This window comes from Dipodomys merriami, unplaced genomic scaffold (assembly GCF_024711535.1).
Source record: "Dipodomys merriami isolate MVZ:Mamm:240054 unplaced genomic scaffold, mDipMer1.0.p SCAF_8, whole genome shotgun sequence".
In the NCBI taxonomy this organism is placed as follows: domain Eukaryota; kingdom Metazoa; phylum Chordata; class Mammalia; order Rodentia; family Heteromyidae; genus Dipodomys; species Dipodomys merriami.
In genome coordinates this window covers 36804150-36948328 of record NW_027206401.1, presented here as the reverse complement: position 1 = coordinate 36948328, position 144179 = coordinate 36804150, and positions in this window count along the sequence as shown.

Here is a 144179-nt window from a genome sequence, read left to right as displayed (position 1 = left end):
AATAACCACTAGAAACCTGCAAGTGGCACTGTGGCTCAAGTGGTAGAATGGTCGCCTTGAGCTGAAGAGCGCAAGGACAGCATCCAAGCCCAGAGTTCAAGCCCCCCTGCCCCGAAAAGAAAAAGAAACAATTTATATTTTAACTGTTTTAATTATATTTTCTTATCAAATTTATAATTTATTTTCTTAGTATTCAAATAATTTATTTTCATATTACCCGACTTGCTGGTAAAATTCATACATGACCACACTAACTATTCAAACACAAGTCCTGATGAACTATATATGTCCCTCAATATTTTCTGTCCATTTGTTGAATATGTAATGAACTTCTGCACAATAGAAAATATTATGCCCTTGTGAATAATATGTTATAACATAAGAAAGGACCAACAAGCTAAAATAGACACACACTACAATGTAATATCCTTTTCATAAAGTACTAGAACAAAGGCTGGGAAGGTGGCTCACTGATAGAGTGCTTGCCTCACATGCATGAGGCCTTGGGCTTGATTCATCAGCACCACAAAAGCCCGAAGTGGCACTGTGCCTCAAGTGGTAGAGAAATAAAATCACGTTTGCAATATTTGCAATGTATGCAATAGGTTGAAAAACTAGTAAAGACATAATAGTAGCCAAATGGGTTCTTAAGTTCCTTTTGTTCTACCCACACAGGAATCCAGTGTAAGTGAGGAGAAAATCATCCAGATTTAGTAATCACTGGGGCCATGGAAGATTTTGTAATCTGCAGCTTGTAGAAACAGTGAGCTGTGCTTGAACATGGAAGAAAGTAGAAGAAAGTGGCGCCATCTATGATCATGGTTTTTGTATGCTTAGCGGATTCTAGGTCTCTTAATCCTACTGTAACAACTATTACAGCCTTTGGGGTTTCACAGCTAGGTCTCTGGTTTTCATCTAGTTGCCTCTTATTGTCCATTTCAGGATGGTACCTGATGTTACTGCTGCTACTCCCGATACAAACACTGCCACTGCCTCTGCTGAGGCTTCTGTTCTGCCATCCCTTTGTCCATCCTACTCTCTTGATGATGAAAAGCAAAAGTAGCACCAAGAGACCACTTGAGAGAAGTCTTTTATTCCTTTTATTGTGCCTAATGTTTCTGTACCAGCATTGTAGGATGTCTCCTGCCTGGCTCATAAAGTAAGCCAAACAGCCTGTTTTATAGCCAGAAAGGAGGGTATGAGGCAAGGTTATTTACACCAATCACAGCAGCCCCTTCAGGCAAATAAACAACTATGTTTTCACCAATCATGACACAGTTCCTTAGATCACTAATCATAGCATTCCCTTATTTATACAATTTATTGACCTTCTGCTGAGCCACAAGAGGCCATGTTTCCCCTGCCCTTATGGAAATGGTTGCAGGGTCATCTAGATTTGGCTGAGGCTTGTGATGGAAACAGGCGTTTGCAGGGTGTTCATTGTTTGGAGCACTGCCTTCAGGAGCTGGAGTTGTGCTGCAACAACAAGCTGTGGTTTTCATGTCGTTTCCTCAAGGCATTTGAGGGGTATTCAAAGCAGCTGGTGCTGGCATGAGGGAAGCCCATCTGGTTGCTTGGCTGATGGCTTTTTGATAAAGGCAGCCAGGATCTCAGGAAAGGATCTTGATATAGGCAATTATGGATCCAAATTGTCTTGACCTCCAAAATGCTAGCTTATTTATAGGTAAAACTAAGGGCCAGGCAAATGATGGACATTGAAGATCTAAGCCACAATAGAAGACTAGGTTGGAAGATCATAATCCAAGATTGATCCTCAACAACAACTGCATAAAACCTGAAGATCCTAAATGAAAAACACTTAAAGTAAAAAAAAAGTAAAAATAAAAAATTTTTAAAGGCTAGGATATGGTTCCAGGGGTAGAATGCTTTTGTAGCAAGAATGAGGCTGTATGATAAAACCCCAGTATGTCCAAAATGTAAACAAATGTATACATTAACATTGAAACACTTATTTGCAATAACTAGTATATGTCTGAGACAAGCAGAAAAGGTCAGATAAGTTGGTTAGGTGAAATGAACCCCAAGATAAGGATTCAAATTTTTTTTTCTTGCATCAGATTGTTTCTAACATATTTATAAGATGATTTCTTTGTTGCTTTGTATGTCTCTCCCCCACAGTATAACCCCTGCTTTCATTGTATTTGATGTTGATATAATTTGTGGAGGGGAAGGGAAAAAAACAAATCATTTAAGTAGGGATAAAGGTGGACCCATTGTAACAATGAGATGTACAAGTCGTTATGTTGAAAATGAACTTTACAACTTTGGCTGGGGGTGGATGGGGGGTGGGAGAGGGAGATGGGAAGGGATGGGAAGGGGAAACAAAGGAGGAGGCTACAATGCTTGGTAAGAAATGTACTCTTTACCTTGCCCATGTAATTGTAACCCCTCTGTACATTATTTTCACAATAAAAAAAAGAAAATGTAAAAACAATTAAAAAACTAATTAATACCTTCAACATATATTAGAGTATTTAACAGGTTTCTCACATCTAAGACCTGCTCCATGTTCCAGATAGATATTGGTTCCTAGTTATACTCATGATTAAGGGAACTAACTCATGTGGTCATCTTAGAGTGTGTCCTCTAGAAGTAATTTTGGATGGAATGCCGTATTTTAGTAGAGTGGCTGAAGTCTGTCCTTAATGGCTTTATATATGATGATGTTTTCCTCTCTTACCAGCAGCCAGAGAAAGTAGATGAACCGACTATTCTAACCTAGTCTACGACAGTGGCGAGTTGGACTACGTTTAGTTTAGACCTTACTCTGCACTGGTTTTACTCCTTTTCTGAAGGCATCGTTCTAGTGCTTGTACTTTCCTATTTATCCTATAATTACAAATGGAAAACTATCCTTCTCTATTTCCTCATATTAGTGAAGTTTGCATGATAAATCTTCCACTGTGTTATCCTACTACAAATTGTTTTTAGGTAAAATGATGGCATATCATCAGCTTTCATGTCACAAGTTACTCAGTCTTTGCAATCATATTTCCAATGCCACTGAAAAGACATATTCAAAAATCATCTCATGGTTTTGTTTCTTCCACAAATATTGGTCTTTTTATTTTTGAGAAATTAGAAGCTCGTTGTTCTCAAAAGATCATGCAATTATTTCTAGTTTTTTTTATAACTTTTCATATTTTTCTGCTATTATTTTATTCTACCATATTTTTCACTAAATCCATTAGTCTCCCGAATATGTGGATGGATATTTGTTGTTGGTGGTGGTGGTAAGGGGGCTTGAACACTCTGACTGTCCCTCAGCTCTTCAGTTCAAGGCCAGTGCTCTACCACTTGAGCCACAGAGCAACTTCCGGTTTTGAGTGGTTTATTGGAGAGTATCATGGACTTGCTTGGGTGGCTTTGAAGCACAATCCTCAGATCTCAGCCTCCTGAGTAGCTAGGATACAGGTGTGAGCCACCTGCCTGGCTGAATATTTTCTTTTACTGTGCTTCTGCAGTTTTCTTTTAGTTTTCTTATGTATTATTTGTTTTTGACTCTTTTATGTTAGAGTTTATTTATCTTTTAAGAATATTGTGGAAGAGATGACTTGGAATAAATGGAACAAAGTAGGGCTCAGTACTTCATATGTGGCCACAAAACCTCCCACAGAACTTCAATATAACTCTAAAGCCAGATATTTATGTTCCACATTGCTTGAGGTTAATCCAAACTTAGTGTCGTAAGACAGTATTCATTCTGTTTTAGCTAATCAATCCATAATAGACTGTGAATTTAGGCAGGCTGCCTTTTCCATTCCAATGCTGTCAATAGATCCTATACAGTACTTTTTAGTTTGTCAGAGAAGCTAGACCAGAAGATCCAAGATAGATTGTCTTGCAGCTTTCATGTCTTGGCTGTGAGAGCTGAAGGCTGAGACAGTGGATCCAAGTTCCTACAAGAAGGTCCCGCAGCATAGCAATTGTTGTGCATACACCACAAATCAGAGGTTCCCCTCCTCCTCTCCCTCGCCCCTTTGAGGAAACCAAAGGCTTGGGCAAAGCTGGAAAGATCCTTATATCCTTGCTTCAAGTATTTAGAATGTCATTGTGGCTGCATTTGAAGCAAATTGCAAACTCATCCCAGATTCTAGGGAGAGGAATTGGAGTCTCATTCTTTATTTTTGTTTGTTTATTTGTTTTATGGTTTTGTGGGGGGTTTTTTGGCCAATCTTGAGGCTTGAACTCAGGGCCTGGATGCTGTCCCTGAGCCTTTTTGTGTTCAAGGTTATAGCTCTACCACATGACAAGCCACAGTATAACGTATAACATTTTTCTGAGTAGTTTATTGGAGATAAGGGTCTCTACAGACAGTTAGCTTTGAACTGCAATCTCAGATCTCAGATCTCAGCCTCCTGAGTAGCTAAGATTACAGGTGTGGCCACTGGTGTCTCATTCATAACGGAACAATGTGTAATCATCTTAATGCAATGCAGCATCATTCATCAGATTTTAGTCTTTTTTCCACCTCCCTAAACAAACACTCCTGTGAGAGAAACATGTCACGATGGTAGATTTACAAAATAGCTGACAATAAAATCACACAGTCAATTATTACATTAGAATATTTAGTGTGTGTTTTTTTCTGCAACTGTAGAGCTTAATATTGTTTTATCTCTTTCTAACACTGAGCTATAAAGCCAGGAGATTTCTGAGGGTTAGCAGACCTAATTAGAGTTTCAAATTATGTATTTTACTTGTGCTGGTAGGAACTAACTTGGGGCTCAGCTGAAGCCTGTATTTCTATGTCTTACTTTTGGATGCTGGTGGGGACATTTTGTAATAAACAATTTCTTGTCTTGAGTTCCTTTCCCATTTAGCACAGGAGGGAGTCTGATAGGCAGGAGGACAGAGAAGGGGTTTGTTTATCTCGATTTCCCTGTTCCTGTCAGTGTCATAGCAGTGGTGTGGTTGTGTCCTGGCTGTACCCAAGCTTACAATTTTGAGTTTGTTTTGGTTTATCCGCAATTATCTTTCCAATTTCCCCTGGGGATTACCAAGAATAGGCTGACTTCTCACTTTAGGAGGGGCACAGATCATTTTCTGGACAAATGTGACACCTGCAACAACAGATGGTTGTAGTTCTGAGGGATCTCAATGCTGGGTCTGAATGCCACCTGCCTGGAACTGCTGAAATAGTAGGTGACATTCCCTTGCCCCTGAGTCTCAGTTACCGGATGGATACAAAGCAAGCTTTCCTCACTCATGGCTGATTTTCCCTTTGCAAATACCTGATTTCCAAATCTATAAGGATTCTACTGTTGCCCTTTAAAAATCTTAACCATTTTCATTTATTTCTCCCCATTGTTAAAGGCAATGCTCATCTCACTTACTTCATCCAAATTTCTCAAATACCAGACACATCATATTCCCCTTTCTTCATTACTAATCCATTTATCAATTGTCTCAGGAAAAATCTGAGGTGAAAGTTGTGAGTCATTTGTGGTATTTGCACCTTCTTCTTTAATAACTCTACCATGTCATAATTATGTTTAGGGAACCTTAAGTTTTTTTCACTTAAATCTAAACTCATCCTAATACAAAACTTGATCCTGAGACAAATAACAGAAAAATTAATGAGTGTCAAGGTTTAAGAGATAACATGTAATGATTGAAATCTTGTCCAATTATCTGACACCTCAAACACAATTGTTTTCTGTTTGTTTTTTGTAGTGATATTGGCTAGAAATGTTTCTTTACTTTTAGCAATTGCTCTTCATGCCCAAAGGACCATAAAATATTGTCAACCAACATATTCTAGATTTCTTTCTTCCATAGTCAACTAGTTGACAAGCCTATTAAAACAGGATACACAATGCTATAAAATTTTATATTTCAAAAAACAAGCGTGCTTCTCCCATTAAGAGCTGTACACAAATCTTTTCAGGTATGAAGGGAAGTGTGTGCTGGAATTATGACATGGAAGGGATAGGAGACATGGGTCTGACATGAGAGTGTGTGAAAATTCTTGATGTTTTACCAACTTTGAGATGCCTTACATCAATACACATATTTGATCAAATCTGCTTATTGTTTGATATTAGATACTAATCCTCCCACAAAATGCTTTTTCTCTTTTTTGTGTAGGTTTTCATTTCTTTTGTGCCAGTACTGAGGCTTGAACTCAGGGCCTGGGTGCTGATATTGAAAGTTGTTTGCTCAAGGTTAGCATTCTACCACTGGAACCACAGCTCCATTTCTGGATCTAGGTGGTTGATTGGAGATGAGTCCCACAGACTTACCTGTTTGGGCTAGTTTTAAGCATTGATCCTCAGATCGCAACCTCCTAAGTGTCTAGGATTATAGGTGTGAACCACCAGCTTTACATTGTTTTAAACTAAAATTTCTGTCCTATCTCCCACTTCATTCTTTCTTCACTTCATCTAATTTTTTATCTCACCCAACAAACAGAGCATCGATTCCATTCAAAATTGTTGTGATTGTGTGGTCATTATACCTCCTAAGGACCTTCCATGTAGGAGTACATATTCTAGTTTGCTCCTAGGGTGTATAATGACTTCATGATCCATATATCTGTCAACACTCCCAGTTTCTTCCTCTGTTAATCGGTTTTCTGTCATTTTAAAAACACCTGAGCCAATATGGTTATTTTGACACAGCTTTGGAAAGTCTACTTGTTCAATTGTTCCTATCATTCTTTGGTCTGTGTTGAACCACCATAACATGGTAATAGATGGGAAACAAAAAAAATTCTGGAGAAAAAGAGAATAAATGAAATGGACCAGGAACCCACAATATCATTCAAAGCCATGTCCCAATGACTTGAAGATCTCCCAATGGATGTTACCTTGCAAAGGCTCTACCACCACACAACAAATCAGGATCTAATTATTTAACACATGGGCTTTAAGGGAATTCCATATCCAAATGATAACTATAGCAATTCCTATCTTCCCAGTGATGGCTTACTTTCATAAAAATGTCAAACCTGTATGATTTTCTATTTTTAGATGCTCTGCTCATCAGAAGACAATTATCTATTGTTAACTGCTGAGATTTTCTTGCATTCATTTTGATTTTTATGAGCAAGTGCTATTTAACTAATCTAGATAAAAAGAATGAAAATCATATATATATATATATATATATAGGTATATATACCTATATATTTCTCAATGGGAATATAATACAAGAAGTATAGAAAATGAAATGGTGAGAATTACTTGGAAGAAAGTTTCTGGGAACTATGAGAGCAACATAAATAGAAAATGAGGATTCTATAAAAAGCCTAGATGAATGTTAGCAGCAGTATGGAGAGAAAGAAAAAGAAAGTGGGAGAATGTATTATTCCTTCTGCTACTTTCAAACAGTAGTTTTGTAACAACCATGGATATAAATTATGGACACATTACAGAGAACAAGTCTTAGTACTACTTATAAATCCTTTGGATTCTACATTTAAGATGACATTAAAGTGTCATTTTAAATGTACCAGGATTGCACACAATGTGTAACTGTGATTAATTGTTCATAAAATCAGAGATGCTTAAAACTAAACAAGACAAAACAAACACCTAACAAAAAAAAATAAATAAATGAAAACCTGGTATATCTTTCTAAAATTTAGTGAAAAGAGTTATTTTCACTAAATTCTCTTTCTTCTTGTATGGTGTGGTGGTCCAGCCTAGATTATAGTGTATTCAAGGTAAGAAAAGGAATGAAAACCTAGTTCAGATACATTCTAGTTTTACATTTCATAAGGCAAATGATGCTGTTTTTTTTTTTTTATCACTGTCTCCATTCCCTTATTATTCAATTGACTATGCAGGCATTTGGAAGAAAAAAAAGAAAGTATTTAATATCTTCACTGATCTAGCTGTCTTCCCTAGAGACCAACTTTCTAACTAATTCAGTCATCTTCTTACTAGATAAATTTGTGCAGCCATGGGTCTTTTCATTAATTGAAAAAATGCAGATTTTGTGCACTGATGGACTACAAAACTTCATTGGAGGTTTCTTGTGATCATAAGTACATTTGATCATTTTAAATGGAGCTCAGGGACTAGACTGCAGAGAGACTAATTCGTCTGTGTTTGTGAGGTCTGTCGGCAGTACAAAGGGCCATTTTTAATTCTACTCATTTTTTTCTCAGAGAAAATTTCACAGGCTTTATCACAGTTCTGAGAAGGGAAAACATTGCTTAAATAATGCAAGTTAAAAATCTATATATGGTGTTTTGATAGCCTAATTGGAATAAGTAGAAAATACAGTGAATAAAAATAATTACTGGTCCCAAAATTTACCTCATTTTTACTTGGAGAGTGGTGAATCCATAACTTTGCCTTCTGAGTCCCAATGATGCTAAACTTGACATCAAATTCTAATAGCAGATTCCCTGTTCTCAGCAGTAGTTCAGCCCATGGATGCTGGTATTGTTTCCTTTACCACCTACAGATCTTTGATCTCCTTTGCAATTAAATACATATCTCTACCAAAAACAAGGACATCAGTGGCTTCCTGGTGTTCCCCCAAATGGATACTACTTGAAAAATTTCTTCTGAAAATATAAGTATAAACTGGAAATAATTGCCGCTTCATTTCTTTGTTGTCTAAAGTAGTGCTACTTTTTAATTGATCGATTACTATGTGGAAACATGCATATATTCAGTACCAATAATTGAATTGACAAGTGAAAACCAAGAATTTCACATACATGAACTAAGTACAGCTATGGACAATGATGAGACACAATTTAAAACAGACATAAAAGGAACAGAAAAGAGGTTGTAAATCAGAATATGATCAAGTAGATGCCCTGAGAAGTTAGAGTGGAGTCTGTCATCAAAAAAAAAAAAAAAAAAAAAAAGTGAGCTGGGAAGGTGGCTCAGTGGTAGAGCGCTTGCCTTGCATGCATGAGGCCCTGGGTTTGATTCCTCAGCACCACATAAGCAAAAAGAAAAAAAGCTGGAAGTGGCGTTGTGGCTCAAGTGGTAAAGCGTTAGCCTTGAGCTGAAGAGCTGAGGGACAGCGCCCAGGCCCAGAGTTCAGGCCCCATGAACAGACCCCCCCCAAAAAAAAGTAAAATAGAGAGAAATTGCTGAGGTAGACAGAGCAACTGATGCAAAATCTGGAGGACTTTACAAATTATAGTTCATTATAACAAAAGCCCTAAATCATAAAGGCTCTAAGTAAACTCAAGGAAAGAACTTATTAATGTACTATCACATCTTCCAAGAAGAAAACCAACACATTTCTTCTTTTCCTCTTGTACAAAAAGAATCTTATATAATATGTACACACAATTTAGGATCCCAGTAAACAATAGAGTATGATGCAAATAATTCAAAAGATTGTAATGATAATCATGTGGGCAATGTAAAGGAACTAAAAAAAGGGTAGAAATATGCAAAAAATATGCCAAGAATAAAGCTATAAAATGGTGAAATTATGAGTTGGAATCCACGGAAAGCTGGCAAAAGTGGTCACTGATTATCAGACAGAAAATGAAAAGTCGGTGGCTCACGCCTGTAATCCTAGCTACTCAGGAGGCTGAGATCTGAGGATCGCGGTTCAAAGCCAGCCCGGGCAAGAAAGACCTTGAGACTCCTATCTCCAATAAACCACCAGAAAACCGGAAGTGGTGCTGTAGCACAAGTGGTAGAGCGCTCGCCTTGAGCTGAAGAGCTGAGGGACAACGCCCAGCCCAGAGTTCAAGCCCCACGACCGACAAAAAAAAAAAAAAAAGTGATTCATCTCCTGTCTAAACATGGTATAGAGCAGAGAAAAATACAGCAGTAATAGAGAAGTTGTCTTCATCTCTTGGCTTCCTCTGTCTTATCAATGAGTCTCACTGGCTTCCATTGGAGCACACAGCCAGGCCTCAGTGTGCCAGGGTGCTCTCTGGGGCACAGCATAATGAAGGAAGAGCTGAGAATGCACTGGAGGAGTGGGAGGTGGTAATTGAAAATGACGGGCTTAGCTTGCAGATAGATACTTAGGGGTGAAGTAAAGAAAGGGATGTCCTCACATACATTCAAGTGGATAAACAGAAAATTCAGGGAAGCAAGTTTTGCTTTTACACATGAATGGAATCCAGCTGAAAAGCTGACAAATAAAATGTCATTGTTTGGAAATACATAAGGCAAGTAAACTTAGTAAAAGTATAATTTATGGAAAAAAACAGCCTTATTGATTAAAAAATAGTTATTTGCCAAGTCAATCCTGTGTAAAAAATAGGCATCATTTTTAATGCAAAATAAGAAAAAAATTAGTTTACCTCTAGAAAGGATAAAGGAAGGTGAATTAAATAAAAGAGTTTGTGGAACCCATACATGGACTTTATTTGATGACTGAAGAATAAGGATTGATTCAGGAATGAATGAAAATCTCTAACCTTGACACTGTTGAGTATTCTAAGGTTCAGGGAAGCTCAGCCTGCTGCTGTACATCAGAATATTGTGCTTCACAGTATATGACACTTTCATCCTTTCTAGTTCCAGGAAATAATTATTTTCATTCATTCACTCATTCATTCAATTTTATTTTAGGCTTCTGCAGAGATAATGAGATAGAACATAGCATTGTCTCTAAGACTATGGTCTCACAGAAAATACAGGTATGTATGTGTCTAGGATGACTTAGAAAAGAATCAGTGAGAAAACTATGATAGGAGAAACTTCTTCAAACTATTTCAGGTCAACTGTGTTTGCCCTATTATGCACTGAGATGCCAGGTGGCAGCACTGCCCCTCACTGAAAGTCTAAGTTGTCATTAAGCTGTGTTCAGAGGAAAAAGGATTATTCTCAAATCTTGCACATTGATACCTTAGTATTAATCCCCAGTGCCTCATAACATGACTCAAGATGGAGACAGCCTTTTACGCATATGATTAAGTTAAAAATGGCATCATTAGGGAGGTCCTAGTCTAATGTGACTGGAAGTTGTCCTTGCAAGAAGGGTAAGTTTGATACATGGAGAGAAGACTGACATTTTCAATCAAAGAAGGGAGGACTAACACAGAACCTTCCTATTGCTCTCAGGACTCAACCCAGTTTGTCTCAGTTTAACAACTGTGCAAAATAAGCTGCTTTTTTAGACAATTGGTCTCTGCAGCTTCATGTCACTCTTGCTAAATGGAAACAGACCCAAGATTTTAAATCAAAAAGACCATTAGTATAAAGAGGCAGAGTATAAAAAATGAGAGCTTCTGGAGAAAGAAATTGTAATGCTGACACCTTCAGAGTTTTCTATAGATATACAATACTTCTATAATTTCTAGATTATATGACACATTTGCTGTTTAACTGAAAAATAACAAATTTTGAATTGTCTGTTGAATGCAAAGGAGGGGAAAGATATCCCATGTTCATGGATTTAAAAAAGTTCTTTGAAGAACTGTGGATTGTATTGAATAGAGTCAGTTAAACAGATACATTAAAATATAGCTAAGATATGGAACCAACCCAGATGCCCCTCAGTAGATGAATGGATCAAGAAAATGTGGTATGTATACACAATGGAATTCTATGCCTCCATCAGAAAGAATGACATTGCCCCATTTGTTAGGAAATGGAAAGACTTGGAAAAAATTATATTAAATGAAGTAATCCAGGCCCAAAGAAACATAGGTCCCATGGTTTCCCTTATTTGCAATATCTAGTATGTCTGAGTCAAGCAGAAAAGGACAGATAATGTGATGTTAGGGAAATGAACCCTAAGATATGTATTCAAATGTTTTTTTTTTCTTTCATGTGATTGTTTCTAACACATTTATAAGATTATTTCTTTCTTGCTTTGTATGTCCTTCCCCCACGGTATAACCTCTGCTTTCACTGTATTTGATGTCGGTATAATTTGTGGAGGGGAAGGGGAAAAACAAATCGTTTAACTAGGGATACAGATGGACCCATTGCAACAATGAGATGTACAAGTCCTTATGTTGAAAATGAACTTTACAACTTTGGTGGGGGGCGGGGGGGAGGATGGGAAGGGATGGGAAGGGGAAACAAAGGAGGAGGCTGCAATGCTTGATAAGAAATGTACTCATTATCTTGCCCATGTAATTGTAACCCCTCTGTACAGTATTTTCACAATACAAAAACAAAACAAAACAAAAAAGTCAATTAAACCGGGCACCAAGAGTTCACACCTGTAATCCTAGCTATTCAGGAGGCTGAGATATGAGGACCGTGATTCAAAGCCAGCGCGGTCAGGAAAGTCGGTGAGACTCCTATCTCCAATAAACCATTAGAAAACCGGAAGTGGTACTGTGGCTCAAGCGGTAGAGTGCTTGCCTTGAGCTGAAGAGTGCAGGGACAGCGCCCAGGCCCAGAGTTCAGGCCCCACTACCAACAAAAAAAAAAAAAAAAGAAGAAAGTCAATAAAAATAGATACTGGAATCAATGGGACACAATGAAGATACAAGAAAGCAAAGATTGTCATCCACAGGACGTGTGTGTGTGCGCGGGCGTGCATGTGTGTAGGGGAAATGACTTCAATAAATTATGTTGCAAAAATAAAAGTATTGATACACTGAAAAATGAAACGGTCTCCTATTCAATCCATTCAAAACAGCTAAGACTCAAAATTGTGAAGCTACTAGAGGAAAACACTAAACACTTCAAGACATTGAAGCAGACCAAGATGCCTATGGATCTGAACTCAAAAGTACTGGTAAACAAAAACACACAAATGGGGAGATCGGAGGAAGAGGGCAGCATTGTAGCTGGGCCATTTGTGAGCTCTTTCCAAGAAACCAGCTTTCACAGCTCAGGGAATAATTCACTACAAGAATCACACCAAGGGCTGGGAAGGTGGCTCAGTGGTAGAGTGCTTGCCTTGCATGCATGAGGCCCTGGGTTCGATTCCTCAGCACCACATAAGCAAAAAGAAAGAAGCCGGAAGTGGTGCTGTGGCTCAAGCGGTAGAGCACTAGCCTTGAGCTGAAGAGCTGAGGGACAGCGCCCAGGCCCAGAGTTCAGGCCCCACGACCGGAATAAAAAACAATAAAAAAAAAAAAAAAAAGAATCACACCAAATGAGCCGTAATAGTACAGAGATTATGCCTAGCCAGGAAACATTCGGGCAGTTTGCACCAGAAAACAGCACAAGGTGCGGCTGCTGCTAGCAGTGGCTGCCCTGGGTTTAGCCAGACACATATGAATCAAACAGCCGGAGATGGAGGGCTGTATCTCTTTACCTACCTCCAAGGCGGACTGAACCATCAGGAGCAGAACTCCACATCCTTCTGACCACCAGCACAGATCTGGACGGGCTGAAAAGCCAAGGGAAACCCCACCCTCTCCGCCACCAGACAATGTTTCCATATTGGATACTGGCATGGACTCTGCCATAAAAGCTAGCAAATAACGCAGGATACAAAAGGAGCAGGCAGCATCATCTTTCTTCAGGGCAAGGAATTGGACCTGGGAGAGTGGGCTCTGCCCAGGGGAAGGTTATCCTGCCCAGGGGAAGGCTACCCCACCCTGGGGAAGGCTGCCCCACCCAGAAGAGCAAACCAACCTACACTACCTAGTGAGCGCAGAGAGACAGCCAAAACCCTCTGTAGGCAGCAAAGAAATTCCACTCATCCCTCGGCTGAACTGGCAGCTCTGCCAAAAGCAAGAATCTCACTAAAATTCATCAAAAATAATAAACACTGGATAGGCCACAAAGCCCAAGAGAAGATAAACGTGAGTGGCCGGAAGGGGGCTCCCCAATTAGGGAATGCCAGTGACGCCAGTCAGGCCAAAACGTCAACCACGCCCAACCCCAGTTCCAGCAGCAACAAACAGCAATCTTCAGCCTCTTCCTCCAGACAGCATAAGGAAATAAAATAAAATAAAAAGCAGATCGTGCATTTTAGTCAGGGAAGAAGTCGCAAAGTCCCCAAGATTGTAAGGCAAAACTTTTTTTTTTTCACACCCAACAAGGTGATTTGAGAAACCAACCAAGCACTTGGGAAAAAGGATCACTACAAGCAAAATCAAAGATGCATCAAGCGACTGGAACACAGACTTAGGGGAGACATAAGAGTGCCCGAAATATATATTTATTGCTCTTTTTCCTTTTCCCTCAATTTTATATATATATATGTATATATATTCATATATATGTATATGTATATATAACTTTTTATTTTTTCATTTTTTAACTTTTTTTCTTTTTCTCCTCTTTTTATTTTTTCAAACTAGTTTAAATCTGTTATCTTTTTTTTCTGTCAGCTTTTTAACATGTGTTCTTTTTGTGGTTTTTTTTTTTTGGGTCCGGTCGTGGGGCCTGAACTCTGGGCCTGGGCGCTGTCCCTTAGCTCTTCAGCTCAAGGCTAGTGCTCTACCACTTGAGCCACAGTGCCACTTCCGGCTTTTTTCTTTTTTGCTTATGTGGTGCTGAGGAATCGAACCCAGGGCCTCAGGCATGCAAGGCAAGCGCTCTACCACTGAGCCACCTTCCCAGCCCCTGTGTTGTTGTTTTTTACTTTTGTTTTCTTGTGTTTTTTTTCTTTTTGCAACATTCCTGTTGATTTTTGTTGTTGTTGTTTTCTTTTTTCTTCCTCATTGCTGTTTGGTTTACAACTGGATACACAGCCCATAGTGACCCCTAGACTTCCTCAATAACTGTGGATAGACTTAATTCAGGGTATAAATTGGTCACCCAGTTGCCTACTACACAATATTAGTATTCTTAATCTTAATAGGTACATAATTGTTCTAATTTTTTATTTTTTATGTATATATTTTTTTCTTTTAGTTTTGTTTATGTTTTTTTGTTTTTAGTTTGGGTTTTTTTTTGCCAGTCATGGAGCCTGAACTCTGCGTCTGGGCGCTGTCCCTCAGATCTTCAACTCAAGGCTAGCACTCTAGCACTTGACCCATAACTCCACTTCAGGTTTTTTCTGCTTATGTGGTGCTGAGGAATTGAACCCAGGGCCTCATACATGCAAGGCAAGCACTCTACCACTGAGCCACATTCTCAGCCCCTGGTTTTGGTTTTTATGGTTCTTTTTTGTTGTTGTCTTTTTTTTCTGGTTTTGTTTTGTTTTAATTTTTCTTCTCTTTATTGCTTAGAAGTTAAGTCATATCTTTCCTCCCTCTGTTCCATTCCTTTGCTACATCCCTCTAATCTGATTATTTGTCTCCTATATTTCATCGTATATCCAAATCTTTCCCCTAACTACACCTCACCCATTGACAATTATTTCTACTTCTTCATTCCCTCTCTGCTTTCTTTACACTGTCGATCCCCAAGTGTGAAACATTGAGCTAGTCTATATCTGTGGCCAGTGAGACTGTTCCAGAGTGGCTTAGGGGCTGTCTCTTCAGCCCAAACCACCTGTAAACCTGAGAACAAAGCTACTCAATTATTGCAACTGTTTCTAATACCCACTTCTGAAGCACAATACCCCTCATCTGACAAAGATAAGCAGAGGTAAATAAGAAATTACCTATCTACAATTGGGAACCTCTAAAATCAGTGCAAAGACACTACTAGGGTGTGCATTTTGTCTTAAAACTATGCTCAGTGGATACTTACATATCCGATAGAAGAGATATACAGTGAAATACCTATTTGCATTGTGTATCTCCAAAATCTGCACAACCTAGGGCTTTGAGTTGGTGTTCACCTTAAAATTGTGTGCTGGTGAGTAACCAGATATACTTTCATCTCCAAAAAAGGGGAGATATAGGGAAAACATCTGTCTTTGAGTGAGAACCTCTGTGCAACTGAAGGGCTTTGGGTCAGACTTGCCAGAAAATTGTGTTCTTGTGGTTCTTTTCAATTCCAAAAAGAAGAAAGAAAAATACCCACTTTGATTGTGAACCTCCAATTCCTGTGTAACTGTAGGGCTCTGGGTGGAGGCTTGTCTTAGAATTGCGATTTAGCGTGTAATTGATATAATCTCATTCCCCCAAAAGGTGAGATACTGAAAAACCTCCCATTTTTTATTGTAAATCCCCAAAGTCACTGCTATTACTGTGCTCTGGGTAAGTGCTGGTCTTAGATGTGTGTTCTGGTGTGTAATAGGATATAATCACACGCCTAAAAGGTTGAGATAGAGTGAAAAAACCATTACTGATTGTAAACTACCAAAGTCTGTACAACCACAGGGTTCATAAGTGCTTGCCTTAGAATTGTGCTCTGGTGTATAATTGGATATATACTCACTCCCCAAAAAGGTTAGAGTGAAAATACCCATTGTTAATTCTAAATCTCCGAAATCTGTGCAACTACAGGGCTCTGGGTTAGAACTTGTGTTTTAGTGAGGAATTGGATTTGCTTTCACTCCCAAATGGGCAGAACAAGCCACAGAAACACAAAAAGAATGGCAAGTCAAGAAATTTCAATTCCCACATAGGATACTCAGGCAACAGAGAAGATAATTAAAAAATCCAGAGTATACCTTCCCAAATCCTTTATAAACACTACTAGAAAACATACTGAATTAAAAGAAAAAAGAAAGCTTACATAAGACTATGCATGAGTGTGATGAGGCAGACAAAAGATTAATAGACAAATTCATGGAATCCACAACCAGAAAGCTGGATGAATTAGAATAAAATGAAAGGCAGTCCACTGAAAGTATAGCCACTAAATGACAGGATCTGAGAGTGAACACAGAAAACCAATTACAGAGGCAAAGAAATCCATACAAGATCAAAAACAAACCTTCAACAAAGAAATTGTAGCCATCAAAACTGAGCAATTAGAAGGAAGGGAAATAAATAGCAGAACATTTGGACATTAGGCTAGATCATGCAGAAGACAGTATCTCTGGGATAGAAGACAGCCTAGACATTATAGAGAAAGAACAAACAAGTATTCAAAACAAATCCAAAAAATATGATAGATCTATTTAACACATAGAAGACACCATCAAAAGGCCTAATGTAAGGCTAATGGATATAGAAGAGGGCCTAGAAACAGAAGCTAAAATTTTAGTAAACTTATTTAATGGAATCCTAGAAGAGAACTTCCCAAACATTCAAAAAGATAAGCCCATTGAGACACAAGAAGACTTCAGAATCCCAAAAAGACCAGACCAGAACAGGACATCCCATTATCACATTGAAATCCACATAGGATGAACAGAAACCAAAGAAAGGATCCTTAAAGCTGTCAAAGAGAAAAGATCAATCACCTACAAAGGAAAATCAATCAGGATAACTACAGATTTCTCAGCAGAGACCCTGAAAAGCAAGAAGAGCCTGAAATGAAGTATGCCATGCCCTACAGACAATTATCAACTTATAACAGTGTCTCAGCTAAACAGTTCTTTATAACTTAGAGAAAAATAAAAACCTTCCACAGCAAAGAAAAACTGAAACAACAATGTCTCCACTAAACTAGCACTACAATAGATACTGAAGATGTCCTACACATAGAGAACCAACTAGAACATGATGAAGGCAGAGAAACAGCCCCCAAACAAAGAATCAGATGAACATAAGCAGAATTGAGGTGACACAGCCCCAAAGAAGGTAGATAATGTGATAGGAACTTCCAAACACCTCTCATCCTAACTTTCAATATCAATGGTCTTAACTCTCCAATCAAATGACAATCCCTGGTTGGATCAAAAAACAGGATCTCTCTATCTCTTTTCTTCAAGAGACATACCTTCAGAGACAAATTTTCAGATACATACTCTAAAAGTGAAAGGCTGGAATAAAATCTACCAAGCAAATGTCCCCCACCACCAGGCTGGAGTAGCAATCCCAATTTAAGATAAAATAGGCTTCAAATTAAAATTAGTGAGAAGAGATAAAGACAGATACTACATACGAATAAAAGGATCTCTCCTAAGTATATAACCATTCTAAATATCTATTCACCAAATACTGGAGCACACAAATTTATCCAAGAAACACTACTTCCCTTCAAATCTCACATAGATCAAAAGACATTGACTGTTGGGGACTTTAATATATGACTTTCCATGTTAGATAGAGCAACTCAGCAAAAACTCAACAGAGAAACAGCAGATCTAAACAACTAAATAAGTCAAGTAGACATAACAGGCCTCTATAGAATATTTCACCCATCAAAAACAGATTATACATTCTTCTCAGCAGCACATGGAATATTCTCCAAAATAGACCATATTTTAGATCACAAAGCAAATCTGTCCAAATTCAGAAACATGAAATCATGCCCTGCATCCTATCAGACCACAAGGGAATAAAATTAGAGCTCAACACCAAAAGCCACCACAGAAAACCTTATAACACTGGAGGCTGAACAGCACACTTTTGAACCATGAATGTGTCATAGAAGAGACTAGAAAGGAAATCCAAATGCTGATGATATTTAACAAAACTGAACATACAAATTACCAGCTTCTCTGGGACATGGCAAAGGCAGTACTCAGAGGAAAATTCATAGCTCTGAGTTCTTACATCAACAAATTGGAGCGATCTCAAACTAACAATTTAATTATGCACCTGAAGCTCCTTGAAAAAGAGCAACAAGCCAAACCCCAATCCAGTATATGGAAACAAATAATTAAAATTAAATCAGAATTAAGTAATAAGAATAAAAAATAGAAAGAATCAACAAAACAAAGAGTTGTTTCTTCGAAAATATTAACAAAACTGATAGATCCTCAGCAAACCTTTCCAGAAAAAGGAGAGAACACGCCCAAATAAACAATATCAGAGATGAGAATGGAAACATCACCACAGAAACAACCAAGATACAGGACATTGTAAGGGGATATTTCTCAAAACTTTATGCTAATAAATTTGAGAATCTGGATGAAATGGAAGAATTTCTAGTAAATATTGACATGCCCAAACTAAGTCAAGATGAGTCAAACCAACTTTACAGACCCATATCAAGCATCGAATTAGAAACAGTAACAAGAGACCTTCAATCAAAGAAAAGCTCAGGACCAGATGGGTTCAGTGCTGAATTCTCCAAGGCCTTCAAAGCAGAACTCACACCAATACTCCTCCAACTCTTCAATGAAATTGAAAATGAAAGTTCATTACCAAACTCTTTCTATGATCCCATCATAACCCTCATCCCAAAACCAGGGAGGGACTCATCAAAAAAAGAAATATAAATCCACTTATTTGATGAACATCAACACAGAACTTCTCAACAAAATTTTGGCCAATCAACTTCAACAACTCATCAACAAGATCATACACCATGATCAAACAAGATTCATTCCAGGGATACAAAGCTAGTTCAATATATTCAAATCAATTAAGGTAATACATCACATCAATAAGAGCAAGGATAAGTGTAGAGAGCGGCGAGAGGCTGCACCTGGAAGATGGCGCCGGCTTCCGCCCTCAGCCTTCCCGATGGCGAGTGCTCTCGTGGTAAACAACTCCTGATATGGCTAAGGCAAAGAATCTGGCTTGCTTCCGCGCACCTGAACCTATTGGTGGTTCCCACGTGGCGTATCAGGGTTGGCTACCCAGCAGGTACTTAAGGCTGTGGGGAATTCTCCCCGGGGTTGGGGTCAGAAGATTACTCAAAGGTCCTGAATAAACTGCAGAGAGAAGAATTCGGTGTTGTGTCTTCCTTGCTGGTCGAGGCGGTAGCGACACATGGTGGCCCGTACGGGGACTAAGCCATAACCCCAACTAGGACTCAGAACTCTCTGTGGTCAGGGTGGTGCACCGGTAAGTTCCCAGGTAAAAGGGGAATCCGCGACAAGAGCGGGGATAAGTCCCCAGGTAAAAGGGTAATCTGCGACAAGAGGGGGGGGGGATTTTTGCTCTTCTCGGTAGATAAAGAGAGAGCGAGAACCTGGGGCTAGTCAATAGAGTAGCCAAAAGTGAAAGTAAAAGTTTGTTTACCAGCTTTAAATGTTTAAAACATGGGTGCTTCTTCTTCGCACCCAATTTTTTTGGCTCTCAATGAGCTACTGCACTCAAAAAAGTTAAAAATAAAAAAAAGTACTTTAGAGAGATTTTTTAATGAATGTGACATCGTTGCCCTGTGGTTCGCTGTCTCCGGAAGCCTCACGGTGGCCTCTTGGGAGAAACTAGGGAGGGACCTAGATTTTGCCTCTGAACAAGGAACACTTAAGAGTGGAGTGAGACCAATATGGAAACTGATAAGAGGCTGTCTCGAGGACCAGCGTTGCAGTGAGGCAGTAGAGAATGGTCAGGCCGCCTTAGAAATGCTGCAGGAAGAAAGATCGGAAAGGGCAGACAGCCAAAAAGAGGAGGGGGGGGTTATATCCCTATTTTGCCGAACTAGAGACTTCTGAGTCTACAGACTCAGAGGAACTACAATCACTCATAGAACAAATAGAAAAAATAAAGATAAGAAAGAGGAGGAAAGGGAAGGAGAGAGAGGACCCAGATAAAGACGAATGCACGCCCTCCGTGCACCGCCCCACACCTTCGGCCCCTCCACTCTATGCGGAGGACCCCGGGAGTGGCAGCCCTGGCTGTTCTTTCAGCCCAGGCATGTGGAAAGCGGTCAGAACCAAGTTATATCTAGCCTGTCCGATATTTCAGAATCCACAGGGACAGCGGTATCATGAACCCTTAGATTTTAAGGTTATAAAATCTTTAGCTGAGTCTGTGCGGACATACGGAATCACGGCTTCTTTACTGTAGCCCAGGTGGAGGCCCTAAACAGACACTGCATGACACCCGGTGATTGGAGTGGGCTCGCACGAGCTTGTTTGAGCCCAGGTCAGTATTTAGATTGGAAGGCCTTTTTGATTGAATTTGCTAGTGAAGAGGCTGCAGCCAATCAGGCTGCGGGAAACCCAGCTTGGGACAGAGATATGCTGCTTGGACAGGGGAGATTCGCCAATCAGCAGATAGGCTACCCGGTTCAAGTTTATGAACAAATCAATAAAATTGGCATAAAGGCATGGAAGGCCTTACCAAATAAAGGCGAGATGAGTGGCAATCTCACCAAAATCCTGCAGGGCTCTATGGAGCCGTTTTCGGACTTTGTTGCCCATATGGTTGAGGCCACTGGCAGAATTTTTGGTGACCCAGACGCAGTCATGCCATTAATTAAACAGCTTGTTTAAGAGCAGTGCACTAAGGAATGCAGAGCCGCCATAACCCCATATAAGAATAGGGGACTAGAAGCATGGATGAAAGTTTGCAGAGAGCTGGGCAGACCACTAACTAATGCTGGATTAGCTGCTGCTGTGGAGCAATTAACCCAGAAGAATGGGGCTGGGAAGGTGGCTCAGTGGTGGAGCACTTGCTTTGCATGCCTGAGGCCCTGGGTTCGATTACCCAGTACCATATAAGCAAAAAGAAAAGAAAAAAGCCGGAAGTGGCGCTGTAGCTCAAGTGGTAGAGCGCTAGTCTTGAGCTGAAGAGCTGAGGGACAGCGCCCAGGCCCAGAGTTCAGGCCCAGGAAAAAACGTATTTAAAAAACGCTGCAAATTTGTCTAAACAGTTGTCTAGTTATCTTTTAGGTAATTGAACTGGGGAGTTCGACAGCCTGATGGAACAGTTCAGGGTTGCCATCGTCATGGTGAACTGGACCCGAGTGGATGCCGGATTGGCGGAGGGGTTATCTTCATGGATCTCCACTGCTATGAATCATCTTAAGGAATGGGCGGGTTTAGGAGCCCTGACAGGCCTCCTGGTGTTAGCCTCCTTGGTATGTCTGTGGTGCATTTGCCAAATTAGAGGTTCTCAGCGTCGCAGTGCAGCCATGATTATCCAAGCCTTTACAGCCATTGGAGCAGCTCAGTCCCCCCAAGCGTGGCTTGCTACCCTAAAATAATGAACACAGATTGCAAAGCCAAAGTACTGCAGTCGAGAGGCATGAGTTTTGCCCTCGAGGAGAGCATGTTTGATTGCACACGGGTTCGATTCGCCTTTTCCCGTCCTTGTGAAAAATGAATCAATGGACAGGCTGAGTCATCCCTAGAGAAGGTACCCTCTGGGAGAAGGCTTGTATGCAGTCCTTGCATTGCACAACAGGGATCAGACCTCTCTTCTCATCTGTGTTCTTTAAACAAAAAAGGGGGAACTGTAGAGAGCGGCGAGAGGCCGCACCTGGAAGATGGCGCCGGCTTCCGCCCTCCGCCTTCCCGATGGCGAGTGCTCTCGTGGTAAACAACTCCTTATATGGCTAAGGCAAAGAATCTGGCTTGCTTCCGCGTACTTGAACCTATTGGTGGTTCCCACGTGGCGTATCAGGGTTGGCTACCCAGCAGGTACTTAAGGCTGTGGGGAATTCTCCCCGGGGTTGGGGTCAGAAGATTACTCAAAGGTCCTGAATAAACTGCAGAGAGAAGAGTTCGGTGTTGCGTCTTCCTTGCTGGTCGAGGCGGTAGCGACAGATAAGAACCACATGATTATCTCAATAGATGCAGAAAATGCATTTGAAAAGATCAAGCACTCCTTCATGATGAAATCTCTGGAGAAACTAGGAACCCAGGAACATTTCTCAATATAATAAAGGCCATGTATGACAAACCTAAGCCAGCATTATACTTAATGGTGAAAAGTTAAAACATTTACTCTAAAATCAGAAACAAGACAAGGATGTCCACTCTCTTCACTCCCTTTCAATTTAATATTAGAATGCCTAGCTAGAGCAATTAGACAAGATGCAAACATAAAGGGGATCCAAATATGGAAAGATGAAGAAAAACTTTCCCCTTTTTTGCAGATGACATGATCTTGTATTTAAAGCACCCCTTAGACTCTACTCCCAAGCTACTCGAGCTGATTTGAAACTTTCGTATAAAATTAACCCACAAAAATCAATGTCTTTCCTGTATGCCAGTAATGAGAAGAGCACAGCTGAAATCAGGAAAGCAACTCCTTTTGTAATAGCCCCTCAAAATAAAATTCCTAAAAATAAACTTAACTAAATAAATGGAGAACTTCTATGATGAAAACTTTGAAAACCTGAAAAAGGAAATTAAAGCAGAACTAAGGAATTGGGAAAACCACCCATACTCCTGGATAGGGAGAATTAACATTGTGAAAATGGAAATTCTACTAAAAGATATCTACAAATTCAATGCAATACCCATTAATATCCTAACCTCATTTTTCAATGAAATACTAGAAGCAATCCAAAAATTCATAGGGAATACTAAAAGACCCTAAATACCAAAAAAAAAAAAAAATCCTTAGCAGAAAGAACAGTGACAGAGGATTATCAACACCAGACTTCAAACTCTACTACAAAGCCACAGTAATCAAAACAGCTGGGTACTGACACAAAAACAGACCTGAGGACCAATGGAATAGAACTGAAGACCCAGAAATGAACCCACAGACCTATATCCACTTAATCTTCAATAAGGGAGACTAAAAACTAGAATGGAAAAAAGATAGTCTCTTCAGTAAATGGTACTGGAAAAAACTGGTTAAACACCTTTAAAAAACTAAAATTAGATCCTTATACATCACCCTGCACCAGAATCAACTCCAAATGGATCAAGGATCTTGAAGTCAAAGAAGTCACCCTGAATACATTACAGAATGGAATAGGAGAAACCCTAGGTTTCCTTGGCACAGGCAGAAATTTTCTGGATAGAGACCCAGAAACTCAACAAATCAAAGAAAGGTTGGACAAATTGGATTTCATGAAACTGCAGAGCTTATGCATGGCAAAGGACATAGCTAGCAAGACCAAGAGAAAGCCCACAGACTGGGAGAAGATCTTCATTAGCTATACAACAGACAAGGGCCTGATATCTTTTTTTTGGGGGGAAGGGGGGTCCGGTCGTGGGGCCTGACCTCTGGGCCTGGGCGCTATCCCTCAGCTCTTCAGCTCAAGGCTAGCGCTCTACCACTTGAGCCACAGTGCCACTTCCGGCTTTTTCTTTTTGCTTATGTGGTGCTGAGGAATCGAACCCAGGGCCTCAGGCATGCAAGGCAAGCGCTCTACCACTGAGCCACCTTCCCAGCCCACTGATATCTAAAATATACTTAGAACTCAACAATTTAAGTCACCCAAAAAGAAATCCTCAAAGAAACAACTGCCCCATTAATAAGTGGGCTAAAGACTTAAAAAGAAACTTCTCGGAAGAGGAAATGAGAATGGCCAGTAGACACATGAAGAAATGTTCAATTTCTCTGGCCATAAAAGAAATTCAACTCAAAACAACATTGAGATTCCACCTCAACCCAGTTAGAATGGCTATAATCAAGAAATCTAATAACAACAGATGCTGGAGGGGATGTAGCCAAAAGGGAATCCTACTCCATTTTTGGTGCGAGTGTAATCTTGTTCATTCTCTCTGAAAAGCAGTACAGACGTTCTTCAGAAGACTCCACATAGAGCTCTCCTATGACCCAGCAATCCCACTTCTGGGCATTTACCCAAATGATCACAAACAAGACCATACCAAACCTACAAACACGACTATGTTTATCACAGCATTATTCACTGTAGGTAAGATAGGGAATCAACCCAGATGGCCCTCAGTAGATGAGTGAATCAAGAAAATGTGGTACATATATACAATGGAATTCTATGTTTCCATCAGAAAGAACAACTCTGCCCCATTTGTTAGGAAATAGAAAGACTTGGAAAAAAATCATATTATATGAAGTAACCCAGTCCCAAAGAAATTTACATCCCATGATTTCCCTTATTTGCAATAATTAGTATACATATAGGATAATCTGGAAGTAGCACTGTAGCTCAAGTGGTACAGCGCTTGCCTTGAGCTGAAGAGCTGAGGGATAGGGCCCAGGCTGAGTTCAAGCCCCACGACCGACCACAAAAAAAAAAAGAAAGGGATAATCTATCAGATGAGTCGAAAAGCTCAAAAGCCATGTGCAAATGACCATATAATATGATGCTAAGTGAAATGAATTTTATTTTGTTGTTGTTGTTTCTTTTGTATGTTCTTTCCCCTATGGCATATCCTGTTGTCACTGTACTAGATTTTGATACCCTGGATCTTGTACATAGGTATGGCTAATCTGGGACTGGGAAGGGGAATAACAAGGACATAAGATAACCCATTGCAACAAAGATACCCACAGGACAATATATTGGAAACAAACTTTACAAGTTGGGGGGGAAGGGTATTCTTGTGGGGAAGGGGATGATAGGAGTTGGGGAGGAGGGGGAGGGAAGGGATAGGGGACAACAAGGAAGGGGTAACAATGATCGAGAAGTAATGTACTCATTTTCGTATTCATGTAACTGTAACCCCTCTGTACAACATCTTAACAATAAAATAAAAAAAGAAAAAGAAAACTCATTATTCATACTAAATAACAGAATATTTATAAAACCTCAGCAAGTACCAATGATGTAAATAAGACATCAGTAGAGAAAAACAGTGAAACCAAAACCTGGACATTAAAAAAGATCAATAAATCTAACAAACCCTTAACCAGGTAACGAAAAGAGAAAGGTGACACAAATTATTGGTATCAGGACAAGCTTATAGGATCCATGGACATTAAATGGAAACATAAAGAATGCTATGAACAAAAAAACACACAAATGGGATTATATTAAATTAAAAAGCATCTGCACAGTAAACAAAATGAATGTGAATGCTCTGAGTTTGCAAACCATGGTAGCAAAAAAAACCACACATGCATGTGACCCTTATGCAAAACACAATATAGTACTAGATTACATTGATCACATGCTGTGATTAAGAAATTCATCTAAGCTAAAGCAAGATCAATAAAGAACTAATATTTTGAACCAACATATTAAACCATTTTTGGACAATTCTCGCTTCTAATCTATGCTAAACATTTATCCAAGTTAAACATTTCTGTGCCAAATAAACTTTCCTGTCACTGTGCCGAACAATACTTCTAATCAATGACTATAACTTAACCAGAAAGTATTTGTTCCTGGAAGAATGAAATCTGGGAAAACTAATCAGCTTAATTGCCCACAATAACATTTTCCTTGGTCAGACTTTCCCACTAATTCAAAGGAATTTTGTTGTAAACTTCACTCAATTTCAATTAATCCTCCATTTTGGATGATTTGTCCTATTATCATTAAACCTGGGTCATAAAGCCATTGAACTATTGGTTCCTAAATCCTCATCATGAGAATTTTCATTTAGAAAATATTGCCTTGAGTTGGAATAGCAAGGTAACATGTGGAGAGACCAATGAGTACTTGAAAATATCTAAACTTTTTATCTAGTTACCTATTAATTTTTCATCATTATGATTCCTATAGACTTGTTTTCATTTAAAAAAATGTAGGTAATTTACATGGAATTATTTGATACTATATGTCAGTATAAACCAAAGAATACATTATACAGCCAGATTAACAGGAAACAGTTTATAAATTTGATGTTATTATATATTGGATGCATATATATACATATATATGTATATATATATGTATATATGTATTTGATGCAACTGAGCTTTGGGCTTTATAGCAGAGGGCTGGATTGTAATTTATAATGACAACAAGGAAATGCCTGCCTGAAAATCTCTGGAGAATTCAATCAGCCTAGTTCTCCTATCTCTTAGCTGCTATGTCAGGGTCAATTAATTCAGTCATTCAGTTTAACAGATAAGATATTGACATGAAAATAATTAAGTAACTTAATGAAATCAGATTGATTTCTATGAGTCACCAGTCAGGAGCTCACAATAAATTCATAGCCATTTTTTATTTCAAGTGTAATCTAAATTCATTCTTGTACACTGAACTGTGATTCTAATGCTGTCCAGCTTATATTCACATGTAGAACTGGCAACAATTCTCCTTGCAAATGCCCAGGCCCTAAAGCTATTGATCAAGCACCAAAACTTACTTCATTTTTTCATCTATTTTCTTCACCTATTTTCAACTGTGCTGAATTTGACCTTTACTTTGTTTTGTAATTTTACATCTATGTGGTTTCTTACAACAAACTGATTTAGGACAACAAATGTCTCCTTTAATATAGTTCTTGAATTAGCTATATTTTTGTAGAGCTTTTTAGATTCTTCCAAAGATTTCTAATATTTTGCTTTTAATAACCAGTACTGCAAACACAACTCACATAATCATACACTATTTGAAACTTTTGTAAGTGCTTTAAATTTATATATATGAGAATTTCAATTTAAAGTCTTTGGAAAAGAATAAATCATTATATTAGATGTTTTATTTCAATTTTACTGAAGTATGAGTTCCTGTTCTTTCAAAAATACATGACATAATATTAATCCTTGAGAGAAAATTCTCTCTAAAATCATGGTAAGAGAAAAGAGATGGCTATATGGCTGTGAATGAAACTGTAGTTTATCTTTCCTTTCATTTGTGCTGAACTCCAAATGCTTGCTTTCGCTAACTCTAAGTCATGAAAATTCCATTCACACATATTAAAACCCAGCATTAAGGGCAATTATAGTGTTGAATTTCACTGAAGGTGCTGATACTAATACATAATTTGACAATAATACTTTAGGAAGGTCTACTAACTCTAGTAAAGAATTCTACTTCAGCTTTTCAAAACAGACAAAAGTTTCTCTAGTATCTGAATGATATGAATTGCAGTGTTTCCAACAGAATAAAATACTCTTGTAATTCATTTAAACCTTGAAACAGTCAAACCAGAGGTAAGTAGAAAATCCAGTTTAGGTGAACAGTGCACCTTGAACTTCACCATTGGACTCATACACATCTAATGACTAATATATAGTGTACTAATGACACTTATGTGTACCAAGGGAATAATTAGCTTTTCTCTTCGACAGGTATGCTCTGAACTGCAGAATGAATTGGTCCTCCTATTCAATCTTAGATTCATATGGAATGATCTTAGAACTTTGATTAAAAGAGGATTTTTTCCCCATTCCTGGGGCTAGAATTCTGCATCTGGGTGCTGTCTCTGAGCTTTTGCACTCAAGGCTACCACTCTCTCACTTGATCTATAGCTCTACTTTTGAATAGCTAATTGTACATAAGAATCTCATTGACCTTCCTGTCTGCACTGGCTTCAATCCCTGATCCTCAGATCTCAGCCTCCTGAATAGCTAGGATTATAGGCACATGCCATCAGTGCCCAGCTAAAAGAATATTTTAAAATGTTTTTTTGTGTACAATGGGAAAGGTAATGTCAACAAAGGAAGATGTAGTGAGCTTTGGTAACGTGAATAAAATAGAAAAAATGCTTAAAATTTCATGTGTATCTACCTCTTCTTCAAACTAGGTATATCCTCAGAAGTTATGTAGTGCGGCGAACGCCTTCTCGACCAGCGAGGAAGAACGACCACCACACCAGGAGTCTTCTCAGATCACACTTTATTGGAGAGCCTTCTTACTTGTAGGAGACCTTGAGCGCGAGAGAGCGTGCACAGAAAACATGGCCGCTTATATAGGGAACAGGAACACGTGTCGTCCTATCATTGGTCGTCTGCCTTTCACCGTCACCAAGTGCCACGGGATTGGCTGGGGACTCTACGTGGCTCGTGCATGCACAAAGCCCAGGACCCACCATCCCGCCAAGCACTGCCTAATATGGAGTTGTTTACCTCCAAGCTGCAAGGGAGTGGGCGGAGCCTAATTGCGTTCGCCCCGGCTCCCCACAGTTCCCCCTTTTTGTTTTTTGGCGACAGGTAAGAGTAGAGGTTGGGCCTCTGTCTAAAACATTAATGAGAGGACCTTGCACTGGTCTTCGCCTGAGGGGCGCCTTCCCCAGTGATGACCAGGCCCGTCCGATGCCTTTTTTGCAGAGGTGGGATCTTGGGCATCAACCCACATGCAACCCAACATGCTCTTCTTGAGGAGATGGTCCTCCTCAAGTGCAGTGCACTTGCCTCGCACCCTGTCCCAAATTGCAAGTTGCATACCTGTCCCGGTGCAATGGGATCCCCTGATCCCTCGGGGTGCTAAGGCTATGCAGAATGGTAAGGCTTAATTGCCTCTCAGGGCCGACAGCCAGATCTGGGGTGAGGATCCACTCTCCAAAGCGGCTAATGCTTGCGAGATAACAACCTTGTCCCTTCTGGTTTGGGCTCGAAGGCGACAGACCAACCATAGGCAGACCACGCATCCTCCCAGGCAGCAGGCTAAAAACATTCCGACTCCCACCCACTCTTTAAACCAGGAGACTGCAGAGGAGATCCAAGACTGGAGTCCCTCCACCAATCCAGGGTCCACTCGCGTTGAATTCACGGTCACAATGGCAATCCGCAGCTGATCCAGCATTTCATCAAACTCACCAGTCCAGTTACCTAGAAGATAACTCGACAACTGTTTAGATAAGTTTGCAGCTCGGGTAAGGTTATCATACTGAATGCTTGTCACACATAACCCCTCATACTTCCACTGACAGCCAAGCTGAGCAATTTGCCAAAGGGTGTCCACTTGTTCCTGGACGAGATCAATCCTTTGGTTGACCACCATTAACCCTCCTCGCAACTGAGAATTAATGCCCCTCTGAACTGGACCCATAATTTGCATTTGTCCATTGATTGCACGCAAGTCATGTAGCAATCTCCACTTTCTGGATTTCCTTTTTATTACAAAAATAGGAGTATTCCAAGGAGAAACAGAAGGCTTAAGGTGCCCCAGTTCTACCTGTTCTTGTACTAGAGTTTGAGCAGCAGCAAGCTTTTCTGAGGGCAGTGGCCACTGAGGCACCCATACTGGATCCCCCGTCTTCCAAACTATGGGAATGCCCGCCCCAGTGGCCGCTATGAAAAACCCAGTCCCTGTTTGTCTAACTTTTGTTCGTGAGTCTATGAAACTTGAATCTTTCTACTATCTTACTATATCAATCAAGAAATTCAAAACACTTAGGATCCAATTAAAACTAATCAAAATTTGTGTTTGAGTTATAGGAAACTTACATTCAAAATCAACCTGAATCCAAGCATTTTTTCCTCAAGTTCCTGAGCAGGAACTTCGAAAATAAAGTCATTAGAAAGCTCACAGCAGAAGAGTCAATTTAAGAAAGGGAATTATAAGCTATAACTGGCCTACTGAATTTAAAGAACTTCTAGCTTTTATTTCTAATTAGGTATGAAAGAAAATAGGCCTGCAGTTTGGTTGTTTTGTCCAAATACAATGCTAATTTAATAGATCCTTTAAATATCTAAATGCTAGGTACAAGGTATGACAATGATGAGCAGTAAAATATAACTCTTTCAAATATGATTCTCAGCGGCCCCTATGAAAAACCCAGCCCATGTCTATCAAGTTTTTGGTGGGCATCAATAGGCTCTTTACAGCCTTGCAAGTTTTTTCCTAGTCCTTGCCCTGGGCAGTAGCCCATTTGTAACATCATTTCCTTTGAGGTAAGGCTCCCAGACACTATGAACCAAGGAGATACAATGTTGCATTCCTCAAGGAACCTCCTTAAAGTATCCTTTTTTAACTTTAGTCCTTTTGAGCGAAGCAGCTCTTCCAGGGCCAGAAAAATTGGATGTGACGTGGTGGCGCCCATCTTAGTTGTTTTTTTTTTGTTGTTGTTACTTTCACTTTAGGCCTGTGTTTTATTTCTTCCCGGGTTTCCGCTCTCTCTTTTATCTACTGAGACGAGCAAAAAATCCCTCCCGCTTTTATCGCGGATCCCCTCTTACCTGGGAACTTACCCCCGCTCTTGTCGCGGATTCCCCCTTTTCCTGGGAATTTACCGGTGCACCACACTCTCCGTGTGTTGAGTTCTGGCTCCTGTTCAGCCTCTCGCGCGGGTCCCGGGTTTCGGCACCACTTGCGGCGAACGCCTTCTCGACCAGCGAGGAAGAACGACCACCACACCAGGAGTCTTCTCAGATCACACTTTATTGGAGAGCCTTCTTACTTGTAGGAGAGCTTGAGCGCGAGAGAGCGTGCACAGAAAACATGGCCGCTTATATAGGGAACAGGAACACGTGTCGTCCTATCATTGGTCGTCTGCCTTTCACCGTCACCAAGTGCCACGGGATTGGCTGGGGACTCTACGTGGCTCGCGCATGCACAAAGCCCAGGACCCACCATCCCGCCAAGCACTGCCTAATATGGAGTTGTTTACCTCCAAGCTGCAAGGGAGTGGGCGGAGCCTAATTGCGTTCGCCCCGGCTCCCCACAATGTAGGGCTAGTCTCTCTAGTAAGGTAGCTACCTTAGTAGGCTATGCCTACATTTATTTTCCATTTCATCAGCAATCTTATCAGAATATGTGGACTTCAAATGTCAGTTTCATGTCCAGTATATTTATATATTTTGATTTACAACTCTTCCTCTGCCTTTTATGCCATTGATGTTTGAAGAAAATTTAATTGTCATTGCCTAGGTAAGTCTATTCTAATAAAATATTTAAGTTGAATTTAGTTTTATAATTTTGTACAAAATTCTCTTAGGATGTTATCTAGATTTGAAAACCCATTGAGCTTTCCGTGATTAAAGTCTTGTCTCTATTATAGCTCCAATCTATTCATTATTCAATTTTTAGAGAAAGTTAAATTATTTCATCTAGCTTTTACTCTGGCTTTTGAAATGAAATTTTTGTAGCTCATCCACCAAAAAAAAAAAAGTCTTCTTATTGACAACTGTAATCAACATTTTTTTTGAAGCTCAACTCCATCTTCTTTTCTCCAGTTTTTCTTTCTTCACCTTTTTTCACTATCTTATTTGATTTCTAAAGCACATATTACCCTTAGTTAGGTTACCTAACTCCTTGGACTCTCTTTCCAGTTGCTCAAAAGTTTTCTCTTCCTGCTAGTGTCTAAATTCCATTTTTTTTAATTGCGAAAATACATTCAGAGGGGTTATGAGTACATTTCTTATCAAGCATTGTTGACTCCTCCTTTGTTTCACCTTCCCATCCCTTCTCATCTTCACAGTCTCCCTTATTTTTGTTTGTTTTTGGTGTTGGTCCTGGGGCTTGAACTAAGAGTTTTATGCTCAAGGCTAGCACTCTACCATTTGAGCCACAATTTCATTTCTGGCATTTCTGGTGGTTAATAGGAGATATGAGCCTCATGGATTTTTCCTGTCTGGAATGGCTTTGAAACTTGACCTTCAGATCTCAGCCTTCAGAGCAGCTAAGATTACATGCATGAGCCACTGGTACATAGCTACTAAGTCTTTATTTCAAACACAGGTCTTAAACACTCCGGCCAAGTCTAAGTCTACTTTTTTTTTCTTAATACATATTTTTTATTGTAAATGGAGAACACAAATTTATCCAAGAAACACGACTTTCCCTCAAATCTCACATAGATCACAGACATTAATTGTTGGGGACTTTAACACACCACTATCCTCACTAGACATATCAACTCAGTAAGTCTACTTTTAATGTACTAAAATAACTTCATTTTGCATTTCCTATGAGTGTCAAATTTGAATTTTTCATGCTCAATGGGCATCTCTCATACTTTGAGTCAACTCACCTTTATCAAACAACTGTTTTTCCTATATCCACGCAGTTACCATGAGATTAAGATTAAATCTATAACTTTTCTTTTCTTCATGTCATAAATAACATTTACCTTAATGTCATTCATTGTTTTATTAAAAACTCTACTCCTGCTACACTTAGTCAAAACAATTTGGAAACTTTAGTCTGAATATATACTAAAACGAATACAACGCTCATCCACTCTCCTTACTCCTCTTCTTATCAAAGACTATTTTGCAAGCAAACTGATCAAAGCCTAATGTCAATAGCATATACTGCATGTAATTTTCAAAGATTTTCTTAGAATTTTTTGTCATTTCTACATAGAGCAAGAAAGAATGTGTTTTCTTAGTTTTTAGGGTTAAAAACACTAGAGCTGTTGTTATTTTCATTATAATCTGGCAACTGTCTGTAATAAATTGGCATGTAAAGCAATGAACTGAAAAAATAAATTATGGGCATTCAAAAGTCCTTGTCTGATTGGATTTTTGTGAATGAGCCTCAGGATTTCTCTACATGGAATGAGTATTTGGTCTTCTTTTCCATAATGTAATCTTTTCTGATAACCCTAAAATAATCCCCCTTTGCAAATTAACTTATTTGAATTGTAATTTCATAAATTATTTCTTTCTTTTGACTACTACGTATACAATCAGAAAAGTTCAATGTAATTCAAGAAGTCTAAAATTTCCTTAAATCAAAGTCCTTAACCGAGAAAACTGCATTAGTCATTTCTCTTTGTCCCTATAGTTCCTTACATAGAAGCGATTTGCTCTCACCTTTTGCCTGATTTATACTTTGGCACAGTCCAGTTACTCTGGACAGAGGATTCTGTCCATGTTCACTCCTCTAGTTCTCTTTATTTTGTGATTGTGTTTTAGTAATAAAATACAAATTTAGCATGTAAAATTAATTTGTGTACTATTCAGACAACTATTACATATTTGAAAGGGTTAAAATAAACATTAGAACTCAGGTAATTCTATGCTTGATTTCTACAAATGTGCCTTCTCAAGATCCATAGGCAGCAAGCCATCATCTTTGCTTGAGTACAAGATTGATTGATGGGATATATATATATATATATATATATATATATATATATATATATATATATATATATATAATAAATGGATAAATTTGATGTAATTTGACAGTATTTTTTTATTATTGTGAAAATACCATACAGAAGGGTTACAATTACATGGGGAAGATAGTGAGTGCATTGCTTATAAAGCATTGTTGCCTCCTCCTTTGTTTCCCCATACCATCCCTTCCTCTCTCCACCCCCAACCCCACACTCCTCTTACTACCACCCCCTAACCCCCAACCCCCCCACCCTACCAAAGTTGTAAGGTTCATTTTTTGACATAACTTCTTGTACATCTCATTGTTGTGATGGGTCCACCTGTAACTCTATTTAAACAGTTTGTTTTTCCCCTTCCCTTCCACAAATTATATCAACATCAAATACAGTGAAAGCAGGGCCTATACCCTGGGGGAATGGCATTGCCCCATTTGTTAGGAAATGGAAAGACTTGAAAAAATTCTATTAAGTGAAGTAAGCCAGACCCAAAGAAATATTGGTCCCATGGTTTCCCTTATTTGCAATAACTAGTATATGTCTGAGACAAACAGAAACTGTCAGACAAGTTGATGTTAGGTGAAATGAACCCCAAGATAAGGATTCAATTTTTTTTCTTTCTTGTGATTGTTTCCAACATATTTATAATTGACACCATTTTTATGACAATTTTAAATTTCAAAAAAAATAACAGAACATACTTGACACTTTAACTGTGTTAGTCAGCTAGAGCTACCATCACAAAATACCAAAGACTAGATGACTTTGGTAATAAAAATTAATTTTATTAATGTTCTATACTCTGAAAGGCTAAGTTCAATGTGCTGGGAAGGTTAGTTTTTCATGAGCTCACTACTTTATGTTACAGATAGTTTAATTGTCATTGTATTCTCACATGACATTTTCTCTGTGTCTTCATTCTGGTCAGCTGTCTCTCCTTTGGAAGCATACCTAAACTGGATTAGTGCTTCAAGCTCATTTAAACGTCATTACCTCTGTAAAGGACTCACCTGCACATACAGTCACAGTAGGAATTAATATTTCTATCTATAATTTGAATGGTGTGGGGAGGGAGACAATTTGGTCCATGATTGCAACAAAAATTTTACAATTAGTTTACATCTTCCTGACAAAAGTATAAAGATATATTTTTTAAGAAAAGGTTCTGTTACATAACCCTACTTGGCTTAAAAATTTTTATACTCATGCTTCATTTTCTTACATGTTGGGATTAAAGATTTACACAACAATACTTGCCTTGTTTCAGATTTTAACAGTGATCCTAAAATTTTTCCATTTGTTTGCAAATTTTAATATGCTAAATGGATATGTGACTAGCCAAAATATTTTTAGATAATTTGGGAGACATAGACTTTCAAATACACACATTATAAGTATTTAATAATGATCTTATTGTTCTTGAATGAATTATTCTTGTACAGGTTATATATAGAGATATTTAAATTTTACATACTATATAACTATTATATAACAATATATTATATAACAATATTATATAACAATATTATATAACAATATTATATAACAATATATTATATAACAATATATTATATAACAATATATTATATAACTATATATTATATAACTATGTGAGTATATACAGAAAGAAAGTTAATCTTCTGACATTGAAAAGTTTGGAAATTGAAATATCAAAGTAGTACTTGTTTTAATAAACATTCAATTTCTGAAAATTATTCCTACAAATTCAGAGAAACTAACAACCTAGAGGAAGGAAAAGATGTTACCTTAGGAAAATTATAGTGGGTGTTTATTAATATATACTAGCAAAGAAATAAGCAAACAAGCAGATTAAATGAAATAACTTGTAAATATATAATTATATAATCCTTTTTGATTAAATAAAATTAAAATTTCCATTCTTAAGAGAAATTTAATTCTCTACCAAGTATAAATATTGTCTTTACTCCATGTAATTTACTATACATTAAAGTAGGTCTATCTTGGTTTAGCATAAATATTTTATATACTATGTTCATATTATGTATTGATGAAAGGCCCAATATATTTAGAAAATAGATGACCCAGTCAAGGAGTTTTTCTTTGGCAGTATGAAATGCATGTATTTTATAAATAAAGAAAATTTAAACTTTAAATGAGTACAACTCATTGCTTTTAAAATACTTTCTACACATTTCTAGATAAGAAATCCCTATCCACTTTGGTTCTTAAGTATTAATCACATTGTTGTTCATTAATGTTGTCCATTGACCAAGGAACTAATTTCTATCTTAAAATTCTATTTAAAAAGAAGCTTCCTCATGTAAATTTAATCATGCTGCATATATTTGTCTCTGTTATATAATAAGATAAGCTCATAATACAACATTTTTATGTCTTAACTCTCCTTTATTTGTTATTTTAAGTATATAAAATATTTTAAGTGCATTAAAAATGAATACAATGAAAGTAAATATAAAATCTACCAATATTATCTTTATATATGTCATTTATTCAGAATTTATTATTCACCAGACAATTGTTTTCAATGCCAAACATATTATTTCACTTAACCCTCAAAATTATCCAATGGAAATGTTGTTATTAGGTTCATTTTCATAGATTAGCAACTGAGGTGCAGACAGGATGTAAGACTTATTCAAAGGCATACAAGTAAAAGTTAAGGCAGAAAAACAAAGGTACAATGATATTGTGTTCTTTGCTCTTCGTTTTTATTATTGACCATCCACTGGGTAACAATCACTCAGAAACTATCTTCTAGATTAATGATGGAAGGCAGAAGGATGATACGGCTACCATTCCTTTGAAGAGCCATCCTCTCTTGCCTCACAATAAATGATATACTCCCAATTATTTAAAATCAAAACCCATGTCTTAATACAATATTTAATACAATACAACTTCTGGATATCTTATAACTAGTAGTTCAGGAGTATTAATAGGTTTCAATGCTCATCTAAAAACCCCATACTGAAATGTTGAACATACTTTGAGTTTATAAGTTTATGTTTTATTTCATGTACGGTATATAAATTATTTGCTCTTAAATTAAGCTTGCCTAAAACAAAGATTTATGAGGAAAAAATTCATTTACTCAAACACCAACCATTATTTCAATTAAAAATTTTATAAGGAGTCATTCTCTTATTAATTTATTCTCTGAATGCCAAGGATTAACTAAATCTTAAAATGAAATTCTGTGTAACACTGGCTTATTGGGCCATATAAATTTAAAGAAGAAATTAAATGAACACTTTCCTGGATTAACTAAAATAATCAAATTTGTTTATATCTGTACAAATGCAAGACAATATTAACTTTTCTATAAACAATAGAAAAGTTTTATTTTTAAATAAAAACAAGGGTCTAATAAAAGAGGGGAAAAAGTTTTAATTTTTTCAAATACAGCACTCGTGTTTAGTTCAAACATTATCTCTTATAAACAGAATCTCTTGGAGTCAATAACATAATGAACAATAGTTATTAGTATCAGCCTGCATTCATATGTGCTGATACATTTTTCATGTCACTGGTAATCTGCTGTATTTTGCAATACAATGAAAACCTATTTGGGTAGAAAATTACAGTGGCATAGAAAAGTAGATTATCATCTTTCTGGGCAGCCTTTATTTATAAGGCAATTCCAGAAGCAGTATTTCTCATTTGATTAGTCTAATAGGAATAGAAGTATAAATATTTAAATGCATTATGTACACAAGGTAAATTCTAGTAAAGATTTCATTGTTTATAATTAAATTCTCTTAAAAGGGGATAGTTAAGAGAATAATTTTAAGATACCAAGAGATTCTGGTTCAGAGGGCTGGATAATTTTGCCTTACAAATAAAAAGCATACTTAGGCAGAGTTGATGTGTAGGAGAGTATATATTTGAAATCAGCAACACTATCTTCCTTCATTAAACTCTTGAGTAGAATAAAACAGTGGCTAGGTCCATGAAACAGATGCAATTTGAAAACACTGCTCGTCAGAAATAGGTGCTTTGTGAGAAGCTGGTATGTGAAAATCTAAATGACTTGCGCTGTAACAAGGCAGGGTTTTTTGTCTTAGTTAGTGAGAACATCGAACTTGTTCCCAACTCACAGAAATCCTATGAAATCTTTACACTGAAGAACTACAAAGAAGAAAGTTCCAGAACTACTGCAATTAGACTTTTCTGGGAGCCAGAAGTTATGTCACCCACTCTAGAATTATATAATTGCAATTGGAGAGAACTTCCTGAGAGCTTGCCCTAAATTCTGTCAACCATTCCAGAATTCTTCAAAGGTCTTTCAGAGATTGAAGATAATAGCTTTGCATAGGGTCTGCATACAGCAGAAAGATAAACATGTAAACAGAAGGCTGGAGGTCTAGTAACATAGAATAAACCAGACTAACAGAAAAAAAATCAGAATAATAGTTTGTGATCATAGCCATTTGCCTATTTTCTAAACATGGTATATAGGTATTAAACAATTTATTGTTTCAGGAAACAACTGTGATGCTTCATCTCAACAAAAGGGTTATTTCTAGTCTTTTATAGCATTCCCTTTGTAGAAATTAGAAAGGATATTATTTTTTCCTACACAAGTTTGAAAAGTAAGCTTTACATCAATAATGTTCCAGATAACTTCATTATTTCTACACTCAGAGGAAAAAATACCATTTATATTTATTTCCAAAATTAGCATATGGAGCTCAAACTTCAAAAATTATACAAAAACCTGTTTCATTTAATTCATACTTTAATTTATATTTCAGTTCATACTCTTAGGATGCAACCAGACGCAGCTCTATTTTCCTGAAGTGGACTAATAGAAGGTAAAATAAGAAGCTTCTCATTTGAAAAAGAAATAAAACTAAAGGCTGTTTGACCTGTGAGTCTTGGAGCACAAAGGCACAGCTGAGATATTTAAGGATTTCCACGGACACCCCAGGACGCCTGTCCTTAGGTTAGCACATGCGGATGTAGACTGAGAATAGCTGCCGGGGGTGTGTCCATCCTTAGCTTAGCGCCTGAGCACTGAAACTTCTAAAAGCAGGAACAGTCTGTCAAAGAACATGCCAGCTTGACTGCAGCTGTAAAACCACAAAATGGGGGAAAGCTTCACAGAAATGAAAAGGAAAAACACAAGGGAGTATATTTCCTGCCATTTATTTTGGAGCCAAATGATCTTATGAGAACTGATAAAGACAGTTTCAGGAACATACAGAATAGAAGAGCCAGAATTCTCACTTTTCATTTTCACTCGAAATTTCCCCTGAATACATGCTGATAAGTCATAGAAATCTTACATTTTTAGGAGATTATTAAACTAAATCTAATACATTTGCAGTATTACATATGACAAATAGCACATTGCTTATTAAGGGGCTCCTGGCATTTATCTGAACATTTCAAAATGCATTCCGAACACTGTCAAGAATGGTGGCTATGTCCAGTAGCACACCAGAAATTCTCAGTCAACTACAACGATAGCATACTATCTGTTACAAAATTTCTCTATTCCGCCCTTTCTCCTCCACTCCCAAGGTCTGGTTACCACCATTCTAGTTAAATTTCTACTTGGTCAAGTTTTCAGCTATACTGACCTTTCTCAGATCATGTCCCTGTGCCTGGGTAATTTAGTTCAATATAGTCTCCAGTACTAAAAGTATTCCTGTAACTCACAAGATGTTATTTCTTTTTATTATGGAATAGATTTTTTACTGTTAAATATATACAATATTTTATTATTTTATTACCAATTACAAGTGTTGAATTTATTATTTTAATATGAGGTGTCTATTCTAATGTTTTCCTCATTCTTTTCGAGTGTTTAAAGAAATAATGTTATATTTGTTGCCTGATAAAAAATTGACAAGAGGAATTACTTATTTTGACTCATGGTTTCTGTCCATCATAGTGGATTGTTAAAATGGAGAGAAAGTAGGAGATAGAGATAGATAGATAGAGAGAAAGAGAGAGAGAGAGAGAGACAGAGACAGAGACAGAGACAGAGACAGAGACAGAGACAGAGGAGTGGGGGGGGGGAGTTAAGTAAGAGTTTACCTTCAGTTACACTTCAGTCATTCATTTCATCCAGCTTGACCCAACTTTTTACATTTCTCCACCACTTTCAGAAATAATACCTTAAGTTACTGAGGAAACACTCAACACATGATAAATGAAAGGCATTTCATATTGAAATTTAATTTTTTCCTCTATACCCTACCTTGTCACATCCAGGCACAATCTTACTAAATTTTTAAATTTTTATTTCCTATCTCTACATGTGATTTGCTATTTTTATTGCCACTTTTATATGTTACCACAACATATAGACTTAGCTTTTACTCTTTTGACTTCGAATTAATGGAAACAGATTTTATATATTGTTAAGAACTTATCTTTTCTACTCAACATCATAGATAGATAAATAGATAGATGAATGATCTATATCATTATTTTTTACTTATTCCCTGATTTTACTAATTAGACTTTACTTCACGCAAAAAAATCATCTTTTTATTTTTAAATTTTCTGTAGTATATTTAGTATTCACACAAAACACATGTCCATCTGAAAATTTAGAATATAATCATATTTTAAGATAGGTAGGATTTTCAAATGGAATTAGTTCATGGACATGAAATAAAATTATTTTGGACTTAGGATGGAAGATGTATTTTATATATGTGTGTACACACACACACATAATTATTGGTGTCCTCAGAGGAAAAAATAGGGACAGAAAAGTGACAGGAAGAAAGAAGAAAAGAGAAGACAAAGGCAGATCATGTAATTTTGTTTCCACAGTAAGGAAGATCAGTATCTATTATAAACTAAAAGACAGACTTTATTGCAGGAAATTTACTTTAATTTGGGGCTTATATTTTCCAAAACTTAAGAGAATAAATACCTGTTGTATTTCACTCTGTTCTGCTGTCTCTGAGCTTCTGATTGTGTAATCTTACATTTTGCCTTTACTAACTTTATAAGAAAATACTTCCAGATTCACATTCCAGCTGAGTATGTTTCTGACTCGGCATTCAGAAGATGTCAATTCAATTCATTGATACATAAAGGTTAATAATATATTCGGTTTGTATTTCTTGTCTCAACACATTTTTGTATTGCTTGTTAATAACTTCTTATACTATTTTATTTCTTTCAGCCTTAATACATGATTATTTGTTGTTCTGCACTTCATAAATAAAGTATCTGTCAAGTGTTGGAAGTAAAGAATAGGTAAGATATGGGGCTGGGAAGGTGGCTCAGTGGTAGAGCGCTTGCCTTGCATGCCTGAGGCCCTGGGTTCGATTCCTCAGCACCACATAAGCAAAAAGAAAAAAAGCCGGAAGTGGCGCTGTGGCTCAAGTGGTAGAGCACTAGCCTTGAGCTGAAGAGCTGAGGGACAGCACTCAGGCCCAGAGTTCAGGCCCCACGACTGGACCCAAAAAAAAAAAAAAAAGAATAGGTAAGATAGGGTTGCATCAAATTAAAAACTTCTGCACAAGAAAAAATTGCCAGAGTCGGGTGCCGGTGGCTTACGCCTGTAATCCTAGCTGCTCAGGAGACTGAGATCTGAGGATTGCACTTCAAAGCCAGCCCAGGACGAAAGTCCATGAGACTTATCTCCAATTATATCCCTCAAAAAACTGAAAGTGGCACTGAGGCTAAAGCGGTAGAGCACTAGTCTTGAGCTGAAGAGCTGAGGCACAGCACCCAGGCCCAGAGTTCGAGCCCCAAAATATTGCCAGAATGAAGACACAACCTGCACAATGAAACAAAATTTTGTCCAAGCATTCAACCAATTTGGGATTAATATCTGAAATATATAAGTAACTCAAAAACATAAGTACTGAACTAGAAAATGAAATGAATTGTAAAGATGAAATAATGAAATAATATATAATAAAATGAGTGGCAGTTCTCAAAAGAGGAAGTATTAATGTCCAATATGAAAACCTATTTTGCCATCATAGTAATGAACATCAATACCACATTGAGATTCCATCTCATTAAGTCAGAATGTCTAGTATCACAAACGAAACAACAGTGTTGGTAAGAAGGATGGTAAAATAGATTTTTCAATTAATGTAAATGTGTACATTATTACAAAAAGTATGGAAATCTAAAAATAGAACATTTGTATGATTCAGCTCTATCACTCCTAGATATCTAAGATATAAAAGAGACAGAAGAACAACATGGTTTTTGCAGCACTATTTACAATGGTCAAGCTAAGAATAAGCTGTATAATTATCTAACAATAATGTATAAAGAAAATGTTTCATATAGACACATGACTTAGAATTCAGCCAGAAAGAAGAATGAAATTATGTCATTGACACAAAATAGATGAACTGTAAATCATGTTTTGCAAAATAAAATAAATTGTGCCATATTATTTATTATATATTCTGACTTTAGATTTTAAAAAAGCCAACATTAAAGTAGAAGGGTAACTATTTGGGAAGAGAAAGATGCTGGTGGGTAGGGAAATAGAGAATAAGAGAAATGATACAGTATTAATGTTAACAAAATAACCTAAATATATGCATGAATGTATAATGATTAATACCATTAAAATGTTCAAAAAAGAAGCACCACCAGTACATATTAATATGGATAGGTACATATTCAAACAATGTGATTTTACTTTATGGTGAATAGATACATCATAGCAGGAACAGCACTATTACCAAAAGCAGCTATTGACTTTCAGAGAGCAATTGAGAACTGTTTTTATCATTATACCTCCAAACTGGATGACAAAAGTATTCACCTGTATTCATTGTGAGTAAATGCTATTTTACAAGTAAAAATATTAGCTTTACCTATTTTCCCAAATAGAAAAGAAAAAAGTACAATTTACCCTTTTAAAATCATATACATATACATATGTATGTTATTTTTTAAAGAATTCAGTAACAATGGTGGGTTATGTGACAGCTCTTGTTTCCAAAGTAACCAAGACACACACAATTAGTTTTGTAGCAGCCCTACAGAACTTCATCTTCAAGATATAACAGAAATGTTTAAACTGTAATTCAGAAATGAATGGTAATTACTACGTATTAGGATTGAGTTAAAAATACATTTAAACTTTAGAAGTTGAGGCTGAGAATTTTAATTTGGATTGAGCAACAGAACTTGTTATGAGATTCAACTGTTTCTAGTTGTCATTCAAATGGAGGCAGAAATGCCCAAGGTTTATCTCAGTGACATCCTTATCAGTAGAATGGAAGGTGAAGCAATCATAGGAGATATATGCTGGTAAGTCATTGCCCTCAAAGATGATGTGGCCTTGCTTCATTTTCTCCTTCATTCCATTGTTGTTCATTCCATCTCTATCTCTCAACCTATCTATTGATTTTACTTGCTGATGTTAGTGGCAGATTTACAGAGTTCTCAAATGAGTAGATCTACAAATTTGTCACAAGAATTGTGAGCTCAGAACCTAAACACCTGGAATCCATGTTATAATGCCTAATGAGACAAAGTGCAAATGTGAATTACTATAATTCACATAGAAGGCAGCAATGATGCAGCAAAATCATTGATCAAAGTGTCATTGGAGAGAAAAGCTGTAAAACTTCAGATACAATGTAAAATAAAATTGAAAAAATATGTTTTACAAAAAATTTTAGATAATGCTCCCTTTTTCACATCTTCATAAATTCTGACATTCTTTTTGATAACAACAATTTTAAATGGAGTGCATCATTATATTATTGTTGTTTTGATCTGAAGTTTCCTGATCTTAAGTGATGTTTCAGAATTACAGTTTAGTTGGAAATTCATAATCACAAATGGGTAAAACAACTGACAATTAAGACTATGGAATTTAAAGTCCAGTAGTTATTCCCAAGATATGACTATTTCCATAAGTAATAGTCGAAACTAAAATAACAATTTAAAATAACATTTATATGTTATGATATGTTTTATATACTAATAATACATGGTTTTAATATATAAGATTACATATTCATTCCAGATAGAAGTTATAATTTTAATATTTTTGTGTAAATGTGCATTTTCATATAAACCTGTGTGGAGGTGTGAAAAGGATTTAGTTTATAGAAATTAATTTACATAATGACTAAGCTAGTCTCACAAAAATGACAAAACTTGTGCTGTCACATATTCCAGTTATTAATAAAGAATTATATGGTAGGAATCTGTTCCACTGCTTAGCTGTAGAGTGGTAGTGAGAGAGGCTGTAGTATGTTTATTTAAGAAGAATGATCACATTTCACTAGCTAAATGTAGTCCAAAATTGTGAAAACCTAAACTTGTTTTTGGATCACTTTAACAAGATTAAAAAATCAAATTTAAAAAACACTTAACTAAGTAACATAGATTTGTATAATAACAATTGTGTGGACTTACATATTTAATATATTAACAATATACTATATTTTAAAAGAAAATCAAATACACACAGTTATATATGTTTAAATTTATCACTCGAACAACAAATTTAATGTACCAGGTAATACCAGAGGGATGGTTAAATTTCATGTCGAGATATTCTAAAGGTAAATTTTAAAATAAGTATGCATTTTATCCAGAAGCTAGCACTCCACAGAAAATTTCCAAGTGCATTTAATACAGACAAGACATGAAAAAAATATTCTATTTATGTATCTATGTCCTATATTAACCTGTTTCTCATCTATCCCCTTTGTTGGCCTCCAGATTGTTAATATCAACATACAAAAATTAACAAGAGTTTTAGTTCTTGATGTTTCCTCTGCCTGTTTCTTATTCTCAGCCTATTATCCTAATCCTTCCTTTGTAATTTTACTCTTCCTTTCAGAAATCTATTGTGATAGAAAACATAGTACTTTGGATTCAAGAGGGTAAAAGACAAACCAAATAGAGAGAAAGCTTTCATTTGTATAATCTGAAAGAGCGAGATTCTGAGAAGAGAAAGGGAAGATGTGGTGTATGAATGTGATTTCGACAGCTCCTACTTAAAGATATCCTGATGGCTACAGGGCATTTCAACAAGGGCAATAATTCTTCATTTCAGCATATTTATCATAAATAGCTTTGGCAAAGTTTGCTTATCCAAGCTGGTTCTTAAAAGTTTTGTTTCATTTTAGTAGACTAGGAAGTTAAAAAAACTAATAGAGAAATTACATAGATCTAGTTGGAAAGCATATTTGACCTTAAACTAAGGATGAATTAATAGGCTCCTTTTCCATAGAGGAAGAGGTTCCAGAAGGGTTTATCTTTCAGTTTTAGGATACCAAACAATAGAAAATTAGGTTTGAAACAAAACCAAGTAGATGGAAATACTTCAAAAAAATGCCAATACCTTTCAAGCTTTTTTGACTAAATAGGCTTTATTGCTATGAGTGCGTCCCGTATTCATAATAAATGACTATATAGTGATAAAAATGATTAGGAGATGTGTTTAAATAAGACATCTGTGTGATGGAAGGAATCCACACACCTTGTAAGAATTAGATCACTGATATAGAGAAGCAAGGTTACCATCATTTTCCCCAGAATGGAGCTTTGCAAACAGAACAATGACGAATGATAAATAGCATTTAGTATTTATGAATCAATTGCTATGCATCAGGAATTTTCCTGTTGCAGGAGCTTTAACCTCCTTTCAAAAGTCTTACAATAATTCATGAATTAAGATTATCGTTAGCCCATTTTAAAGATGAAGAAAACCAGCCCCTCAGTTCTAGGGACATCAGCTACTTTGCTGAAGATATTAACCAACTAGGATTTACTGGAACAAGCTTTGAGCTCAGAAACTTTGTAGCCATAGTCTCATTGAAGCCCATGCTTTATTATTTTTCTTAATATTTGTCTCTATAAGCAAAAGCTTTTCTTCTTCACTTCATGAAAGCTATATAGCTATTAATGACATTTACACAATATGTTCTGGTGCATTTCGAGGCAAGCCACTGCATAGCACTTCATGATTACTTCATGAATCTATGTAAATATTATAAGACATAGACAGTGATTGTATTATATTTCTAATTCCTGTCAGTTCCTTGGCTGTACTTAGGTTTGACTTCAGGGCTTCATGATGTGGTAGTCAGACACTCTATGACTTGAGTTTTTTAATAAGGTGTGGTATTAATTTCCTGGGTCAACCTCAGACCACAATCCTCTTACCCACCTTTCTTCCTAAAGTGCAAACCACCTGGTCTGTTTTGCTGTTTAAGATAGTATTTCATTGATTTTTTGTGACTAACTTTTTGTGAGTCATGGAAGTGCACTGCCAGTGTCCTCTGAGTACTTGGATGACTGAACCCAGGAAAATGTGACCCTAGACAGGCCAGGTGCCAACAAGGTGGGTGACAGCAGGGTCTCTCTTTAAGTTGGGTAGGTGGGAAGGAAAGGGATGGCAGGGGAAAAACAAAGGAGTGGGTAACAATAATCGATAGGAAATGGACTCACTACTTTGCTCATGTAATTGTAAACCCTCTGTACAGTATCTCTATAATAAAAATATATATTAAAAAAGAGAGAGAAAGTCTTTCAGTATTTTACCATATCAAACCCTGAAATAGATGGAGTCTGGACTGTTCCTAAAATGTCCTCAAGGCCTATTTCCTCTTTCTTCCAAGAAAAACAACTTGGCCTCATTTTATGACATTAATCTCTTCACAAGTCACATTTTCCTTAGCCCCAGTTGTATGCATGCTACTTTTCTGATGAGTTGCACGTTTTCCAAGTCTTTCTGCACTGTTGTTTTGTTGTTGTTATTTTTGTTTTGTTTTTATCCAAAATTCTCACTATAAACCTGACTACCTGACCAGCCAACAATAATAAGGCAACAGGCAGAATCTCATGCTACCTTTGCATTTCTCCCACCAGTTAAATTAATCCACTGCTTTTTCATTCAGTCTCATTCAAAGTCTTAGAACATGACAAAAGATGGTTAAATTCCTTGCTAGAATATAACACAAATGGCCTGTATTCCAATTCTGCATAGTATTCTGCATCATATCTAAATCAAATTTTGGTTTTCTGCACTCCCAACACAAGAGACCATTAAGTTCTGCTTTCAGTGTACTAGTTTTTGTTCTAGCATGCTTCTCCTGCCACTTCCAAATGCTTCCATAGAAGATCTAAGGACTGCATTGTTTCTTCTCATAGCAGCAGTGTAGTACTCTGGGACTAATTTTCTGTATTAGTCAGACTTTCATCATTATAAACAAAATGCCTGACAGATAATTTAAAGCAGGAAAGATTTCTTTCGGTCCACAGTTTCAGAGCATTCAATGCAGAACCCACGAGCAAATGGAGTGTGTGGTAGAGGGGCTTCCTTAACTCATTGTGGACAGGAAGCCAATAGAATACAGGAGGAGATGAGCTTAAGATAGAAACTCTAAAGACTTTTCATACTTTCCAGTGACCTACTTTCTTTACCTAACCCATCTACTTTTCAAGGTTTTCCAATAATTCCACAATATTATGAATGTATCATGGGATTAACCCATTCATTAAGTCAAATCTTGATTTAATAGTGGACAAATGCTATTACAGAGACAAGCTTTATTAATGTCCTGGACATCTCTTAATCTAATCGATTTGATAATTAATATTCACTCTCATGCCTAATAAATGGCCCCAAAATAATGCCCATGACCTCTAGGTAAAATATACTGAGATTTCATATTTGTACATGGTATTGGCCTGGAGTATCTGGGGGAGATTATTTGTTTGTTTGTTTTGTTTTGTTTTGTCAGTCATGGGGCTTGAACTCTGGGCCTGAATGCTGTCCCTGAGCTCTTTAGCTCAAGGCTAGGACTCTATCACTTGAGCCACAGTGCCACTTCCAATTTTCTGGTATTTATTGGAGATAAGAGTCTCACTGAGTTTGCTGCCCAGGCTGGCTTTGAACCATAATCCTCAGATCTCAGCCTACTGAGTAGTTAGGATTACAGGCGTGAGCCTTTGCGAACACTGAGCAATAGACCTGATGTCCATATTTTTTTGATGACACATTATTTAACTAATCCTCATTTTGTAGCTATTGGTATTATTGGTTTATAATGAAAATGATAGCTAGATAGCTAGATAGCTAGCTAACTCCTAAGCATTCCTGATATTCTGTATAAATCTCCTCTTTTTATTTTTCATGGCTTGTCTAAAACTTGATATTCAATTATTGCTGATAGTAGATCCCTTAAGAACATTTTCCATATGTTGAATCTATTGTGTGATCAAATATAAACTGTATAGTGTTATTAACTATTTCCATTAAACTGTTTAGATTTAATTGTTTCTTACCCGTTCATGTTCAGTGATTCTCGTGTGCAGTCAGAATTGTCATTTGCCTTTACAGCAAATGCAAAGCTCTCATTTAATAAGTTATGCTCCCTTGTATGCAAAATCTTGACTCAAGGTAAACTGCTGAGTATGTAGATCTACAATGCAGTTTATGCTTCTAGAAGAAAATATCAGAAAGTCCGATTTACCTTACTTACAGAGTTGAAACTGCGCACTATAGCTTAATGCTGAAAGTCCTGTTTGTCTTCTGCACTCTCTAAGAAAAACTATATTTCTCTTAAATTTTAATAAAGTTATTTTAAGTGTCTATTGTAGAATGAGAGTTTTGGTCACTGACATCTGGATCAAAATCATTCCTCCCACTACATTCTATGATTAGAATATATGTAATCATATTCTTCCCAAAGTAGATTATATGATAGCATTGTCTAAAACAATTTTGAATTTCCTTGTATGTTGTGAATTTCTTGTGTGTCATTCACACTTATATTTACTTTATTTATAAAGATTTTAACAGCACACCAAGTGGATGCTGAGAGGGGTACTAGAAAACTTCCAATTTTATTTATTCTAAAACCTTGACTTTTGGAAATTTGAGGCAAAACGAAATCTCAATCTTTCACTATGTTAAATGATTGGCCTTTTTTGATAGGGCCTTGTTCCAAAAACATAAAAGAAACAGCTATCACTCTTTTGTACTTGCCTACTTGTTGTTCTTCAATGTCTTCCAACATTAGACATCTCACAGAGTATACATTCTTGCATTCTATCATGCATATTCCAATTATATTGTAGCTAATCAGTGAAATAAAAACTAATTTGAGAATATTCTACCTCATTAGCAGTTTTTGCCTTGGCACCATACACGGCAACTGATGCTGCCATTGATACTAAACTATAAATTTGAAAACTGTGATTATCTCCCAAGCAGTAATGTATATTTAATATATATGTAAATGAGCTCCAAGTAAACCATGTTGTGTGGAGCTTATTTCTCTTTCTGATGTGCAGACATTCTCACTCTGATTATCAATATTCCTATGAATCTTAACTGGTCCCTCTTCCTCCATCCTCCACCATTCTACCCACTGAAGATCTCCTTCATTATTTCAAACATTCTTGCAAATATTCACAGACATCAAAGCTATAAGGAGGTTGCCCTGGCTAAATATATTTTATCTGTCTTATTACTAGAAAAAAGGGAGGGTAAGCAATATGGTTTCATTTTTTAGTTGTAGAATCTTTTCACATGAAATCTCTAAGCCTTACTGTAACATATTGTGTGTACAAGTAAAAGAGAGGAAGAAAAATTTATATCTGTACATTAAATTTACAATGACATAAACATTTTTAAATGTTTTTTTCTTGATACACTTGGGAAATTCAGATCCAACAGCACAGTGATAGACACTTGTGTTCTGAATATTTAGTGGGTTTCTATGTTCTGCTGAACACATGCAGAACAGCAACTCTAATTAGAATTTAAAAGAATACTCTTGTTTGTATTCAAAAGCTAAGGAAATTAATCAAATATTTCTTTCTTAGATGGCCATATGAAAATGGTTGAATTTTTATACTATGAAATAAATTATATCTTCTTTTGTGCCAGTTCTAGAGCTTGAATTCAGGCCTGGGAGCTATCTCTAAGCTTTTGTGTTCAAGGTTAGTGTTCTCCCACTTGAGCCACAGCTCCACTTTCAGTTCTTGAATGGTTAATTGGAGATAAGATTATCACAGAATTTCCTTCCATGCCTAGCTTCAAATCATGATCCTCAAATCTTAAGTTCCTGTGTAGCAGGGGTTCAGATATGAGCCACCATTGTCAAGCTGAATTGTTTATTTGTTCCATTTGTGATGCCAGGAGATCTTTGGTGTAGGCATCTTCACTTTCAATTGAGAAGTTCAATTGAGAAGTTTTACCTTAAAGAAAAGGAAGAAGAAAGAAAGAAAGAAAGAAAGAAAGAAAGAAAGAAAGAAAGAAAGAAAGAAAGAAAGAAAGAAAGAAAGAAAGAAAGAAAGAAAGAAAGAAAGAAAAGAAAGAAAGAAAGAAAAGAAAGAAGGAAGGAAGAGCTAAAAGAAAGAAACAAAGAAAGAAAGAGAGAGAAAGAAAGAAAGAAGAAAGAACTACTAAAAGAAAGAAACAGAGAAAGAAAGAGAGAAAGGAAGGAAGGAAGGAAGGAAGGAAGGAAGGAAGGAAGGAAGGAAGGAAGGAAGGAAGGAAGGAAGGCAGGCAGGCAGGCAGGCAGGCAGGCAGGCAAGCAGGCAGGCAGGCAGGCAAGCAGGCAGGCAAGCAAGCTGGGCATTGGTGGTAGCTTCACAACTGTAATCATAGCTACTCAAGAGGCTGAGATCTGAGGATAACAATTCAGAGCCAGCTATGGCAGTAAAGTCTGTGAGACTCTTATCTCCAATTAACCACTAGAAAGCCAGAAGTAGAGCTGTGGCTCAACATGATGGAGCACTAGCCTTAAGCAAAAACACTGAAGGACAGTGGCCAGATCCTGAGTTCAAGCACTACAACTGAAAATTAAAACTAAAAAACCTACCCAAATTTTAAATATAAAACTTTTCTGGAATAATAGGCTTGACAAAGATATAAAACATGATATGAACCTATGCTTCTGTCAATTAGGAAATGTAATTAATTAAATGTGCCCAAATTATTTTTGTGTGATTATATATAAGTGGTCAGATAACTACATCTCTATAAAATGACATGACTATAATTTCTGTACTAGTGTTTGAGTTTTCCAACTATTGCAGGATAACTTTTGGCTAATTTCTCCACTATTTGAGAGATAAACGCTAGCTTCCTATTGAGGCTATATTGTACCTCATACCTAAATTGTACAGGTCAATCATAGAGCAAGGACCTTACTTAAAAAAAAAAAAGTGGATGCCATACTAATTACAGCAAATAAGTGTTAAAACAGATTTTTATAAAAAGTGAAGGTGATCAATGTGGATCAATGGATGGATCAATGTGTTTTAAAAACAAAGTATGTCTCAATCACATGAAGTGCTCATGCTAGCAAAGTGGGTATTTCAAGCATGTTATGATTATATCGTATATGCTTATCTGAGTAATTATTACAAGATCTCCTATTGCATAGGGTTTGTGAATTCAGTTGTGGCTGTGCAAGTCACAAGTAGTATCAAATAGCTGAATTCTATGTCAGAGTGTTACACCCCTAATAAGAATCAATCTATTCTGAAAAGTAATAGTAAGTCGACCGCGATAGAGTTTACAAAAGACAAAGCCAAATTTAAAGCCCCAAGGCTTGTTCCTGCTACAGCAGGAACAAAAGAGACTTCTCATATTGCTGAGGAGTACTTGGAGATTAATGTAGGATGCTTCCCCCTAGACGTTGCCAGTGTGGTTTTAAAAACATCTTGACATATGATGCCAGTCAATACTGCTGCCTCTTCACAATCTCTGCTGTTAGTACTCACAAAGAGGTAACACATTCTGGCACCACGAAAACCTTCACCACTCCCAAGTTGTCTTTGTTCCCTTGCCTGTGATTCATGTCTCATCTGCTTGAAAGTCTACTATCCACATCATTTTGTGAAGCCACAATTTAGAAGCTACCTCAAATACTAATGTAGTCTTATTAAATTTAATCTTGCAGTGAGCTTTCATCTTTTTTTGGTAGTATCCTTTGAGTGGAACTCGCTTGTAAATAATTATATTCTATTTTTAATATATGGCTTACAATTCTTCTACATTAGAACTATACTGTTCATGCCTCAGTGGAAGTAAATCTCCGTATTTGATTCCAAGGACTTAATATTGTACTTTGCATGAGGTAGATTTTGAATACATGCACTGTTGGAGAATAAAAGATAGAAACCCATGATTGATTTTTAAAGCAAATAAAATAGGAATGATTCATAAATTGGATCAATATAATTCATATTCCAATACTATTTCGTATTTCATCATTATTCAATTACTTTGCCTTTATTTTTGGCAACACTAGACTTGGGTCTCAGGGTCTCATTCTAGAAAACTATGGCACCATTTTAGTCATACTTCTAGTCCTTTTTTACATTAGTTAATTATCATGTACTCTCACATTTTTGCCCAGGGCCATTGTCTAACCATCCCTATACTTCAGTCTAGATGAGATTACATATATGTATCTCTGTGCCTGACACTTAATCTCATTAAATAAGAAGGTGAAATGTACTCATTATCTTGCCCATGTAATCGTAACCCCTCTGTACAGTATTTTCACAATAAAATATAATAATTTTAACACAACTGGACCAGCAATTGAGATACATGTCTTCCAGTCTCCTCCTCCAGCTACTTGCCTCAAAATCAAACTGAGAGATTACAGTATGTCTCTGCCATCCCTGTAATCAAAAACATGCATGAATTAAATTGAGACTCCTACAGACAAATGCAAAGTAAATTCAAAGTTCTTGGTATTACAAATCTAGTGAATTTTGGATATTTCATTTACTCTTGGCATGTAACAAAATACCTATAATCAAGTTGCTTTATACAACTTATACTTTTCACAAATTTTTGTGGGTGAAAGTTTCATGAAGCAATTTGTTGAGTAATCTTTTTATTTATTTATTTATTGTGAAAATACCATACAGAGGGTTACAAGTACAGGGGCAAGGTAATAAGCGCATTTCTTATCAAGCATTGTTGCCTCCTCCTTTGTTTCTCCTTCCCTCCCATCCCCCACGCCAAGGTTGTAAAGTTCATTTTCGACATAACATCTTGTACATCGCATTGGTACAATGGGTCAATGTGTATCCCTAGTGATTAGGACTAATGAGGCTAAATTAAACTGTCTGTAGCTATAGTGACCTGAAGACTCAAGTTAACTGGGCATCCAAGTTATCTTTAACCAGGAAGTATAGTAGGTCTCTCTTCTGGCTTGAATAGCTATATATGGCCTCTCTAGCATGAACATCTTAGAGTGTTAGAGTTTGTGTGCCAAGAGCAGACAATTCATGAAGTAAGGTAAAGATGATAGGCCTGCTTTGGAACAGTGCTGAAAGTCTTGCAAATTTCATGTCTGTTACAGCTTTAGCTATAAGCAAAGTTTATGCTTGTTCAGATTTAAAGATGGCAATTAGATTCCTCATGTGGCACTGGGAGCTTCCTGAGGAACACCTGGGATCTAGAGATTGAAACAGCCCATCTTCACATTGAGAAATGCAATGAGTCACAATAGGCATGGAGACACATAGTGCACATTTATATGGAAATTCCCAATCACTGACAAGACTGGAATCATATCACTGCTATCCTAAAGGTCAGGTAACAGTCTATAGTTATTACATTGGAGAATAAGAAAGAGTTATAGGTCAGAATGTTCATTTGTCACTGATATATTTCACATGGAGAAAAAAGACAAAATAACAAAGTAGAGTATCATATAGTTTACATGAATCACTTTTTGTTCCAAGTTAATATATAGGAAAAAGTATGACAATTTATTCAAAGAGGAGATTTCTGAATATTTTTCTGGGATAACACAAGTCAACATAGATTTGCTTCAATTGTTATAAAGAAAAAATGCTTAGAAAGGATGATTATAAAAATTTGCTGTTTTCTTAGCAAATATGATGATGTTAATATTTATTCTAAAGATCATAGTTTTTCATTTTTCCTTAATTTTAATTCCAATTATTGAGCACATTTCAAAAGACATAAGAGAATATTTTATCAGAATGTTGACCATATTTTCATTTGTATTTTCTATTTTATAAATATTTTTGCTAGTCAGCATTTCAGCAAATACAGTGAGTGACCCTATATATGTAATTTGATTTTTCATAACAACTCCAATCTGGAGACAACATGGCTTGCAAAAATATGTAGAAGTTATTAATGTTTTTTACTAAAAAAATATTTGAAAACTACTAATTCAGATAACAAAGAGTGTATATGAAATGGAAGATTGCAGTAATCATTCTTTTCTTATGGTTATTAGCTATTCACATATACGTCAACAGAAGCTTTAAACTGTAACAATGCTATTTTAAAGCTAAGTAGTACTGTCAATTTAATGATGAGGATTATTTGAACTATTTGAGGTTGCTTAAATTCATTTTTATATTTAGTGGTCTTCAAATACTCAGTTGCTTGTTTCTTTTGTTAGCTAAGCTATTTTCCCTTTATACTTTTCTTTTGTGGTAGAAGGAAGTTAATTCTTGGACCAAAAGATCAGTAATAACACTTCTAAATGAGAATGCCTATCTTTCTGGGTCTGAACTTTGATGTACCTGCCACGGAGTCTTGTGGAGCCAGAACTGTATTTTGGATTTCAAATGTAATGTTGACATAGGACAAAGGTAAATCATTACAATAACGTTTCAATTTCACATGTTCTGACATGCATTTATAATAATGCTGTGGTTAAGAGAAGCTTCTCATTTAATCATGAAAAGTGAGTTGAAAACTGGTAGAAAAGGTCAAAAGGACAAGTAAGAAAAAGTTTAAACTATCCTAAATAGAATGTGGCTTTAGAAATGATTCTCTTAAGTGACTTAGCCGAAATTACATAACTGATATTAACAAGTGGATACCACTAAGAGTTTATGAAAGAATATCTGCCAGGAAAAATGTGTAAGACATTTAATTAGTCAAAAAGTTAATATTTAGAGCAATGGCACTTAGACTGTACCTGAATCATCTGAACCTCATGTCAATTGAACAGATTCTGCAAAAACACAAACTTGTTATTTGACATCTTTTAGATGAAACAATTCTAGGATTTTCAGTTCTTCATGAACTGCTTTTGTCATTATGTGACATTTACTATTAGCAATTATATGGGATAGCATATTAACTTGAATTTCTACAACTAGAGAATTTGAAGAAATATTTTTAGAATAGAAGGAAGCAGTAGAAAGTAAGGTAGGAAGCATTAAACTATTTTCAGGAAGTATGAGATTTAAAGCTAGAATTGAGGAGCTAGCATTTCTTTGTGGACATCCATCTTTTCTTCAGTCTTTATACTTACTAAACTACATGGTCTATCAATGAAAACTGGAGAAATGGCATAAGGAACTAGATCATCTATATCTTCTGAAAAACATACAAGTATGAAAGAAGAGGTAACATTATTACCAAGATGGGATTAAACTTGGTTAGCAAGTGGATAGCCAAAGATATACAAGACTCTATGGATCTTTAAGATTGGCTTCCTTAAAAATGTGAAGTAAGGTGAAGTAAGCCAGGCCCAGAGAAACATAAGTCCCATGGTTTCCCTTATTTGCAATAACTAGTATATGTCTGAGTCAAGCAGAAAAGGTCAGATAAGTTGATGTTAGGGAAATGAACCCTAATATATGTATTCGAATGTTTTTTTTTTCCTTCATGCGATTGTTTCTAACACATTTATAGGATTATTTCTTTGTTGCTTTGTATGTCCCTCCCCCACGGTATAACCCTGCTTTCACTGTATTTGATGTTGATATAATTTGTGGAGGGGAAGGGAAAAACAAATCGTTTAAATAGGGATAAGGTGGATCCATTGCAACAATGAGATGTACAAGTCCTTATGTCGAAAACGAACTTTACAACTTTGGTAGGGGATGGGGAGGAGGGTTGGGTGGGGGATGGGGGGAGGATGAGATGGGAAGGGGAAACAAAGGAGGAGGCTACAATGCTTGATAAGAAATGTACTCATTATCTTGCTCATGTAATTATAACCCCTCTGTACAGTATTTTCACAATAAAAGAAAAGAAAAGAAAAAAATGTGAAGTAAGGAAACAGGAAATGCAATTACATGGGTACTCTGTGTAGCTATACTCCAGGAGGCCATCTTACAATAGTTAAACATCTTACATTCCAGTTGTGTTTATTCAGATGAGCTTCAGGAGAGTCAGGTGGCCTGTCTTCTGCAACAGTAGGAATAGCATAACCTTATGTAATGGAAATGACTTTAACTTTACCTCTTTGGGATTTTATAATAAAAACTATATACAGACTAGCTCCGTTACCATTACCATGTGCTGTATCTCATTTGGGAGAATGGGATTCAAATACTGAGAAGGAAAGCATCAGTAGTGACCTGACCCTATTAGATTTCATTTTTAAAATGGGGAAATGAGAATAAAAGATGTTATTAACTAAATCTGATAAATGTAAACCCAAATAATCTGATATTGGACCCATCTTTGGACTAAATTTTTTGCCATCTCTGTAAAATTATGAGCAACATAGGAGTCAAAAGCTTGCCAGCTGATAACACTCTATTTTCTTTTAAACCAGAATTACAACCATAATGATCAATCCCTTAAAATCCATCCATGTCTTTGGTGATGCAACTATGCCATGATTATTGAAGTTTACTTAAAATGTTGCCTCTCACCATGTATGCTTTGACATTCTGTGGTTTTCTTTATGCAGCCAATTTGGCTAACAACAACAACAACAACAACAATAATAATAATAATAAATAGAAAACTCCACGGAAAATTCCTTGTCCATCTATGTACCATTCTGAGAAGACACATGTAATCTCATGCCAGTCAGATCTACGCGTTATGGGTATGAATCATCTCTGTCTAATATATCTACGCTGTTCACACTAGCCAACCCCCCAGTCAGCACCAGATGCAACTCTTGGATGGATTGCAGAGAAGAACTCACATTCAAGTAACCCATAACTGCAGAGTATAAGAGAAGTGATATTGACAATTCAGATATGTTGAAGTGTGGGTTCAGTGCCTATTGTCAGAGATTATTTGAACATGTATGTATTTTATTTTGTAATAAGAAAACCTCCTAGCTATTGTTTTGTTTCAGAGACTTTCTGGGTGGACCTAGAAAGCAGAAAATTCTGAGAATAGGATGTTGTAATTCCATATCTTCCTGCCTTTAATCCTCCCTGCCCCACTAACACACAATTACATTCAGAAGATAAACTCGTTTGTGTTCTCTAGCTGTAAAGTGGTTAAAATAGGCCTTCGTTTTCAGGAGTATGAACACATCACTTTACAAAACTTGTCAGCTATAGGGCCAGAAAGAGGCAGGGATACAAGTTTCTTCTGCCATAAAACGAAATACTCTATGGGGACAAAATAAGGTTGGAATGCAGCACAATCTGGTGTGGTGGGGATAATACAGTGTGGTGCAGATACTGTGGTGCCGAATTCAGCACTCCTGCTTTCTTTCCCTCAGCATTAAGGCAAAAAAAAAAAAAGTGCATTGGAAAGCTCAGACCAGTGATGCTGGGAAAAATATTTCAAGTTTAAAATGCAATTATTAGGGCTGCAAAATGTTATTGGTGTGTTTTAAAATATTTCAAAATCACCAAATATATTTTAATATATATATTATTTGTGTGTATGCATGTGAATGTATGTATGTTTACATGTGTGTATACACATATATATATAATCACATATATATATATATATGATTAGCTTATTATTATTTCTTCCCTATTAAGAAACATTGGGAAAAGTGATTTTATGCTTTGGCAAAAATGTACATCTTTGTAAAATAAATATGGTGGATTATAAATATTCATTTGTGAATGAATAATAAAAATTGAATTTTTTTTTTTTTTGCCAGTCATGGGGCCTGAACTCTGGGCCTAGGCACTGTCCCTCAGCTCTTTAGCTCAAGGCGAGCATGAGAAATGGAATAATTTTATGTAATCCTAATTAAAAAGTATAAACATTCTAATAATAAAGAATTGTAATATTCTATATAATTGAAGTATTATAATTCTAAAGATAATCATATTGATATTAACATTAATTTCAATATTTCAAAATTAACATTAATAACAATAATAAGAATTGTCATTAAGAATAGAGTTTATAAACAATAATTTAACAACAATTCTGAATTTCAAAACTATGTAAGTTACTAATGTACATAGAAATGCTATGGTCTCATAAAATTTAAATTTATTTTGTGCTTCTAAATTCATATATAATTTCATTGCAACATAATTATCTTCAGAAAATTCCCTTTTCAATTAAAAAATCTTACTTTCCTCTCATATAGAGTATTAAAGTGTTTGAAACCAAGAACTGTTGCTCTATTATTAAAAGTAAACATGCAAAGCAAAAACTTGATTCCCAGATGGAGACTACAGATAGAAAAACTTAACAAATTTTATCCTAGGAAATGAATTTACTGATTGAATTTCTACTCAGATATCTTTGCCACTGAGAAGGAAGGACCCAGAGGACTAGGTTAAAAAAATCCATTGCAAGTGTAATGGAGATACAAAAATGAGTGCAGATTAGAGAAATAAGAAGCCACAACGCAGAAATAACTGTAAGTGGGGAAATAAACATACTCCCTAATCCAGACCAATACTTGCACCAAACATATTTTCTTTCCTTGAATGAAAAAATTCTGTGACCAGATATACTTTCCTTTCTTTAGTTAAAAAAAAAATCTGATTACAGGAAAAAGTTGCTACATGCTCAAATAAATGTCTGCATCTAGAAAAATAGGATTATAAAATGGCCAAACGCTATTGTATTACAAATCTAGCAGATTCCTCTTCAAAGTACCCTTTAGAGCTTGCTTGGAAGTTCAAGCAGAGGAGGGCAGCTCCTCTTGGCCTAGCAAGCTAGGTCCCCTTGAGTTAGCAAGTGGCTTCAGGAGGGACACATGTGGAGCTGTGAGGCAGGAAGGGGACACTTTCCTATCCAGCCGGATCAGCAGAACCAACCCTGATGATCAGTGGGGTGACAGATGTAGAAGCCAGATCATTCTCAACAGCCATACTCACAAGACAATATGTTGAAAATGAACTTTACATGGTGGGGGAGGGGGGGCGGGGGAAGAAGGAAAGTGGGGGAAAAGTAATGAATGGGGTAACAGTGTTCAACAACAAATGTACTCACTAACTTACATATCTAACTGTAACCCCTCTGACAAAATTAAATTAAAAATAAATAAATAAAAATAAAAATAACCAGAATACTCTTAGTTTCTCATTTCAGTTTGTCAACCAGTGAAATCCAATTATACCTCAATGTCTGTCTAATCTCAATTACTTTTCTGCCTTTCAAGACCAAGTAGTTGCTAATTTGGGATTAGTTTCTAACAGGGATATGGCTAAAATTGACTTACATAATAACAACACCTTCCATGTCATTACCTTTAAATTACACTTCATGCACAGTGTGTAACATACACACAGGAAAAAAAGTTATCATATACTACAAATTCATCATTGCAAGGTATTAGAAGATTGAAACATCAATTCTTAATACCTACTGGAGAATCTTAAACCTTTGTAAAATATTATGTGTTGTCAAATATCTAGAAATCTTCCTTCCTCTCCAGAAACTGCTAACATAAATCAGCACCTGGAAGGTATAGCAATTCCAACCGGCTAAGAAGCTAAATATCTTAGGCAACACAGCTACTAATTCACCTCTAGAGCACATTGAAGCCTCGTGAATTAATTAATGAGATTTCTTATTTATATATAAATACACAGTTCCTATACCCTGCACACACCCAAGACTCTTCATTTTAATCATACACATGTGTGGAAATGTACTTGTCTCATTAGTTTCCATGGTGTTTTGTGTTCTGTAATAAGAAACTTGACAAATGGGTGTTGTCTGCATACCCTTGGAATCTGACATGACTCCAGAGTTTGCTGGATGACAGTAACCAGAACAAGTCACTCAGCTGACTCACACAGTGTATTATAACAAGCTGAAAAAAACCTCTCTGTAATAGGACAGGTCAGCTGTCAGCTCTAAAGCTGTTGAGCTTTCTAAGTTCACCTGTTTCTTTTAAATATCACATTCTGAAAGAGATATGCATTTTTTAGAAGTATAAGTACTTGAGTATTTTTTATGGAGTTTACTTTTTCTTCCTAATTTGCCAAGTGGCATCCATCTTCTGATCATTGTTAGCAAGGTCATACAAGCAAGCCTATAGGTAATGAGAACGCAAAAAACCTAAAGTATAATATAAAATCATGGTAGATTTCTACTAAATGGAGAAAAGACCTCATGTACTTAGATGAACAAAAAGGAAATATCCCACGAGCTATAGAAAGTTCAGTTAAGATTAATATTAGAGTGGTTTTCAAGAAAATGAGTATTAATATTTTCTTTAAAAATAAACAGCAGCTTGTCCAAATCAAGATTCATTAAGATTGTAGAGTGCCTATAATTGAGAACAATGTATCATTTTACATCTAGTTTCCAATTCATTGATTTTATTATGACAAAGTACCTATAAAATGTATATTGTATATTTAAAATTATGTTAAAATAACTTTCCTTATAACTACATAGAGAAAAGTTGAAATATTATTAAATTTATCTTAACATTAAATATTAACATAGGCCAACATGAAAGTAAATGAAGAACTGTATTACAGGCTCTAGCAGGAATTGGAAGGGAAAAAAGAGAGGAAAAAGGAAGGGAATAGGATGTGAGCACATTTTTTTATACAGGTCACAATGAAATCCATTTAAAAGTAGCAAGAGGGGTACAAAGAAATGTTGGGTATTGACAAGTAATACAGAAGAAATTATGATCAATATCTATACTAAGAGTATATAAAAATATCCCAATGAAATACCTTACATTATCAATTAATATACACAAAAATAAAGGAAATAAATAAAAACACCCCAATCATTATTGTACACTTACTTACATAATGAATTTCTTAGGTATTATGACATATGCCTAACAATGTAGATTAAGGGAGAAAGTATTATTTATATGAAATTTTTTAATAGCAATACCTTTCAAAATCACCTTCAACAAAAAGCACCAGTCAAGTTGAAAGCTGTTTGGATTGTTTCCAACGGTTTGGAATTGTTAATTAACAATGAGTATACTTGCACCCAATTGTTTGAATGAACATAGGCTTTGCTAAATACTATTCCACATGTAACTGCTATATCGTATAGTAAGTATACAATTATTAGAAACAAAACCTTTTTAGAGCAGTCTCAGTGCTCTAGCAAGGTGGCCGAATTCATATTCATTTCTTCTTTCCCAAAACAACAACAACAAAGTAACTTATAGTTGTATTTTGAGATAAGAGACAATGTGAGGGGCGGGGCGGGACACGGGGCGGGGGGAATCTTGAAACTCAGCAAGGAAGAGGCTGGGAAAGTAACCTGCAAATAGAAACAAAGTATAGCAGAAGCTGATATTCTAACTCTTTCTCTCCCTCTCTTTGCAGGGGCAAGGGTTATCAGGGATAGTCCCACCCCACTATCACTGTAGCCCTCCGCAATTATAACTACTAGAAAACTTCACAGAAGGTATTTTTCAGCAGGATTGTGGAGGGGAAAGTGTTGAAATGCAAGGACACTTGTCCTCTAGGAAAATGGTCATCGCCAGCTCACCTACAAGCTTGTAGCAAGCAGCACCTGGAATGAAGGTTTGTGCCCAGGCAGTTCCCACTGCTGTTCTGTACCTGCCTTGTCTGGGCCCTTGTTGCTGTTGAGACTGGAGGTGAATGCACAGAGGCAACATGGTGGTCCCTCCACAGTTTTCATGCAGCGTGTGAGCCTCTACTATTGTCTCCACTGCTGCTGAAGCTGTTAGTGTTATGCCCCTTGCAACAGAAGAACTTACATCAGCTGTGTCTGATGAAGTGCTCACTACCTGACTAATGACAACACTCTAGTGATGTTAGTGGCCAAAAGAGCAGGTACCCCTCACCTACTGCTCTATGTTTAACATAGCCTGAGCAATTAGTCTCCTTTCTTTTGGTGTCTTTCAGAGATGATGAGTCTCTGCAAATGTGTCACAGCATGCATTTTGGATATATTTAGTCAGCAATTGCACTTAGAGAAGTTTAAGAGTGTTGTTATGGTGGAAAGCTACTGTGCAAAGTAAGAAACAAAGCTAACATTGCCTACCAAACTGACAGACTATGACATATCTTCCACAGAAGTTATTTGCTACAAATGTGACACCATAAATAGAAGCAGCAGTAGTATATCTACAGATGTACACATCTCAATATAGGATCACAAGAAAAATAAAAACTCAAGGTAGCATTTTGTCTCCAGTAGAACATAATAATTTTCTAACAGTAGAATTCAATGAAAACAATGCTGAATGAAACCCAGGTAAGGAATTTAAAATAATGATTATAAAGAAGACCAATGAAATTCAAAAGTACAGATGAAAATAAAATAAAAACTAATGTTTAAAGTTTAATAAAATAAGAACTAAAGTTTAAAGAGTATATCAAGAAAAAGAGAGAGGCCTTAATTTGAAGACAGGTCTTCTGAAATATCCAAAAATATAGGAAGGAAGGAAGGAAGGAAGGAAGGAAGGAAGGAAGGAAGGAAGGAAGGAAGGAAGGAAGGAAGGAAGGAAGGAAAGAAGGAAGGAAGGAAGGAAGGAAGGAAGGAAGGAAGAAAGAAAGAAAGGAAGGAAGGAAGGAAAAGTAGGAAGGAAGGAAAGAAGGAAAGGTAAAAAGAAAACTAGGAATGAAACATAAGAACCAAGGAAACTTTTGAGAATTTTGAGTCACTTTTATATAAACAGATATTTGGATTTGGGGATGTGTCCAAAGAATAAGAGAAGAAAGAAGAGGAGGAAAAGTTTTAATGAAATGGAGAAGCAGTAAACTTCATAATCCTGGGAAAGGATCCTATTCAAATGTCATCAATTCCTAGTGAATAAAGTGATGTAGATTATCTAAGATGTGAAATATTCCATCTTATTTAAAGTAGATATGATTTACTATATAATCTCATTTTAGTTGTTGATTCTGCCTACCCCTAATACATCTTCATAGATTTATTGTTTTTTATTAAAATTACACATTAAATATATCATGTAAGTTATACTAACAGTAATGAATGTAAAATATATTTAATATGATTTTCTGCTTAATTAAGAAAAGGAAAACAGTACTATAAAGATAAAATAGCCAAGTTTACCTTCCCGAGATATGACATTTCAGAATGCTTGTGACCTTGAGCTAGTAAGAAAAGAGAATACATCATGTAGCTTAGCACCCTTTAGATTTAGTATATAGAAAACCAACCCATCTGTTTTTGTGTCCCTAGATAACACTTAGATAAAAGACAAATACTTCCACCTTCAAGATAAATTATCCCTTCAATTCTTAATGGTTGTAAACAATAAAAAAAATATAAGAAGAAATTAGTGTATGCATTAAAATTGGTGACATCTCTGCCTTTGGCTTGCTGAGTAATTATCTTGATATTTAAAGGTTACATGGTATTTATATATGTGTACATGGATAGAGTTCATGAATATGATTGTCACTGAGCTCAAGATTTGAATGCTATCAATGAGAAATGGTTTATAAATGAAGCAGAATGATCGAAATGAGAAATAAAAATGAACACAGAGGTAGTACTCAATAAATGTAATATCTATAGTCAGTTCAGTAATCATCTTAACAATACAGGAAGGAAGTGTTAGAAATTGAGAACTGTTTCATGAAACACGTTTCCTCCAAGTATACCATTTTAGCACACATCTGGGGAAAGTCCCAGAGGCAACTTCAATAAGCATACTTTGGACATTTTCTATTTAAGAACAAATTCAAAATGAAGCTCAAATGATTCAATCCTTTGCCCTTTGTTCTAACATCACATCACAGTAAAAATGTTCAACCTTTACAACTGCTAAAACTGTTTGCAGAGCCTATGTTTTAGGGACTATTTTAGGTTTATACAGTAATAAGTCAGTGTTCGTGAGAGAATGTCAGATGAGAGTGCTATAGGAAAAATTTAAATCATTCCTTATCTTCCTCTTTTCCCTACTATCTCCTGTTTGAGGCTGGCTGGTACAACTTCTATTCCCAACAATGAAACCAACAAACAAGCAAGAATCTTACTTGGTAAGATGAAAGAGTTTTAACATTTTTACAATTTTTATTTTGTGTAATATTTAAATCTATTGCTAAATATGATCCTATTTGAAGACATATGCACACATACATATATATGTGTGTGTTTGTATACATGAATGTATATATGTGTATCTATATATACACATACATAATTAGATAATCAAAAAATTCTTTCAGGGATTATTTGATTTGTCTTAATAATGAAGCTGTTCTGTGGCCTAAAACAAACAAACAAAAACCAGCCTTTATCAATAGCTAGTCTACTATGTGAAAGGATGAGAAACAGGGAATTGTGATTCCTGGCCAGTCCAAGCAAAAATATTTACAAGATCACTTTCTCAACAGAAATATTTTGACATAATGTATATTTCTGCTATTCCATCTCTGCTAGGAAGAGTAAACTAGGATGCTAATCTGGTTACAAAGCAAGACACTCTTTCAAAAATAAGCAGAGCAAAAAGGACACAGTGGCATGGATCAAGTGGTATAGGAAAACTAAACCCCTGAGTTCAAACATTCAAATTTCCTTTTATTTTACAACTAGGAGTTGGTTGTTTCATGGTGGATTAACCTAACAGCTCTCAGCGTTAGATAAATCATCAACATTACCATCACCAAGAATGAGCTGAGCCAGTGGCATGGGCCTCCTGACAGAATGCACCCAGGAGAAAACAACAGTGCTCCTGCGATATTAACATCAAAACCACATCATCAGCAAAACCAGAATCATCAGCAAACATGATTCCAATCAAATTAAGTGACATTCTAAAAAATAAGCGATCTAGAATTAAAAAAAAAAATGGTGAAAGCCATGAAAGCCAAGGAAGGGCTGAAAAAGTAATTGAAAATTTAAAGTTTAAAGAGACTGAATATATGTGGCAAATACATTCAATGCATGGTTTAAACTGTAGCTAGCATTTGGAAAATGAAATGAATAGTGAAATAGTGGATGTAAATGAAATATTAACAGTTTTTTTAATTACAAAGATACTTAAAAGCATCAGAAGACTGATGATTTTGATAAACGTGCTGTGATTATATATTCTTGGGAAATGAACTCAAACAATAAGGGCAAATGTGGAGAATGGCAGAAAGACAATATTAAATGCTTGCATACACTCACAAGAGAAACAAGCACACACATACACACATATGCATGCACAGTCATGTCCATCCATGTGAATGAATTATTATACAATGTATGTTTTCAGGTAATGATTCTCTGATTCAGATCTAAACAAACATGAAAATACTCTGTCCAATGAATAACATTTTAATGACACTGTCACACAAAATAACTGTTTGGTTTTGTAATTCAATCAAATTAACTAACTGAAGAGATAGGTATCATAATAAAATGTGAGCCTTTACTGACAAGTTTAGTATTTTAAGTTTCTTGCAAATGATGAGATTGCAAGGACCAAATGTAGTTGTCAATTTAATGAAAAAATGCGATACGTAGGGAATACTTGAGTTTTCACAAATTTGTTGAACATAAGCAAATTGTAGTAAAAACTGTTAATGATAATTAATTTTTATATGTATGTGTGAGAGGGAAAAATACAGGCACACAGACAGACAGACAGACAGGTAGATAGGCAGAAAGGCAGCCAGGCAGACAAGGAGACACTGACAGAAAGAGGAAAGGAGAGAGATGAAAGTGTGTTTCCAAATAGTATTGCAACTAAATTTAAAAGAAATAATTTAGATTTGAAAATAAATGGAAATAATAGATGTTGTAGCTGGTAAAATATAATATTTAGTAAATTTAACAATTTTATGATGGAAGAACTTTATTAAATCTACTCAGATTACAAATGACATCTCTTTAGCAAAATAGCATCAGAAAGCTGGATGACAGTGGCTTGTACCTGGAATCCTAACTACTCAGGAGGCTGAGATCTGATCATCACTGTTCAAAGCCAGCCCAGCTAGGAAAGTCTCTGATATTTTCTCTCTTTCTTTTAATTTTTTCAGTCATGGGGCCTGAACTCTGGGCTCAGCTCTTCAGCTCAAGGCTAGCATTCTACTACTTGAGCCAGAGAGCCACTTCTGGCTTTTTCTGCTTATGTGGTTCTGAGGAATCCGACTCAGGTCCTCATTCATGCAAGGCTAGCACTCTTCGACTGAGCCACCTTCCCAGCCCGATTCTCTGAGACTCTTATTTCCAACTAACCACCAAAAGGCCAAAACTCAAGCTGTTATTCAAGTGGTGGAGCACTAGTCTTCAGCAGAAAGTCCAGAGACAATGTCCAGACCCTGAATTCAAGACCCAGAACAGGCATGACTTTTTTTTTTAAAGCATCAGAATCTTTCTGTTTACATTCTCTCTTTCCTCATGTCTATAAAATAGAATTTTATTCTTGCTAATTCTCTAACAATGAATTCACACCCATTCCACAGGGTCAAATTGAGTATGTATATCGTCCATTTGCAATTCTCCCTCATCTGTATTTCCAGCCCCACAAATTAGTTTTTCTTTTCAACTATTTGGAAAAAATGACATTCTTACAATAGCATTCTAAATTTCAGTTAATTCATACTCAAATTCATGAAGGCTTTCTTGTTTTAAAATTTCCTCTCAATAGTGTGTTTTGTCCTCTGGACTCTGCACTTTGTAGGCATGTACTCTACTGGTTGAGCCAAGTCTCTAGCCTCAAATGCGAGGAAGTTTTATTCTTTTTTTGGAGGGAGAGGGGGGTCTTTAATTTTCTTACTAAATGCCCTTGAGAAATAGATGAAAAAATAACTGAACTTGTATTAGATAATCTTTCCTAAATAATTCCATGCCATATGAATCAACTAAATAAACCTAACATATTTGCATTGTAAAATTAGTGATGAAAATGATCATGGTGGTGCATACCTATAATCTCAGCAACACAGGGTGAGGCAGAATGACACTAGCCTTTCCTTAAATATTTTTTTAAAAACCTTAAATAGGACTTGAAAAATAATTTTGTTGTCTTTGTGCTATATCAATATCATTGTAATGTTATTAGAAGTTTTTTACTTGGATATATATATATATATATATATATATATATATTTGAGATTTTTCACTTAAATTATTTCTGGAAAATGTGATCACAAAACTTTTATTCTAATAATAGGACTATAAAGCTTAGTTGGCAATATTTAAAAAAAATTTTTTTTTTGGGTCCGGTCGTGGGATCTGAACTCTGGGCCTAGGTGCTGTCTCTCAGCTCTTCAGCTCAAGGCTAGCACTCTACCCCTTGAGCCACAGTGCCACTTCTGGCTTTTTTCTTTTTGCTTATGTGGTGTTGAGGAATCGAACCCAGGGACTCAGGCATGCAAGGCAAGCGCTCTACCACTGAGCCTCCTTCCCAGCCCCTATTTTAAAATTTTTGTTGGAATAATATTTCCAAATTTTAATAAAAATACAGTAATTAAAATAGACATGGGTACTACTTAATAGCTCAAACATACTCACAAAAGTATTTTGAAATACCAACACTATCTTTTATCATATGCCCTTATATAATATATCCTATATTCATCAATTCATCTCTGTGATAGTATGAGACATGAGTAAATGCATTTTGTTAGAACTTTTCAAATGACTACCCTCTAAATTCTCTTGATTTTAAGATTCTATTTAATTGAAAGCATCAAAGTCTTCTCTATTTAAGCTATTTTAAGATATTCAATACTCAATGGAAAGTAATGGAACCATAAAGATTGTCATGAGAAATACTAGTTAAACAGAATATGAAACTCAGCTATTGAGGGATGTGATTACAATATAAATTGGTTTTGTCTGTGGAAAAAATAACTAGAAAAGATAAATATTCCATAGTCATATTTCAAGAAAAGGATATAGACACAGTACCCAAAGAAAGATACCTTATATTTCACTGCAGAATCCCCGTGCTGACCATGGAAGAATAGCTTATTTACTGTATGAATTTGGAACCCAAGGATCATGAGATGTCAACACACAGGAAGTGATTACCTGTAGACCAACAGAACTGAGAGTGGTACAGGAAAAAAGTAAAGTATAAATTCATATGAGGGCAAATAGAGAGTTTATTCATCAAAACACAGTTTGACATTGTAGTAGGAAATGGAACATTAGTAACGTTGTAAGCCTTGATGGTCCTAACTGAATCATAGAAAACTTGCAATGTATGCAATTTATAAAAATATTCTAAAATGTAATCTTGTTTCCTAAAGAATGTTTCTAATTTTGCATCTTGATTTTTTTAAGTCTGCATCAAGCACTAATGCCTCATACCTGTAATCGTAGCTGCTCAGAAGGCTAAAATCAAAGGATTGTGGTTTGTGGTTTGAAGATAGCCTGGGCAGGAAAGTTTGTGAGATTTTTATCTTCAATTAACCATCTAAAACTGGAAGTGGAGCTGTGGCACAGTGGTAGAGTGTTTAACGTAAGTAAAAAACAGAAAGGACCCCACTAGTACTGGCACATACAAAAGAAAGTCTAAATATTCAGCACATAATTTTAAGATTTGCACATATAAACAATCATATATCCAATTTTCTTTCCCTCTCCCTCAGAGCTTATCACCATACATTACATTCTGTAGGCAGAAAGCATACAGCATTTAATGGTTGAATGAATAGTTGATGATATAAAGTACAATTCTAGCAAATCTCCAAAAATGAAATTGTTTACTGGTTTATTTTCACAGGAATTAGTCATCATCTTTTGCTTTAGTCCTGATGTCACCTAAAATTAGTAGTAGGATTTTATTCCTATGAAATTTTCCTCCTCACTTCCCATCACACTCTATCTTCCTGGAATTTTGTTTCTCCATTATATATTTTGTAGGTCACTAACACTCGGTTACCTAATAAGTTTTTAATGAAAGCAAACTTTTCACAAATATATTTATATTTATCAGTATACAATTAGTACAATTATAATATTTTATATTAACAGTCTCTAAAATTACTTAATGATTTTTTCTGATTTCATAATCATGACAAATCCATAGGGTTGAATTAAAAATCATACATCTAGTTATTCATGCTGATCTTTTCTCAGGCTAGTCCTATGTAATATGAATATTTTTCAATGCTAGGCAGAGGCTGTGGTCAGAGTTCTCAGTCAACTACAGAATCTAGAATCACAGGATAACAGATGAGATCATATGTTGCGCACTGCGAGGCTGGCTAGTTGAAGGGTACTAAATACATTTTCATCTTGCATAGTTTTCAATTTCCATTATGATTTTCAGGACATAATTTCTGATTATTCAAGAAACATCTGTCACTCTTTTCAAAACCTAAAACTTCAAGTTTGTTGTTATAGAATAGAGACAGTAACAAATTTGGAAATTCTCTCCTTCCTTTCTATTCCTTAAACTTAAATGAAAGCTAGAGATTTTCCAAAGCAGAGATCTTACTTCAGAGAAACAATGATTAGAACAAGAAGGAATAAGAAGGAAATCCATTTGAAATTGGATGCTAATACAACTGGTTTTAACAGATGTATGCATATGATTTTCTAATTTTTTTAGTATTAGTAGGTTATTCTTTTCATGTTTATCCCACAGCACAAGCAAGCTGACATTTAATGTCTGTTAACATGGTATACTACTGTGTTCAACATCTTTTGCCAAGATATGGCCAATGTTTACGATCTCTGAAAATATTTAATATGTTAACAGTACAAGACAAAGTGGATTTTGCAATAGTCAGTAATATTATAGACCTCCATGTTGTGTCGGAATTTACCCAGATGGCCCTTTAAAGGAGACTAGGTTGTCTAGCATAGAAAGAACATTTCAGACAGTGACATGCTAGAGAGGGAAAAAGCAAGGACAGAAGTCCCAAAGAGAAGAATTTCCAAGCTATTATTAGCCACGAAATGTAAGTGTCCTTGTGGTCAGTAGAATATGGGGATAAGGAGGCTGCAGAACCCTTACATGACAGCTTTGTCCAAAACAAATCAGGATGTCAGAGAAACACCTGAGGAGCTGGATTGTACTAACAGTTTAAAAGCATTTAGGATGCAGTTCATCTCCAAGGGATTCAGTAAGACAAACGGTGCTGCCGCCTTCTAGATTTTTTTCAACAAGATATTCAGCTAGATCCTTGCAGATCTCTAAAGTATTACATGAATGCTGATTTGTCCTGCTTTTTAAAAATAATTTGCTGTTGCAACAATGAACAAAACCAAAGGAGAAAACTGCAATCCAATTATATATTTCATGAACTATATGCAGAACTTAGAAAAACTAAATGGCATTCAAACTATTCTAGACCCACTTGGCTGTAACACAAGTGGGTGGAATTATAAAGAAAAATGCAAAGCCATTGTTAGACACTGGTTTGCTTATATTTCAGAGTGGTAAAGCTAAGTCATATTGGTGCTCATTAGAGTGTTGGTTGATATGACACTTATTTTTAAATATTCTAGCCTTTTGTCATAATTTTCAATAGTTATCATGTGTAAATTTATTACTAGACAGCTTTTTTTTTAATTGCATGCTGAGAATGTACTGTACCATACTGTTTGAAAAAAATGGGCCTGGCCAATGCTTGAAAGGTAACATTGTCTAGATTCTCTAATACAATGTGTTTCATATTAAGCGAATGTTATTTTTTTACAATTACATATTAATTATTTAGCATTCTTTATCCATTGTGAAATACTGTTAATAAAAAGTAATTATATATAAATACATGGTCATGAAAAAATGCAAAGAGAAGCAATTCAAATGATGAGATGTGTGATTATGGAATCATTCTTTATATGAGGAGAGTTATCAAAAGATCAGAAGGCATTTGCAAGGAATGCAATTGCTCAATCATCTGAAAGAAATTAAGTACTTATCTCTCTCTCTAAACCACTATGCAGAAACCTTGCAGGCTTCAAATGTTATTGGAATTCTAATAAAAAGATTCCTTGCATTCTCATGATATATTACTTAGTATAATAAGAGGAATGCTAAATTTATTGTTCAGACACCTATGGATTATCATTATATTTTATATGTTGTGACATTAATATATCAACATTATTAATGTTGTCCAATGTTTACCACATCTGGAGATCTTGAAATGTGCTATCTCTGTGGTTTCCTGTTTTTCTTTATGTTACTACACTTCACCAAAAGCTAGTACACTCTGACAGAGACCTTCTATTCAAGCATTGATTCCAGAATTCTGAATTCTGAATTCTGAATTCTGAGTAAATCTACACTATAACACAGAGATACAGAGGGGGTGCCAGTTACTCTATTTTGCTATACTCTGCCTTCTGAGCAATTAAAATCAGGATAAATACTTAAAAACTCTCTCTTATCATAGTGATATTACCATAAAGAAAGGAAGGATGGTTTCTATAATTTTCAGGAAATTCATTATAAATGGAAGAGCAAATGTACCTGGATGCAAGGTTAGAATCAATGTGGGTGAAATAAAATCATGTAAAAATACACAGCAAATTTGTATGTTCTTCCCCCATGGTATAACTCCTGTTTTCACTGTATTTATTTCGGTGCCCTGCATCTTGTATATACATTTTTTCTAATTTGGGGAGGGAAAGGGATATAACAAAATGCTGAAACAAGGATACAGGTTGTAACAATGAGATGTACAAGACACTATGTTGAAAACGAACTTTACAACTTGGGACGGGGAAGGGAGGAGTTGGCCAGGTGGGGAAGGAAGAGATGGTAGGGGAAAAAACAAAGGAGGGGGTAATAATGCTCGATAAGAAATGTACTCATTACCTTGCTCATGTAACTGTAACCCCTCTGTACAGTATCTTTACAATAAAAAACATTTTAAAATACACAGCAACATACATATATGCATTTGTTTTGGTACAGAGAACAAAAGTAGTCTTCAAAAGACTGAAGCCAAAACAATGGAAGAAATAGGTAAAAACACTAACTGAGGGAAGAGGAAATAATTAAATATTGTTTCATATTTTAGAAGCAACAAATGGTTACACAATACACTTGTTTCCTTAGGGTGCGTTTTTCAACAGTAACTAAATTTTGGTGAAAACGAAGTGATAGTAGGCTCATATATTTTATTATTATGGCTTAAATATGTTTGTTCTTCCTATTGTTCTTTTTTTTTTTTTTTGGTGGGTTGTGAGTCTTGAACTCTGGGCCTGGACACTGTCCCTCAGCTCTTCAGCTCAAGGCTAGTGCCACTTGAGCCACAGCGACACTTCTGGTTTTCTGGTGGTTTCTTGGAGATAAGAATCTCAGGGTCTTTCCTGCTCGGGCTGTCTTTGAACCGTGATCCACAGATCTCAGCCTCCTGATTAGCTAGGATTACAGGCATGAGACACTGGCACCTGGCTGGATTGTTCTTAATTTACCTGATTCTAGTATGTCTCATTTTTTTTTTTTTTTTTTTTTTTTGTCAGTCGTGGGACCTGAACTCTGTGCCTGGGCGCTGTCCCTCAGCTCTTCAGCTCAAGTCTAATGTTCTACTTGAGCCACAGCACCACTTCTGGTTTTTTCTGCTTATGTGGTGCTAAGGAATCAAACCTAGGGCCTCATGCATGCAAGGCAAGCACTCCACCACTGGGCCAACTTCCCATCCTATTTTTTATTTCTTGATACTGGAATTTGATCTCTGAGTTTCACCTTTGCTAGGCTGGCATTCCACTACTCATGTCATGCCTCCATCCTTGCTTGTTTTGTTGTTAGAAATGGCGTCTCATTGGCTGTTCTGCTGCAGCTAGTCTGAAACCATGATCCTCAGCAGATTCTAATAATATCTTCTCTGTGTTTGCTCTCTTCTATTTGAATTAGTTCTGTTTGGGAAAATAACATTAGAAAAGAAGAAATGATTGTTAGAGATTGAATCCTCCTTATTGCATTAATACTGCACTCTAGATTCATGTTTCATAGAAAGCTATTTTATGTGTTTGTATGGCTTTGGTTTACAGTATGAAATAATATAAAAGATCACAATCTTTTATATATTAAAGCCATGCCAAATCAGGAGAGCAGAAGCAGAAAGTTGCTCATGTATGATCTAGCTCATGTGTAAAGGAATACAAGGTGGACTACACACTTTTAAGGCAAAAAGACCTTGTGTGTCTGATGTATGAGCTGATATTATAATGTATATAATTGTATACTTGATTTATGTGACTGATGGAGTAAGAATAATTAGGAGACCATGAAAATTAGTTGCCTAAATCTATGACTTTTTAAACATTTTTCTAGCTTTCCTTAATCCACCAATGTATAAATCCTGAGGTAAAATTTAGGATTAGTAAAGAAAATGCAGAAAAAAATGTTATAGGGTATAGCTATATCTTTTAATAAGGGTCTCAGAAATATTATAAACTGATTTTTTTTTCTGGCAGTCCTGTTTGAACTCAGGGTCACACGTGTGCTGGATGTGTACTCTGTTGCTTGAGCCAACTCCTCACCCAATTTTTGCTTTACTTTATTTTTCATACCATTTCTTACTTTTCCTGGGTTATCCTCAGAAAATTTCCTCTTTCTCCAACTGCCAAGTTGCTGGGATTACAGATATGAACTACCACACCCAACACGGAGGAACAGCAAGATGACAGAGAAAAACAGAACACCATCCCAAGCGGTATTTCTGACTCCCTGGAGGAAGAGGGCAAGTTGAAGACAAAAGTCAAAAGTCATGCCAGCTGACTCTGATCACATGGCAATTTGAGCAGCAACACAAACCCCCACTTTCTGCAAGCCTTACACCCAGTGAGGGATTTTTGACACACTGACTCTCCACTGGGAAAGACTAGCGTTAGGGAAGAAAGTTATTTTTTGTCAACTTTTTGATCTGGAAGAGCTACTACAAAGCACAGAAGTGAGAAAGAGATTATTGAGATTAAGCATGTTAGATGACTTGAAAACACGGAAGAACCAAGGCTTAGAGAAAGTTGGGGCATCTTTTCACAGTGTCTCCACTAGGAGAAGTTTTGGAGAGAGAGAATATACTGAGAAATTTAAGCTGAATGAGGGTTGAGAAGTGATAGACCACAATGGTCAGAGCCCTTAAGTAAGGACTATTGATCTAAGGGTAAGAGTACTTAGTACACATCAAGCTCATGGACATTATAGCTAGTTTTGAGCCCAAATCCTCAGATCTCAGCCTCCTGAGTAGCTAAGATTACAGGTGTGAGCCACATGCACCCAGCGAGTAATAAGTGTCCTTAATCACTACTCTAATATTTATGTGGATGGGAAATCACTCAACCAAACTATCTGGTCCGTAAACTCTGATTTAATAACATAGCCAGTACTGCTCTTTTGCCAAAATTAGTGTTAACAATGTAAACACAATGCCAGTCTTTACAAAAGTTTTCTTACCAGCTGTTGCAGAACACAACTAGAAAGCTTTACTCTCCTATTAGGAGATTTCACTAGGCAGAATGTACAGAACTATGCTTTTGTTAATTCTGGATGGTTATAGTAAACCCTGCTAATCTTACCAATGGTCAGTTTAAAATCAAATAGTTATATTCAATGTTGTTCTGCTTTTCTATGTGTATACTCTATGTATAAAACTGTATTATTGACACATGTGCAGGAAAATAACCACTGAGGTTAGAGTTCAAAAATATATTAACTTCTAAATCATTCATGTTTACAACAATGTATTTCTTTGAAAAGAAGTAGGTATAAGAGCAGAAGAGTCCAATACATTTCATTTCTTTCTAAATACCTCCCTAGTTCTAACATCGTTTTGAGACATTTGTATATTTTTAAATTATCCTTCAACCAAAACACTTGATAAGACCCATAGCAGATGTCCAGTGCTGTGCTCCTGCCCTGATATTCTGAACATGTGGACATCTTTCTGTTTATTCCCATTATCTCCAACAATCCTGAAAGCCTTTCAGTAGACCATAACTTCTTAATATTGTTGGTTTGAATTGAGATTGCTCATCTAAATTTTATATTACACTGAAGGGCCTACTGGATCTTATTGGGTTTTCTATTTCAAATAAACATTTTGTTTTTACTTCAGTCTATCTAAGTACTCAACAGCATTATGTATAGCACGTGGTAATTTATGTGGCAATATTAAAAGCTTCATTGCTATCAAGAAAAGCCTGAATGACCACTTGAGCCTGAAGCAAGTCATAATCTTTGTATCAATGGCACCTTGATCTTGACAGATGCCCACTTATCTTCATTCTTGTGTTTGCTTAAGTTTGGGCTAAGTAGCAATTTCTCCAAGTAAGGCAATAACTGAAGTTTGACACATCAATTGGCTTTTCTTTTCACAACATATTTATATGTAGTATATGGTGATACTTGATAACACATTATCTACAGTTCTCTATTTCATCTACATGTGTAGTTACTTCTTTCACTCAAGTCTTGAATACAAGTCATGTATAAGAGTTGGAATAAATATCTTCCAAACTAATATAAATTTTATAGTTTTGTATCATCCCATGAATCTTGAATGTCCTCAATGGCTTGTAGAATGCCAAATTCATTCCAGAATGTAATTAATTTACATTGCCTACATCTCTCACAGGACTCACAATCTATGACAGCTATAGCCTTATAAAACATATTTTCTACTAAGTAATACTTTAAAGTTTATGGGATGCAGAATGAGTGTCATATTAATGGTCATGAGAACATCCTTAATCTATTGTAAACATGCAAAAGAGATGTTGAGTAAGCTGATTCTCAAAAAGGAGTAATTCAGGTCAGGCCTCTGTAATCCTAGCTACTCAGGAGGCTGAGATCTGAGGATCACTGTTCAAAGCCACCTCAGGCAGGAAAGACTGTGAGACTCTTATCTGCAATAAACCACTCAGAAAACGGGAAGTGGCGCTATGGTTTGGCTAGCCTTAAGCTGAAGAGCGCAGCAACAGTATCCAGGCCCAGATTTCAAGCCCCACTACGGACAAAAAAAAAAAAAAAGAATAATTCTTTGAAATTAGTCTTTTGTTTTTGAGCAGTAGATCTCAAACATGATCTGAAAAGACTTAGTAAGTGGTGTTACTAGCTTTCAGCTAATTGTTGTTGTTGTTGTTGTTTAGAGAACAAGCAGAATGGAGTAATTGTTAGGGACAATAGGATTTTTGTAGATAAATGAGCACTGTCTAAAACCCAAAGCTATCAGTTACCTGTGTTTTCATTCTTTTTATCAATCACTAAGACGGCTAATTAAGAAACAGCAGGAAAGGGGAAACACCAGGAAATGGGCTCTGACAAAATAATTCAACAAACAAAATTCTAGTTCATGTAGACTTTCTCTACATTTAAAAGTCTCCAGTGCCCAGTTTATGTCTGTATTTGAATTATGGAAATACAAAAATCTAAAAACTACTGCAAAGTATCCAGTAATATATGATAATAGAGTATTAAGTAGTGGTTGAAAAAATAATGACAAAACACAGTTTAAAAACTTGTATTTTTCTTGATTTTTAAAATTAGCTTCTACAATCCTGGTATAGTACTCATTAAGGAAAAAAAAAATTCTACTCTGCAGGTTTAAACTAAGGGCCTAAATGCTGTCCCTGAACATCTTTGCTCAAGAGCTCTCTATTAGAACCACAGCTCAAGTTCTATGTTTTGGTGGTTAATTGGAGATGAGAGTTTCAGGAACTTTCCTGCCCAGACTGGCTTCAAACTACAATCCTCAGACCTAAGCCTGCTGTGTAGATAGATTTACAGATGTTAGCCATCTATTTAGTGCCAGGCTAAATACTAAAGAAAATTTTGAAATAACTTTGTGCAACTTTGTGCTTCTCTTTGTCCTGTTACAACTATCATTTCTTATCCACAAGACCCACAATCATTGAATCTTTTTTTTTAACACTATCCGAGTTTCATTGTATAAAATGACTTCTTGCTTTTCTAATCATTAGACCGTCAGTGTCAATCTCTTACTATAAACAAGTATATCATCATAAACAAGTGGAGCAAAACACACTTCACCATATAACAAAATTCAAGGACATTTTTTACTATTTTCCCCAGGAAACGAATTGTTAAAGGCATGATAGTCATCAGCTTAAAGATTTATTGTTCCTGTTAGATTTAAGAACCCTAAGGACTGAATTTGTTCATCTTCATCTAATCTGTCCACAGCTAAGAATTCTTCAGTGGAATAATTCCTGGATCTTTCTTTCACAACTTAGAAATAGACAAGTAGTCACCCTGCAGAGTGTCACATGAGAAATCACAGCTAGTCAGAAAGCTGAGATCTGAAGCTTGAAGATTTGAGCCAATTGTGCAGACAAATCCAAGAGATTCTTATTAATGAACCAATTAGCCAGCAAAAACTAAGAAATGGAAATATTGTTAAAGAATGACACAATTCCAGCCTTGATTGAAATGGTAGAACAAGAACAAGATATTATTGGCTATATGACTTCATAACTTAAACCAGGATTCATATTGCCTCTCATTTTCAAATATATTGTCTTTTACTGAAGTATTTATAGTTTTATTAAAATAAGTTTGTCTAACTTTACAATTCTGATAGTTTTCATGGAATAGATGCATTATGTCATGTATAATTTATGTCATGTATAAATTATGAAATAAAATATATTTCTTTTTTCCTCAAAATATATTGACTTACTTTATTTAGATAAAGAATTTGAACATTTTTATCAACTGTTCTGGAAATTTAAATAAGAAATCTTTAAATAATTTCATTACACATACTTCTTTTTTTTTTTTTTTGGTCTGGTCTTGGGGTCTGAACTCTGGGCCTGGGCGCTGTCCCTCAGCTCTTCAGCTCAAGGCTAACACTCTACCACTTGAGCCACAGCACCACTTCCGGCTTTTTTCTTTTTGCTTATGTGGTGCTGAGGAATTGAACTCAGGGCCTAAGGCATGCAAGGCAAGCGCTCCACCACTGAGCCACCTTCCCAGACCATCATTACACATACTTCTAAGAAAAAAATACATACTCTTTTTCTAGTCTCATGAAAGGATTAACACATACTAAAAATAAGTGATTATAGTTTCTGTAAAATAGATAAGGTATATTCCATGCAATATATGTATACATATATATATATATATATATATATTCCTTTTAGAATTGAATTCTTATGAAAATGTCTCCTTATAGAACTAACATGTCTTTTTCTATCAAATTAAAATATTGTACAACCAATTAGTTTTGCTTTGGTGTCTCCATGCATAAAGATCCCATATACTTTTCTATTCTATCAAATTAACTAATTTATTCTAGTCTCCAGAAAAATTACCTTCTCTAGCTTCATACATATTTTCAGAAGCAAAGTAATGTTTTGTGTATGTCTTTTGTTTCACAAAGAATATACATTGAAAAAAATACTATGGATTTAAATATTTTCAGTAGTAGTGTTTCTAACATTACATGTTCTGCTAATTCTTTAAAGCAAGTGAGTTAAAAATCAGCCACTAAAATAATTGTTTTGTTAATTTACTTAGTTTATCAATGGCCAATCTCTATAAACTTCCTACTTTTGAATATATTTAATCAGGAAATTTATTGAAAAAGAAATGGAATTGATGTACAGATTTGGAGAATAAATAAAGTTTACCATAATTATTAAAAGCAATTCAGATCTGACAAATAAGAATTGTTTAAAAGTTTGGAACACCTACTTTATTGAATTTAAGGAGGTCATTGATTTTAGAGGCACAGAGTTAAAGAAGCTAGGATTTAGATCCTCCTACAAAAATAAGAAAATTTTGGAAAATTAGAGGGCTAGAGACAACCAGATTTTAGGAGACAATGAAAATCAAAATAATCTTAGAACTATAAAAATACTTTTTTATATCCACTGAGAGATTTCAAATATGAAAATACAAGTATCAATTCTAAGTAATTTGATAGGTTAACTATTTTGTCATGAGCATCCAATTGTCATGTGTGGCAAAAATCTCTCTTCCTTTCAGAACAAATGTTTCCTCTAGACATCTTCAGACTTGAGATGGTTCAACTATGAATTTGCCTGAGGATGAAATTTTAAGTGGTAACCTGGTGGATCAGATACTAGATGTGTTTATTCTGAAACAGACATGTAGTCCATTGATAGGACAAGATCAAAATATGACTAGAGGTAGTATCATTGAAAAGCTTTCAAATGGAGTTTGCTTTTGTATAAGCTTCTCAAAAAAAACCTCACTTTTAAAAAAGTAGAATGTTTAAAATCTGCTGTTAAAAATAGCAGATGTTTAGTGTTTTGCAAAGATTATCAATCACAGAACAACTGTGGTGCCTTGAGGAAACATGGGAAGATACAGAGAGACACATGTTGGTCCCTCCATCAAAGACTTCCAAAGTGGAAGCCATACTTCTCTATGAAGAATACAAGTGACTTTCACTGCAAATCCAAAGGCTGGGACATACCAATAGATTACCTACTATTTAATGACTGTTTTATTTAGTCAGTAGAAAATAAAATTACCATTACTGAAAGCACAGCAAATGAAATCCCTAACATAACTTAATACTTGAATAAAATTAATTTGCAATATCTCTCAAAAATGATATCCACTTGCATATTTCAATAGGATCTCTCTACTTAATTTTGATGGCTTTCTTTAAACCTGCCTTAATCTAGTAACATTTATAATAGACTCATTTTAATAATACTAGTTTTGGTGTCATATAAGACAGTTATGTGTTCGCAAGAAGGGATCTCATCATTTTAAGTTTTGTTTCTCCTTTCAAATATAAAAGTGTTCAAAGTTGAAACTAGTTGCAGTATACTCTAAAACCTGTCTCTTCTCCTTTTGTGCAGCTGTGTATGTTGTTACTTATTACTTAAAAATTCTCCCCAGGTCATGGAACTTTCACATTTAAGAATATGTACAAATATTTTAAAATGCATTTCTGGTTTTAAAACCAGATCTAGCAAAGTGATCTGATACTCCAGTGGAACAAGAATCAAGAGACAATACTCAATTGCCCCTGGAAAATATCCATATAAACCTTTCTCTTATATTGGAATAAAGGACCCTTGACTCAAATGTCTCTTACATGGAAAGTTTAAACTTTGTGTTTATTCTGAAGAAGGGAATCACAATCCAGTTTGCAGTTATTCTTGAACTCTTAGTTTACTATTATACATCCAATTGTAAATTAATTCCTTAAGTTTATTTCTTAGAATTGACAGAGGGATTTCTTTTGCTACTTATTGATTGTTAAATTGTCTATGTTGTTACCTATTTTGAATATATCACATAATTATGAGGTTTTACAAATTCATCTTTTGACTAAAATAAAATAATTATTTTTCTATTAAGACAAGGACATTCATTCACTAGCAACTGTGACAAACTATTACTACCAGCAAACATGAATTATCTTGCCTTTTGCCCGAAATTAAGATAATCTTGAGTCCTCTAATTCTCCACATTGAAACCCAAATAAACCAATTCTGCAATTACTTTACATCTTTAAACTAAGATGTGTGAAGACACAGGAGAATAACAAGTCACATCATTCTAACAATTACCTTCAGGAAGGTAGAAGGACAAAACAGTGCAAAGGAAAGGAGTTGATGTAGGTACTGCACATTTTTGTATGTGGATGCATATGTTCTCTTTCAAAGTATACTTCATATCTTTTGTATATTGTACGTATGATCAACTATTTTAAAAATGAGAAAGAGACCTGAAAAGAATTAAGAAATTGTATCCTCCTCATTAGTGACAGAAAAAAGGCAATTTACTACTTGAAAGGATTTTTTAAGGGAAGCCTTGCATGAAACAAACATGTTTAATTGGAATTGCCAGAATCAATGTAAGGAGATATAACAGTCGCAATCTTGACAGTACCAAAATTACAAAGCTAGTTACATAGCTGTAAAAAAGTGAAATAGTACAGTAGCAACCCATTATGCAAAGACTATGTTATTCTGAAGCAGTGGAATGGGAAATTGGTGCCAAGGAAAAATGAAAAGGATCACTGCATAAGCCTATTTGGCTTTGAAAACTCCATTATAGCATTTCTGTTACAAATAAATAACAAAAAAATAGTTCAAAAATTCTATAAATAGTTTTTAAACGTAAAAATAATTCCAACCTTATTTGTGAAATAGATGATAATAGAGAGGATCAAACAATATTGCCACTCTTGAATGCTTTGGGGTGGCATGCATTAAAGTAAGTGTTGACATGTTGTTATAGTTCTAAATACTCTTCCCGTATGATCCAACAGGACTGAGTTAAGCTACTGAAAGTTTCACATTGAAGGTCCATATTAACAATTGATCAAGCATGTACCCAGAGTATCTGTGTTTCTTCATTGCAGACAACCATGAAAAGATAGTTGAGATGCAATGTACTTTTCCAATGAAATTTTTATTAGTGCAAATCATTTGGACAATGGGGGTTCCTTAGTGTTACTGAAAGGTCAGCATCAGTCCTTGCATCTGATAAGAAATGAATCAAAGCAAGATGTGAAAGACAGTGAAAATGATAGGAAACTATTAAGATAAGACTATGATCAGAAAAGAGATAATTGCATGGCATGATGTTACAGGAAGACAGTTCAAAATCAGCCATCTGTGGGGCACAGACATACATGTATTAACTGAGGGGATATTTGGGGCAATAAAAGCTATACATACTTTAAAAGTCTCAGCTACAGGTGTGCCCTGGTTCTTCCTAGAAGTTCTTGTCTTTGTCCTCATTTGAGGGGAGTAATCTGATTTTCCACAATATGATTTCTCTACGGTGCATCCTCATCATGATAAGTGAATATCCTCATTTGAGTGTGACTTTGCCTAGGAGGCTATGCTGTTTCTTAGACATGGTTTCAGTTCCTTGTCATAAGGATGTTGCTGATCAGTGGCTATAGAGGGAATGGCTTAAGACAAATACAACATGGAAGTAGAGATATAAGGCTTTTCCCTTGCTTTTAGGTAATTCATGAAAGCAAATCCAATTTAAGTAACTGTTAAGGAAATATTTGCAATAGATAAAAGGGGATGGTTCTGGTTTGAGAATAACAATAATTGCTAGCCAAGTACAAATTTTTATTGATGTGGAAGGGATTTGGAATGTTAAATACCTCCCCAGGGTCAATCTTTAGGAGATAATCACTGCATATCTTTGGGATAGTATCTGCAAACACCCTGCCTCGCCCCCCTCACACATTTATTTAGTTACAAAAGTTTATCTTTCTGGTTGGTTACAAGCTGCATTTTATTTTTATAGAGAGGTAGCATTCTTTGTGGTTTGTGTGAGTTTTGAGGGAGAGATAATAAAAGAGCAAACATGAATTTTCAATTGTAAGATGAAAGAAACTCATGCTGGCTTTTCAGTGTTTAAGTCTCTCCAGAGAATCGCTATGTTAGAAATGATCAGAAAAAGGTTTAAAGGGAATACATGGTTGATCAAACTCCATCTGAATGTATTTTGGCTACTTACTTTGACAGTATTCTATCAAATCCCAGTGTGGTTTTAAATGTTTAATTATGAATAAAAGGATCTGATCATACTGTCATTGCCTTTGTTCAATACTTTAGAAATTATTTTGAGGTGATTTAACCCATTTTTCAGTCTTTCAATTCCTATATTAATATAACACAAATACAAAGATCTGATGCAAAAGTGAGTTAAATATTTTCTTATAATTTAAAAATTCTTCTCAAATTACATGAACATATCAAGAATGAAATAAATGTAAATGCAATTCAATATATGATAATCTCACATTTTATAAATTTTAGATTATATTTTCAACTTGTATTATCAAATTCCAAGAAATTGTGGAGCTATGAATCTAAAATTGTTATGTCTGTTAACAAATTTTGTGCATTATATTTGTGTGACTAAAACATCTCTATATAAAATTTTTTAACACTTCAAATAACACCTAAAGTAAAGCACTTTTTATATCACCTTAACTTCTCTAACTTATAAACCACTTTAAAAATATATATAACAAGTTCATCCTATTCATTTCTTTTATCTGTAACACAGAAAATTCTTTTAAAATGTTAATATTACTGCTTTAAGAATAATTTTATAAAAATGTACATCAAAGAAAATCTGTATTTTTTTGTTACTTTTTATGTTCCTCTCCCATGGTATAACCCCTGTCTTCACTGTATTTGATGTCGGTGCCCTACATATTCTTATACACTTCTCTAATTTGGGGAAGGGAAGGGAAAAAACAAAATGTTCAAATAAGGATACAGGTTGACCCATTGTAATAATGAGCTGTACAAAACACTATGTTGAAAACGAACTTTACAATTTTGGCGGGGGTGGGGGTGGGGGGGGCGTAGTTGTGGAAGTGGGAGGGAAGGAAAACAAACTAGGAGGCAACAATGCTCAATAGGAAATGTACTCATTACCTTGCTCGGGTAATTGTAACCCCTCTGTACAGCATTTTTACAATAAAAAGTATCAAAAAAGACAGAAAGCAGACAGATGAAAGAAAGAAAGAAAGAAAGAAAGAAAGAAAGAAAGAAAGAAAGAAAGAGAAAATCTGTATAGATTGCTTTTCAATTATAACATTTCTTTAGTTAAGAAAAATGTTGAAAAGTTATGTGTAAAGAATAAAACAATGGCCTTATGAAATATTGTCTTTGTGATTGTCATCACTAAAATACACAGCAAATAATGAATTACAAGCATATTTTTATTTTATGATTCATGAAATTTCAGCACTTGTTAAAAGTATAATATTTCAATATGTTGCATTATCATTAATCATAAAAATTAATTTGGCTATTCCTTCTATGCCTCGGACCGGGTTCTGTCGGGACGACGGAGGATACCTAGGGGAGGAACCTGGAATAGGACGGGGAGATGGCAAACAGACAACTCACACACATTAGGAGTGGATGCTGAGTGCGATTTAATGCAGAGGATAACAAACTTTTATAGCAAAAAGTCTCCATAAGAAAGGGCAAAAGGTTACATAATCTTGCTGCAGGGCTTCATTCTTGGGTGGTCACCAACTGGTCGCCTGATAGGCACTTGTTTCCAGCTTTACCTCTATTTTTAAGAAATACAATTGGTTTCGATGATTGTCACCAATTAACCACTACTTTTCTCTATAGAGGCCTTAACTGTCCCATTAAGATCTTTCCTGATAGAGGCCTTAACTGTCCCATTAAGATCTTTCCTGTTTCTTCTTTAATAGTAAGCACCATGGAGGCCTAGATCTAGCAAGTCTCTTAACAAATGAAAGAGAGTAACAGGAAGTTCTTTCTCCTAAGTAGTTATCTCAGCAATTGCCATACATTCTTTCTGTTCTAGCCGCGCCTACAACTTCTTGTAAATTTCTTACAATTCCTTCTGCTGGAGTGACTTTGTGAAACCCCCAATACTTTTATATTTGCTTATAACTTGTCTACTAGCCTCCATAAGAGGGGTTTCAGGGTAGCACTTAACTCTGGTGAGTTAGTCATATTTTTAAGACACTCATCAGATATTGGGAAAGAGCTTTGAATAAGGGAACGTTGACAATGAGTAAGTACAATTAACAGCAGAAACAGTAAAAGATTGATAGGCACTCTTATGAGGAAAAGAAAGACAGAAACACATCTTTTCCCAGGGGTTTTTCCAGCCTTTTCCCAGGAGTAGGCCTCTTAGAAGCCCTATTCTCCGAGGTAGACTTCGGTGAAGTCCCAAAACTTGGAGATAGGTTTCTGTAAAGCCCCATTCTCTGAGGTAGACTTCGGTGAAGTCCCAAAACTCAGAGATAGGTCTCGAGGCCCCTATCATGGTCTGATAGATGGTTTCCCATGCTAAGCAGACTCTACTGGGGTCGGCGTGGCATTTGCCCCTTTTTTTTTTTTTTTTTAATTTTCACCAGTCCTGACTCCGTGTATCAATTTTATACCAGCTGTCCTTGTAAGCTCCAATTTTAAGACATACTCATACCATTTGCGACATACTTAAACTTTCTGAGGTTTGTCTTAAAGACAATCCTTACTTTTCAAATTTCCCCAATTCTCTTTCCAAGGCTTTCTTTACTTCCTTCTTTCTTTACAATTCCTTTCCCAAGGCTTTCTTTACCACCCTCTTTCTTTACAATCTCTTGACCATCTTTGTGGCTGTAGTTTAAAACTGCCCAATTTTCCTTTGGCTTGCGGAACCTTTATCTTAGAACAGCCTAGATTTTAAGGCTAAGAGTATTACCTCTATTGATAACACACTCTGGTTATTACCATATCAGAGTCAAACTAGGCTGTGACCATAGAGTGGATTTCAGTGCCTAAGACAAGCAAGCCAGTGATATCCTTGTCCCCAATATCCACTGTGGGAAGAGAGGGTTTCTGGATATCACCCAAAAGAATGTCCCACAAGATCTTAGATTTAGCAGCAGTCAACCAGGAAGCCGACTCAGGTGATGGAATCAAGCAGGAGTATCTCCGGTTGACTGTCAGGCCGTCGTTGAACTTTACCCATTAGGGTATGCAGCAACAGCAGCAGCAGCAGCAACCGCAACAGCTGGGTCTCTCAGTGGCTCCAAGGGACTGTCACACCTCATGCTGGGCTGTAAATTCCTACACAGACTGGTTAAGGATGCAAGTAATACATAGGCTTGGCAGGCCGTGACTCCGTTGGTTTCTAAGAACATTTAGACAATAGCCCAGGACAATTTACCAAAATAACTTTTTTTTTTACTAACCAGATTTTTTTTTATAAATAGACACAGAAGGCTTAGTCTTGTAACCATCTCTGACAGATGCAGTCTCCACACTTGCACACCTACAGCTGTTAACACTATTCTTTATGCCTTTTTCTAAAAAAAATATTTTATCTATTTTGCCTCATTTTTCCAAAACTGACTCTTGACCCTTGATCTTAACATGGGGGTAGAAGGGCGAAGGTCAATCTTCTGTAACTTCTTCAAGCTGACTTCAGGGGCGTTGATCTTACCTAGCCAGGAACCTATAACCTTAGCTTATTTTACAAAGAGGCTATCAGGGTTAGATGTCATTAACAACAATATTTAACTTTTGACAACTGCACAGACCTTTTCTCTGGCTACAGCAGTGTAGCTTGTTTAGCACTCTGGTTTGTAAAAGCATCTTTTTAGATGGCTTAGGAATGTGATCTCTAATGATCCCAAATAATGCCTAAGACAGATATCAATAGAAACACTCTCTCAGGTTTACAAACTTTTTCCTGGGCAGATGAATTTTATGTAACTAGTGTCAGCTCAATAGTTACTGCCAATTAGAGCTTTTGGCACATAAAGGGGTTAAGATTTAAACTATCTCCCACATTTTATAACATTAGCTTTTTACTATCACAGAGGACTGGCAAGTTCCTGTCCCTTACAAGGTAGTCATGAACATTAGGCATGCTTCCAAACTATCTTCCTATGACCTCCCGGCTCTGACCAGTTTTGAAGGGCCACGCACAAATGACTCTAGGATCTGACATTTTTGCCATCCAAGCAGTGGCTTACTGCCTCTGGATGCTCCTCCATTGCTTTTGTCCCAGGAGTGTCTTCTCTACATTGGATAAATGCCTCATTGGCATTTTCCTTAGCTGGTTGTTGGACTTGAACTCGGGGCCTGAGCACTGTCCCTCAGCTCTACAGCTTAAGGCTAGCACTCTGCCACTTTGAGTCCCAGACTCGGGGCTTGAATGCTGTCCCCTAACTCTTCAGTCCAGGGCTAGTACTCTGCCACTGTGAGTCTCCAGCTTGGGGCTTGAGTACTGTCCCCTGACTCTTTAGTCCAGGGCTAGTACTCTGCTGGCTGAATAGAGGTGACAGCCTCTCAGGGACCTTTTTCTGCCCGGGTTGGTTTTGAACCAGTTTGCAGATCACTGAGTCTTATAAAAGGCCATTTTACTCCAATTAAAAGCAACAAGGTGGTCAACATAGAAGTAGCTTTTAAGCATGCACTTACCTGAAACTTGTTAAGAGTCAAAGTTACATCTGACAAACTGTAAGAATCCTCTGTGCTTTGCTTTGGGCTTGCTGGAAACTTAAAAAACCTAGAAGAGCAAACTAGAATAGCAATTATTTTGGTAATCCTAGTTTTTCCTTTGTGCACATTGAGGCCAATGTTAAGAACAATTTTATATTTAAACTTTATATCCAAAAATCCATTTCTATTATTTTTTTAAACCTCTTATTAATTACCTTTAATATTTTATACTTTAGTTTTTATTTGCATTTTGAAAAGATCCCTTGAAATCTTGAGGCCAAGTGTCACTCATTGCCTCTTGGTTGCTTGTTTTAAAACAGACACACATTAAGATTTTTAAACTCAAATGACAATTTTTCCTTAATGCAAGAATTACAGTCACCTTTACTATATCACGAAGCTAGACTTAACACCTTTATAACCTTTAAAAGCATCCTAATTGTGGAACATAATTGAAAGTAAGCCACATTATATAAATAACTTTTTAGCCCTCTTTAAGGCCTTCCTAATTTTAATGTTAACACATCCAAGGGGAGGTTTTAGCAATACTAATCAGATCATCACATCACTCATTTTAGCCATCATGTTTTCAGTGTCTATCTGCAGAGAAAAGAGACAGAACAACGATGGGCCACTTGGCCCCTCCTATGGAATGGCCACACACTCAATCTGACTCTTTAGGGTTAGATGAACTGCGTTTGTGCCAGCTTGCCTCATCATGCGTGGACTCCTCCCAGGGCCTGTCCCACTGCATGACCAGCTGAACTGCACTTCTGCTTGTTCACCCCTTACCCCTAAAGGTTTTCTGTTGGTTTCTAAGTTTTCCCCCGTCTCTTCTCTTGGTTCTCAAATGAAATACAGTTTTAGATAGACAGAACAGGTAACATCTTTGACAGTGTTAAACTAACTTTTACATTTAAATTTCTAATATTTATCCCCAAATTTTAGCCAAGGGAATTAGACCCCAAACAGCCAATGCATTTTTGTTAAGCCAGATAACTTGATTACAGTATAAACAGTCTTATGCATTTTAAAATATTAGTTTTTAAAATACCAGATTTTCTAATTTGCAAGTTAAAGAACCTTTTAAAAAGCCATTTAAAACAATGTGAAGATTTTTAAAATTTTTTGGTAATGTCCAAACCTCATAACCTTTTGAATTTTAAATTTAAACTCACCCAATTGTTACAGCATGCTGACAATTTTTTATCTTTGAACACGTTCACAGACACACACAAAACACATAGATCTTAAAGCGCGCAAAAATCAAAATCAGTTGTACGTACATTATTTAAAGTTTTTAAACAAAAATTTAAGCAGACTCTACTGGGGTCGGCGTGGCACTTCTATATTACATATACATAGCACCATTTTATTTTTATATACAAATAGATATATTTTTATGTCATGAATTTATAACAAAAATTAGATGTATTGTATTTAAGTACTGTAAGTTTAGGTACTATACTAAAGAACTGAGATTTTATTTTATTTTATTTTTTTTGGTGCGGGGGTCTGGTTATGGAGCCTGAACTGTGGGCCTGGGCGCTGTCCCTCAGTTCTTCAGCTCAAGGCTAGCACTTGAGCCACAGCGTCACTTCCGGCTTTTTTCTATTTGCTTGTGTGGTGCTGGGGAATCGAACCCAGGGCCTTATGCATGCAAGGCAAGCACTCTACCACTGAGCCACCTTCCCAGCCCAGAACTGAGATTTTATTAAAAAATTAACTCATAAATATTAAAGTAGCAGAGTTATGTGAGATTTTCTTAGTTGTTTATAATTCTTTGTTTTCTATTACTTTTCTCAATATCTTATTCTTTTCATTTAAAAAATATATGAGATAATTCTGTAAATATTAGGATGCTAATTCCAGTCACTGAGAAATTCTATTTACCTAAGTTTTCTTCATAAAATGGAACTGTTTTAATTCAGTCACTCATTCATTTCTTTATTTAAGAAATATTAAGAAAGCATATTCTATGACCAGAGCTCTTCTGCTTGTTTATAATATATTGGTAAATAGAAAATATTTTTTTCTGACAACATAAAGCAGTCATTATTGCAAGAGTACATTTAAAAGAAACTATAAGCATAATAAAGAAGCATCATGTTCAGTATGTCAGAAGAAAAACAAAATGAACAGTTATGAGTGGCTGCTATTTTACATACATTGATCACATGACTCCTTTCCTAAATAAAATTTGAGAAAAATTCTGACATGAAGAATTAGTTACATAATAATGGAAACATACTCTATGCAAAATGACCTAGTATTCCAGATACAATCTTTTGCTCTTTTTGTTCAACAAAGAATATATGATGTAGATTCACAAGAACAGAAATAAGAATAAAAGGTAATATTAGTATGCAGCAAAGATGGAAGCCTATCATTGCCGTAAAGTTGATGAATGCACTAGGTACTGGTGGCTCACCCCTGTAATCCTACCTACGCATGAGGCTGAGATCTAAGGATCATGATTTAAAGCCAGCCAGTAGAGAAGCCTTGTGGGACTCTAATTAGCTACTCATAAACTGCTCATGTAATTTTAACCCTTCACAATAAAAAAAATAATAATAAAAACTGGAAGTAGAGGTGTGGGCTGAAACTGGTTGAGGGCTAGCCTTGAGCAATAAAGCTCAAGGACAGAGCCAGGCCCTGAGTTCAAACCCCACAAAGATTAATGCTAGGTAATTTACTTTTCAGATTCCATTTTTGGAAAAATAGAGGAGAATAGAAAAGAAATAGTCCAGACTCAATCACCAGCAGGCTAGGACTGTTTATTGAGGGACAGTGAAGGGCACAGACCTTCTTGTGGTTTTGGAGGTTGGGCCAGAGTTGGGACAGGAGCTGGGTTTTTAATAACAGAGGTTAATGAAAAAGCCAATAGGTCAAGGGAGGTGGGGGCTTTTCAGTTGGACTCACAATGGGATATTTACAGCTGGGCTTAGGCAGATTGCCCTGCTAGCGCATCAAACAAGTTCGTTCATACCTGGGATTTTGCCTGGTGTCTGTATGGGCCTGGGACAATAGGGTGGGGTCAATCCTTTATCTTCCATTATCCTGTTAAAGAGAAACTTGAAAAAGGTGAGATCAGGCAAAAGGCTGACAAGGTCGTAAGTCTGGTTGATATGAATGATAGAGGAAAACACACCCTGAGCACAAGCCAGAAAAGTTCCATTTGGAGCCTAACCAGTCAGAAGCAAGGGCTGGATTGGAGTGGTTAAGGGCCTGGTGAGAGACCTGGATCATTTCCTGTAAATAGCAGGTAACAAAGACAAGAACATAAATTCCTGTCCAGCTAGTAGGTAGACAAGTACGGCCATTAGATGTACAAGCTTAACTTATTTCTATCGACCTCCTCGCTCTGGTTAATTTTGAAAGGGAAGGCAAAAAGTAGCTGATGTGACCTCTCCTCTTACTCTTCTCCACCTTGTCCTGGGGGTCTAGCTGCTTGTGGCAGTTGGCATTTATAGGCTTTGACCTCAAGACCTAGGCACTTTCCCTGAGAACTTCTGCTCAAGGCTAGGGTTCTACCACTTTGAGTCACAGGGCCACTTTTAGCATTTGGCTGGTTAATTTTTGAGCCATGCTTGCAGCCTGGCTCTTTGTTGGCTAGATGAGATGGAGTCTCAGAGGGATTTTTCTGCCAAGGATTGCTTTGAACTGCAATCTTTGCCTCAAAAACCCTTTATTATTTCCAATTAAAGCAATAAGGAGATCAATGGGGACAAGCAGAGCTTACATGTACTCTGTCCATAATCAACCAACAAATACTTGCCAGAATTCTGCAGTGATAAAACTCAATAGATGGGATGAGAGTTTTAGCATAGATAAGGATAGCTGAGCTGCCTGGAACACCTGATAACCAAAGTTCACAAGAGGCTCTCTAGGCCTACACCTGTTTCAATAGCTTAACAGCATAGCTAGCTTTTTCAGGTCAGGCTGGGTAAGGTTAACAGAGAGTGTTCCACAAGGGTCTTAGTCTTGTAAATCTAAAGCAGTCTTTCATCAGGAATCAGCTGCATGGGATAGAATTAGGCAGGAGTCCAGTCTACTTTAACCATGGTTGTTAGCCCCAAAGCCTCCTCCCTCATGGCTTAACATGCTCATTCCCTAGGCAACCCTAGGCCCATGTAGTAAAGACAGCAAATGATCAGCCCCTACCCTTTTTTCTTGAGAAAGCACTCTGTTGCGATAGCTATGACCATATAAGGCAGTGAGATCCCCCAAATCCTGGAGGTTACAAAAGGTCACCTGAGACAATAGCCAGCACTTCTTCTCACTTCCTTTTACCCTATCTTGCTGGTCCCCTTATTGGCAATAAACCTTTCCTTTGTTCTTCCTACGTGTGGTTCTTTGGCTGAGTCTAATTTACTCTAACGGTGGTGGAGGTAGCTATGCAGGATGGTCCAGGCAGGATTTGGGCTAGACCATGTCCCTGGAATGGATTGTCACATCTGCTTGATTGCTTACAAATTTATACATAGACTGCTTAAAGATACTTGACTTTAGATGGACAAAAAGAATGACATGGTGATGTTACATCAGTACTTAAATCATAGCTAGCTTGATTACATACCAGTTTTAATAAACTTTATCTTTCATAAGAATTTACAACATACTCATACCATCTGCCACCTACCAGACCCTTCTAGGGTTTGTCTTAATTTCTACCTTTTCCATTTTGGAACAAACATTTAAGACAATTCTTAATTTTCAAATACTTTTCTTATCCAAAGGTGTTTCCTCAGTTTCCTTTTCCAAGGCCTTCTTTACTAGCTTTCCTCTTTGCTTACATTTCCTTATCTCCTTACTGGTGTTTTTCATCACAGCTGGCTAGGAGTTGAGCTGGGTCTCCTTTCACTACTACCCTTAATAAAGATGTTTCCTTTAAATGAACAGCACATTTGATAATTAACTTCCTCAACACAAAATTTACAATTGCAGTAAAGGACCATAAATTTCAGGAAATATCAGTACCAAGAAATAAAAGAAGATACTTTTTGACATCATGATAAGTTTTTATGTATTATAATGAGATTATGTTGAACATGTTCACACATACACACACACACTTAAGTAAAAGTCTGAAGACACACTTAGGTTTTTAAAAAAATGAAAATCAGCAATACATTTTTTTTTGAATTCCAGTGGCAAAGTGATATTATCTTGATTTTGCCCAATATGATGACCACATGGTCAATGTTGGAAAAGTAGGCAATACCAAACAAAATACAAGGCAATTTTGACAAAAAGAATTTATTTCCATGCTTAAACAAACATTGATAACAAGAACAGAAAACCTTTAAATCAGTTTTGGTGATGAGCTGCATTAGTATGTGAACTGAATGTTTTAACACTTAGAAGAGTGAAGAGGAGTAAGCTTGGAGGAAGAGTGGGAGTTGTAGAAAGACCCATCATATGGCCTTTGTCTCTTCCTAGGTGTCAGATTCCAGGGCCTGTCCAGAGAATTGGGACAGGAGGTGGTGAAACAGGTTTGAGAGGGCAAGAGGCAGCACTTTTAACACAAAGACATTCAAGGGGAGGACATGCATAAGGAAGGTACTGAAAAGTGAATGAGTAATTGCATAGAGAGAGCTATTGGAAGAGGTGAGAGGAGAAATTAAGAATCCAGATTTTGAAGTGAGTGGACTCAGGAAAGCGAAAAGGATTGGATTATTGTCTGAGTCCCAAAGACAAAAAGGACTGTTTTGTTCTTCCTTTGGGATTTTGGGGTGGGAAAGGGGGAAAGCAGTAAAAGAGAGAAGCTGGCCTCAATGTTTTTGCCAGCCAGACACTATCAGTGACACATTAATGAGGGAGACGGTATATTAGCCATAGAAGGGAGTTGAGATGTGTAAGTTTGGAGGGGTTTGTTTCAAAGGCGTTTAAGCAGGGCTGTTAACTTGTTTTACCTTTGGAGGCCTACGCCCACCCCCACCTTGTGCCAGCTACACATGTAGGCAGGCACATGGACAGAGGTTGCAGAAGGAGTTTGCTTGGAGCAGACAGAGTAGAGAATCTGGACCAACTGCAAATAGCAAGAGTGTAGTTAGAAGAGCAAGAAAGGAGGAAAGGATCTTTGATCCTGGAGGTCATCAAAGAAAGAGGGGGGGGTGAGAGACAGATTGAGCTGCTACTTTTCTAGAGGAGATGGATGGGAGGCTTACAGCAGAGAATGGCTTGGTGAGCAAGGTAGGAGAGCAGAGGGGTCTCTGGAATGGAGGTAGAGAAGGGTTTAGGTTTAGGGGACCTTGGAATCCTAGCCATTTCATTGGAGAACTGTTTAAATCAGTAAGATTAAAACCAAAGGTTCCGAATTCAGGCCAATAGTCGCCATAGTTAAGTGAGGACAGATTTCAGTAGACAAACAAGTGAGGATTTTTGTTGTTGTTGTTGTTGTTTGTTTGTTTGTTTTCTTTAAATCAGTCAGCCCAGAGTCTTAGAATTAGACCACAGGCATGTCAATAAGACCATTGGATTTTTTTTTTAACTTTATAGATTCAGGATAATCTAAAAGAGAAAGAATGAAAAGCACATTCAAGTCCAAAATAAAGTCTTTTCTCTGTAGCAGTTTTCTACCTTTCTATCACATCACACATTGCCTTTAATTACATTTTTGGAACTGAATGTTTCACAATAATCCTGCCACATTGTAACTCATTATTCAGTAGTCAAACAACATCCTACTATAAAATATGTTGTCTTTATTGATTTAGCCATTTCCAAATGATGGAAAATTATGTCATTTTATTTTTATTTTTTGGTATGTATTCAGAACACACACACAAATTTTATTTAAAAATTCACACTATTTGTGGAATAATATTTTAGCATAAATATTGAACATCGTTTATGACTCAGACTTTAATAAGCTTTGACTTGCTTTACAATATGACCAAATAGCCTTCCTAAAGTATTTAATTATTTATTTTTTCCAGCACAGTGGATGATATTAGTGCTTACTTGCCTAGCACATTTTTCTGGTTTTACCTTTTTATGGATTTTTCTAAGTATAAACACACTGCAAGTTTATCTTTGTTAATTTGTTTATACTTTATTATCCTTTAAGAATAACTCACTAATATTTATAAACATATTATTACATAAGTTAATATTTTGTTATTTATGTAAATTTATTTGTCAGAAATACTACATGGGGGAGGGAAGAGATAATAGGAGAAAGACAAAGGAGGGGGTAAAAATTCTCAACAAGAAATTTACTCATTACTTTACGCATGTAACTGTAACCCTCTGTACAGCATCTTTACAATAAAATTAAATTAAAAAATAAAAAATGCATTCAGCTGGGTACTGGACTCATGCCTATAATCCTAGCTACTCAGGAGGCTCAGATCTGAGGATCATGTTTCAAAGCCAGCCTGGGCAGAAAGTCTGTGAGACACTTATCTCCAGTTAACCACCAGTGGCACCAGTGGTAGAGTGCTATCCTTGAGTGAAAAAGCTCAGGGACAGCACCCAGACCCTTAGTTCCAGCACTATAAATAAAAGCAAAAACAAAAACTATTTACTGTATTTTGCTCTTGCTTTTACTTTTTAAAATTTCTAATACCTTCAAGATGTTTTATTAGTTTAATCCAATTCAGTGTAATACATTGTCTGAAAACTCTGACTTAAAACAAAAATGATTATTATCTTTAGCTTTCATTGGGTGGGTCTCTCTAAGCAAAGTTCTGTTAAATCATCTAATTCTTAGTCCTATACAGGGCTGGAATCAAGTGATGATGATCACTTATTGTCAGGTTAAACTGAGAAAGGACCTTTTTTGAGGTCTCTTGTATGGTTGCCAGCAGCAATGGCTTCTTCTCCTAGTGGTTAGTCTCCCATCGTTAGTCTCCCTTGGGTAGCTATTGGCTGGAAAATTCCTCAATATCACTCCCTGTGATACTAGGTCATGCTCTACATGGTGATAGGCCCTTACCTGGTGATCAAGGAAGGGAGAAACAAATGGTGAACAGAATAAGAGTCAGAGCTTTTATTTTCGTGAAAGCTTATATTATAGAACAAACCCACATTGACAAGAATTCCATAGGATTTGAGTATCTTCAGGTAGAGATTGTTAAGGGGAATCATAAGTAGTGGGTATAGATGTTTAAAATCTTTCTTAGAAAAATATGCTTGTTGTTTAGGACTTTGAAAGAAAACTATGGCTTGCTTACACTGTGGCCTGCCTACAAATTATATTACTAAAGCTAGAATAGTGTCTACTGGTTGTAAGGCTGCTCCTGGATGGTGAGCAGACTCCACCCTCCTCGCAGCAAAGTCTCCACCCAGTACCTGCATTACCTAGGCAACTGGGACACCTGGAAGAGGTCACATCTGAATTTGATGTGGCCACACCTTTCTCCACCCATACCCTAGATAAGGCCTAGCCCAGGCCCAGACGCACTCTCACTGCTCCTTTCTAGCTCTCTCTGCTCTCTCTCTGCTCTAGCTCTTTCCTCTCTCTTTCCTCTCTTTCCCAGCTCTCTCTCTCATTCCCAGGCCTTTCCCAGCCACGTGGAGTGCCAACCTTGCCTGGTCCCAGCAAGTCTACTGAGTAAACCTACCCCTTACCTAACTACCACGTGTGTGCTGGTGCAGTTCTTACTCAGCTACTCTCTCTCTGCTCTTGTCTAGCTCTTCTCAAGCTCTTTTCTCTCTCTTTCCTCTCTGTCTTTCCCAGCTCTTTCTCTTTCCCAGCCACGTGGAGTGCCAACCTTGCCTGGTCCCTGCAGGTCTACTGAGTAAACCTACCCCTTACCTGAATATGATGTGAGTGCTGCTGTTCTTACTCGGCCACCTCTTGCTGCTCTTTTCTAGCTCTCTCTGCTCTCTCTCTGCTCTCTCTGCTCTTTTCTAGATCTTTCCTCTCTCTTTCCTCTCTTTCCCAGCTCTCTCTCATTCCCAGGCCTTCCCCAGCCACATGGAGTGCCAACCTTGCCTGGTCCCAGCAGGTCTACTGAATAAACCTACCCCTTACCTGAATACCACGTGTGTGCAGGTGCTGTTCTTACTCAGCTACCTCATTTTAAAAACCTAACACTGGGTAATACTAAATATTACTAGAATAAATACATGAACAAATATGGCATTTAACTATAAAATATGCTTTTAAATATTTGCTTTATGTTCTGTAGGGAGCCGAGGCGAGACTCCGCCCACTCCCTTGCAGTTTTGAGGATTACCACTCCAGACGGTGCTTGGCGGGACGCCTGGGCTGTGCGCGTGCGCAAGCCAGGTAGTGTCCCCAGCCAATCCCATGACACCTGGTGACGGTGAAAGGCAGGCGACCAACAATAGAAAGACCCGTGTTCCAATTCCCTATATAAGCGGCTGTATTTCGGGTGCACGCTCTCTCGCGCCCAAGCTCTCCTACAGCTAAAAGGCTCTCCAATAAAGCGTGATCTGAGAAGACTCCTGGTGTGGTGGTCGTTTTTCCTCACTGGTCGAGTAGACGGTCGTTACAATGTTCTATGTGATTCATGCAATTGGGAAGGACAATACCCTCATCCCTCCTAAGTCTATCACATTTGAAATGTGACTTCACAGATTCCTTTGTCAAGTCACAAACTTATAGATCTATAGTCTGAAGTAGGGTGATCTCACTTGCATTTTTTAAAAATATGGCCAATGGAACAATGAGAAGAAATGTCCACCACAGAATTTCCATCCCTGTTGAGGGAAATGAGATGTATGTATATATGTTTATCATCCTAGCAACAATGGGAAAGTAAAGTTGGGAGGATGGGAGCTCATGCATGCTTCCATGTGGGAAATAAGACCCTATCTCAAAGATAACCAATGGCAAATGTGTTTGGAATGGTGGTTCACAGGGTGAAGTGCCAGTAAAGCAAGTGTGTCACCCTGAGTTCAAACCCTAGTACCACCCAAGAAAAATTTTAAAAGCTACCTGAGCTGTAGATTAGGAAGAATTACATATGAAGTTTCTTAATACAAGAGTGAATATGCTAAAATTTAGTCCTTCCTATTTAGGCTCAGAAGGCAGGAATTTGCAGTCTGGAAGGTGGGAGGGTGAAATTTGCAAAATAAAAGCCTAGGAAAAAAACCTCTTACATTTTCATAAGCTAACAAAATTAACACATTTGTTTAAACAATGACATTTCAGTCTTTTCATTTGTTTTGTCTCTTTGTTTACAGACATAATTACAGAAAACATTTGACTTTATTATTACCATTTCTTAAGGAAAATACAAAGAAATGTTACAAGTAACAATTGACAGAGAGCTTTATTGTTAAGGTAATAAGAGAATCTGCACTCCTTCCCCATGGGTAGTTCCTGAAATCAACTGACTCTACCCAGGTGATAACTTAGGCTCATTTCTTGATTTTTTTCTTTAGATGTTCCTCAGAAACAGCTTAACAGAATGGTCAATATTTTTTTCTTATTATAGGGGTTGGTAAAGACTAATATCTTATAAAGATATGCTTTTCCTTTGAGAATCAAATTGACCACAAGCTTAGGACACATTTGTCTGCACTCTCCAGGCTGCTTTTCGAGACCACATCAGAAAGGCAGAAACAGTAAAAATAAAATGTTATAAAGAACAACCCAGAAATGATATACAGATTAGTTGGAATAAACAAATACTTCATGTGCAAGATAAGAAGATGAATTATATATCTTGTTTAACAAGATGAATCATGCAACATTTCTTGCACAAATTAATATCCACAAAAATCTCTAGTTTAGTATTTATTTCTTTTTTATAACATGAACATTGGAAAATTAAGAGACATGGAACCCAAGAAGCAGATTTTGAATGAAGATATTTGATGCTAGCTAGTTGAGGTGGAAGGTGGAAGCAATCTAGGTAAACACTGGTGGGAAAATGAAGAAGGGAGACAATGTGAGGCAGAATGGATAGAAGTAGAGACAAGGAAATTAAAACTAATCCTATGAGCATGGCCAAACCCAGATATTAAAACAGGAAATGAACCTAAAAAAATGCAAAGCAGCTAGCTCTCCTCCTACTTCATGTTCTTTTTGATGTTAAGTGGCTAGGGTAGGCATCTGTGACAACACCTATCATAAGATCAAGAGTAGCAAAATGAAGTCCTGAAGGCTACCTGTTATCCCTGTATGTTGAATAGGCCTCACCCATCTTAGCCACCTGAACCATAGTCTAACAATTAAAAGTTGCTAGATGGCATGGCCTTGCTCAAAGTATAAAGAATGGAGGAGGAAGTCACTGTTTTGAATCTTTATTTCCATTCCTACATGGGCATGTGATCAAATATGTCAGTTCACAAAATGCATAATATCCCCCCTGGAAAATCATGAAAAGTAGTTTTATATCAAAATTTGCATTCACCTTGGAGATAAGGTTTCAACATGAGAAACTTGGAGGACACAGACTTTGAGGCTATTCGGATACGCTTTGCAGACTGGTTGTATGTGGTTAACTAACATGGAAGGGAATGACCCCATCAAACAAAAAGCAATTTGCTACTTACATTTTCCCTAGAAGGAACAGTTGACATTCAGATAAAATATAAAGAAGGCCTTCATACAGAAAATGTAACTCATCATAGCTAAAATGATTTTTCACAATCTCCCTGTTTCTTTGGATACAGTGTGCTACTAGAAGTCAGATAATATGGTTTTGTCACCTAAAAAGTTAGCTGGCTGTTTTTTAATTTCTTCAGTTTTCCCTTAATGTATCCATTAGAAGAGTCTTTTAGTAGAAAAAAATATAACACTTTTTCTTTAAGTCTTAGTTGCACAACATTAGTAAAATTTATTCAAAAGAACATCATTCTTCTTGGGCAGATAACAGTTACTTACTATGACATGATTGTAATGGCACTTTAAAAAGAAGATGTATTTATATGTGGAGGTAAATTTACCAAACAAGCAGTTTACACTCTGCTCTGCAAAACATTTTTCAGGAAGTCAATAAATGGTGCCAATGCTGGTGATTGCTCACCTGGTAAGAGTATCTGGAAGAACCGTCACATTTGACTGATAGGCCAAGAGAACTCAGTAAGAAATAGAATCAAGACCATGAGGCCTCTACTTGAAGAAGTCTCTGAAACTTCCAAGTTTTCTGAAAAGGTTGAAATTCTCAGTAAGAACTGGCTATCTGAGGATACCACCAAATACTGGAGGCCTAGATTTTTGGACCTGCTAAGTAAATATAGGTCAATAAATATTTAACATTTTGCTCCTCCACACAGATACCAATTTTAATATGAAAATGTCTGTGAAAAAAACTAACAGGGATAAACTCATGTAACCTAAATGTCACTAGCAAAATGGTCAAAATTGATATTAAAATAAAATATACTTAGCAATGAGGAGGGTCTACAGAAAGGAAAATCATTAAACTAAAATTAACATGTTTGAGGAACTAGAAATAATACTGTGATGGACAGTAACTATTTTAAATATGAGTACAGAGAAGGTGAGTTAGTGTTTTATCCTATGGCTTTGTCCCAGCACTACCCACAGGTGTATTCCTTACCCTGTTGTGAGAGTTTTTCAGTCTACAGTCCAGAGACCAAAATTCAACAAGCTCAATAGAAAGAAAGAAGAAAATTCTTACGAAGCCAAATCACACAGAACTTCACTAGGGAAAAGAAAATGAAGCAAGTTCAAGATAAAGCAAAGAGCTCAGGGAATAGAGTTGAGAAGAGTTTCATCTATAAATAAAAACAGCAATGCTATGTTGCCCAATTTATTTCAAAGGCACTATTCTTTGATGATTGTCCATAGAATAGCACCAAGCTTTGACTCCTGATGGATTTTGAGCATGCTTTTTACACTCATTCTATTCCCTGTTTAACGCTAAATTTGAAGTTGCTGGATTACCTACAGGAGTTTATTGCCATGGATACAGTGAGCAGTGATGGTTAAAATAGATCCTCTATGTTTATTTTTTTCAAGTATTCATTTAAAAATACTTTTCTACAGGACTTATTTATTTTCAAGATGGTCAGATCTGTATTCTCTTTTGATTTGAATGCATACCAAAACAGAGGGATAGCTACTATAACTGAAATTGCTACACTTAAAATGGTTATAAATACTCTGTCTGATATTAGTCATCTTCATTCTTATAAGTCTCTTATCTCATGGAGATTAAGATTTTAACAACATAACAGAATATGAATACACACATACACACATGCACACACATACACACATATTGAGAGTTCTCTCTCTAATTTGTAACTTTAATCCTAGACTTGGCAAGTTTCACCAATACCAGTATTTTGGTTATCTCAAAGTTTGTGGCTTAAAGACACCTATACTCTGATGTTATTTATTTATTTATTTATTTATTTATTTATTTATTTATTTATTTATTTGCTTGAGCATAGAGTTTGAACTCTGGGCCTGGGAGCTGTCCCTGAGCTCTTCAGCTCAAGGCAAGCACTTTACCACTTGAGCCACAGTGCCACTTCTGGTTTTCTGGTAGTTAATTGGAGATAAGAATCTTGTGAATTTTCCTGCCCCACATGGATTTGAAATGTAATCCTTGGATCTCAGCGTTCTGAGTAGCTAATATTACAGGCATAAGCCACCGGTGCCTGGCTTATTTTGTTTCTTTATAGACCAGCATATTATATCATAATAATGCCATTGGGACAGAGAATAAACACTGAGCTAACTACTTCATAGTTTTACTGTTTGAAAATATAGCTCAACTATCTTGAAATTCCATAATTTTTCTATGTTCTTCAGTGATGAAATGGTGTTTCATATAACACTGGAATAGCTGTGAATTATTTTGCCTCAGAAGATGAAGAGAAATAGTTTCTATTGAACATTTAATATAAAGCAACTGCTCCTTGAAGTGCTTAATGATGGCAGGAAAGACCTGTAGTGAGCTACCAGTCTGGCTTGCTCCTAGAAGAATGAATAAAGATGTCAGGTAATTAAAAAAAAATTCAGTTCTTGGTTCTACTTCTCAATGTCTCTGTTCACTCTGTGTGCATGGTTCAGATATAGCACAACAGAATAAGCTGGAAATAGCCTTTATTTCATATAAGATATCCAATGTTTCTTTACTGAAAAAAAAACAACTTATCTACCACTGAGAATCTAAACACCAACACAAGTTGTTTTGCTCAACAATTGAATTTTATGATAGATGAGAGTTAAAATGATAAATTTTTTGTGTGACTGTGAGTATATTGTATTAAGCTTCTCATATATATTCATATATATTCACTTATGTTTGAATTTGCAAGAAAAACTCTAGCTAAAATATTTGGAGATTAAATTTTCCATTTAATTTTTCCCCAAATAGCTCAATATTACCAGGGCCTAATCCTCATCTGTGACAAATTGTCTAAAAAACGAGTGCAGTTTCCAACTTCCCTTTGGGTTTTTTAATATGCCATTTGTAATATCTATTCTGCTCAAACATGCACACTGATATTACTATACTTCATCCATATTTCCATTATTACACCTATGACAAACTTCACTAGAGTTAAGAATGATAATACTTTGTCTTTAATTTCTGTTTAAATGAATCAGTTATAGAAAAACTGCATTTGGTTATATAATTCGTTTCCTGCCCATCCATATGAGTGCCATTTACATGCTAGCCTAATTAGTGTTCTCTTTCCTTTTTCTCCAGGAGTTTGGCTGTGTATAATTTCTGTATCCAAATATAGCTCTAAAATTGTTCTGACTAAAATCTGTTATATGGCATCAGTGTGGATCAAGGTATAAATTATCAGATATTTGGATGTTACTAGATGTACCTTTAGAAAAAGTTTGGCATTTGAGATGCAAAGTAACAATCCAATATCCACTTTAAAAAAAAAATTCGTTCCTTGAAATCACAACCCTGAGTTATAGCCACTTCCATGCCTCATTTCCAGCTTTATTTGAAGTCTGGCAAGAACAATAGGATATAAAGAGAACTGCTGAATTAGCTTTCCAAAAAAACTCTTTGAAAGAGGAGATCATTGTTATTTCATGACCCTTTAGAAATCTCTCTTTTCCTGTTTACGTCTGATACTGAGAGATGATAGCCAAAGTGGCAGAGGAAAGCATATAACCTTGAGAAGAGCTTTACCTAGGAACAATGCAGTAAAAGTGATGTATATGAGCCATAGAAATAGACACATTGGTGTCAGGGGCCAACACGTAGTTATAGGCTTCTTTGAGAGTATTTTACAAAAGCAAAACAAAGATTACTTTCAAATGTGATTTTTTTAAACCACTTTCATGAGTGATGTAATCCCTAATTTATATAGCACATCTGTATCTATTTATCTGTATTTATAGATTTTTTTAAAACTGAAAGCAATTAAACTGATATATAGACATCAGTTTATTTATCCAAATATTTTTATTGGCAAATAATAATTGTATGTATGTACTTATAAGGGACATCATGGTAATTTCATACATAGATACAATATGAAATGATCAAAGCAGAGTGACTAACATTTCCATCTTTTTCAGCATTTATCAGTTTTTTGTTTTGTTTAGTTTTTATAATGAGTAGCCTGAAGTACAAGGCTGTGTAGACTAAATAAAACAGAGATGGAATTAGTTGAAGATGAAAAGATTTGTGTCACTTTTTCAACTTTCAAAATGCAGACAAAACACCTGTGACTTGTTTATACTTAAACTTAATATCTCAATGAGGCAAATAACTTTACCTAGTATCAAAACAAGTAGTTTCTTTTCATTTTTTTCTAGTTTTGTTTTGTTTTTAAAGAAAGAGCATAGTGCAGTTCAAGCATAGATCTAATGATCCCTGAGTCCTGAGCTCTTTTTATTTTACTTATTTATGTTACAAATAAAACACATACACAAATAATAGTGGCAAAGACATGTTTGATAAATAAAAAAGGAATTTTTTCCGTTTTTTTTTTTTTTCTGGTTGTGGGGCTTGAACTCAGGCCCTGGACAATTTCCCTGAGCATCTTTATATTCAAGGATAGCATTCTATCTCTTGAGCCACAGAGCAACTTCCCAGCTTGTTCTGAGTAGTTTACTGGAGCTACAAGTCTCATGGACTTTCCTGCCCAGGCTGGCTTTGAACCATGATCCTCAGATCTTAGCCTCCTCAGTAGCTGGAATTTCAGGCATGAGCCACCCCTGTGAATAGATTACTTTTTGCTGTTGTTGTTGTTGGTCATGGGGCTTGAACTCTGGGCCTAGGTCCTGTCCCTAAGCTTAAGCTCATCTGCTCAAGCTACCACTCTACCACTGGAGCCACAGCACCACTTCCAGTTTTCTGGTATTTTTTTGGAGATAAGAGTCTCACAGACTTTGTTGCCCAACTAGGCTGGCTTCAAACTCTAATCCTCAGATCTTACCCTCCTGAGTAGCTAGGAATACAGGCGTGAGCCACCAGTGCCCGGCTAAGATTACTGTTTTTAAAAGAATAAATAATAATACACCACAGAATGATTAGAAGAGGAAGAAGAGAAGGATGATGGTTATAAGAATGATTCCAAAAATATATAAAAGTAGAATTGCTACAATTTTTCAAGCAAAATGAAAAGTTGCTTTTATTCACTAATTTATAAAACAACACTAAATTTCACCATTTTTATTTTTTATCCCATAAAGTCCATGACTGATTATATAACAAGAGTGAATTTTGATGGCATTACTTCATATTTTTCAAATGAAAGTTGAAAATAAATGCCGTGAGACATGTCAACATTATGTCATGTGTTCAGCTGATCGCAACATTCTTTTATGTTTTGATTTCTGTTTACAATATAGCTGAAGATTTCTCATATCTATGGGAGGAGTTCATGTATTTTCCTCTGGAATCTGAAATAGCCAGATGGATCATTCAAGTAATATACCTAATTTTATTGTTAAGTGTGAAATTTCTGAAAGCAGGTTTTAAAAGTCTCTCCTAGTCTTTTTATTTATTTTTTCAACCAAGTGTTATCCTGATACAGCACAAATGTCACATGGAAGAAACAAAAGGTACTCTTGGTGAGAACTATATAATCCCGGGGTCAAAATCAAGTTGGCTCTTTTTTTTTTTTTTTAATTGTGAAAATACCGTATAGAGGGGTTACAATTACATGGACAAGATAATGAGTACATTTCTTATCGAGCATTGTTGCCTCCTCCTTTGTTTCCCCTTCCCATCCCTTCCCATCTCCCACGCCCCACCTCCCACCCCTAGGGTCAAAGTTGTGAAGTTCGTTTTTGATATAACGACTTGTACATCTTATTGTTGCAATGGGGCCACCTGTATCCCTATTTAAGCGATTTGTTTTTTCCCTTCCCCACCACAAATTATACCAACATCAAATACAGTGAAAGCAGGGGTTATACTGTGGGGGAGGGACATACAAAGCAACAAAGAAATCATCTTATAAATATGTTAGAAACAATCACATGAAAGAAAAAAACATGTGAATACTTATCTTGGGGTTCACTACCTGATACATTGGGAACTTCCCCTCCATAGTGGATTTTGAACAAATCAGGAGCAGTAAATTGCTGTTTTAAATTCTTCAATAATTCCTTTCAAGGCAATATAATGGCAAGAGGTAACCGCCCAATATGTTTGTATCCTTTTGAGTTGCTGGGCTTATGTTCAAATTTAGTTATAACTATTTCATCAGTTGAATATAGTTTTATTCCATGCAGAATGGAAAAATGGGTTGACAAATAACAGAAAGTTCAATTATAAACTAGCAATAACAAATTGTCCAAACATGGTTTTCATTATCTTACTTGAACCTAACAATGTCTTCTCTTTATGACGGTGGCAGGTAGAACTGCCTTTGCAATAAAACTTAAAATCAAAACAGAGATAATTTTCAGAGGAGATAATATAGTCATGGACCCATATGGAACTTTTATGAGATACCAGATGTTAAGTACCTTGATTAAGGCTAATGAATTAACAAAATAGTACACAAGAATTTTTAAATGTTTTCATATCATTATTTAATAAGTGCAAGCAAAAGCATGGTGGTTTCAGCATTGGATTTACTTTTCTAATCTTCATGGTGCTGAAGTTTGAATGGAAGGCCTTGTACCTGTTAAATCAGTGCAATACCACTGAGCTGTATTGTTAGCACTGGAAATTGAAAATCTTTTAATAATTCTTTAAAGAGTTTTAAGAATTTTAATTTTTTATTATTGATAAGTTTTTTTTATTGTGAAAATACCGTACAGAGGGGTTACAATTACATGAGCAAGGTAATGAGTACATTTCTTATCAAGCATTGTTGCCTCCTCCATTGTTTCCCCTTACCATTCCTGCTCCCCCATCTCCCTGCCCCCCAACAAAGCTGTAAAGTTTGTTTTTTGACATAGCATCTTGTACATCTCATTGTTGCGATGGGTCCATTTTTAACATAAAAATCACACATTGGCTATTGAATTTTAACACAATATACTGATAAGACTCACTGATGAAAATATAGAAAAACTAATTCAAACATTTAAAAGCCATTTTTAGGTAGAATATTGAATAACTTTTGAGAAAGCATATTAAGTACAGCAGGATCAAATAATGTAAAAGCAAAATTTCACTGGCCAAATTACACTAGAATGACATGTAAAAAATTACATAGTGAAAGCTTTTAAAGAAAATTTAAAGAGCTGGACACCAGTGGTTCACGCCGGTAATCCTAGCTACTCAGGAGGCTGAGATCTGAGTATCACAGTTCAAAGCCATCCTGGGCAGGAAAGTCTGTGAGACTCTTATCCCCAATAAAGCACTAGAAAACTAAAAGTGGCGCTGTGGGCTCAAGTGGTAGAGTGCTTGCCTTGAGCTGAAGAGCACAGGGACTGTGCCCAAGCCCAGAGTTCAAGCCCCATGCCTGGAAAAAAAAAAGAATATTTAAAGAATTATGACTTAGGGACATATAAAAGTAAATAAACATGGAAAGTGTGTTTATTCCCACAAATATAAGAATGCTTATATAGTAAAAATCAATATAAAGAGCTAATGTAGAAAAATTAAATAAACAAATCTGTATACATTTAAAAGGCACAGAATATCATGATTGTCTCCTAAACAATCCATGTTATTAACTCAACAAATAATATGTAAGATACGTGCTTATATATGATACATGTGATAAATGTGTAAATAACATTGAAGATAGATAAATAAAATGAATTGTTTTTGCATAGTAGTCATGAGAACTTCACAATTTAGCATGAAAAGGAGAAATGCAAAACTGAAGAAAATAGAAAAAAACTTCATTTTCTAGAAGATTTGACATGATCTTCACATTAATCTTTAGGTGTGAATGAAATCCTTTGAAAATGTTACCAACACATTTCATACACAACCACAAGAAGGTAAAAGCAGAATATATAGATCAAATATTTAAAAGAAAATAATAAGAAACTATAATTCTAAGTTTTACTATATGTTGATATCATTCTATGCTGTTCAGCACTGCAGAGGCCAAAATAGATTGGAATAAGAGTAGTAAATCCAGAAGTAGACCCAGCCAATATGCTCATTTGGGAAAATTTCTGAAGAGCATTAAAGAAACGGTGGGTGAGTTTTCATAAATGTTAACTATAACATTGATCAAATCTGCAAAAATTTGCAAATTATTGTTTATTAAAATTAAAAATGCATGCTTCATGAGAAACTATTGAGATTAAGAAAAAAACAAATGACAAACGGAGAGGGAATAGTTGCCAGACACATACATGCATCACAGAGGTTCAGTATTTTGAAAAGATGAACTTCTAAACTTAATAGTCTAAAAATGGAATTTTGATTGGAATTGGGATAGAAGAGCACAAACAGACAAAATGAATGCATTGATGGCAAGTATATAAATGAAAGTATGTCCATCATCATTAGGACATTACAAAGATATACTGTCATACAATTACTGGAATGGCATATTGATAGGCACACACACACAGATATGTATATATATATGTATATGATATATGCATTCATATATAGATATATTCATATATATCTACAGAGACAGACAAATAGACAGATAGTATTAAATGAATTGACAAAACATTGAAAATATCCTGGAGGGATCAGATATTCTAAAAGTTCACTGATTTCCTAATCAGCTTTAAGGAATGATTCATTTTCTAAATGAAATCTGAAATGTTTTAACTTTACACTGACTTTAATATCTTGTTATTATGCTTGTTATTTTATTCTTGGTTTCTAAATTATCCAAGCACTGATTTATTGAAATTAAAGAAATTACTTTTATGGAAATTTGATTTTTCTTCATTTTTGTGGGATGGTCATTACTATGATGCTCAGTTTGATCTCAAAATCTTAGGAACAAGCACACAGATCTAAGCTTCCCAAATATCTGGGTTTATAGGCATGCACCATTCTTCCTGACATGACTATTTTCAGTATCATTATTTCACCAGCTAATTTATTTGTAAAGTTCCTCAAAATATTCATATCAATAAGTTTTCATGAAATTAACATCGGATATCCAAATTTTATAATACAAATCTCTTAGATACAGTATAGAAACTTACAAGAGTTTCATTTCTGAAGACCACATTGACTGGTTATATTTTCTTTCAAAAAACACATTTTTTTCTACTTTTAATACACTTCCAATCAATGCCTTCCCAGAGGATTTATTTTTTGTCTTCCCCTTTGATTAGGAACTCAAGTCCCTGATTCTATTTATTGTGAATTTTATGTGATTTTTATATCCTGCACATTTCAAATTTAAAATCTATATTAAACATAGTAAATTCAACTCAGACTGTGCCTTTCTTACCTTTTATTCCCAAATTTTTCACTGAAATAAGAAGAAGGGGAAGGTTTGGTGTATAAAATGTTAATATAGCAATGTTATTTTTCATCGCCCGCAGAAATTTCACATTCTAGTGGCTTCATATAAAAGCTAATTTGTTTTTAATTATGCAAATTCCTTTTTACATCCTGAAATTTTGATGAGCAGGTACAGATAATTGTAACACATCAGAATGTTTTTAACTGAGCATATGCTATCATTACAAAACATGGTATTAGTAAACAAGGGACATAAAGACTATGAAAATAGAGTATACAACAAAGATCTGTTAAGCTATGAAATTAGTACTATGTACCAAATGTTTTTTTAAATAAGTGAACAGTAAGTAAACCATATCATATAATGACTGTAGGCATCTGGGAATGGTGTTAAGTCATTCAAGGTAGCATGGTTTTAACAACTGAAAAGCAGGATATGTTCTGCAAACACACTAACATAACAATCATATGCAAACCACAATAACATTTTAGAAATATCAGAATCTACCTAGGAGTTGCAGCATTCCAAACCAACCCAGAACCCAGAATAGCTACACTTGAAAGGTAAAATGAGCCATTTCTTTTGGCCAGCATCTGTTCTGTCCTAAGTGAACACAACTCAGAGCCAGAAGATACCCCGAGTCTGTGACTTCTGAAGAATATGGAAAAAGATGAGCTGTGTCTGATATTCACAGTCTTCTGGGGACATTGCCCAGGTGACTTGCTCCTGTCTTCTCTTACCTTGAGTACTAAAATGCCAGGCACAGTCGCCATGCCTGAGGAAGTTCAGAACGGCAGGGAGGAATGGATGATCAGCTGCTGCTGTGGCTTCTACTGCTTTGAAACTCCACTGCCCAGGTAGATTTTAGCTGATGGCCAGTGTTGTGGCTGCCAGCCCCAAACGAAGCTGTTGAGGGAAAATCAGAGCAGCTATGCTATCTTCATGACTGGAGCACCCCAGGAAATCAATATGGTTTCGATGCTATTGCCTTTAAACTCCCAAAGTTTACACAAAGTTTACAAATATAAAATCCTTTTGAATGAAAAATAGAAGCAAAATAGATAAGTTTACAAAAGGCTAAACTAGGCTTATTCTCCTTCGTTTCAAAATACACGATAAAGCAACTATAATTAAAACAACATGTACACAGACATAATGTCAGACAATGAGCAACGTAAGAACTGAAGAGCCAACCTAAATATGTACCACTGCCTGATCTTTGACAAATGTATCAAAATTACACAGTATAGAAAGTCTTTTCAACAAACTTTGTATTGCACATGGCAAATAAATAAACACATTATATCCTTGTCTTATATTATTTACAAAAATCATTAGAATCAAATTTAAATGTAGAGATTTTAAAATGTGCAATTGATGGAAGAAAACATAAGGGAAAACTTTACGTTATTTGTTCTGAAATGATTTTTCTTTTGATATGACACCTAATGGATAGGCCATTAAACCAAAAATAGACTAGGGGACCACATCAAACTAAAATATTTGTATATAGTAAGGAATATAATCTATGTGTTTTCTAACTTGTTCCCAATTTATTTCTGTAATGTGGTTTATCTTAAACTTGAGAAGAAAGTATTCAACATATTAGACATGAACACTTGGATATGAGGCCAGAACCACTCCCTCAACATATTTATACTGAGCTCTGAAGTTTCTCCATCTCATTGCAAGGTACATCCCAAACTGGCAGTGCCTAAAACAGAGATATGAGCCTCATCTGGGACTTTGGAAAAAAGCCATCCTGACTTGGTATCTGAAATTATGCAGAGTCCCTGGTTTTGAAAAAAAAATACACATACAGCAATTACTCTATAAACTTGTTTAGTTACTGCTTCCAGTCATATCATTGTAATCACTTGATTCATTTTCGCTAGTGAAATTAATAGTCCTGAAAAGTAAATATATACTTACTTCATTAAGATTCAGGTTTTGGTCAGCCCTGGCTATCCCTTTAAAGTTGTGTATCAAAACTCAAATATTCCAAATAGTTCTACACTGATTCCAGAACTACTGGATGCAATATTTCTGATTTGCTTGTCTTTATAACTTTCAGCAGTTCTTGTTTCTAAAATTATAATTATCATTTATACATAAATTATATTTATGAACTCATGTATATACAGATAACATTGTAAATATGTTATCATACCATATGAAGGCTCATGAAATTTTAACATCTCCTTAGCATTACATCACTTGTGTTGCTTTGTTCAGAATATGAATAAAACATGATTTACTTTGCCATTGTTCATGGATGTGTAACTTGTTTTTGCTTGTACGCCATTACAGAACTGGTAGTAATACATATTATTAGCAAGCTATTTTATACATTATAAGCCTAAAGATAGGATTGTGTAAACATTAGGTAACCATAACTTCAGCAAGAAATATGTATACTATATATTATTAAATAGAATCTCTTAGTAATTGTGCCAATTGTCACAAACAGTCCATATCCTTGTCAAAGTATTTTATCATCATACTTAATTTTTGCTCACAAATTAATTAAGAGATCAACCAATCTCAATTTTTTTTGCCTGTGATGGTTATAATCATATTATGGTTATAATTTGAGCTTTGTGGCTGAAAACGAGGATAAAATCTTGCAGGTTCCTGCATTCTTGTATTTTTTTAGTCAAAATGCTTATCTTCTATGAGGAATTTCCTATGTGATTTCTTATATTCTTTTACTTGTCAGTTTGTTATTATGTTTCTTTTTAAGGTTTTTTAAAATTTGTTACAAATTATTTTAAGTAGTTGTACAAAGGGATTTCAATTCAGTAGTGGTGCATGAGTATACAAATGGGTATATGCGCGCACACACACACACACACACACTCACATACACACAGACACACTCACATACACATGTCTGTACTTGTGCCTAGCATAATCAGAACAAATTTAAAAAAAAAAAAAGAATACAAGGGTTAAGGAGCAAGTATCCATTCAGGATGTTAATAGGGAAAAGCGAAGTGGAAATGCTATTAATTATATATATATATATATATATATATATATATATATATATATATATATATATTTCTTTTTGCCTTACTAACAACAGAACCTGTAGGCTGCTGAATGCTAGGCACTCCACTGGAATTTTATTTTTGTGTGGTGCCTGGATTCTTGAACACAGGAACAAAGCACTGTCCCTGAACTTGCTTGCTTCTCTCTTTTCCTCCCTACCTCTCTCTCTATGCCCTCCCTCTCTCCCTATGCCCTCCCTCTCTCTTCCTTCCTTCCTTCCTTCCTTTCTTCCTTCCTTCCTTCCTTCCTTCCTTCCTTCCTTCCTTCCTTCCTTCCTCTCTCCCTCCCTCCCTCCCTCCCTCCCTTCCTTCCTTCCCTCCCTCTCTCCCTTCCTTCTCTCCCTCCCTCCCTCCCTCCCTCATTCCTTCCTTCCTTCCTTCCTTCCTTCCTTCCTTCCTTCCTTCCTTCCTTCCTTCCTTCCTTCCTTCCTTCTTTCCTTCCATTTTTTTCTTTCTTCAAGGAAAGCTATGGCTTTGGGGTTGTTTATTGGAGATGAGAGTCTCATAGATTTTCCTGCTTGGGTTGGCTTCAAACCATGATCTTCAGATCTCAGCCTTCTGACTAACTAGTTTTACAGTGAGAGCCACAAGCGGCCTGGCATATTTCATTAATTTTATTTTATTTTTTATTTTTTATATTTTTGTCATTTTTGGGGTCTGAAATCTGGGCCTGGGAGCTGTCCCTCAGCTCTTTAGCTGAAGGCTAGCTCTCTATCACTTGAGCCACAACACCACTTCCAGCTTTTTCTGGTTATGTGGTGTGTAGGAATCAAACCCAGGGCCTCATGCATTCAAGGCAAGCACTCTCTTTAATTTTAATAAAAGCTAAAATAAGATACTATAGTTAGTCATCTTTAAGCATTGTTAAGTCATTGTTATAAAAATCAGTCAATGACAATACATTCATGGAAATTATTCAATCAAATTTATGGAATGCAAAAGGGTAGTAATAGAATCTACTTAACCCTATTCCTTTTGTGTATGCATCTATGTGTGTGTGTGTGTGTGTGTGTGTGTGTGTGTGTGTGTGTGTGTGTGTGTGCGCGCACATGTGCACGTGCGTGCATGCACATGGGTGTGAGCAAGTTCATGTGCCTTTCCTGCAGCTCAGGGCCTGAGCTTTTTCCCTGTGCTTTTATTGTTCAGGACTAACACTCTACCATATGACTCACAGCAAAATCTGGCTTTGTTTTGTTTGGGGGAGAGAGGAGTGAATGGCTAATTGGTAATGAGTCTGAAGGACTTTCCTGCCCAGGTTGGGTTTGCACCACACTCCTCAGATCTCAGCTTCCTGAATAGCAGGATTGTAGGCATGAGCCACCAGCACCTGTCTAAACCCTACTCTCTTCTAGAAAACAAAATAAAAAAACCCTCATAATTTCTGACAAGTAATATTATTTCTAATTGAACAGTTACAAAGAGTCTTTAAGTATCTGATGTCACTTTACATGTTCTTAAACTCTCTTAAACTATTATTTGTTGATCTTTTGTCCACTTCAGCTCTTTGAAGCCTGCTGTAATGAATTCAAGGTGAAAATCACTAATGTCTCCTGTAGTGAAAGAACCTTACAATTTTTTTAAATCAATATCCATGCCTGGAGTGAGTAATTAGCTCCTCTCCATGTATATTTTTGTCTCAAATGGAATTGTAGCTACCATATTTGACCTTGGTTTTATAAATCTACATAAAAATACTCTGCAAAATATGTTATTTGTTGCTCACTTCACTGAATATATTTTATTGCTTCTAAAAAGACTGGCAAAAATGAACAAATAATATGTCTTTTATAATAACATTAAGTTGCAAAATCAATGAATGCTTAATCAAAAATAAAATCAAAAGGAAAGTAAAAATGTACTCTCTCATTAATGAAGATGTCTGAACTTTGCATATTTTTTATTATAAGGCCCTTTTTGTTTAGCTACTCTTGTTTATTTAAAGGTTTACAATTAAACATTATGACTTTGTTTTATTTTTATGTAGATATCATTAAATTTACTCATGCAAACTATTACATATTGTGGCATATTAAATATCATTAATTTGATCTAGATAGAGTAGATATTTTAGAAATGTTAAGCTCTTTAAATATAGATTTTTGCCATATATTTGAAAAATATATCACATTCATATTTGGATTCAAAAAGAAAAGTCAACTCTCTTTCGGCCACATGCATGCCAGAATTTGTTATGGTTAATTTTCTTAATAGCAGCCACTCTAACCAGGACGAGGCAGAATTGCAGTGTTGTTTGGATTTGCATTTCCTTTATTACCAGACATGTTGAACATTTTTTCATGTCTATTGGCTATATTATTTGTTCTGAGAAGTCTCTCTTTAAGACATTAGCCCATTTATTAATTGGGTAGTTGTTTGACTGTTTAGTTTTTGAGAGTTCAATGTTTTGGAGCTCTTAGTATATATTTGATATTAGGTCCTTGTCTGATGGGTAATGGGTAAAAACCTCCTATTATGTGATCTTTCTGTTTAACTTTTTAGCTACATCCTTTGCTGTGCAGAAACTTTTAAGTTTGATATAATACCATTTATCAATTCCTTCTTTGCTTTTTTTCTCTTTCTGGATTCTTACTTAGAAAATTTTTAACCTGTTCCCAGAAGCCCTAATGTTTCTCTTGTAATTTTCTGTAAAAGTTTGATAGTTTTTGGCTTTACTTTGAGGTCTTTGATTTAGTTTGAGTTGCTGCTGGAGCAAGGTGATATATGGATATCTACTTTCAGTTTTCTGCATATACATCCCAGTTTTGGTTTTGCCTGTTGAAGGGAATGCAAACTTGCTCAACCTCTCTGGAAAGCAGTATGGAGGGTCCTTAAAAAAAACTAAACATAGAACTACCCTATGACCCAGCAATCCCATTTCTGGGCATTTATGCAATGGACCACAAACAATGATACACTGAAGTCACCACTACAATGATTTTCATTTCAGCATTATTTACCATAGCCAGGATATGGAATCATCCCAGAAGCCTCTCAATGGACAAATGGATCAAGAAAATGTGGCATATATACACAATTAAATTCTACTCAACCACCGGAAAGAATAATTTTAACTATTCATAAGGAAATGGAAAGTCATGGAGAAGATTATGCTAAGTATAGTAGGCCAGACCCAGAGAAACACAGGTTGCCTGATTTTCCCTCCTTAGTGGGAACTAGAATGGGCCTGAAATCTAGGAGTAAGCATACTGGGTGACACCCAAGCAGTTTCAAAGGATTAACAAGTATTATATAATATATGGAGAACACAAATAGTATAATTCCTTAAAAAGACTAATCAAAGCCTAACAAAATGAGTAGTAGGGCATGGGTACTTGAAAGGGGGTCAAGAGGAGAGGGGTAGTAGAATGAATGGTGGAAATGGGCAGAATGCAGGTAAGAATGCAGTGTATGTGCCATAGAATTGCCAAAAACAAGGGCAAAGGTGTCTGGAAAGGGGGTGAAGATATTGAATGGATGTCACAGATCAAGATGCATTGTCTACATCAATCGCTTCATTAAATGGCAAAAAAAAGTTCAATACATAACCTAAAAGTTAAGAAAAGTGAGGGAAGAGATGGGATGGGAGTGGTGGGTAGCAATGTTAAAAGGGGTGACTGGTCAAGAGGCACTGCATTCATCAACTGCTCTGTGGCATGTCAGCTCCTTCTACAAGTACCCAAAGAAAATTAAAAGACATTAAAAAATGAACATTTCAGATAAAAAAGGGAAAACATATCAGCACGAAACTTCATTTCAGAAACCATTTAGATATTTCGCCTTTATCCATTAAGGCACATAAGAAATGTGTAAGGCAGATGCTATATTGTTATCAGTTTACAGATTGGAAATGGAGAAGAAAGGTTAAGTTACTTACTTTAGGTAGCATGCATAGCAGAATTTGATTTATGGAAGCATGTCCTCAATGTCTTGGCTATAACCACATGACTACATCGAAGTATTTTACTCTGATTGCTGTAAAAAGAAAAGCCAATATAGCAGGCATAACTATTGAATCTTCCCCCTCTTTCCTGTGATTGTTTTCAGTATGAAGTGAATTCACTCCATTAATATGGTTATTTTTGTTAAGGAGTAAAATCACAATGCATTTTTTTCAGTAGAAATTGTTCCCTTAAATACATACAAATAATACCATGATACAAATAATCACTTTAAGACCTCTCTTTAGAGATTTTATTATCATAAATGCCTTTTGTTTCTTAGAAATAACTTGTAAAACTATCTAACCCTGAAGTTTTTGTTGGCTTTGTTATTCCTTTAACCATTTTCTTAATATTTTTATTATATATTAGTTTTTTGTTTGTTTTTGTTCTATGTTTTGTGTTTTTTGTTGCTCATAGGGGCTGAACTCTGGGCCTGGGCGCTGTCCCTCAGCTCTTCAGCTCAAGGCCAGCCTCTATCACTTGAGCTGCAGCACCACTTTTGGTTTTTTTCTGCTTATGTGGTACTGAGGAATCAAACCCAGAGCCTCATGCATGTGAGGCAAGCACTCTACCATTGAGCCAACTTCCCTGCCCTATATATTAGTTTTACAAGACAGTTTCTTTTTGATATTCCCCCCCCCAAAAAAAAAACATATATATATGACAAGCCCCGATCAAATTCACCCTCTCTGGCCCTCATTGCTCTAACTCCTTAGAACAATTTGTTCAAGTTTCATTGTTTTATGTTTCTACTTGTACATAAATTACTATGATTATATTCACCCTTTTCCTAACTTCCCCTACATACTAGCAACCACCCACAAGCAGATCCTTTTTTAATTTCTTTTCATTTGTTTTTTAATTATGGATTATTTGCAAAAAGGGTCTTCCCATGGTATTTTACGTATACATATATTTTAATCAGATTAACCCTCTCAATAGCTCTCACCCCATCATCCTTACCCTTTATTATTGAACAGTTTTCAGGAAGATAATTTGTGCATCTGCACACAGAGATACAATGATGCCTATTTCAGTATTATCTTAAATGTATTGTGGTTTGATGAGTTTGGAATGAAAGATGATATTAGCCCATTTGCAGGTACAAAATTTCCTCCATTTCTCACATTGCATCCTCCTCAACACCTAGAAGGTGCACAGTTTGTATTGATTAAAAAAAGATGAAACAAATTCAACATCTTCGTTCCAATCAAAATTTTCCTTTACTTCTCATACTATTTCTTTCCATATAGATTTTGATTGTTTCCTGATACTAGTGGTAAGGTTTTATATGATATTATGTAAATATTTCTAACTCTTCAAGGATGAGACTGAAGTATAGTTGTTGTGTCTTAATTGTAACATTGTTCAATAACCATATTTTTTCACATACTATCTATTTTAGTCTTTTCAATTTCTTAACTAAGGTATTTTATAGGTATTTGAGAAGGTATCTATTAGACATTTATTTCAAATATAACAGGTATTTATTGATCTGCTATCTGCAGAGGATAGTATCTCTATCTATAATTTCACTTAATCTTCATAACACTTTGTGACAAAGTCATTGATAGTCTTATTTCTCATATTAGTGCTCATGTTCTTGTCCTGAAATTCTGTCTCTATTTGAAAATATGTGGGTGCCAACTGCTGTACTATTTTGTGTGTGTGTGTGTGTGTGTGTGTGTGTGTGTGTGTGTGCATTTAACTTTATAATTGACATGGGATTTTGCTTAATTAACCACCGCAAGAAAACATCTCCTTGGTTCCTGGAACTGTCATTCTAGGTATTACAGTAAGAGGCTCATGTGATAAGTTATTCTACTGAAAATATATTACAAATCTAAAGATTTAAAAAAAATTCTTAGTGGTAGAACTATACTAATTTTTTAAGTACTGTGACTTCCCAGTGCCTTCCTGTGCATTACCTTGCTAGATGTAGTTTAAATTGTGATATGTACACTACATATGGGCATGGTATACTTCTGTTTGTATATACAAACATCCAAGCATAAGAAAGGGCATGATGAAGTGCACATATATCCACAAACATATACATATAAGGCAGCATACCCTAGAGCACATGTGCCTGCACATATACATGCACACACACACATATACTTATCAAAAAAATTGGAAATAATGAATTGGGTTAGGAAAAATAATACCTATCTTAGGCAAAATCTCGTAGGTACTTGAAAGTGCACGTAAAGGAATTTAAATTGTTTTGGTAAATCCAAGTGCAGAGACAGGTTAATAAATACTACAATAGAAGTCAATTGTTAACTTAAAATGGAACATAATCCATATATTTGAAGCTTATGAACAACAGAGCCATTCTAAGCCATATTCCACATTTCAGGCCAAACAAAAATCTCACTGACGGACTCTAAAAATGAAAGAGTGAACAATATCCATATATTTTTTACCATCTACCAACCAGAGGAAACAGAATCATTTATTAAAATGCTGTGAAGATGGTAAGGATAATAACAATGAACAAAACAGATAATAATGTCTGGGATTTTGGAAGCCTCCCACCTATACTTCCTGCATGTGTAAAAACAACAGCAAGCATCTGGCATACCAGATGGTTTATATTTGTGATGCCCAAGGAAAAAAGAAAGAATATAGAAGACAGAGGGGCATTGTTCCTACTGATACTAATGGCTTAGTATTCAAAGTATGCCACAAGCATTTTTCTCTATAGGATATTAATGCTGCTATGCATCAAAAAGAAATTTAACAAATGAACTCTTAAGGAAAGAAGCAGACTGAATGTAAATGTATTTTTTCGTATAGAAAATTTAGTCCTCTAATCATTTAATGGGCTTGTTGTTTTTAACACAAAATTTTCTTTATTTGTAACCAAATGTGGTTCAAGAGAGTAAGAGCTTATTCATTCTTATTATCTCTGTGCTTCTTTCTGATTCAGACCCTGAGGTCAGGTTCAATGTCATTCTATTTCTGGACTTATTTTACTATTTATCTTAGGAAGAATAGCTTTCTCTCAGGATGTAGTTAGCTTAAGGCATCTCTAATTTAAATCCTGTTTTGATATTCATTCCTTTGTCTGATCTCCAGGATTACAATCTAAAGTACTTTGACAATAGGGAGGCTGGGGAAGGGGGGGTGAAGTATGAGGGAGACAGGAGTTCTTTCATTCAATAGTGCTCTAAGTTTCATCGTGTTTTTGATTTAAAAAGTATACAAGTTGTACTTTTAAATTTAGAGGGGATTTTCGTGTAGTAGAGAGAAACTTCCATCTTTCTTTGCTAGCAATTACTTGGAAAGATTTTTTTGGATATAGTGATAATTTAAAACAACTGGTCGTGCATTAGTAAATTAGTAATGTGTGTCAAAATGTTTGACTACAAAGATAATTAGGAAATTAATAGTGATAATACGCTAGTTATTCTACACCCAGGGGAAAATATAGTCAGACAGAATACATTTTCTATTAAATGATTTCACAAGATTTTTTATGTCTTGTGAAAAAATCACTCCAATTATTTTAAAGGAGTACATTTTTCAAAACTGATAAGCAGGTCTTCTCTAGCTATACAAAAGGCAAAGGTCTCATATCTAAAATATACTTAGAACTCAAAAAATTAAATCCTCCAAAAACAAACCCTCAAAGAAACATTCTCCCCATTAATAAGTGAGCTAAAGACTTGCTCATGCCTGTAATCCTAGCTAATCAGGAGGCTGAGATCTGAGGATCACAGTTCAAAGCCAGCCGGGGTAGGAAAGTCCATGAGACGCTTATCTCCAATTAACCACTAGAAAACCGGAAGTGGTGCTGTGGCAAAAGAGGTAGAGTACTAGCCTTGAGCTGAAGAGCTGAGGGACAGAGCCCAGACCCAGAGTTCAAGTCCCAAGACAGACAAAAAAAAAAAAAAAAAAAAAAAGGCCAATAGACACATGAAGAAATGCTCAAGTTCTCTGGCCATTAAAGAAATGCAAATCAAAAAACATTGAGATTCCATCTCACCCCAGTTAGAATTGATATAAGCAAGAAATCTAATATCAATAGATGCTGGAAGGAATATGGCCAGAAGGGAACCCTACTTCACAGTTGGTGGGAGTGTAAACTTGTTCATCCTCTCTGGAAAGCAGTATGGAGGTTCCTCAAAAGACTCCAAATAGAGCTTCCCTATGACCCAGCAATCCCACTTTGGGGCGTTTGCTCCAATGATCACAATCAAGACCATACTAAAGCAACCAGCACAACTATGTTTATTGCAGCATTATTTACCATAACTAAGATATGGAAGCAACCCAGATGCCCCTCAGTAGATGAATGGATCAAGAAAATGTGATACATATACACAATGGAATTCAATGCCTCTATCAGAAAGAATGACATTGTCCCATTTGTTAGGAAATGGAAAGACTTGGAAAAAATATATTAAATAAAGATAACCTGAATCTTGTATATACATTTGTCTAATTTGGGGAGGGGAAGGGGAATAACAAAACTCTGAAACAAGGACACAGGATGACCCATTGCAACAATGATACCCACAAGACAGTATATTGGAACTGAACTTTACAAGTTGTGGGAGGGGGAGGATTGAAGCAAGTGGGGGGGGAGAAGTGAGGGAGGTGAGGGAGGGAAGGGATAGTAGGAGGACAAGGGAAGTGGTAACAGTACTCCACAAGAAATGTATTCAGTAGGGTTTCCTTCTGCCACATCCCCTGTAGCATCTGTTGTTATTAGAGTTCTTGATTATAGTCATTCTAAGTGGGGTGAGCTGGAATCTCAATGTTGTTTTGATTTGCATTTCTTTTATGACTAGAGAAGTTGAACATTTCTTTCATGTGTCTATTGGCCCTTCATATTTCCTCTTCAGAAAAGTCTCTCTTTAAGTCTTTAGACCACTTATTTATCGAGCAGTTGTTACTTTGAGGATTTGTTTTTGGGAGATTTAAATTTTTGAGTTCCAAGTATATTTTAGATATGAGACCTTTGTCCATTGTATGGCTATAAACTTGTTCAACCAATATGGAAAGAGTATGGAGGTTCCTCAAAAGACTCTACATAGATCCCCCTATTACCCAGCAATCCTACTTTTGGGCATTTACCCAAACAACCACAAACAAGGCCATACTAAAGCTATCAGCACAACTATGCTTATCGCAGCATTATTCACCAAAGCTAAGATATGGAACCAACCCAGATGCCTATCAGTAGATGAATGCATCTAGAAAATATTATATATATGTGCAGTGGAATTCTGTGTCTCCATCAGAAAGAATGACATAGCCCCATTTTTAGGAAATGGAAAGACTTGGACAAAGTTATATTAAGTGAAGTAAGCCAGGCCCAAAGAAACATAGGTCCAATGGTTTCCCTTATTTGAATAGCTAGTACATGTTTAGGACAAGCAGAAAAGGCCAAAAGCTATGTACTTATGACCATGGGGGTGGGTGGGAGGGAGGATGGGAGGGCAGGGATGGTAAGGAGAAACAAAAGAGGAGGCAAAAATGCTAGATAAGAAATGTACTCATTACCTTGCCCATGTAATTGTAACCCCTCTGTAAGGTATTTCCCCCAAAAAACTTATTAATAATAAAAAAAGATGATGTCAAGTGAAATGAACCACAAGATAGGGACACAAATATCTTTTTTCTTTCTTGCTATTGTTTTTAACGTATTTATAATGTACCATGTGATTTTGTTGTTGCTTTGTATGTTCCTTCCCCATGGTGTAACCCCTGTTTTCAGTGTATTTGATGTAGGTGCCCTGCATCTTGTATGTATACTTCTCTAATTAGGGGAGGGGAAGGGAATAAACAAAATGCTTAAATAAGGATACAGGTTGACCTATTGTAACAATGAGATGTACAAAACATTATGTTGAAAATGAACTTTACAACTCTGGGTGGGGGGCTAGTTGTGGATTTGAGAGGGAAGGGATGGAAGGGGGAAAACAAAGGAGGAGGCAACAATGCTCAATAGGAAATGTACTCATTACCTTGTTCATGTAACTGTAATCCCTCTGTACAGCATTTTTACAATAAAAAGTACAATAAAAATCAGTAACATAAAAAGTGTTTCAATATTGAAGTATACAAAGTAGAATTTCTTTTAAAAAAGTACTCATTGCCTTATTCATGTAACTGTAACCCCTCAGACAGTGAGAGGTTCCCCAGGGTCTGAGATCACTTCCACATCTGCTGTGGCCCCATCTCCCACCTTTCCCTATATAATCTGACAACATAAGTCCCCTCCTCTTTTTCTCTCTTCTGATCCCTTCTCTCTCTGCATGCCTCCATCTCCTGAGGGCTTACTCCCCCTCCAATAAACTCTTGTCTGCCTGAACCATGTGTCGATTTCCTTTACACTTATTTGTACTTAGTATAAATAGTATTTATTTCCTGACACTTTTAATTTGTCACATTAATGTAAAGCTGTTTTTAATAAAAATCCACAGTCTCTAAGGTAAAAGATTTTTCTTTCCTGAGATGGATGCCCAAAAGCTTTTAAAACTTAAATAGTAATTATAATAACAGATTTCCCAGTTTACCTGTGTGAAAGAAGTACATAAGTGTTTAAGTGGCTACAATGGATCATATTTATGTAGCAGCATGTTATATTTGTCCTGTAATGTCTCAACTTTACATTGTGTGTGTGTGTGTGTGTGTGTGTGTGTGTGTGTGTGTGTGTGTGTGTATACTCAATATAGATATTGAGTAGTATATTTTTAGGGAAATTTCCAATTATCGTGACCCTGAGAGAATTATAATTAATTATTCAAATATTTCAAAGTGTGAGCCTGTTATTTTAGGTAGTTTTTCAGAATTTTATAATTAAAACAAAAAGTGAGTATTGTTTAAATAGTTCAATAATAAAATGACTTATCCTGCACTTACTCTGAAAGACATTTCTGAGAAATAAATGTAGTAATCTTAAAAAAAAGAAATGGTCAGAATAAGAAGGCAGTACAGATCAGAATATAATATTTGAGTGTTGGCTCTATCGAGTTCATTTCTTCTATTTCATATTTGATTATGTATATTTTGCATGAGAAGCAACTCTTCTGTATAATTTCAGAACTTGTAGGGGTATTTTAAACATAAGATTAAATTAGAGATACTGAGATAATTGAAAAGATTGTTTGGGAGGGCCTAGACATCATCAGAAATGTCCATAATAAGGGAGAAGGAAAGAGGTTTTAATCAGAGCAAAGTTTACGTGACAAAGCAAGAGGAAGTGGACTCATAAAGAAATAATACTCAAATGCTGACTCTGAAGAAGGAGAAAGGAAATGTGAGATGTCATGATTTTACTTAACTTTAATTTTAATCTCTTTATAGACCAGGTGTCCGAATGTAGTATATCAGTAGTAAGGTCTTACACATGAAATTCTTGGTGACACTGAATTCAGTCAATAGTATACCTTGAAGTATATATCAGAGATATTACTGAGACACTGACAGCAGATTCCAAATAACATTTGACTTATTTTAAAGGAATTTTCAAATACATTTTGTGTAGCTATGAGACAAATATTGAAGAGAGCTCAAAGCTAGTAAGTACAATGTAGTAAATATTACAACATTAGCAAATTAACAGATTTTATGTAATAAAGATGGTTATATAGGCCTAAGATAAAACCTTTTGGATTTTATCACATTCAAAACAACCTACTTTAATTGAATAAAAATTGATGATCTGGAGATTTTGCTATTTATTACAGGCAGTCATTTCAGTAATTCAGTTTTCCAGACTTATCTTTTTGAAAAAGGAAAAACTTGTCTCATATTTGGATTCTACTTTATTCTTACCAGAAATTTTATTTTGTGATATAATTAATTTCTAACATTTGTAGTTTGCTTCTGTATGTTTATAACTTCAGACACATAGCTAACAGATGTGTTTAAGAGTTAAATAATAAGCATTTTCTATTTCAAAGTTGAGAGCTCAGAGACTTACAGAAGAATAGAAGAATTTATGTTTGACCTTTGGGAATAGAGGATATGAAGGACAGAGAAATCTTTTAATATACTCAAGAGAGACTTTAATGGGGAAGGAAGCCTGGTGAGTCTTCACAACCTGTAGTTTGCCAGGTAGAAGAATATCACATACTTCTCCTTTTAGAGAAATGGCATTATTTGGGAGTCTTGTGGAATTATAGTAGAGTCTGGGAACATTATAAAGGATGCATTAAATCATGCCTAAAAAGGAGAATAAATGCAAGAAAATGAGCAAGAAAACATTACTTGAGTTTCTTTTTTGCACATTTTTATTAGCAATAATTTGTTATACAGAGGAGTTTCATTCTGACATGTCCATATACACAGACACACAATGCACCTTGATCAGACTTACCCATTCTATGAGCCTCTCTTATTCCCCATTCCTAAATCAATTTCAACAAGCTTCATGGTTCAATTTTTATACATTATATGAAGTATTTTAGCTATATTACCTTTCTTCACCCTTTCCCCTTCCCATTATGACCTATAATCAGACAGGCCATGTTTTAGTGTATGCTAATTGTTCAAAGGGGTTTCACCTTGGTATTTTCCACATAAATATACAGTATTTTAATCAGACTGACAATCTTATGGCTGATTAGTCAACTGTTTTCAGTGAGTTGCATACACAGTATGTAATGTACTTCAGTATTGTTTGCCTTCAAACATTATTTTTTTTCTTCCTGTTACTTAACTACTTTCTAATTCCCTGCTTGAAAGACTGTTTGGGTCTTGCAATTAAAACATACTTGATTTTTATGTACTACCAAAGTGACTTCTTTTCAGTCTTAAAATTCTGCATGACTGAATTTATCAGATTTGCTTAATTTGCTTGATCAGATTCATGAATCCCAGTTCTTATGGATAACCCATTATTTGGTATAAAGATTCATTAATTTGAACCTTCCTGTACTGATATATACTGTGATGGTAAGAGTAGACAGCCAGAAAGTTAATTTAATGTTAAGAAATAGTATGTGCCTCAGAAGTGCTAATATTCATAGCATGAAGTCAAAATCCTGAGAAATATACTAGTGAAGACATAAGTTTAAAGATAATTTCATTTAAAATAAGCAAGAAAATAGGAAATTGGATCTGAACTCCAGATCATCTTTAGAACAAATTACGAGAGAGAGAGTCCAGAAACAAATGACAAGAAATGCTGTAATACTTACTTAAGACAATGCAATAGGAACTAGAGAGTGGACAGAAAGCAGGTATGGATTCCATCAAAGCTGGAGGGAAGGGACTATGAGAGAAGGAAAGAGACCTGACCTCCCCATTTCTACAAACAGAATTTTTTTTTACAACTTAATCATTACTGGTGAAAAGACATTATGATTTAACAGAATGTGCAGCCATGGTTTAGAACTAGCAATCCCAAAGTCTGATAAAGTAGAGTTTGTTTGAAAATTATTTTCAGGGGCTCAATGATTATATCTTCTCTATTTCTAACTTATAAAATCATTTCTGTTCTTTCTACACAGAATCATTTTTCCCTTGATATATCAAGTAATTCTGTCTCTCCAGCTTACTTATGGACTTTTATAATAAAACATCATGAACGTGTTTGAAAATTGCATAAGACAGTTTGACATTCAAAAATATGTTTTTTCAGAAACATATGATAATAGAAATTATGAGATACTGACACACAGAAATGAATTACAAATATCTATAACCATGCCAAATCATTAACCACATATGATACAATATTCAATAACTTTCTCCTGAACTTCTTAGAAAACTAATTCTTAAAAGGATATAAATACTGGGGGCTGGGAAGATGGCTTAGTGGTAAGAGTGCTTGCTTTGCAAACATGAAGCCCTGGGATGAATTCCTCAGCACCACATAAGCAGAAAAAGACAGAAGTGGCACTGTGGCTTAAGCGGTAAAGTACTAGCCTTCAGCTGAAGAGCTGTGGGACAGTGCCCAGGCCCAAAGTTCAGGCCCCACAACAGACAAAAAAAGGATATAAATACTAATGTAATATAGATACATATTATATATGCCTATAGTGTTCTGTAGTATGCACAATATTTATTATATACATAATGCATGAATAATGTAATAATATAAATTTATATAACATTAAATTATATAAATTTAGAGAAAATATTAACGATTTAAAATTATGTGCCATAGATTTCAGTGTTAGTCCTTGTATTTTAAAGACCTCATAAATAAGAGAAAGGAAAGAAAGAAAGAAAGAAAGAAAGAAAGGGAGAGAGAAAGAAAGGGAGAGAGAAAGAAAGGGAGAGAGAGAAAGGGAGAGAGAAAGAAAGAGGGAAGGAGGAAGGAAATAAGGAAGGAAGGACGGAAGGAAGGAAGGAAGGAAGGAAGGAAGGAAGGAAGGAAGGAAGGAAGGAAGGAAGGAAGGAAGGAAGGAAAAAGTGAACAAACTATTGCATTCAGTGTTTGGCTCCCCCTGAAAGCATGTAGTCTATTTGGCATATTGGTAATCCTAGGCCAAAGGAGTAAGACATAGGAAGAGGAATTGGGATACAAGCAAGAGGGAGAGATTGTACAGAGCTTCTTTATGGATGCGATACTACAGTCAAAGACTCAATACTTCTGAGACCTCTGAGAAGCAAATAGCCCACCAGTATTTTTTTTCTTTTAAAGGGAAATAGAGGACTCTATTTTCAGCAGATTTGGAAACTCCAGTGTATGAAGATTGGCCCCGAGGACAGTACTTGGGAATCAGCTGAGCAAGCTCTTCTGAGAGGCAGGAAGTAGAATTCAGAAAGTCTTTCATTTAAGCCTGAGGCTGACTGCTGCTGATGTGTTTGCAGGAAACTGTCCACTAGACTCATCTGTAATGGAAACAGAATAGAGCCAAGTGCAGAATCGCCTCAAATTACAGGTGAATAATTTTCACAGATAAGACTCCCAAATAAATGCTAAGTAATATCAAATTAGTACTTACCCTTTCTATGTTCAGGGAAAGGAAAAATTAAGTCATGAAAAGAGTTTTACTCTTTTCAATATCAGACAAATATAACATCTGAAACTATCAGTTCGTGGGAAACTGTGAGGAAATAGTAACTTTGATGCACAGATGGCTGAAATGTAAATTAGTATAAGCACCCTATAAAGAATTGAAATAGAAAGCTAAAAATTAGCATACTCTCTGATCAAGCAATTATTCTTTATGTATACCTGAGAAATAACCCAAACTACTATTACCAGGAAAATGTGTTTATTCTTGTGATAGAAACAGAGTAGCAGCTAAAATGGAATAATCTGATGCATATTTAAGATTATGGGCAGGTTTTAGAAACTGATGTTCATAAGGTAATATTTTACTCTACATGAATTTTTTTGTCAGTAAGGTGAAGCACATGAGAAACCATTTTAGTTAGTGTGTGTGTGTGTGTGTGTGTGTGTGTGTGTGTGTGTGTGTGTGTGTGTGTGTGTGTGTGCAGAATAATACTATAAATCTCCACCCTGAGAGGACACATGATTGAACAAAGGTAATTAAAATTAGGGAGATAAAGAGAATTTAAGAATTAGATGTATTTCTGACTTCAGTTTTATTCTTCTCATTGTTGGAATACAAGACGGCTACTAATTTTTATGGGTTGATTTTATATCCCCCTACTTTGCCAAAGTTTCTAATCAACTCAAGTAGGTTGGGTAAGGAATCTATAGAGTTTTTTAAATATAGGATTATGTTGCCTGCAAAGATGGATAGCATTATGTACTTCTTTCTCTATATGGATCCCCCACTGTTGATGGGAATGTAAACTCATTCAGCCACTCTGGAAAGCAGTAAGGAGGTTTCTTTTTTTTGGGGGGGTCGGTTTGTGGGGCCTGAACTCTGGGCCTGGGCACTGTCCCTCAGCTCTTCAGTTCAAGGCTAGCGCTCTACCACTTGAGCCACAGCACCACTTTGGCTTTTTTTCTATTTGCTTATGTGGTGCTCAGGAATCGAACCTAGGGCCTCATACATGCAAAGCAAGCACTCTACCATTGAGTTACCTTACCAGCCCAGTATGAAGGTTTCTTAAAAGTCTAAGAGCTTCCCCATGAGCCAGCAATCTTACTCCTGGACTTTTATCCAATGCATCACAAACCAAGCCACACTAAAGCTACCAGCACAGCTATGCTCATTGGAGAATTTTTTAAATCATAGCTAAGATATGGAGTCAACCTAGATGTCCCTCAGTGGATGAATGGATCAAGAAAATGTGGCATATATACACAACATAATTCTACTCATCCATCAGAAAGAATGATATTGTACCATTCATATGGAAATTGAAAAACTTGAAAAAAAACTATTAAGTAAAGTAAGCCAGAGCCAAAGAAATATAGGCTGTATGGTTTCCCTCATTTGTGATAACTAGAATGTGCCTATAAATTTATAAGTAAGCACATTGAACTATTTAATTATATATATATGTATGTGTGTGTATATAGATATTGGAAAATGATAAATTATACAGGAATCTAGTCATTCACATACTGAGGCTGAAGAAGGATATGCATAGAAGTAGTGGACAAGGCTCAATAGTTACGTGCAGATGATTATATAAAATAATATTCTGTGACATGAACTCCAAGAAAAGAAAACAAGAGACATTTTTAGTTGCCAATGTTGCTGTTTTTGTTTTCTTCCCCCTTTGTCTTGCATGTTACTTTGTTTGTATTTGGGGGAGTAAGGGAGGACACATAGAAGGTGAAACAAGGCTGGACAGTACAACAGTGATTCTCACTAGACACCATGTATAAAATAAACTGGATATCTTGTGGATGAGAACAAGAGGGAGGATCCAGGAGAAAGTGACAGGTGAGATATGGTTCAAAAAGAATTGTACTCATTACCCGATTCATGAAAATATAACCCTCTGTATAACCACTCTACCACAACAATAAAAATAATTAGATGCAAATTATTACACTGCAATAAAAGACTAAAATTTTAAGGAAAACATGTCTTTTGTTACATTTTTATAAAAGTCTCGTATTCAGGAAATATCATTGAAGGTTTTAAATTGCAGACAAACTCTATGTAGTAGAAAACAAATGAATATTTGAGGACATGATATGTTCCACTTGCTTCAAACTTCATGAAGTGCAGTATGTATCAGAACATTACATGCTACATCATTAATATGTACCATCTTCATATTTTTGTGGCAGGTCAGAGAACCTACTAGTGCTTTGCTCAGCTAGGAGCAAGGCTCAGAACACTTTGCAAAGAACTTTGCCAAGCACTTTGCCAAGCACTTTGCCAAGCAACTTCACAAGTACATTCATTGCAGGAACCCTCAAAGTAGAAAAAAAAAGAAAGAAGTGCATTTTTAAAAAAATGCAGATTCTCTTCTGGCAGAACAAAATAAAATTATGCAACCCTCATCAAAATGAAATTGGAGAAACTTCTTTGCACAATACTCTCTTCCACGTGAAATTATCCAAACGTTTGCTTATTTGCATAGTTGATGTTGATTCTGTTTGCTAGTATATACAGACTTTTAAAAAAGTTTTTCCTTCAGTGAGTTAATCTCCTAATTATAAGCAGAGAATTAAAAATATTCTTAGGATCACAAGGCTTTGTAGTCAACTATTAGGTGGTAGTATAATTTCTGTATGTCTGTATTGTTGATATTTTACGAAACATACAAACTTTTTCTGCAACTTTATTTCTCATTTTGAGATTTAAATACAGAGTAATGCACTTAACAAGTCAACAAACAGAAATGCTCTTAATTGAACAATGCTATTTCATGTTTCCTTGACCATAGACAACACATTTCTGGAGCATGAGACCATACCATAGACTAACTAAAGCTGATCTAATAGCTGTGCTATTAGATTGTGTATGACAATGGAAAAAAGCTATAAAACTAAGTCTTTAATAATGCTTTGAATTATTATTAGTGTATCCCTGGTCATTATTGTCCTAAATTTTGATAGGAACTTTGTATCATGGTACTCCAGAGAAGCAGAACCAGAAAACAAAAGAGCAATAAATATGGACTTCTATTTAAATATAGCATTCACACATTAAATATAAATACACACATGCACATGCATGTGTACACACGCGTGCGCGCGCACACATGCACACATGCACAAAATTGGCCTATGGTAATATGGAGGCTACAAGTCCCCAAAACTGTTTAGCAAGCTTGGCATTGAGAGAGTCATATGCAGTTTTAGGGTGAATTCAAGAAATAAGGAGAGTAAATGGGGCAAGTTCCAAGCTATATGCTGGCAGTCATGAGATGCAAGATTTGCCAATGAGACCTTTCAGTTCAAGTCTCAAGACATTACAAACTACAGTATCATAGCTCAAAATTGAGAGAAAGAAGAAATTCCTTCTGATTCACTACAAGGTCAGACTCATGATATTAAAGTTTTCAGCTCATTAGAAAAGGATACAGTCAGGAAGAAGAAACATTTGCTTCACTCAGTCTATCAAACCAAATATTAAATCTTATCCAGAATCATTCTTACGATCACTGAGAATTACAATAGGATAAATATGTGGGAACCTTCTGCCCTAGTCAATAAAAATATTTAACAGACATTTTAATATGTTATTCTCAGTTGTATCACATAAAGGTAACTTCCTAAATTACTCATTGCAAATTATAAAGAACAAATGATAAGAATAAAGAATTATTTATCCCCCAATTACATTTTTAGTACCTAGTTCTTTTTGAGAAATATGAACACACACATGTAATGCAGTTTTCTAAGTAAATTTATATGCTTGTACATCCAGAATTTCCTTCCATTGTACAATGAATTACATTATATTAAAATTTAACTATGGTATTTCTTCAGGACTTCGTATTTTAGTGTGTAAGTCTACTATAAGGGCTAGCTGATCATCAATAGACATTTAAATTGTTTTAGTTTTTTGTTGTTGTTGTTTTGTTTTTGTCGGGTGTTGGGCTAGGCTGAGCTTGGCTGCTGTGCAACGTTTGGTTTTCTAGTGGTTTATTAAAATAAGAATCTCCTGGACTTTCCTGCTTGGGCTGGCTTTGAACTGTGATCCTCAGATCTCAGCCTCCTGAGTAGCTAGGATTACAAGCATGAGCCACCTGCGCCCGTCTGTTTTTAGTTTTATTTCATTTATGTTCAGCTTTTTAAAGGTCATAATGGCAAATAAATCTGGCTTCTATTTGCTAACAATGACAGATACATTTACATGTTAGTAAACAGAGGGAATTTCTAACAGATGCAAAATGCAAGAAACTATGGGACGACATAGAGCAATGCCAAATGGTAACATACAGATACCCTGATGAAGACCCCAGGGCTTCAACCATGGGCACAAACAGAAGATTGCATGCCATTATAGACATTCCCCATTTCTTTATCAAGACCTTCCACTAAAACCTGTTCCTCATAAGCTTAATCAAATCACTATCACTATAGCAATAGGTATTGAAAGTTGTTTGCTTCCGCAACACTTTTCCAGTAAAGCTTTGAACAAAAAGCTTGATGGAGATTGACATTTGTTTAAATACATCTGCCCAAGGAACATAGCATTACTCTCACTTTTAACACTGTGAGTGGAACTACCACTGTGTATTTTATGGCTCTTATTTTCAGTGATAATCACAGTTGGCCCTGTAAGCCTGCTTAATGACCTATAACTCCTTCACAGAAAAATTACAAATGTTGAACTCAACACTGCTAAGCTGTTTTTTTTTCAAATCACAGTTGACATTTTGAAATGCTATTGTATTTTATGAATAAGCCCATTTAAACAAACTACTTCCAAATCTATGGTAAAATGTATCTGATATACAAAATACATGAAATTATAGTACAGAAAACAAATTAAACACATGTCATTTGGCAGGTCCATAGTCAAATATGTGTAACAGCCCATTCTTGGATGTGAACTACATCTGCCCCAAATTACAAACTGTTATATGTGTCGGCAATGGGTCCAAACCTATATAGATCATATAGATCAATATAGATCATTTATTTATATAGGTATACATATCTATATATGTTTATACATATATTTATATATCATGCTATTTTTAGCTTACATGTAAGTTTTACTAAAATTTACTGTGGTTTTACAGAAACATTTTGAGTTCTTGAAGCAAGGCATATGTAGAAAATAAGAAAGGAAAAGACACAAGATATATTCCATAAGCTTCAATCTTGAGGTAATTCATGTGAGTGGAGGCTTGGTACTATGGGATATTTCATTTCACATTTGCTATATTTTTGGCTCCTCACAACAGTCATAGGAATAGTGCATCTATTCCCACTGGCATACAAAACTAAGTAGCACAAAAACATATTGGCTCTATTTCTTTTATCAAGATAACTTTATAACTAAATGAAAATAAATAAAGCTAATGTGACATTAAAAAGACATTTAGAGACTCATACCTGGATATCTATCTGTCTGGCTATGTGTGTGTATTTAGATATTTGTAGATATAGCTGTATCTATCTACAATTATCTAGATAGATATATTGGTATCTATCTATATATTTATATATCTAGACATATGTAACTATGTCTACATCTGCATAGCATCTATATATCTATATCATCTATCTATATCGATCTACCTCTATCTATATATATATCTGCCTATCTATATATACTTATATAGATATGCATAAGTGAATAAATTCTTATTTTAGCATTTCTTTGTTTTTAGAAAACCAGGTGTGTAAAAGACTCATTCCCAGGCAGAAAATGTGACTAGCCAAGTTTATTTTACAACAGAGATTTGTCACAAATGGCCTTTGGGAATTCTTTGTAAGTGAAGGGATAATATCTAAATACTTCTTTTACTATAAAATCCTTTACTATATCTGTGAAGTAACAGTATTGTAAAATCAATAAATTGCTTACTATATCTTCATTGTAAGCAATCTGTGTAATATTATCTGCACAAATCAATATCATATTGGAGTAATCCGCACAATTGGATTTTATTCCAAGAGGCTGTGATTATGTGTAAAATTCAAGGATGATCCAATTCCTTTTGCTATATTTGTACAGATAGTTTGATAGGAAACATAATGGACAAGTCAATTATAAGGGCAGAGTTCTAACAGTATTTAACCATTTGTGACATCTATTAGAAAGATTCTTTCTTTTCCAACAGTGATAGTCCTCTTTGAGGGAGTCATGCTATTGTTGCCAGGTTCATTTTTCTTTCTACATTCTTTTCCACCAAGCTACGTTACAAAATTATTAGCCATGGAGATTTCACATTTTTTCTCTAATAATGAATGCTTCCCTGTGGACTCAAATTCTCTTGGAATGCTTTCCTGAAGTTTGGGTGGCTTTGAACCTGAAATACTGGTAACCTCTTCTTCATACTCCTCCATTCTAAATAAGATTTACCATTGAAGAAGAGCAGCAAAATACAATGTAAAGCAACAGCCAAGGCAGTTCTTCATAAGCTTATGGACTAGCCATATTCTATGAACTTTGAACAAGTACATAGTCAAACATCAAGCTGAATCTTGCACAGGTTGGCAGCAGCTGTAATATCATCAGCCGTGCGGCACTATGTGCAGGATCTCAAATTTGAGATTCTCTTAGTTCACCTAGTGGTGAATAATTTTAGTGATGCCAGGAACCAGTGGCTCACACCTGTGATTCTAGCTGCCCAGGAGGATAAGATCTGAGGATCATGGTTTGAAGCCAGACAAGGCAGACAAGTCTATGAAACTCTTACCTCCAAGAAACTACACCCACCCATCCATCCATCCCCAAAGCCAGAATTTGAGCTGTGGCTCAAGTGGAGGGTGCTAACCTTGAACAAAAGAAGCTCAGGGATAGTCCCCAGTCACTGAATTCAAGCCCTAGGATCCACATACATAAAGAGAAAAGAATCAATGTGTTGGAAAACATCAGATTAAAAAGCATGATGTTTCTTGCAAGTTTGGACCATTTTTCAAGATAGTTGTGATTTTTTTCCTTGGGAACATTGGTTATGAGACAGCCTAGTTGTCTTCATGAGTCTTACCGTTTTCTCAGTTCTCCTGTAACTTCAGTGTAGTGGAAACACTGTGTCTTATGTTCTCATTTCCCAAGGAACTGTGAGCTGTTTTGTGCCCACACCAACATCTAGTGTTGTGCTTTGCAAATAAATTCTGTATCTCCAGCAGGTACCTAGGTAAAGAAAGACAAGAGAGTCTTTGGACAGCAGAGAGGGACATAGATACACTTAGGTATTTTGTTGTTAGCTGTTTGGTCTTAACTTAGAAATAAAGATCTTTTTTTTTCCCGAAGACTAACCATACCATGGATAAAAAAAAAAAAAAATACATGTCGGCTTCTTGTTTCTTAAAGGGAAGATTTGCCTTTTCATTTTTAATACATGTTAGCATATATATAGTATTTTCTATACTCTAAATCAATCTCTGAAATCTGTACTTTTCTCTCAAATTTCTCATTTCTGGGATTCTAAGTGTTAATCATAGTCAGATTCAGAATTTCTTTTCACTCCTTCTTTACTGGTGTATTGTCGATTGGTTCTAGTTACAGGTGTAACTAAAAACCATCCAATAATTTACTTGGTGATTATTTGCAAATGTTTCTGAAGAAAAGGTAACAATAATGGATTTACTGTGTCTGCTTCTGAATTGGGCTCTTGGTAGTTTTCTTTGAGTCTGTTTCATATATCTAGCAAAAAAATAAAAAGAAAGAAAAAAAAACACACCAAAAATCTCCAAACAGAAAGTTAAGCTGTTTACTGTTGCTAAAACACAGGCTTCTAAATGTATACAACAGTCATATTTTACACAAAAGGGGCTTCTAGATTTTCAAGATTTTGCCAGTATGTTATTTGTCTGTTCCTTCCTCTAGTAGTTTCTAAAATCCATGTCCAAATTAATCTTTGCTTAGTCTTTTTTTTTTGAGATACGCTGTTTATTTTCTAAATGGTTCTCTAAAAGATTAATAAAATCCAGTGTATTGTTTAAAATCTTCCTAAGCCCAACCAAAGTTAGGAAACAATAAAATCAAAAGAATTTCTCTCTGCAGAGCTGAAGAAGGAGGTGATATACTGATTATGGTAATGATATACACCCAAGTGAAACATGGGTGTGACCCTTAACCTTGCCTTGGACTTGGCCTAGCTGTTAAAGCCTTGGGTCACAGTTGACAGATGCTCTGCCCTGGGTGCCAGGCAACAATGTTACTTTATAGTTACTCTTCACTGACAAAACTCCAGCAGTTCAAGACAACAGTCACTTTGTGCTTCTGTTCTATTCTAGCATTTTATAAGACTGGTGAAGAAGAGGATGGAGAGGTGAAAATTCTTTACTTTAGATTAATATTTTAGAAGATTAACTGGATACACTTAGTGTGAGGAACATCTATTTGCATATTTTCCTGTCCAGGGAAATGTGGGAACTACCTAAGGAATCCAAACAATGTTTTTCTCTCTCTATTTCTTTAATTGTTTGTGTGTGTGTGTGTGTGTGTGTGTGTGTATGAGAGAGAGAGAGAGAGAGGGAGAGAAAGAAAGAGAGAGAGAGAGAGAGAGAGAGAGAGAGAGAGAGAGAGAGAGAGAGAGAGAGAGAGAGAGGAGATTCTGTTATCATTTTTTAGACCATAGTAAGATTTTGTTCCCACTTTGTAGGCCAAACTTGTCGAAAGGAAACTTTCTAACTTTCTGCCTCTGCTTCCTAGGTGCTCTTATTACGACATAAATCACCATGTACAACTAAGGAAATTTTTTCTATATAGACTACACTCTTTTTTAAAGTTATGTATTTATTATTTGTGTTTTTAACAAACAGCATTCTTTCTTTCTATCTATCTATCTATCTATCTATCTATCTATCTATCTATCTATCTATCTATCTATCTATCCATCTATCTATCTAGAGAGGGAGAGAGAGTAACATACACACAGATGGTCAAATCTATCATTAATTAATAAGTGTAGAGATCCATGCAGTGATATCTTACCTCTTTCTATATCTGCCTCTAAGCTATGTCTCATTCCATCAAGCCCATTAAATTCAGGAAGTTTTGCTTTCTCTTTCAAATTAAATGGATGTTAAAAACTAAGCTTCTCAAATTTAAGCACTGACACATACAATGTACTTCTAACTTCCCCTTCTGCATTTCTAGAGTATTTAACCATTATTATGATGAAACTGGCTAATAAACCTTAAAAGAATACTCTCACTTTGTAGAACATGGTGTATATTCATGACCTTCCTGGTCCTGCTATAAATCCTTAACCACTCGAGGCTTTAAACCAGGCTTGATTTTAGTCCCCTCAGGCTCTGCTTTAAATCAAATCAAATGCTACATTTTCCCATCCTTTATTGAAATTGATTCTCCCTGAAGCTGTAGGAAGAAAAAGTCCTTTCTTGTCTTTGCTTCTGCCGTCAGTCCTTCGTATCTCTTAAAGAGCAATGGAAGAGTTTCAAGAAAGTCATGCTATTTTACAGTGACCTACAAATGCCAAAAGTGTGACAATACACCATGACCTCTAGTTCCTCCTCATCCTTAACTACTTCAATGTGCAGCTTGAAAACATTTTATTTCCATTAAGATACTCAATCATATTTGCTTTTTATCAAGATTTAAAAAAACTCAATGGATATCTTACCTTAAGATGGGGTTGTTAAGGGAAAGGGGGCAGACAAATGGAGAGAGTCATTGTGTACTATTTCAGTCATAATCCATGATATGTGTATGTGAAATGGAGCTACAAAACTTGAAGACATGGTTAGGGTTGGCAGAAATGTGGGGTGGGCACAATGGAAGGGGTGACACTGCTCAAGATGTATTCTATGCATAAATTGACATGCTAGCTGGGTGCTGGTCGCTCACGCCTGTAATCCTAGGTACTCAGGAGGCTGAGATCTGAGGATTACAGTTGAAATCCAGTCTGGGCAGGAAAGTTCGTGAGACTCTTATTTCTAATAAACCACTAGAAAACCGGAAGTGACGCTGTGGCTCAAGTGGTAGAGTGCTTGCCTTGAGCTGAGTGCATGGACAGCGCCCAGGCCCAGAGTTCAAGCCCCAGACACAACAACAACAACAACAATATAAAATTGACATGCTGCACTGAACCCCTTTCTACCACTATTTAAAGCTTTAAAAAATGATTTAATTTTAAAAATATAGTAGTTTTGCTCTTCTTTTAGTGGTATGTAGAAAGACTCATGAGAACTGTATTCCCAACCAAAGGAAACATTTGTATCACATCAAAAAAAAAAAAAAAGTCTCATGAACCCATCCCAAATATCAAGCAATCAATCATGAGGTTTTTTTTGTTTGTTTGTGTCTTGTTTTGTTGATTGTGGGGCCTGAACTCTGGGCCTTCGTGCTGTCCCTCAGCTAGCCTAGAGCTCTACCACTTGAGCCACAGAGCTATTTCTGGCTTTTTCTGCTTATTTGGTGCTGAGGAATCTAACCCAGGGCTTCATGCATGCAAAGCAAGTGCTGTACCACTGAGCCACCTTCCTAGCCCTCAATCGTGAGTCTTAAATAGTGGAAGTCCCTTTAAGAAGAAAATCTTTCACTTGACATGGAATATCACTTGACATGGAACAGGTGAAAGCAATGATTATTACCTACATATTTAAGAACCAAACTACAAAGTCAATGAATTAAGGAGCAACTATGGCTTAATATGCTAATTTAAATAATCTGAGAGTCCAGGATACAAGATAAGGTACAGTAAGATTCTAAGATACAATGCCAACAGGAAAAAAAATGTTATCTCCTTTGACTAAAGGTATGTCTTATGTAGTAGATTACCAAGTATGAAGAAGCCAAGCAAGAGTGGAAGATCCTGAAGTCCCTGTAGTGACAGAAAAAAAACAAAAACAAAAACAAAGCTATTCTCTGTTAATTTTCTAGTCTTACTTTCTTGTGTTATATTGAACTTTATTAAGTTACCTTAATTTGCCTTCTGTTGTTCATGGACAGGTTTAACTATGTTCATCTAACACTCATACAGTTTAGCACCTTGGTTCTCTTTCTGAATAAGAGAAAGACCTTTGCATATTTTACTCAAAATTACTTTGTTTTTCTAAAAAATATAATTCCAAATGATTCACTGAAAAATATTTGTTGTTCATTTCTATCTATCTATCTATCTATCTATCTATCTATCTATCTATCTATCTATCTATCTATCTATATACAGCCTGTTCTATTGCTTTTGTTTACTTATAATTGTTTGTTAGCAGTATTGTGAGTTTTAAACTAGAGGTGACTGCTTACTGGGCAGGAGCTTCACCAGCTGGCCACACCCCTAACCCCTTCTCTGCTTTTGGTTACTTTTCAGATAGGGTCTCCACGATATTGCCAGAAGTACCCTCAGATTGCAATCCTCCCACTTCTTCCTCTCACACATTTCAGTCCTCTGGAGCACTCCACCATGCCAGGTTTTTGGATTGTGACTTAGTTCCACTAACTTATTACTAGGCTTTCTTCTCACCTTTATCATCTCAATGTCTACCCACTGAGTAGGAGGGAATTACAGGCATCAGTGACATTCAATGTTACGCCTTCCTTTTTCCCCCTTTAGTTCAGAGTTTGAACTCAGGACCTTGCTATGGGGAAGCAAGCATTCTACCCTTTGAACCATACTTCCTCCATTAGTTTGTGATATTTTTGTACATACAATAAGGTTATTTTATTACGAACATAGGAAAACTGTAGCTCCCCATCCCTTTGCATTTAAATGTGGCCGAGAGAAATTCCTATCTACACAGCATGCCATTAAAATATTTTATTCAACTAGAGGGCAGGTGACTTATGCCCATAATCCTAGCTACTCAGGAGGCTGAGATCTGAGGATCACAGTTGGAAGCCAGCTTGGGTAGGAAAAGTCCATAAGACTCTTATTTCCAATAAACTACTCAGAAAAAGCCAGATGCAACACTGTGGCTCAAGTGGTAGAGCACTATGGTTGAGCACAAAGAGGCTCAGGGGCAGCTCCCAGGCCCCCGAGTTCAAGTCCCAGAACCAGAAACACACACACACACACACACACACACACGCGCACACACACACACACACACACACACACACACACACACACACACACACACACACACACACGCTTCTATTCATTCTTCCAGATTTGTATTTAGAACCAAAAGCTTAAAATATATTGATATCACATAATAAACCAAAAAGGAAGCCAGAACGTCAGACCCTCTGTTCAAAGAATCAATTAGGATTTGATATTGCAAAAGTACTGTTTGTATATTTGAATGAATAAGAGTTGATTATTAGATTGTTAGAGTAGTTAGTGATGTATCATTAGATTATTTATGTATGTGTGTGTGGCAGGGGGGTGCTGGTCCTGGGGCTTGACCTCAGATCCTGGGCATTGTCCCTGAGCTTGTGTGCTCAAAGCTGGTACTCTACTACGTGAATCACAGCACCACTTATGGCTTTTTTGGTGGTTAATTGGAAATAAAAGTCTCACAAACTTTCCTGCACAGGCTGGCTTCAAACCATTAGCCTCAGACCTGAGCCTCTTGTGTAGCTAGGATTGCAGGTCCAGTCATTAGATTATCTTTATTTTATTTTAAATAACACCAGTTCTTAAATAAATACTAAATTTTAAGGGTGCCTAATTAATTTTCAAAAAATCATTACTTTAATAAAAGGACATACAAAGATGTAATTGTCCAAATTTTGATTCCTCTTTTAACTCAGAAACAACAATGCATCAAGAAGAAAAAAACCATATTTGTGTTTCGATTTTAATGTAATGTAATGCAAGATGTATTTGGATGAAACTTTCTGACTATGAAGATCTATACTTTCAATATACCAGAAAGCATTTTAAGCACAAATTTATTGGTATAATGCCATTCTGTTATAATGTCATACTGTTTATAGGTGAATTAATCATAGTGTTAAAGAATTTAGAAGATGTAACTTTGTGAAGCTTACAAACCATGCCTTTTTTGATATGAAATTCAGTTTTGATAAATTTTAGTTACAAAATTATCCTCAGGTTTTATATCTCAGTATCTCAATTGGTAAACATCTCTGAGTAAGTTTTTGTTCTTAGCTCCTAAGTATTTCCCTCACATAAATGTAAATTTGTACTGGTGCTTTTCTCTATATGCTGTCTTTGCTTACCTGGATTATTTCATTATAAAAGAGAGTTGAAAAAGTCACTTTGCCTGAAGAAATACAATTTATAGGGCAGTGGGAGTTCAAGATCGCTACTAAAAGAGCAGGCAAGCAAAACATTAAAGAATACTTCTTGTCAAATGTTCCTTGAAAATAAACTCTATAGGATCCATGTGAACATATTTAAACAAAGAAATGCTAAGGGTAATTTAACAGGTTCTTTGAAGGAATACGGAGTAGGCACCATACTTGCTTTGTCAATTGTGTGGATGAGCATTTAACTTGAGCCCCTGCTGAAAATAAAACTATTTAACTACATTGGGGGGGGGGGAAGAGAGAACTTTTCTTCTGAACTTTCAGATTTGCTATTTTATTTAGAAGAGTACAATTTAAGACAAGAGTGGGTAAAGAATAGGTGCAACTTGTATTTAAGATACAATAATCCTTTTGACTAAGTTATATTTATTAAATAGCTTTCAAAACACTAGCAAGAAGAAAAGGAAAGTGGACTATCGGAAACTATTTTCTAAAGTAAAAAACAGTAAAAATAAGGTCAATTCAAACTGCTACTTACTATGTGCTAAATTTCCAAAGCATATTCATAGAAAACTCCTAAAACATGTTTTCTATGTGACAATAATCATCTATAACACACAAATGATTACAATGAAATTCACATTCTGTCTCCTGGGTTTTCATGAATTCTAGCAACAATATTATCTTATGGCCACCATATTGTGGTCCATATTCCCTGGCTATTCCCATGTGTTTCATTTTGTCTTGTGACCACCTTTTCCCAGAGTGTGTACGACAGTTACTTCATAACTTCATACATAATCTAGATTTTGTATTCCACATTAGAATTCTTAGAATTAAGGACAGGGTTGGTAGTTAAAATACCCCCAAAACTGGGATAAACAAGATATGGAGAGAGATTTAGGCATGATAAAAAGGGAACAGCTCATATCTGTAAGATAGAACAGCAAAGGAGAAGGCAAGAACATACATTTCTTGGATTTCCATTCCTCACTGTTCCATGGTGACTGTTTATATTATACAAGTTGTATTTCAGAAGCAGATAGTTTTCATGGGGTAAAAGGAACAGACTTTCATGGCCAGATCTGATGTGATTCATCAAGAACATGATGAGATCACCAACTGATATAGACTTATAGGTAATTAGAGGAGTCAGAAATCTTAATGCATGGCAGTAGATTACATCTCCTTGTAAGAGATGGTAGTGAAAGAAGAGAAGAAAACCTAAGACATAATCTAGGGACCACCTACTTTTAAAAAACTTTAAGAGGAAACCAGAACTGCAGAGAACACTGGGAAAGTTGAGATTGGGGGAAAAAATAGAAAAGTGAAATAGAAAACTTTATAAACAGAAGCATGTATGAAGCAAAAGTAATAGTTAATATGGCAGACAGGTAACATAGATGAAGTTATATTTGTCTTGAGTTTATAAATATATCGTGTATACTATTGGTATGAATTGATCTTATTTTATTGATTGAGAACAAAAGTAGACATTAGATGAATTTTACTGAAAGAATTCTTTAAAAATGAGAGAGGAAATAAACCCCTTAAAATTAGAAAAAAAATTAAAGATGTGCAGGAGAAATAAGATCTATGAAGAGAGAATTCAAATTGCACACCAATTCTGTGGTGATAAGGATCAAATTTATAACCTGAAGGAAGGGGGGGAAATAAGATAAATGCAAATGAACCTCAAAGGTCATATATATCAATTAAGATTCAGTTCACAACATACAAGAGAAATGTCATAATCTTTAATAATTTAACCAAAATAGTTTAATCAAATAGCTAAACAGCTTAGTCAAATGTCTTAAATGAACCAGGAGTTTTTCTACTACTAACATTGGCAAACTAGCATGAATACAAATTCTCCCAGTTATGCAAACCAGAAAATTATTGAATATACACATATGTTATAAAAATCTACTCATATTATTATATCAAAATTGAAACAAATCTTTAACAGGTCCATAAACTACCAAGTAAATCAGGACTTTCACTAGAAAGGAAAGTATAAAGGAGTGTGATATACAATATCACTGTAGTATGAGATTGTCACTGTTTGTGGTAGAAAGAATGAAAAATTGAGCAGAAGATGAGAAGGAGCAATTTTCTCTCTCTTTGTCCTCTCTCTCACACAGCTAGAGTTTAATCATTTTCCAATTATGCCGCTCTTTTGCATATCATAATCTCTTTATTCTGATATTTCACTTCCTTACATAGAACATCTACAATCATACTGTTCATTACCAACCCTAGATATAAAACTAGACCTATCTTTCCTTCATCCATTATTTTTACAACAAAATATATTTTTACTCCTATAACAGTCCATTTATACATATTTCCTTACTATTATGATAGAACAATTGATTGATCAGCCATTTTGACTTTTTAAAATTCAACTAACAACTACTTTGTGTGTGTGTGTATGTGTGTGTATATGTGTGTGTGTGAGAGAGAGAGAGAGAGAAAGAGACAGAGACAGAGACAGACAGACAGACAGACAGACAGAATCTAGAATCTTGAAGTTAGGGAGTGGTTTGGCTCATTTCCTCCACATTAACAAGCTACCATTTGAGCCACAAATCTACTTCTGATTTTTTAGTGCTTAATTGAATATAGGAGTCTCATAGACTTTCCTGCGTAAGCTGGCATCAAACTTTGACCTTCAGATCTCAGCCTCTTAACTAGGATTACAGGCATGAGCCACTCACGTCTGATTCTACATTTTAGTTCTAAAAAATAAATATTTTCCTTAACCTGACCAAACTACATTAATTAGGAAACTTTCTAAAAGGCTTAGTTTTTTATTTTGTGATATTCATAATTCCTTGTTAACTTGATCTTTTGTAAAATCACCACACTCTAGAGAAATTATTATTACTAAGATTGCATTTAGCAATATGGAGTCAACTCAGTGGACAAATTGGATCAAGATAATAATTCTACTCTTCCAACTAAAAGAATGATGTACCATTCATTAGGAAATGGAAAGATTTGGAAAAAATTATATTAAGTGAACTAAGCCAGAGCCAAAGAAACATGGGCTGCATGGTTCCCCTTATTTGTGGTAACTAGAATATGCCTATAAATTTATAAGTAAACACACTGGATGGTAAAAGACAAAAATGCACTTGGATATGATAAATTATGCAGGACTCCAGACATTCAGACAATGAGACCAAAGGATGTTATTCCTAGGAGAGGATCACCAAGGTTCTGTAGCTATATGATCACAGAAAATAATATCTATTGAAACGAAGTTCAAGAAATGGAAACAGATTTTTTTCTTTGTTGCTGTTTTTGTTTTTGTTTTCCTTTTGTCTTGTTTGTTAGTTTATCTATTTTGGGGAGGGTGAGTGGGGCACTGAAAAGGTAGGTCAAAGAATGAACAAATGCAGCAGGGATACTCATTAGACACTCTGTTGATAAACAACTACAAAAGTTGTGGGTGAGGACCGGAGGGAAAAACTGGGAGAAAGGCAAGGAAGGTATAACACTGTTCAGAAAGAAATGTACTCATTACCTGACTTATGGACCTTCTTATATCACCTTTATAATAACAATTAAAAATAAAAATAAATAAATAAAAATTTTAAAAAAGATTGCATTTGCTGAGCAGGTGCTCTTACCACTGAGTAATAACTCCCAATTTTTTAGTACTGGTTATTTTTGAGATAGAGATCACTTCCTAGTTCCCAATGTGCACCTGGGAACTCTACATGCATGTTTGTATGTTATAGCACACCCAAATCATTGCATCTGTGTATTGGGAAGAAGTCCTGAAATTTTTTTCTGCTTACATCAATCTCAAACTTCCATACTTCCAACTTTACCTTACCAAAATAGCCAAGATTACAAGAGTGAGCTGCCAGTTCCTGGATTCTATATATTCTTTTAAAATGAATTTGTAAAACTGGGTATGGTGACTCATGCTTGTTAATCCTAGCTACTCAGGAAGCCGAGATCTGAGCAATCACGGTTCAAAACCAACTCAGGCAGGGACATCCTTGAGATGCTTATCATCAATTAACCACTAGAAAACCTGAAGTGGCACTGTGGCTCAAAGTGGTAGAGTCCTAGCCTTGAGCAAAAGAGCTCAGAGATTCCAAATAACAGCTGTCTTCATTCTTACTCTGACCCATCCCATACCATTTAATTTATCTGGAGATTCTTCAAACACACTTTCCATAATAACTAGCTAAATTAGTATCCACATGGTATTCATCATATATAATTGGTTGGACATTTCCTTTTTCCCCACAAAAATAACTTATTTGGGAGTTAACATGTTTTCTTTAGTATTGGATTCCTAATGGTTACTGTGTTTATTTTTAATGGTACATGAATAAATGCATATGTTTATAGGACAAAACATTATTAAAGTAAGGCAAAAACAACTTGAACTATATGTCAAAGACATTTATTGCGAAAGAATTATTTGCTTTTCTTAAAAATGTCATATAAGTTGAGCACCAGTAATTGACAGCTGTATCTTTAGCTACTTGAGAGGTTGAGATTTGAGGTTCATGGTTCAAAGCCAGCTTTTCAAGAAAGTCCAGGAGATTCTTATTTTCAATTAACTACCAAATATCCAAAAGTAAAGCTATGGCTCAAATGGTAGAAAGTCAGCCTTCAGTAAAAAGCTAAAACACAGTGCACAGCCCTGAGTTTAAGCCCTACCACTGGCATAAAATTATTATAAAGCTACCTACATTTTAAAATTAAACATTCCAGACTTTATTAGAGGGACTATATATACCAGGAGACTTTCACAAATATATTTATTCTACAATTGTGATTTCTGTATTCTGAAAATCTAGATAAAGATGAATTTGGGCTGAAGCTAGTACTGATTAACTATTTTTATTAATATGTTTCAGTATTTGAACATATTAAGATTTCTAAATTTCTGAACGACAAATATTGCAGGTGCTACAAGAAAGAAGTATATCATGCTTGCAGTGATATAATCAAAGTAAGAATTAAATGACAGATTTTTGACTTAAAAACAGAGATTCTCTGAATTTCTAAGCATATACTTCTGTTTATTATCTCAAAATGACATGAAATATTTACATTTGAAAGAAGAAAAACTGTATAGGTGTATATACACCCTTTCTTCATTTTTGATTCAACAGACTTGCAGAGGTCACTTTATTCTTGAGAGTTTTAAAGGAGAGCCAAAGGAAAAGAGAAGACATTCTGTCCTAAAATTAGATTTACTTTTACAGGTGAGTATTCTTTATATTACGATGATTTTCTCCTTAGAAATGATAATTTGTAGTAAAGTTACATATTCATTTTATACATCTTAGCTTTGGGATTGATATGCACTGAATTACAAATGTATTTATAAGAAAACCTAAGAAACACAGTTTAAGCTCCTTTGTTTCTAAACTATATTTTGCTACAGTATAACTAAAGCAGAAGTCTCTCACTCTAGTCTGACATTTCTTATTGTCCTACCTAGAATACAAATAGAAATAATATAAGGTGATTTTTTTATTAAAAGATAACTTCTACAAAATACAGTAAATTTAGTGCATTGCAGAGCAATTTTGAAAGTTATGGCTTGTAAGTTCCAGAGAATACTGATGCCCATTTATTTTTGTCATATTACAAGTACCTCACATTTATGTAATTTTGAGGTCGTAATGTTAATATGCACTCACATAATTGTAGAGCTTAAGGTCAATTTTATATCCAACAATGGTTACTTAATTTAATTATTACTAAGAAGTAGCTGTTAAAAATATTTGTAAAGGGGCTAGGAAGGTGGCTCAGTGGTAGAGCGCTTGCCTTGCATGCCTGAGGCCCTGGGTTCGATTCCTCAGCACCACATAAGCAAAAAGAAAAAAGCCAGAAGTGGCACTGTGGCTCAAGTGGTAGAGTGCTAGCTAGCTTTGAGCTGAAGAACTGAGGGATAGCGCCCAGGCCCAGAGTTCAGGCCCCACGACCGGACCCCCAAAAATAAAATAAAATAAAATATTTGTAAAGTCTGGGATGGATGCATGCATAGAAACACTTTTGCCTACTACACAGTGGCATTAAAATAGTTGTAATGGAGCCA